The 111992-nt window shown below is 40.6% G+C and overlaps 3 protein-coding genes across 13 annotated transcripts; all 3 read left to right on the forward strand.

Annotated features, from left to right (window-relative positions):
* The first annotated feature begins 238 nt into the window (after nt 1-238).
* Nucleotides 239-8730, forward strand: setmar (SET domain and mariner transposase fusion gene). Its single transcript, XM_056405789.1, has 2 exons — nt 239-432; nt 2304-8730. Exons 1-2 carry the CDS (start codon nt 322-324, stop codon nt 3114-3116), a joined length of 924 nt encoding a protein of 307 aa, XP_056261764.1. The 5' UTR covers nt 239-321; the 3' UTR covers nt 3117-8730.
* Nucleotides 8731-13004: 4274 nt separating this feature from the next.
* itpr1b (inositol 1,4,5-trisphosphate receptor, type 1b) lies at nt 13005-100660 on the forward strand. 11 transcript variants are annotated; one of them, XM_056397848.1, is made up of 62 exons: nt 13013-13190; nt 14269-14382; nt 18472-18542; nt 28379-28494; nt 28605-28691; nt 29568-29726; nt 31609-31707; nt 31892-31975; nt 32153-32299; nt 32434-32538; nt 32745-32789; nt 32889-32918; nt 33443-33597; nt 36221-36320; nt 36399-36559; nt 36761-36902; nt 36990-37148; nt 37242-37414; nt 37838-37957; nt 38529-38720; nt 39069-39320; nt 39415-39556; nt 39647-39800; nt 40547-40740; nt 40832-40970; nt 41078-41132; nt 41233-41398; nt 41544-41711; nt 41821-41892; nt 41978-42115; nt 42227-42352; nt 42490-42690; nt 42875-43126; nt 44422-44547; nt 44721-44849; nt 45911-46031; nt 46133-46317; nt 48397-48545; nt 49099-49210; nt 50913-50948; nt 57272-57307; nt 58352-58399; nt 59242-59371; nt 61928-62112; nt 69591-69774; nt 70121-70383; nt 71055-71255; nt 72472-72582; nt 73150-73245; nt 73317-73451; nt 73963-74070; nt 74441-74672; nt 78290-78412; nt 85215-85390; nt 85910-86074; nt 86334-86523; nt 86869-86961; nt 88018-88166; nt 89351-89516; nt 90607-90767; nt 97647-97808; nt 99312-100660. In XM_056397848.1, exons 2-62 carry the CDS (start codon nt 14291-14293, stop codon nt 99396-99398), a joined length of 8355 nt encoding a protein of 2784 aa, XP_056253823.1. In that variant the 5' UTR covers nt 13013-13190; nt 14269-14290; the 3' UTR covers nt 99399-100660. The 11 variants fall into 11 exon arrangements, with proteins under 11 accessions (XP_056253892.1, XP_056253823.1, XP_056253840.1 ...); XM_056397865.1 differs by having other exon boundaries at nt 74441-74633; XM_056397873.1 differs by lacking the exon at nt 58352-58399.
* Nucleotides 100661-103055: 2395 nt separating this feature from the next.
* Nucleotides 103056-106632, forward strand: bhlhe40 (basic helix-loop-helix family, member e40). Its single transcript, XM_056404867.1, has 5 exons — nt 103056-103477; nt 103593-103653; nt 103750-103857; nt 104213-104336; nt 104495-106632. The coding sequence occupies exons 1-5, from the start codon at nt 103401-103403 to the stop codon at nt 105355-105357; spliced, it is 1233 nt and encodes a 410-aa protein (XP_056260842.1). The 5' UTR covers nt 103056-103400; the 3' UTR covers nt 105358-106632.
* The last annotated feature ends 5360 nt before the right edge of the window (nt 106633-111992 follow it).

Consider the following 111992-nt stretch of genomic DNA (forward strand, 5'->3'; position numbering starts at 1 on the left):
AACAGAATAAAAGCAGTGACACTGTGAGTCTACTTTCATGGTTTCTAACAAGTAATGCTCTTCAGTTTCACACTCACAGTAGTTTAGATGAAACAATTATCCCATGCTGTGCTGTATTTTCTTAATGAGCTGCTGCTCACTTTGTCCTGAGTATGGCCAGATGGCCAAACCACCACCAAGGTTTAATCACAGCAATGTAATGACCCGTACATACCAATGGAGGGCGCGCGCCTCCGGTTACACTACCGGAAGTTGCAGATTCCAGTTTGACTTGTGTTTACATCCCAGCTGATCTGCCTTTGGTCCCCCAAAACTTCAGATATGAACGTGGTCGACGGTAGTAAGCATGCTGTGGATTTGAGCCATGGTCTGGAAAACGTTCCCGTTTTAATTGAAAGGAGTTCGTCAGTGCCGATATTTCCTGAATTTCAGGTAACGTTAATGTAGCATCTCTTTCTACAGCTGAACCCGTTTACAGTCTTATGGTAGCTTAAATGTTAGTTAACATTTCGGTCTCGTTGTAGCGAAACAGAGCAGTGGTGCTTGAAGTTATTTAAGTGCTATAAAGTAACGTTATATTAGCTACATTGTTTTAAAAAGTTGAGGTAGCTGATAGAGTTGGTCCATATCGTTTTGTGTTCGAGGTGAAATGACAAACTGCAACAAAAACAGAAAAAAACATAGTTGTTTCTCCAATAGGCCTTTTTCACGGCAGACACAGAAAAGCACAGGTGTTACTAATTATTTATTAAAAAATGGCTCTGTTCTATTCAAGTGTCTCAGTAAGACATAACAAGTGAGACAGGGAGCCAACATGAACAATGGCAGCGAAGAACAGCGAATTGCCATTCGACCATCAATAATTATACACCTGACATGTAAGACTGTCTCTATAGAAAGGCCTATTTATTTCATTGTGTTATTGTATTAGACTGCATTAGTTTCATATCATTAATGGACAATTTAAAAATTGTGATACTGATACTTTGATTGATTCCTGCGAAACTTTAAAAAACATTAAGCATAAGCAGACCACTTGTTTTTTAAAGCACTGTGACAACAATACGTAGAGTGTGTGAAATTTTGTCAAAATGAATTATTAAAATAACAACTTGTGATTGCACTTTGGTGAACAGCAAGCAATGGGAACTCAGTATTGTTTCTGCCTCAAACATATCTTTGGCAATTATGTGCTACAATTCCCTTATCTATCAACATAATATAATAACAACATATAACAAATAATATTAGCTGATATATTGACCGGGCAGATTTATTAGTTTAACTCTAATAAATACACCCTCAAGGTTGTTAAAAACAATAATAGTAAAGATATGCTCACAGCTATAGGGATGCCACTGCAATAGAAGAGTTCATTGATCATGTGATAGAAAAGTTTGGAAATAAAAAGTCAAAATAATGAACATAATTATTAATTACATAATTTTTGAAAGTGTACTCTCAAAGTCCTACTTAGGTTTTGTCCAGAAAACATTTTGTCTGTGCCTTAAACTCATCAAAACCCAGTGGGGATTATTGCTTATATCAAATGGAATATGTTATTTTACCAGCAGATGGCAGCAAATCATTACAGGCTACAGCCACATTACCTGACTGCACTATAGGGAATCAAAAAATAACTGCCTCTGTAGAACCAAATGAGTTGTCCTACTTTACACTCCCTGCCCATGATACTCTAGAGGAACTTCTTGACTGCATTATACAAATTTTTACAAATTCCTCACAAAGGACATTTAAGTCATAAAACATTAACTGCTGAATGTGGTGAAACTGTTAAAGAAGGTTGATTTAAAATAGGCAGCTGTAAGTACTGTGCTCTACAACACATTTCTTCTTTAAAATACATTTGTCTGCATATTTATTAGTGTTGATTAATCTGCTTACTATTTTTTCGATTAATAGTTTGGTCTGTAAAATATCTGAAAAGTGAAAAAATGTCACAAAATTTCCTGAAGCTCTTCGTGATATCTTCTGATGTCTTGTTTCGTTTGCCCAGAAGTCCAAAACCCAAAGATTATCACTTTATTATCACAGAAAGACAAGCAGCAAAATCTCACAACTGAGAAGCTGGATACACTGAATCTTTGGCATTTTTGCTGGAAAGGATTTATCAGTTTACATAATAGTTGCAGGATCATTTTCTGGCAGTCAACTAATCAGTTGTTTAAGCCCAGATTTGAGCATTTGTAATGGATTATGGACATATTGTCCTAATTTTCTTTTGAAAACATTTTCAACAGTTTTTTTTTTTTTTTAAACTTCGACTACCCTGCATTTTTCAGTATTCCCCAGATAACATTGGGGGACCAGGATGCACTGTTGACCCCAGTGAAGTCACCCTTCCTGGATGCTCCTGTCTTTACCACTCCTGCTGCACTGAGAGCTGCTCCTGCCTGCAGACTCATGGGCAGGCGTATGACAGCACCGGCACACTCCTGGACCGTACCCGAACAGACTCTGGTTACTGCTCACCTGTGTTTGAATGTAATGTCCTTTGCAGCTGCAGTGACACCTGCTCTAACCGTGTTGTCCAGAGAGGGCTGACACTCAGGCTGGAGATTTATAGCACCAGGAACAGGGGTTGGGGATTACGGACACTAGAGGCAATCCCAAATGGGACATTTGTATGCGAGTATGCAGGAGAGGTTATCAGTTTTGAGGAGGCCAGACGCAGACAGCTTACCCAGAGATCTGAAGAAAATAATTACATTATCGCTGTAAGGGAGCATGCAGGTACAGGCTCCATTATTGAGACGTTCGTGGACCCGGCTGTGGTGGGAAACGTAGGCCGCTTTCTCAACCATTCCTGCCTGCCTAACCTGTTCATGCTTCCTGTCCGCGTGCACTCTGTGGTTCCTAGACTGGCACTGTTTGCTGGCCGGAACATTGATGCACACGAGGAGCTGACGTTTGACTACTCAGGAGGATACAGTAACCAACCACCCGTAGAGCTGCTGTCCACACAAAGTGACGCTGCCGTAAAGGCCAGTAGGACAGATGGACTTCAGAGGAAAGCATGTCATTGTGGTGCCAACAAGTGCACACAGTTCCTTCCACTGGATTTATCTATTCTGAGCGGAAATAATCCTAAATAAATTTCAGATCACATTGTTTTTTTTGTTTTTTTTTATCTGACCGCCAAGAGATGGATTAATTTCTGAATGTTAGAGAAAAGATTTTGCCTTTTTCCTCCTGATTTTCTTTTGAAATTATGTCTATTTACTTATGTGTTGCTCTATTTTCAGTTTCCCCGAACTCTTAGCTCATTAGAACAAGACAATGCAACACGTTGGTGGCTCCATAAAAACAATCGGCTGGATGAGTCATGTCTGTGCTCATCATTGTTTCCTGTTTAGTCCCCCCGGTGTCTCCTGATCTGCCACTGTCTTAATGATGTCTCCCACTCAGTGTAAAATGATGCAATGAAAACTAAATCTCAAGGCAAAGAAAAAAAAAGTTTTATTTTTATGTGAGAGTAAACTTGTTGATACTACTGTCTGTTCTTTCACGTATAATCCATTTCAAGTATCAGGGGAGGCTTGTTCTGTGTTGGACGTGTCCCACTGGATTCACAGTCTTGCAGCTGTCATCTTGTCCTGGCACATATAACTCCCATTTCTCATGCAACACATGAATCTTGAAGGAGCAGGAGAATCTTTTGAACCAACAGACATGGAAATGATGTTTAATAGTTTTCTTTTAATAGCAACATAGGTTACAGAATTGATCTGTACACCCTTAGAGGTTGCCAAAGCTTTGTGCAAGAGAATATTTTGTCATTCTAAAAAGCAAAATTCAAAGTAATAACTGTCAACCATCTCCATCAACTTGACATTTCTTTTCTGTGTTCATGCGAAGCAGCCTCCCCATGTAGATATTCTCAGCATCTCATCGCACTCAAACCTCAAGAGGGTTGGAACCAATTAAAAAGGGCCAAGGGGTATTTTTATATAGAAACAGGCTTTATTCCCCTGTCAAAGGAGGGGCGAAGGTGTCCCACTTTAGTGTGACCATTCTGAAATCAGGACCTTCTCCTCTCAATCTGCCCCGTTTCTAGTCTAGACCTGCTTTCATCTTATTAATATCCACATCTGGGTTAATTAGGATGGAGACCGTGTTTCATCCAGAATTGGGATCAATGCTCCAGCCACACTGGGGCTGAGAGAGAGACTAAATGGTGGTGGTGGGGAGATGGAAGCCCTCTGCCGATCGGGGACTGCTGTCAAGTTGATTGGTTTTTGTGTCACCCAATGGAGAGGCCAATGGCACAGGATGTTGTTGTACTGACCTATATTTTCTCCTCTGTGAGCGTTACCTGGGATTCTTTCTGTTCAAAATGGGCTGTTCTTTGCACCTGATGTGATCTACACTAAAAAATGTAATAAAAAACAAACTTAAAGGAACAGTTTGGCATTTTTGGAAATATGCTCATTCATTTTCTTGCCATGAGTTTGATGAGAAGATTGATACCTCCCTCACGTCTGTATACTAAACATGAAGCTACACCCTGGAGCCCGTTAGCACAGAGACTTAAGCTCTGCCTGCCATTGCTGATGAAGCTCACTAATTAACACTTTTTATCTAATTTTTTAAATCCGCACAAAAGCATAAATGTAACCCTAACAACATGCAGTTTTTTGAGAGGTTATGGTCTACTTCCTTGCCAGGCACAGTCACTTCCTCCACTGCTTGCCTGGCAATGTCGCAGTGACAACAAGACATCAGCAACAAATGACATATAACATGTTAATTATGGAGCTGTAGAGGGGCTGTTTTTTACCCTTTGAACAGAGCCTGGCTAGCTGTTTCCCTCTCTTTACATTTTTTATGCTAAGCTAAGCTAGTAACTTCTTATCAAAGGTTTAGACATTAGAGTGATTTTGATCTTCTCATCTAGCTTTCAACAAGAAAGTGAATCGGGATATTTCCGAAACCTACTCATCAGATTCCAACTGAACATGATAGGACACATATGGCAGTAGAATAAGACACCAAAAACTAAAACTAAATTTATTGACATTGCAAGGTGTATAATATACCTTCAGTTTGAGAGAAAGAATGGCCATAATAGCAGTAAAAAAAATATGGAGTTCTTATAATAGTTGCTAAGATACAGTATATTATCTGAACAATACTGTACAGTTATGTGGAGGAATGTGGCTGGATATTAGCTGTGTCCATGGCCTTGGAGGAAAGTAGGACACAATTATGTAGAGAAAAAATACCCAGGCGTTTCTCAAGCCAAAGGATAGAAATGTATTGAAAATTTTGGATCAGGGTTTCTCACTGCCATCAGCTAAATCATGTATGCAACAGTCTCTGCTAACAGTAGATTCTATATTTAATTTGAAGATCAAAAGCCCTTAATCATTTCGATCTGTGGCCCTCTTTGTTGTCTTTGTGATAAATCAGATTCCACTCTCGTCTTAACAAACCTACTACAAGTATAAGAAAAAAACAGTCCCTCTTCAAATACATTACTCATGTCATTTTTGAGTCAGATGTCCCTGGAATCCCTATGGCAACCATCTATGTGTACAGGGGGTGATTTGGACAGCAGTGGTTGGTTTGGAGGTGCATGAAGGCTGTTCTCACATCCTGACTGTTGAAGAGCCGGGCTGCGAATGAATGGCTCCTTTCCAGGATGGTCACTTAGCAACCACCAGTTAATCACATGAGGTGAACTTCCCCACTGAAACCCCCCGCCCTCCACAGAAAAACAAACATGTCTGACGATGCAGGGTACTGTTATGTCATGTTGTGACTGTATTTGAAGAGTGGCAACTGACTGTCTAGCATCCCAAAAACTATTTCACAGAAGATAAATAAATAAATAAATACAATGGTTTTATAAGACTTCTGTCCTCAATATTTGATGGTATTGGGGTTATACTGTGTGCAAAGTGGCCTTAACTAGTACACAGAGCAAATCGATTGAAAAGTTGCAATACCTTAAAAAATATAGTAACGTGATGTTTCATACCAAAGTGACCAGAGCTTAGTGAGTTTTGATCATTTTAAGAGAGACCTGACCTAAATGGGTATTTCACATGTATGTTAGCATTAACAGCTGTTTACTTACCAGTCTAGAGTATTTGTTGTGAGTTGAGTATCAAAGTTCATTCCTTTGTTCACAAAGCTTTCTCCGGTCGTGGACAGCAACCATTTTGTTTTACATTTATGTCATCACTGCTTTTCTTCTACTGAAGTTAGCATGCTAACCAGTTATCCCCAACCAGCCCGGTTGACAGGTCTCATCACTTTCTGATACCGGGTCACTGTAGCATCGAGTCGTCCATGAAAAAGTAGCACTGCTCAAAGATTGTATTATAACCTCTTGTTGTAAACACAATGATGGTGGAAGTTCTCAGCAAGAGTGCTAAGTAAACTTAATGTCAACGCTGGCTTTGTAGCAATAGCAAGACTTAGAGATAGATCCTTTGAGTCACTTCTAGTTGATACCAACATCACTTAGAGCAAGACTGAAAGAAGAAACAATACAAGGTAGTTCAACTCTTACAAAGTTGAACTAGCTAGCTAGTTGAAGTAGCTCATGGTAGCTAACCTTAGCTAATGTTAGCAAGTTCTTGATTGTTATTGCTGTTTAACTGAAATTATTTAATCAGCTCTTAGACTTTATGACTGGCTAGCTGTTTCCCAATTTTTCATTCTTCATTCTTTATGCTAAGCTAAGCTAACTGGATGCTTTCTCCAGCTACATATTTACAGTACAGATGTGAGAGTGGTACCATCTTCACATCTAACCGTAGTGAGAAGTTTCCCAAAATATCGAACCAAAAACAATGAAGGGAAAAACAGCAAATGTTACAGTCTCACTTTAATAACAGATTTTTATTCTCATAAATAGGCTGTGTTCTCATCATTGTTTACTGCGGCCCCACTTTGATTTAGGCAGATGAGGCTTTTATTCAAATGTCTTGCCGCAGCTTGAAAGGACAAAAGATACAAAGATACAACTTATACTTATGAGAGCCATGCATCACATCGATGAAGGAGTGAGACACTATTTCAGAATGAGTGACCAGTGGAGAAATTACAACTGGCAGTCTATTTGTTCAAAATTGGAGCACCTCTCTGATGAGGGAGCAGATGTCCTTGCCTTGAATCCTGCAGACAAATCAAAAAAAAGAAAAAAAAAGAAAAGAAAGAAACAGCACCTATCTGCCAGGTCTCAGCTGGCAAAGGCATTTCAAAGTCCAATTTCAAACATTTCATGTTACTCTTCGCTGTGGTGTTGGCTAATATTGGTACAAATCACGGTGCATTTAGACAACTTGGAGTAACAACAGTCAGTGTTTGTACACTATGAAAAAACTAGAACTTTATTGTCTTGTAGCAGAATCTCTTCAACTTAATCAATGTATAAATCTTGTTTCTTTGAACATGATGGTACATTTTCAGTTGTTTGTTCCTGCTTGTGATGTATTGACTACATATCAAGACATTAAACAGCTTTGGAGCCAGGTCATTAAAATGCTCAGTCACCAGAAAATAGTCAAACTGCTACACCACCAAAGTAAAGTCTGTCAAAATAAGTGAACTACAGAAGAGAATAGAACTCAAAGCTTTTTTAGAAATGTATGTGACTCATCATTCACCAACATGTTAGATGTGATTTCTTTCTGTTTCTTTTTTTTTTTTTTTTTTTACTATATTCAGCTCTGTTCCCACAGTGTGTACAATGGAGTAGGTTGTATTGTGTAGCTTCACTTCAAAATTAAAGGGAATGTCAATGGGGTTTTTCACATTGACTCCTCCCATCACAGATGTTAAGTTAAATTTGGCCCAGGACACCTGCAGTGGGCTCAGCAGGAAGTTCTAAGCCCAGGAATTACCCGCCTCCATCGACGCTCTCACCACAGATCAGACCTGCACATACATACACCTACGCTATGTTTACAGCGCACAGATTCTTAACTAAGCAGTTTTGGAGTTTACACCTGCAGTCTTCAGTGTGCTTGAGGGAGGCTGAGTGGAATTTAGAAGCAATATTTTTAAGATGTAAATAAAAGGGAAACCCTGAACCCAGCCCCTAAAAATGAATACAAGGTATTATTTTCTTAAGAGCCTGGTAATTATGGGTGTAATCATAACCCAAGATATTTCCACAATTGATTTAATCACTGTCATTATTTCCCACTGCTATCACAATCTTGCATAATGACCCATTCTGGTCCCTTTGAGTCTAAGTGCTTGGTGCAGCTTGTTATGTACTTGACATCAGGGTTACAATTGTGGAAGACACTTACTGCTCATGCCAGACTAAGACTAATCATATGTCTCAGTCTGACATGTGAGCTATTACACGTCAGGATTTTTAAACCTTGTGCACCAGCTCACTGACAAATAGTCGATCCCAAGTGTTTCTGTGCAAGATAAGCTGTGACAATCCCATTACCAATCCTGTCTCACCTTTGCAACATCCAGCAGGCTTTGTGTACATTGTGGAGATATTCACTGTAAGTTAATGAAAACAAAGCAGCTACAATTTATTCTGCGCAAAAGTTAAATTTTGATATTGCCATGTATTTTATCATTGCCATTAATTGTTCATCTTCATGTTATTTTATTTGTGCCTTTACTAGGCTACTGATGTTATTTTACTCACTGTTGTTGTGCCTTTAACTACACTTTGTACATCTCTTGGGTCACCTAAACATGCTCTATAAATAAACTGGATTTATTTGATTTAATGAACACTTCATTACATATGTACACAGGTTGATTTAGGTAACCAGGTAGGTCATAACATGTAGTGAAAGTGAGGCTAGGAGTCCTCCCATCCTACTGATCCTAATGGATTACCTGCAGTTAAAGCAGCTTACAGGGCATGTTCTGCAGGTTAAATAGGTGATGAAAGACCACTGCCTTCTTTGATATTGTTCTCCTTCAGCAGAGCAACTGTGTGTGCAAAAATCTACTCAACTTGTATCTGTCTCTGCAAATCAAACACCTGCCAGATAATTTCCCCTGGCATATGTGTATGGTCTGGCATATTGATTATGCCGTAACCAAGGGGATGTGGTGAAGCGATCCTCGGCCCTGTGAACAGCGTTTATGAAGAGGGGGCTAGCTGAATGTAGCTGGGTATTTGTTCACTTTTGTTTTCTATACAGAGCCTGTTATAAGAGCTTTACAGAAAATTAAATTTGAAGAACAGGAACTCAAATGTTATCGTTATCACTCTCATCACCCACAGAGAGACTGCCATACAATGTCGGACAGAATCAAAGATGCAGCTCTGAATATGAAGCTTATTTTTCATGCACCCGTAACAAGTTATAGCACAAAATCACAAGGCCTAATTAGAATATCTCTGCAGCTGGTCTAATCAGACTATTTCCACTGGGGATATGCAGGTCATTATACCAGCATAATTGTCTTTTATTTTTAGTTAGCTAGATCTCCTTATACTAGGGTGCCATACCAATACCTGTTGTGTTGCAACAAGATAAAAGGGGGGACCTCTTTTTTTTTTAAAGGAACAACAACTTGAATATAAACTCAAAGGCTACAGCTTTATAAAAAAAATTGAATAAAATAAACGGAGTAACATAAAACTTTTCTCTCATGCATGCTTGTCCGGCTCTGTGTTCTCCATCCTTGTGAGAAACCAGTTTTTCTTGGGACGGGCAGATGTGGCAATCTACTTGTCTGTGTGTGTGTGTGTGTGTGTGTGTGTGTGCGTGCGTGCGTGCGTGCGTGCGTGCGTGCGTGCGTGCGTGTATGTGTATGTGTATGTATGTGATCTGCATAAATTGAAGAATGGTAAACCTCTTAAGCCTTGACTGTGCAACTGACTCAACTCTGCAGGGGCCTTGATGTCATTCACAGCCTGCATACGTCACAGAGTGAAGGGGCTGGCAGACAGTGAGATAATAGATTCTTCTTTTCACACTATGCCAGAAGGTCCTATGCGCAGTAAATAATGTCAAAGTGTGTTTTTACACCATATTTGTTGCACCACATACAGTGGTTCTAATCTCCGGTTGTGTGCGTCATACTGAGAAATCCTGACTCATTGTTCAAGTTGTCAAAGCTCCAATCGTAGAGTTTAAATTGTCAAGTGCTATAAGTTTAGAATAAGAGACTGTGGATGTGAGATGGCTGAAGTTCTATCAGTATTCTACATTTAGCTTGAAATCGCTAATAAGCCATTATCTATGGTTCTTGCTCCCAGAGGTATCATGTCTTCAGCGGTTCACTGTCCCAGATCCAGAACACCAGTTAGAGGCCACCACATTGTTTATAGTTAAAGAGCCCTCCATCTCTCTCTTCAACAAGACTGGACTTGATCTGAACTTAATTTCTGATATGAAATCAAAATTGAATATTCATTGCAAGAGGAACAATGAGAAACACAGGAGACTCTTTATTGCTAGTATATTTAGCTCTACTCTGATATTTCTGATGAATGTGGGGATTGGTTTGCAGGCATGGCCCACACAGAGGACTATCAGGGCCTCAGACAAGAAAACTACCAACCATTGTGCCCACTCAACGCTGCTAAGGGAAGGCCTTAATCTGCACATGAGAATACTCACTCGAACACATGCACAATGATGAATCTCTCACAATCTGTGCACCCACACAGATAGTCTCTGCATTTTGTCATCCCTCTGTCTCTGGTGCATTCCAAGCATGCAGATGCTGTATTCATTAATTTGTTAGTCATTTGTTCATTCTGTTAGAAAAAGTGGCTTCATGTCTCTAAGTCAGCAACAAGTCAGACTATCAATCGAGATGAATCACCTCTCCCTCCCACCAGACTGGCTCTGTTGTTCATGACCCTTACAGTACATGAGAAAGCAATCTGTCTCCACACCCATCCCATCTCATATCTATGTATATCAATGGTTCTGTTGCGGTCATGCCCTGTGTGGGGGAAAAAGCCATCTGGCAGCTGACAAGCTCCTCAGGTTCATGCAGGGTACTATAATAAAACACTGGCCAAAAAAACTACTCAGAGAATAAAGAAAGTGTTATGTGTACCAAACCATTTCTGACATCAGAATCGCTGCAGTTCACAAACACAGCGGCAGCAGTTGTGTCCAGTTATATACACATATATATATATATATATATATATATAAAAAAACATTTTTTGCTCTGTGGTAGAATGGTAGTCATCTGTACACTGTATCCATGACAACTGAGTACTCAGTGATCTGTATTCAACTTCACTTAATGTCAAATTTAACCAAAGCCTGGATATACTTTTTAGTAGAGAAAGGGTAAGTGTCAGATATTGTGATGTCATGAATTTGACATCATTGCATTTAAATGCACATACTTATATCAAAGTGATTTTGAATGTACTTTTGATATCATTTGCAATATAATTTAATAATGATGACTAATTCCAATTCAAAACAGAGGAGAGTGTGAGGCAGTACAGAAAGTGTCGTTACATGCATATAAAGTGTTTTTTTCCCCCTCCTGCATCATACCAGAGCTAGATTTTATGTCAACACCGGAAATATTGATCATTAAAACATGAATCAAAGCGTAGATGTTTTTGGCCTCAGACTTCTGTATGACGTTACAATCTGCAGCCATTTACATCTTAAAGAGCTCCCTGTGCCCTGTGACAAGCAGATTGGGAAAGCAAAAAATAAAGAGAAGCACTCTTAACATTTGTGTACCCCCACTTACTCCACTCTTATTACCCCTGTGCATCCTGTAGCTAAGAAACCAAATTAACAGCTCATCAGTGGTTGATGCCACTGGGCCCATTTTAGGGATGAAAGTGCTCATTCTCTTCCTGTCTCTCCGTCTCTCATTCACATTGCAATTAAGTATGAATAATCAAGCTTTTACACATATCAAATAACCATCTACTGCATGTGGGCTTTAATGGAGAAATTGAAAGTGTGCTTCTTCACTTTTTTGGAGGAATTACCAGGATCATTGTTAGGATGGTCTGCCTATTCTCTATTTTATGCCAAGTTATTGGTGAGTTTTGTACCGTACGATGCTTCTGAATAGTTCAGTGTATGGAAGAGTTTGTTCCAATTCCCGTAACTGAAAATGTCACACTGTGATTTTAATGGGTCAACTGCCTATAAACCAGATCACTCAAAGTTGTGAGACTAAGATTTCCAAAGTTTTTGTTACAAACTTGGAAACTCGATGGTCCATGGGCCAAAACCACAGGATGTTATCTGTCTATGCGAATATGGTTTAAAGACCTGGTAATATTTAAAAGTAAAGTAAAAGAAAAAGAAAAAACATATATACAAACATGGCATCACATAAACAGACTCCAAATGTGTGTCATCATTACAAACCCAGGTACCTGACTGCCAGTAGCGGAGTCAGTGTTTCTGACAGGAGACTGCACACACAACTGATGTCTTTATCTCATGTCCTTTCACACTTTGACACGCACAGCAAGACCCCCTCTTTGTGAGGCAGTGTGCGTGCTTCTGTTTTTGACATTATATACATCAAATAATGTAGACATTGACAAAAACCTCCAGTCAGATGGATTTAATCATTCATGTTCAAAACAGTCCACAACATTTGACATATCTGAAGCAGCTATTTGTACATAGGAGTAGACAGACAAGCAGCAGATGATTGATGAGTCAAATAAAAATGAAGAATATTATTTAATTATTTCAGCCACTTGCAAATACATTGATCATTGATGATAAAGGTATTAAATGCAATTAAATGTAACAGTTGAAGAAAGTACATAATCATAATCATAACCATAATCACAATCATAATCATAATCATAACCATAGTAATAATAATAATTAATGAACCAAAAATGTTGTATTTTACTGTCATGAAAATACTGTTTCTTTGAACTGGAGTTTCAGTTTCACATTATGACAACCCCACGGCAGTTTAAACGCCTAAAGAACTACATTACCCAGAGAGCTCTGCTGCAGTATAAATAGCACAAAAGGGGCGTTCCCTCAGTGACATGTGGAGGAGGTAAGAAGCGGATTGTTGCCGAGGACGCATTCAGCTGTCAGAGATAACGCCGCTCAGCCTGCTCTTACCTGGAGTTTGACTACCATGGACTTAACCGAGGATAGCGCTGTGGAAATTATCCTGTGCTGACCCACTTCTCCACACATATCTTTCTCTCACTCTCTCTGTCTGTCTGTGACGCCTTCTTTCATTTCTGCCAGGTAAAGTCCTTATCTGTCTGTATTGTTCATTTTGTCACAGAGCTGCAAGCATCCCTGTCAAGGAAGTAGCCCACGCGCTCATTTGTTGCTGTTTTGCTGTAGCTCGTGCGATAAGAAAAAAAGGAGAGGAAAAAATGAGACGACATGTCATTTAATTTTGCAAGACGAAATGTTTGTGTCCCGTTTAGATTTCAGAAAATAGTTAAAATACGTCACAAAACGTTCAAATTACTTTAAATATTCTGCCATTAGTCTCTGCAGAATAACGCAAACTAAAAACTTTATAGTGTATGTTTCTCAGTTGTATGGAGTTGTGTAGGTCATCTGAGTCTGGGAAAATTTACCCATCATAGGCACCAATCAGTATTTGGCTATAGAAGTAAAGGTATGTCTAATTGAACATGCCATACTTTATAATTTTCTCATTGTCTTTTGATGCTGCAAAGTTAAATACTGTGAGTTTATCCAATGATGGTAACATTGAGTTTGGGTGAGAACAACATCTATGTCAACAGAAAAGGGACGGACCACATAGATCACCTGACCTCTATAAGTGGTATTGGCTCCTGTCACCCAGGCTTACATATGCTCTCTACCTGGTAACAGACTAAAGAATGGTGACCTTAATTCAAAACTGGCTTCACACAGCTAACAGCTTTTCTTTGTTATCACTTGCATAAGCTGTAAAGTTAAGCAGTTTAACATCCTTACCCATTGGTGGTATTTGTGTCTTTCAAATTCATCCTATAAATTTTATTCATGATCTCTCAGTAGGAGGTGCTTTGAGGATGGGCAAAAAAAAATGGTCTGGAACCAAATGACGACAAAGTCCAGCAATAGCGAAGTCATTATCATAAAAGTAATAGTTCTCATGTATGATCACAGCTAACAGTTATTGACAAGCCATTAAAAGATATATTCCGCAAAAAGCCAATGTTCAGCACAGTGACTTTTATGGTATAAAGAATATGTCAAAGTGTCTGGTGAATCATCTGTGATTGTTTCAGATAATCTATAATGATTCGATTGGGCCCTGCTTTATGATGCTTTAATGACCTGTGTTATCCATCTTTTACAGGTGTAGTCAACCCTGAGCAACCATGTCGGACAAGATGTCTAGTTTCCTCCATATTGGGGACATTTGTTCCCTCTATGCAGAGGGCTCCACCAGTGGATTTATCAGCACTTTAGGGTAAGTCTGCTTTTTGTATGAGGGTTTTCATGACCTTTTCACTACATCCACTTTCCCATCTGCCTCCTGTTGAACAATCCCAGGTGAGGTTGGTAGATAGATGGAGCCTCAGACAATATTTTCCTATGGTACAATAGAATACACAACTATAACTCAGAACAGGCTACCAAAAAACACAGTAACACATGTAATGATTTATATGGTTGCTGTTTTAAGCCAATGAGATGGTTGAACAAATGGGGTAGTATAATGGATGGATTCATATAGTGGATGGATGTAATGCATCTGTTTGGTTGGTGGCAGTTACCATCAACGTTAGCATCACTCCTTTGTTTCTCCACATTTATGGTAAATAATAAGTCACCTGATTTCAGTGAAACAGGAAACTAGGTCTTTAAAAAAATAACTTAATTTGAACAATGTAGGTAAACTAAGTCGGGTTATACAGAGGCAGAGATGCACCCGAAGTAAAGGTTGATCTAGAGAGGTAAATGGAAGATTAGCTCTGCAAACACAGTCACCAAAATCCACCCCCCATGAAATGAATCTGGACTATCGTCTCCATTTTCTCTTCATTACTAGCATTGTTAAGCCTTTGTCAGTGGTTACCGTGAACTCAAGATTTAGTTTTTCCCACAATAATAAGCACAACTAATTGGCATTGTTGTAATTTTGTTGCATTATTTCACACATTGCTTTTGAGGGTATAAGGACAGAGGGTGTCCTCTGTTGTATAGGTTGTACAATTTGTGAATCTGGGCTACATAAATAAAACTGACTGAACTTGACCGCTTAACACTATCTTGTATTTTTTAAGGAGCTATTTGTAAATTTTGCTGTTGCTATATAGCTAGCATTAGCATTAACAGCTGTTATGAGTCTAGAAGAAATGTTGCGGGTTCAACATCAAACTTAAGTCCTTTACTCACCAAGAGTCTCCAGCATTGAAAAGCAGCCCCAATGTTAATTCTTGTTTCTAAGCTGTCTTTTTTTCTACTGAAGTTAGCACGCTAACCAGCTAGCCCCGGTCTGTCTCCACACTTTCTGATGGCGAGTCATGGTAGCCTCCAATCTGACTTGAAGAAGTAGCAGATGGCGTATTATAATATCTTTTCTTGTAAACGCAGCGAGGCTGGAGACTGGAACGCTTCTGTTGTTTTGCTTCTCTTTCTATCACTTCTTCTACTGAAGTTAGTATGCTAACCAGCTAGCCCTGGCCTGATCGGCCCATCTCGTCACTTTCTGATGCCGAGTCACTGTTACGTCCAGGCTCCCCTGAAGAAGGGGCGCTGCTCAGAGGGCGTATTCTAACGCCTTGTCTTGTAAATGCAACAATGGCTGCAGCACTTGGCAAGACTGGTAAGTAAACAGCTGTTAATGCTACTGTTGGCTATGCAGCGATAGCAAAACTTACAAATAGCTCCTTTAAGTTTCGTTGCTTGTCTTGTAAACGCAACAATGGCCACTCCTGGCAAGAAACCACGTTTGGTGGCAAAGAAAACTTACAGAGCCCCTTTTAATGTATTTTACAGTAAGAAAAGCATAGTGGGTACAATACAGCTCCATATATGGGGTATGCTTTCCCCTGCCTTAACTCTTTTAAATAGAAGCCTGTACAAGAGAATCAGATGAGGCTTGTTTGTCCAGTCTCAAAGACAGTGACTCAGGGATATACAGGTATGTACCTCTTAAATGGTCTATGGTCAGTCAGTCAACGGGATGACTGATTGCAGTCAAATGTAAATTTCCTCTTAATCAGATGGGTTTTCTCTTATGCATGTAGAGTAGTGTTGTGAGTCAATTTTAATAACAGTGTCTGCCACATGTTATGAATTTTAAGACAAAGGTAGTCTTATTTGAGAAGTGGTAGGTCCAGTAGAATTTCTCTCCTTATATTTCCTTGATATTCTGTAATTCTGACTTCAAATTACCCTGTCTCTTCATGCTACATGCTGAACACCATTTATTTAAGCACTTGACGTCTTTCCTCCTCCCTAATCGTAGGCAACGAGTTAAAAATGCATCTCATTATGTGCTCAAATCTTGACGTACAGTTGACAGTCAAATAAATAACAAAAGGCCAAAAGAAGACAAAGAGGAAGAGAGGGTGAGGGTGAAGAGAGCGTTGATGTGAATGTCCTTATCCAGCATATCTGACATTCTTTTGCATCACGCCTGTTTCTCTCCTCTGCTTCCCTTCTATTTTCTACCCCGGGGTGTTTTTTTTTGTTTTTTTTATCCCACTGTGGAAATGAGCACAGCAATCTGTGTTGTCCTCTCCTTTTTAATTGCTGCAATCTTCCTCCTCTTGCCGTGTCACTATTCTATTTGCCAGTCACCAGAGGCCGTGCCGAGCCCTCCTTCTTGCCACCTCTCAGAAACCATGCTTTCACAGTTTAGTGTTCTACGTCACCCACCATGGCAACAAATGTGTGCACAGCTTTGAAGACTGGCGGCCTGGCAGAGCTCATTTGTCAAATTTACCATCTCACACACACACACGCACACACAGGAGAAGAGCTTAGAGGACGTAACTATAAATAGCATTATTGTATTGTATTAGGTGTTTGCTGTCGGTATACTGAATGTGACCCCTGACAGATGCCTGAAACCACCTGGACCACTGCTAGCTCAGAGAGGGTGGCAGCTTGACAGCAACATCTTGCTAGGAGGCTGGGTTACAGGCATGAAGCCGTCTCCCATAATGCAAGAGGAGGTCTTTCCTTGACCTTGGATAACAATGACCCTTGAAACTCCTGGTCTTATTGGAACTTGGCCCATCAGTGCATCAGTGTGATCAAGGCTATGGCTCTTAATTCCTGTGGAAGAGAATCTCACACCATGTGCTTTCTTCCCTCATCATGACAGTGCTCATGCGGTGCAGTGTATACTGCATGAGCTATAAAAAGATGCAACTGACTGGACCAGCCAGAGCATCCTACTGACGCTTTGTGTTTGTGCTGATCTACTATCTCATAGTATTCCCTGGGGTTTCCCTAGATTTCCTGTGTATTATATATGCTACCAAGTTCAAAAAAGTTTCACCAACATCCTGTGAACGTTGTTTGGAAACATTGCATGACAAGTTGGAGTAAAAGTGCTACACCAGAGTATAATGAGGCAGCACAGGTGATGCATTCTTCAGAATAGGCCGTGGTTCCCCTCTTGGTAAAATGATAGTACAATCTATCACTAGTGCCCCAGTTCAGAAATCTATGTTGTTATTCTCTCATTTCCTTGGTTGATAGCTGCTGTACACCAAATATTTCCCTTCATAATTCTCCGTGATTAATAATTTGTTGTGTTTGTTCTGCTCATTTTAAGCCTCAGCTAGCTATGTTATCATTGCCTTTTTTTAAGCGTGGTGGATTGTACTCTCTGGTTGAAGAGATTTACACAGTTTTGGCTGCATGATATTAGACCAACACTTTGAACTCAGGCCTGAGCACAAGATTCTCCCTGTGTCTCCAGCGTGATGTTTGCTGTCAGTACAATGAGATATGTCTTTATCATGCAATTCATGTGTTTCAAATGACCTGACATCTCTGATTAAATCAAACAGCTTCTATGTGTCAGTCGGCCTTTTTCACGCAGCAGGAAAAGCACAGATGTTACTAATACTGTTAACGGTGGCTCTGTTCCATTTAATCGTTACAGTTAGCCAGGCAGTGAGTGAGAGGAGAGATTCACAATGACTGGACCCTGGAACTGGCACATTTAAATAATGTAATTAATTACACCTGTGATTTTGCTACCACGGCATGTCAAAGTGCCTGAGTTATGTCTGTTTAAATGTCTGGAATTGGACACTGATAGAAAATCAATACAGAACTTACAATTTCTTAATAAAAAGCAGATGATTGTATTAGACTTTAGACAGTTTGAGGCAGTTTGGGATTTTGGGTACACAAGCTGCATTAGTTGGCAAAATAATGCAGATTGGGTGTCGGTTTCTATTAGCTAAATTATTACCTTCATCATGATGGGGTTATGGTGGTAATATCATTGTCATTGTTTTGGGTTTAAGGTCTATTTAAGTTGCATGTGTCATCAATATTTGACTCATCATGATAATGGCTGTCTCCCCAGGCTTGTGGATGACCGTTGTGTGGTACAACCAGACACAGGGGACCTCAACAACCCACCCAAGAAATTCAGAGGTAAGGCCTCAAGATCACTTGTTTGAAAGTACAATGTTTGATCCCCTTGATGTGCAGCAAGTGTCTGCTGCTGCTAGTTGTGGCCATTGCTGCCTATTGCTGCCTATTGCTGCTAAGATACTTTTGAAAAGGATATGTTTAATCTCAGTGATGTTTTTTCTGGTTAAATAAAGCTTTGGCCACATATAAAGAAATGCTGCATAAATGTGCAAGACCAGATAAGGCAGACATACTGTAGATCAGTGACATTATTTTCTGCTATAGGAACATAATACAAGTATTGCATTAGTATTTGATAAAAAATGATCCAAACCATGGCTACCCAGGTAGAGAGGATAGGTACTGGCTTGTGTGACTCTTTGCAGTATGCAGCTGTATGTCTTGCACTTTGTTTTGTTTACTTAGTTTTTTGGCCGAGCTTATTGTGTTTCTTAATTTTTTGCTTAATAAATGTTGGTTAAATGATTCTCTTTTAGGTTGTTTGGAACATAGTTTGTGTTGAATGAGTACATGTGAATTTGTAATTCTCTCCTTTTGCTGTTAGATCTTTACTAAAAAGCCATTTATTTAAAAGATGTGGAGTAAGTGGCTGTATTGGGTAAGAGTCTCCTTTTGCCTTCAGAACAGCCTGAATTCTTTGAGGCACTTTTTGTTAAGAAGTTGTTTGAAATGCTCTGTTGAGGATTTCCTTCATGCTGGTTCAAAGTTGTTGGTTCAGCAGTGCTAAGTGCTTGCATATTTTAAACCTCCTCCACCCTCCATCAAAAGGTGCTTTTACTCAGTTTAAATTCAGAGGCTGGATTAAAATAAAGTCACTCTTGCGTTCCTGAAAGCATGTTGAGATGGTGATGGTTCTATTGTGTGGTTTGTAGCATCTGTTTGAAAAAAGTTTGACTGTAGTTATGATCACCTGGTTAGCAACCGTGTCTACGGGTGTTGTTGCATTCAGATATGCTCAATGGTAACAAAAGGCCTAAGACACACCATCATACGACCAGCAGGATTTTTTATGACAAATTCTAACATGAGCGTGTCACTACAGAAATGGACTATCATCTAACCAGAGGCCAACAAGTGTAGCTAAGTGTATTTTCACATTGGCTGCCAGGTCTGCTGGCAGGTTCCTTAGCGAGGTCTTTAGTAAATGAATTAAGAGTGAAATGACGCAATTGCCAATGTCAGATCCATCTACTTGGAACAGTGTTCCTTCCAAATTGATTAAATTCAATTGAGCGTTTTTATATATGGGAAGCCTCGTACGACCTTATCTAACATTTCCCTGTCACTGACATAATTGATGCTCTGTTGTGTCATCCTTGAGTGATGATAAGCAGGAAGAGGATGAAGCACACACACACACACACACACACGAACACAAACACAGTTAGAGGGGGACTCACTGTAGCTGTAGATGACTGTATTCTCTATGATTCGTTTACCATCCATAAACGTGAACATTACTTAATTTTAGTCACAACCTGACTTGAATCTCTGAATCAGAACTCTGCAGTATGAAGCCATTTATGACTGAAAATTCAGATAACTGTAGCAAAGTCAATTGGCTATTTGGTTTAAGAAGGCCAATAAAGAGAAGAGAAGCCATTTTTTGACAGCATGGTCTCTAACATAGTTTGTTTATATCAGTGGGATATATATCAACACCAATGCAATGCATTGATCAGGATAAATCTTTAATAACAAGTGATCAGAACTGAGAATCTGAAAATGTTATCATTAGAACCCTGTAATGAAATACAGATGTAAAACAGCTTTTGTACCCCGCAGCAAGAAACAGCAGAGCCCCCCTACTGTGTGTTTACATTTTAACTGCTTTCAATAAAGGAGGAAGTTTTATTTTATGGCCCACAGAGGGCAGACCTTTTTAGATTGATATATCTCTTCTAGTCTAGAAAAACTCACAGTCATGTTGTCCAGAAACAAGTAATACCCTTCTACCTTCTAGACATGTGTTGCTGGATCTCAGGATGAAAGGTTTCTGTCAGGTGGAGTTAAGCACCAGCCCCATGACTGCAACCTGCCACTAAATCTTAACATCTAATAACAGGCTTTAACCTGCAGCATGAACATGATGTTAACATGATGACAACACAGAATAGCTAGCAGCCATGTGGCTTAAAATACAATATCTTTTTTTGTGAAGACCAGGAGCATTTGTGTAGTTGATTTGTTTCAGCTTCTCTAACTATTTAAACTACGGCTGAACGATATGCAGCAAAGATCATACTGCAATTATTTTGGAAGATTATGCGATAGCGACGAGTCAAGATTTTAGTGGGAATGCTAATTTTTGCATTTAGTTTTCACTGACAAAAAAATATAAAAATGATAATGGAGTAATTTTTGTTGGGTCTTGTACCAAACAAGTACCTTTATCAAAAAAATTGCAGCTCCTGCAATTTGGATATTGCACCATATTGCGATTTCTATAATATTTCAATTAATTGTTCAGCCCTAAACTAAACTATTATACAAGTTGTACAGAGGGTCACCGTTGTATGCCTCTGAAATGAGACCAGCTATTGAAAGAATGTTTCATTTAAACATTTTCAACAGTCCGAAAGAGGTGCTCTCAAGACTGTTTAGTGTATCTCAAGAAAAAAGCAAGAATTTTTTAGGCACTTCTTCTTCTGTCCATCTTCTGTTCCATATTGTGACTCCTGAAATTTACTGTACATGTGACTCTTTTTGAGGTGTGTAGATGCAGGTAAACATCATCAGCCAGTAGATTTTATACAGGTATAAAGACATGATGGATGGAGACTATCCCATGTAGACACTGCCTTAGCATACAGTAGGTGAAGGGGAGGATAGCAAAAACAACCTTTTTGAAATGTAAGTTTTGAGCTGTTGCTGAGACTATAGCAGAAACATGCTGAACTGAATGGTAATTTCTTTTTAATTTTAGGGTATAAAATGTCGTTTTCTAGTGTTTTTATTGGATCACAGTGTATTCTAACACACTTTCAATGTATTGTGGTCCAATACAATAGCACCACAAAATATGGCCTCAAAAAGTACCACAGAGTTGAGTCAATAGAGAAATAATAAGTCCAAGTCTGAGTAATAGCTATAATTTATGCAAGCTTTTGTTGGTTGCAGAGCCATTGTACTGCATCACATTAAATAGCACAGGTGCTTCTGATTTTATAAGAATAGAAATAGTGATTTGCAGTGTGGCAGTTGTTCTATTGATTGTTCTCTATCCAACATTGTTTATTGGACAGTGCGTCTGGGTGCGCCTTGTTGATATGATTTTGCAGTTCCAGTAATTATGCATTAGTTGTTTCACAGCAGGTGCAGTGTGTGGCTGTTTATCAGAAGCAGGATTATTTTACATGGATTTTTCTGAACTGAAACAACTCTTACATGTCTGCCAGACCAAGAGACAACCTTGATGTTTGAACAGCACAGTGTGCCCTGCTGGAGTTTGATAAAGGCATGACCAATAAAGGCTTATTCAACAATGTCAGAGTGAGTTCATCATGTAAAGTAAGAAGAATCCCTTTCTCCAGTCAAAGTGATGGTCTGCCTCACAGAAGCCACAGTTTAAAACAAATTAAAACAGGAGCAACTTGAAGGTATAGCACTGTGGAACAGTGTCTTTACCTCTTAAGTAACTGAGTCACCATTGCACACTCCACGGCAAAGGCGGGTCCTATTAGGGTTCATACAAGGGTGTATTTCACATATCAACCCAGAAGTGCTCAAGCCGCTTCAATTATAGTGGTAACTCGAGAGTTACCACCAAGAGTGGATTGTGTGTTTATGACACACACAAAGTAAACATTACATCCTGAGCTGAAACCTGCATTAAGAGAGGGGCGTGTTAGATGTAATTCACCAATTATAAGTGATGGACAAAAACAAGTGTGCAGATTCTATTTATTTATATCTATATGGATATAATAATAAGACAAATGAATGACTTAAGGCCTAAAATTGTAAATTTGAATTTGATATAATTCAGTTTACAATGATAGTAGACATTGTGCCCACTGTATGAATGGCTAATTTAAGAAAGAGTTAATGGCCTCCCTATAAGATGACCTCTGTGTGTGCTGCGTGGTATTTGCCAACCCTCTACATGCTGTGTAGGTTTGTCACATGCTCTTTCACATCTGTCACTCTTCTTCTGTGTTTGCATTTGCTGACTGTTCTACTATAGACAAACTAAATAATTCAGATTTTTTTTTGACCGATGCTCAAACACAGGGGATTTGGCTTCGTGAACCTTTGTAAGTTGCCTCATGTTTCTTTGTAAACAGCAGACATATGACGGTAACATTTGCATTTTGTTTTAATAATGTAATTGTCATTACAATACTACGGCTATCAACCCTTTTTCCATTAGATGTTCACAGTAGTTTGTGTATATTTTATATAACTGGCTCACTGTAGTAAAGGTATGTAATTGTGACTCTGCCTTTTTTCCAGTGAAACCAATTAGCACCAATTAGCAGATAAGGCGAGAGAGTAAATTTTCATCTAAGTCATTATTTTTTGATTTTATATATATATATATATATATATATATATATATATATATATATACATATTCTCTACCACAACTGATGCTCTAACAGTCCAATTACAGGTTTATTCATTGTGTTATATGCTGTTATGCTACATGCTGTACTAGCTTTGCATTCAGCAGTGTTTGTGCCACTCTCCTGTGCCAGCAAGTGGTGTATAAACTGAGTGGTTAACAGATAGGTAACTGTATTTTATGGATTTAAACAAGCCACCGCCTTTCCAGTTGAGGATGCAAAGAAACAACTTCACTTGTCAGTTTCTAACCGAGCTATTCAAATTATATTCAAAGCTGCGGTTTAACACCACAGAACTGCAGTAACAGCAGAGTGACACTGGCCAAACTGACCTAGCATATAATTCACAATTGCAATAGCAAAAGTAGACCATCTAAAGTAGGCAGCAATAAATAATTAAAACTGCATCGTGCCACATGTTTCACTTTTCTTTAATTTTGAAGATTCTTTTATTTAAAAACATAGTTTTCACATTACATATAATGGCATGTTTAGATGTGTACAAGAGTCAGGTCGGTATAATAAAGATTTAAAGGTATTGTAAGGTTGTAGACTCTCCCCTCTTATTAATACCAGTGTTAGACAGAGGCAAAGTGTACCGGGACTAAATCCTAACGTCCCTGTTGAGTATTAATAGCACACTTAAGCTATTTAAAAAGTCTGTATTGTACTGTACTGTAGCACAGCATCTAAATCTGATAAATGAAATGATGTAATGTGTATTGAATCTTGGCAGTGATACAGCTCTGGGTTCACAGATACCTTGTTAGCCAAGCTTACAGATTGTCACTTGTGTTGGTGCTATGTGCTGCGCATCTTGTTGTGTGCGTGACTCTGTACGCACTGTATTGTGTGAGAATTGCAGGGATTGTTTTGTGCAAAGGGATGGAAAATTAAAGCTTTTTATTTAAGCAATATTCAATTAATCATTAAAGGCTCATAAAATATAAAATAGGGATAATTTCTTTGGTATAAAGTAGTTCCAATGAAAACTGTTGCCACTGTGTTCTGTGGATTATCCAGGGTTACCTGGACGTTGTCTCTAGTAGATTTTTGCTAAATATTTTAATGTGGTGTGTTGCACTGTGGTGGTGGCAGAAATCCTAAAACCAAGTTTTTAATTTTGGTGAAGTGGCCTTTAAATGAGGTCACCCAGTAAGTAAATGTACATAAATCTGTCATAAATTTGATAATACAAAATAATAGTATCACTCAGAATTACTGCTCCAGCTGGCAAACAAAATTCAAAAGATTAAATATATATACATTTTTCACAATTAGCAGGTTTTTCAAGATGACACAAATTACTGAGGTGCAACCTATTCTTATATCAACCAAAACAAATCACTGTCTGTCTATCAGGTGGAAAACCAAAATGAGCTTCCCTGTCTTCCAGACAATGGACTACATGCTTTTTATATAAAAATATGTTTGTTCTTAGTAATTCCTTGCTGATAAAGTTTGTCAGAGATGCTTAGGAGTAAACTTCACATCACAGCTTCATACATTGTTTCAGACTGGACCCAGTTAACAAAGCCAGCTATGAATACATCAGCATCGTGAAGATGAAAACTCTTTGAAGTTTTCAGCTTTATTTGTATTTGGGACTGATTAACGGTACAGTTCATCCAAACTACAAAATTGAATAAATAAACAAATCTCTGCTCTAAGTCATGTAGATAGCTCTGTTGTTTACAGAGATTTCAAAATCTTTTTCACAGTTAAAAGAAAAAGAAAAACAAAGAAGTTGCAGTCAGTAACAAATCATCTTAGGACATGTATAAACAGGAGTCTTACAAGAACCATGTCTGTCAACTGTTGTCTACACCTCATTGCTAATGAGTAGTTAGGTCTTATAAAGAAATCAGAGCGTGGCTGAGTAGAAGTTTTTCATCACAAACTTAGTGAAGAAGGAAATGGAAAGTAAATCAGGTGTGAAAAAACCATCTACCATGAGGCTGGTGTTTTGTTTCATAGGGGAAGTAACTGAGAAGCATGGGAGCCAGTCAGTACATTTACATTCACATTTGGCAGACGCTTTTTATCCAAAGTGACTTACAAGTGAGGAAGCAGATTACAACAACAAGCCACTGACTGACACAGGATAGAGTGGTTGTGACCAATGGCAGAACAGGAGGTGGGTATGTACAAAACAACGCACCTGCCGTCTGCAAGCTTGAAAGGGTCAGGCTCGGGTGGAAGCTTGAAAATATTTTTCAGAACATTGAGAATTTTTTTTTCTTTTTTGCATAATTGCAAAGTCTGCCTTGCTGCCGAGTCCAACCCTCATGTCACTGTTTCGCTTACTGTACATTGTACTTTGGCATGTGAGAAATAAAACTTAGAACTGCTGTTTAGTGGCAGCATCACTTATACCTGAAACATAAAACACAATAATATAGTCATGTATTATTTACAACAAAAACATCTGAAACAGAAAATACAACAATATATTATTATATTGTTTTATATTCATTTATATCTTTATTTATCTACCTTTATTTAATTCATTTATCACTACCTGTACAATAAACACTCATAACTGACAGGTGAGTCTCACTCAGCTGTAATATCCACCTCTTTAAAATGTGACACAATATACTGTGGGATTCTAAGTAGAAAGTAGTCCACATGTTGTTGAAGCTACTTTCTCCACTCCATGGTGGACATTTTTCAAGTCAGTATATATATGGCATCATTTTCACACATAAATAAAATGAAGGACAGTGAGTATAGTGCACTGCACTCAGTCACAGCCCTTTGCTACCTTCTAGCTGCTCAGTTAATTAATTAAATATGCACCATTAGTGAAATGGTGTCAGAGGTTTTTTGAGCAACAATACACAGTCAAAATATTGTAGACTACACATAGGAAAAAAAATGAATGAGAGCAAAAGACAAAATTGTATTTGTCACTGTTGCGCAGTAACAGTGAGAGATAACTCAGCACAGCAGCATAGTTGTTATTGGTGACATTTATGTGTTTCCCCTGCTGGATCGTGTGTGTTTTTATTTGTATTTTTATTAAATTGGATGAGCCATAAAATAAATTTATAGCCATAGTTGTAAAAATATTATGAACATTTATTCTCTGTGCTATTCAACAAATAATTCATTAAGCTACATTTCCCCCTCATCCTTTTTCCCCTGGTCAGTGGTGTACACTCATACCCCAAATACCTCATTCCCCTATTTATTTTTGGCTTATTTATTGTCTTCTTTTCTCCTTAACCCCATTTGCTCATTGCTGCCAGGCAGATGTTCTCCCAGTGCCCCATTTTCTCCATAAGACCTTGGGCTCCTCTTTTCTTGTCCTCCTTCTTTCACCCTGTGCCCCTTGAGGTCTAATCCCTGGACACTCTTGTGTTGGCTACATTTTTGACAGACGATGCCAAAGTGACTATTTTTACCCTGGTTATGGCCCATAAGGTCCCATGTTCCAGTTAACATATACCTACACTGTGTGTGTATATGAAGCTGCTGAATACGAATTAATGAAACATATTCATATCCTGTCTAGTGATTTTTAGTAGCCCTGATTCCATCTGCATCGTTCTCTTCCCGTTGAAACAGATAATGTAGAGCCCCAAAAAGGGCTTCTGGCAGATATGTGTTATATGTGTGAAATGAGGTGTGTGGTTTTGGCAGGAAGTCTGGACTGACTGTGTGTAGTATGTCTGTGCATCAACAGTGAATATCAGCTGGCCCAGTAGCTGCCGTTGTTAACCCACAAAGTTTTTGTTTGTGTTGTTGAGATGCCAAGTTTCATCAGTGATGTTGCCATTGTTAATCTTCTCTTATCTCTATAATTATTTTGTATTAATATGTTTTGTCATTTATAAATAGTATAATAACATTAAATCATGATTAAGAATCAACATTAATACATTTACATGTTTGCAAACTGACTAGTTAGTAGGAACAGAAATAAGTTTAGCATGAAAAAGGGAAAAAAAATACTCTTGTCCAATTTAGCTCCTTGGACCAAGATTCTTTTGGGGCCCCTGGAGGAAAGCTGACTCCTCTGCTTGTTTGGTATTCCACGCTTCTGATCTCTGACGCTGCTGCAACCAGATCTGCACCATTTCATATCATATATTCTCATTGTAGGGCAGAGAAGAATAATGTTTCCCACAAAATTTTGGAGGAAGTAAGCACTAGAGGAACGCCCACAGAATACCCTGTACGGAGAATGATTGAGCTTTTTGTAGTAAATTTAAAAGCAGCATTTCCATTGGATTTTAGTTTCTTGTGTGCAGATGGAAATTTTTACCTAATAGTGAGCAGGTAGATGGATATACAATATAGTAAATTTCAAGGCAATCTGGCCAGTAGTTGTCAGAACCGACCAACTATCTGACCAACACTGTAAGCCATACAGCCTGCTGATGATTTATAAAAATAATAAATATTGTACAACAAAAGTATAATCAGTGCCATCACTAATATTGATATAATATTGGACAAAGTGGATTATGTAGAGCCTGACGAGTGGCAGGTTGAGTACTATTATTGCCTGAAGCTTCAGGTTAACTAGCTAATCAAGGCTTGCCCAGTTTTGTTTTCATCAGAATTTGTTTTACTGTTTTACTCTTATAAAAGTTCTCATTTTGTTACAGTTGAGGTAAAACTAGTGGCCTTCTAGCGGTAGTTAAAAGTGACAAAGTCTAAGTGTTAACATGATTTTTATATCTGTTTTCCAATTTTCTGTTTTCCCAAATTTTGGATTTGGTCTTTTGAGCTGCACCTCTATATGAGCCATATATAAGTCTTGCTATTACTACATAGCCAGCATTAGCATTAGCAGCTGTTTACTTTCCAGTCTTGCTGAGAGCTTCAGCCATTACTGACAACAAGACAAAAATAGTAATATGCCATCTGAGCAGAGCTACTTTTTCAGAGCAGCCTGGACGTTACAGTGACTCGGTATCAGAAAGCTATGAGATGTGCTGACTGTGCCAGGGCTAGCTGGTTAGCATGCTAACTTCAGTAGACGAAAAGATGTGATAGAAATGGAAGCAAAACAATAGAAGCTTTCCACCTCTGGAGACAGCTCTTGGTGTGGAGGAATAAAGGAGTAATTTGATGCTGAACTCATAATATTTCTTCTGTACTGAAAAGTAAACAGCTGCTAATGCTAACAATGGTTATGTAGCAATAGCAAAACTTACAAATAGCTCCTTTAAGATGGGCTCTGTAGAAATAAGCATTAATATTATATGATGAGGTTTGGATTTTGACTTCTCTCTTCTTGTCTCCTTTCCACAGACTGCCTTTTCAAACTGTGTCCTATGAACAGATACTCAGCACAGAAACAGTTCTGGAAGGCGGCAAAACCTGGAGGCAACAGCACCACTGACACAGTCCTCCTTACCAAACTCCATGTAAAACTAATACCATTCTTTCCAGAGATATTAAATAATTAGTATGTGGAAACACATACTATGCTGTATGATTGCTTTCTGGAGCATCTCTGTGCCTTTTTCTGTGTTAGCATGCCGCTGACCTGGAGAAGAAGCAGAATGAGTCTGAAAACCGCAAGCTGCTGGGAACAGTCATCCAGTATGGAAATGTCATTCAGGTGCGTTAAGGAACCCGTGAGATAAGGTGCTGTGGTTAACAGAACTGTTGCAGTATTTAACACCATGTATGACACTGTGTGCTTGATAATACTGACTGCAATTCCGTTTTAATGAGTCAGTTTTAAATAATTGCTACAGCACAAAGGTGTGCTATGAGCTTATCTTGTTTTGGTCATTGATCACAGGAATGGTTTGCACACAGGTATTAGATCATCTGAAACCGAGAATGGTCATGCATTCCTGCAATGTGACCTGCACCAGGATAATGGCACATATTCTGTAGAAAGTTCAAGTTGCAATGGACTGTCATTCCAGTAATAAAGTGAACTTTAATTGGTTCCTGTCTAACTGTAGGAAATAACTTTACACATATATTTAAGAGAATGTCTTTGCAAAGGTGGTCTTAATCCATAAGATACTGTATAAGCTTCATGAAGTCTACTCTGCTGTCTAAACTCACTGGTTTTAACAAGATATATCATGTTGTAGGATGAAGTTGAGCATTAAGTTAGGTAAACTGTGGGCCTCAAAAATCTTTAGAGCTTATATGATTACAGGAAAGTTGGTAATAGATTATTTTGGACATGTCTGGGGACTGTTGATTAAATGGGTGAACAGCAGAGGTCATGAGAAGCATTTAGATAGAAAGTTTCGAGTACTTGAATAATTTAGAGAAGACATAAAGATACCAAACAGTTCCAGGGATGCATATTTTCACTGAAGTGTTCCCTTGGGTCCTGCTGTGCCAGCCTGTGACATATTTCTGTCTTTGTTTATTTGAGTCACTGTAACTCTTTCCACTGTCAGCATTATGTCACTGATAGTGGCTGTGTGCCTTTGTAACCATGTAAGTCAAACTCTTGTTTTGCCAACAGTTGCTGCACTTGAAAAGCAACAAATACCTGACAGTGAACAAGCGCCTACCTGCGCTGTTGGAGAAAAATGCCATGAGAGTTACTCTGGACTCGGCGGGAAACGAGGGATCTTGGTTCTACATCCAGCCCTTCTACAAGCTGCGATCCCTGGGAGACAGTGTGGGTAGAGCGGGGTGTTGTGGGATTCAAATTAATTGTGCTCTTCAGGAGAAATTAAGCATGTATTTTTAGACTTTCAACAGGGTTTGAAAACAGAAGTCACATGGACTGGCATATAGCTTGGTTTTATAAGACGAGGTGAATTTAAGATGAAATATAAATGAGACAAATAATAATAATGGGCACCAACTCAGGCTACAGTTTGCCCTTCCTTATGTTGTGTAAACCTCAAGTAAGCCCTCTTGAACTGTCCTTTTAAGTACAGATAGATAAGATACAGTGCATTCACAGTGTCAACTGTGTATTTTGAGATGCTTGAATTCATTTGGCACATGTTGTATTACCTGCCCAACAAGGCAAGAGAATATAAAACACATGCACAAAACATGACTGGGTATCTAGAATTTCCGTGTATTGAATTATTAAAAAGCCTGAACGATGTGTTTGCATCATGAGTTTCCTTGCAGATTGCAGGGTCAGTTTCATAGATAATATTTGGTAACTAAGGCATGAGGATGAAGACCCTCATATCAGTTGTAGCAAAGTATAGGCTCATAAGAGGTTTGTGCTGATTGATAATTAATAAGAATAAATTAAGGATCTTTATTGAGTAAGATATGCATAACCTCTGCTCATCATGCTGCAGTTTGTGCTTGTGGCTAATGTAAATTGACAGAGTTTAAGTTGGCTAAGTGGCAAATGAGGTTATATTTTATCAATTGCCATCGGAAAACTTGCCATCTGCGTTGGATCCGTCTTAACTATTAAGGAATAAGTGGCAGCCCCAGTGCAGAGCTTGGTGACCGAATGATTCTGTGACCAGTGTCTGGGTCAAAGGCAGAGGTAGTAGAGAGGCAATAGGCTGTGTAATGACTTTGTGAAAACATGAAGATTTTCCCCCAAGGTCCAAGTGTGCACTGTTTCTTAGCTGGAATAATTACGAAGAGTAGAATTTGGCTTGTGTTGCTTGTATTTGAAGCCAATACGAGATTAAGATTATGGCTGACTCCAAACTGCTCCTCACATCCAAAAGTAATATACTTGAGATTCTTGCCTGTACACTGTGGATCTCTTGAAGAGTTCATCTTAAAATGTTGTGCATACAGCGGTGTGAGCAAGCGCTAATAAATATTTATTCATTGTTGCTGCTTAGACCGCCACATATTTGTTTGTGGTTGGTGCATGATGCTCAGGGTCAGGGCAACACTGTCAATGATTCTGTCTGAGCCAGTTATTCGCACACAATATGGTCCACTACTCCCCCTAGTGTCCATCTAGAGACTAGCATGATCCAGTGTTCCCAGATCTCCCACACCTTCATGTTATGTTCATCTTGTGAGGAAAGGTAATAGCAGTTTTGAAGAATGATGGCTGATATCTTGGGAAGTGACATACTTACCTGTTGGAATTTAAATGTAGTGCTCAATCCACCACAGTTTCCCTTTAGAGCAGCAGTATTTCACTGGATGAGTCTGTATTTAAATGTTAATTGGAAGGACACTTATGATGTTGTTATGTTGTTCACACTAACATGCTTAAATAGCACTTGTACCCCTTTAGTTGATCTCCTTGCACTTATTTTTAGTAATAATAATAATAATGATGGCACAGCAATAGAAATGAAATAGCAAGTACAATACATACAATACAAAATAAATTACAATAAATATAATTGCATAAAATAAATGATTGTATTGAATGCTAGTGTTGGAGTTAAACAGAATAGGCAAGTTTGAAGAGATGTGTGTACTAAATGGATGAAGTGCTTAGTAGTTCCACCGAGGTCTCCTACTGCACTGAAGCTTTAGTGATGTCCCTCACTGATAAGTGGCTTTGGATAAAAGTGTGTAAATGTAAAAGTTTATATTTATTCCACCTGCAGGTGGTGATTGGAGATAAAGTGGTTCTTAACCCTGTGAATGCGGGACAGCCTCTACATGCCAGCAGCCACCAGCTGGTTGACAATCCAGGATGCAATGAGGTACATGAACACTTACAGGGCTGTACAGTAAATAAGACAACGGATGGGTTGCACACTTGCTTCATTAAAGTGGAAGATAAAATGTTGGTTTAACAGCGTACATTGTTGACAGGGCATTCAAAAATCAAAGGTGAAATGACATTTCTTAATCTTTCGTTTTTTTTCTGTCTCCTCTGTCTATCAGGTTAATTCTGTAAATTGCAACACGAGTTGGAAAGTTGTTCTGTTCATGAAATGGAGTGACAACAAAGAAACAATACTCAAAGGGGTAGGTACCCTCATATTTTTATAGAACATCAATTTATAACATACAATTTTCACATATATTTGCATATACCTTAATTAACTGGCTACAAAGACATTAAAAAAATGAAAACACGTTAAAGATGGTAAAAACATACGTTGTGAAACATAGGTTTCTTTGTGTGTGTGTGTGTAATTGCAGGGTGACGTAGTGCGGTTGTTCCATGCAGAGCAGGAGAAGTTCCTCACGTGTGACGATCACAGGAAGAAGCAGTATGTTTTCCTTAGAACCACCGGCCGGCAGTCTGCCACCTCTGCCACCAGCAGCAAAGCACTGTGGGAAGTAGAGGTTAGCACAACATGTTCTTCAGATAAACCCTAATTATGTTTTTGAAGTTTATGCCATCGTGCTTTTTCTAAGTATAGTTAATGCAAGCCAGGATTAATTCATGGCTTCTTTTCCATGTCTTATATCACTACCAGGTGGTCCACCATGACCCATGTAGGGGAGGTGCAGGCTACTGGAACAGCCTGTTCAGGTTTAAACACTTGGCCACAGGGTGTTACTTGGCTGCCGAGATGGGTGAGGTGTGTGTCAACTTCTCTCACCTTCTTATCTGATATCGATATAATTCCTGACTCGTGCATACAGTTCATGGGCTCTCATATGTGTCTGACATAGCAGCATGACTTTTAGTTTAAATCAGCTGAATACTCTGACAGGGTTGGTCTAGAGCCATGAGGTGTAGTCGTACAGGGATGTTAGATATGTAACATGTGGGTGTGTTTCCCAGGTGAACCCAGACTTTGAGGAGGAGAATGCTGAGCAGCGGTCCTCGGTAAGTCAGTCTGATCTTCTTCCATCTGAGTGTGTAGCATTGTCACGCTATCGATCTAATCTGTTCTCTTCTGTGGTGGATCTTTGCTTTCTGCTCTAGGTGGTGGACTTCACACCCTTTAATTTCCAGGTACCATCATGTAATCTTTATTTGGCTGCAGTAAACTAGCCCAAGCGCCTGTCATTGTCTTCTTGTGTCTGCTGCTTTATTGTCCACTTTATCTATTGTCACCCTCAATTTCCAATAACTTAACTAACTTTCATTTTGGTTGCGTGTGACCTCTTTTAGTAACGGTAGATTACCACAGGGTGCCACCATGCAATCACCTCAGCTGATCCATGCCTCACAATAAATCACCACTAGGTGGCAGTGTTGTACAAACCAATACCAACCTAATCTGAGCTTTTGTGTGCAGTTGTAGTTTTCAACTATGTGCTAACAAGGCCCAATGGTCTGTAGTGATGACTGAAGTTGAGCTCTGATTTGTATAATATGAGTCAGGAGGAAGAACTGATAAGTGGGGGCTGGTAGTGCATACCCCCCTGCCTCATCATGGTTTGGGATCAATAATGTATCTATCACTGGTCTCGATTCATTCACTGTATGTAGCCAGTGCTCTGCACCCTCTCACTGCGCGTTTTTTCCTGCTGCAGCTGGATGCAGATAATGAAGCACTGCGTGGTCGTCTGCGAGCTCCGCAGGAGAAAATCATGTACACCCTGGTGCCAGTTCCCGACGGCATGGATATATCCTCCATCTTTGAGCTGGATCCCACCACACTGAGAGGCGGGGACTCTATGGTGCCCAGGTATAATACACGTAAACACAACCATGCATATGGAACTCCTAACTCCCACATAATATTCAGATATCACAGAGGAAGTACGTGACCTATGTGACAAACATGATCACAATCATTCTACTACAACTGCACGTAGTGGTTTGTGTGTGTGTACAATGCTCAAGGCTGATAAATACCTGAACCATCAGTGTGCAAAGAGACAGCAGGAAAGTGTCAGTGACCCCTCAAAGGGAAACTTGTTTCTGCTCTTTAATGGAAAAATAACATCAAGTAATATTTTCCAATTGGGGGCAAATGGGTGGAATGACAAATAACTCACCACCACATTGTCTAATCTGACAGACCACAGTGATGTCAAGACTATCACAAATCAAACAGTGGCAATGGTAAAGTTTTGACTCATGTGTAGAGCTGAAGGGGAATTTGGAACATCAGTAGGTAGGGATTTTCTGAGAGTCTGTTTTGCAACTATGGACAAAACCTTTGGTCTCTGATGTCGAGAACCACAAATAGCAGGAGAGAGAAGACGGCGAGATTGTCTTGTGTGTTAATGTGAATTTCCTCGTGCTGGTCACAGTGAGATGGTACAAACATGAGCCAAGGAAAGTCCCTGCATGGCATGAGACAGGAAACCATTGTAGTAAAGAGACATGGATAGAAAATCCTTGAACCAGATGTGTAAACAATGCGTATGTCTTCACACATCATCTAGTAGACAAATGCTTTATCAGGAAATCCGCTCAGTGCTCCCACTACGTACTTAATTATATGATATTTCATAGACTTGCGGGTAAAAGCAGGGTCTTTGTAACGCTGCGTTGGCTTACCCGTGTCCCTGCTGTATACTTTCAGGTTCACTCTATAATAAGCCTCTGATTTGTTCCTTTATTCTTGTTGACAGTATTGTGTGAGAGGGAAAGTAAGTTCTAAAATTACAATAGCGTATTTGTCCCTGTCACTGCACATCAGATAAGAACAGAACCTCTACCCCTCGTGTCAAAGCCCCTATTGTGTCATATCGTCAGGTGCGTGCCTGTAAGCTGCAGGCTACTGCTGCTAGCCCCTCCCACTCCTACCTGAAATAACCCCATCCATCAGACTTTAGCCAGGGCACTAATTAATGCCTGGAAGAACTGGTACACAAAGGTAAGCCTGTTAGCTTTAGTGGGCAGTTATGTAATACCTGCCATGAATATGGCTACTGTCTGATGTCTGTGCTGAGGGCCTGACAAGCAATACACACCTGCTCACACACACACACACACACACACACACACACACACACACACACACACACACACACGGAGCAGGCCGGATGCTTTGAGAATGAAGGACGGACGTAATTGGCTCAGACTTTACTACGTGTAAATTTTTAGTGTTAAATGGAGAGATGATACTGTACAGGTCACTGCTGGCTAATCTGTAGTCATGCCACTCACTCTGCTGATGATGGCCATTTTAAGCAGTGTCTTCCCTACCCAGGCAGTTTGTTTACATAACTACATACTTCACTTGTTACTTCTGAGAGAAACGGATACACTAATATACACTGATGTACCACTTTATTCACCTGTATCATATCTACAATGTGCCATAAGTCCTGTCTTTATGACGCACATAATCTTCTGTTTGTGCTGACGTTGTTTCACAGAGGTGTTGATTTATGAGAATTTTATCATCATTTATGAGGCCTTAAGAATTGGTGGTGGATGACAGGTTGTGTTATTATAATCTGCCACTTTCATGTATGTAAATGCAAATCAAGTGAACGTTATGAAGTTGGTTAAATTATATCATCCTCAACCTCATCAAAACACATACTGACACTACTACTGCTGCTGGTAATAAAGTAATAAAAAAATATATATATATATATAAATGAAAGTTTCCTTCTTTCCTTTAGTTCAACTTTTTATGCACATCAGTATATTTTTTTTAAAGTATATTTTTTGGGGCTTTTATGCCTTTAATGGACAGCACAGTGGAGAGGGACAGGAAACGGGGAGGCAGAGAGAGGGGGAATGACATGCAGTGAAAGGCCGTCCGATGCGGGATTCGAACCGGGGCCAACTGCAGCGAGGACTGTAGCCTCTACACATGGGGCGCCTGCTTAAACCACTACGCTACACGACGCCCCACATCAGTATATTTTAACTATGACAATAGAGACAAAATGTCATAGAATCATTAAAATTGAAATGTTTTATTCCCTTGGGAACATAAATATCTTCAAATGTCTTAGCAACTGGACCAACAGACTGTGAGACGTGTTCTGTGCTAAAGTTAATATTTTTAGAGGAAATGAAAAGAGTTCATCTGAGCCTTCTTTCACTTGTCTCCTGATTACTTCCCCACAAACACAGGTGTAAATTGTGCTAAGACAAAGCTCTGGTTATCTGACCAAATTATTTGAAAAAGGAAGAAATCCGTTTCTCAGTAAATGATAACGTAGACTCTGAGCCATGTCCAGTAGCCAAAAGTTTAAACAAGTCCAAAGTAGTTTCCCATCAGAAAAGACACTTTGATGAGACCAGTGGCTGTTGATGGCCATTCGTGCTTTGACAATTGTCCTGCTCCAGCTTGATTTTATTGTTCTGCGATCTCAGACACTTTCCACTGTTACTTCTAGGAGCTCCTACGTCAGGCTAAGACACTTGTGCACTAACACGTGGGTCCACAGCACCAACAACCCCATCGACAAGGAGGAGGAGAAACCTGTTATGTTACGGGTGAGTAGCCGATGACCGGGTCAAGATGTGTAGCACAGCCAAGGTTCTCTGAACACTAAAAACTATTGATTTTTCCAGATTGGAACATCGGCAGTAAAAGAAGACAAGGAAGCCTTCGCCATCGTACCAGTGCCGCCAGCAGAAGTGCGTGATTTAGACTTTGCTAATGATGCAAGTAAAGTGTTGGCATCTATTGCTGGCAAGCTGGAAAAGGGTACCATAACACAAAATGAAAGGAGGTATGTAGGGGGAAATATCCACAGCAGACTTTTTTAATTCTTAATGATTATTTGTTTTGTATATAGTGTTTCATGTTAATTGTATATATTTCTTTGTAAATATCTAATGGAAGGAAAATCACTGAAAGAGCTGCTGAATTTCTGTTATTGAAGTACTCTGTAATGTTTTACCGAGATGTTTTGACTTGTGCACTTCTCCAGGTTTGTGACAAAGCTTCTTGAAGATCTAGTTTTCTTTGTGGTGGACATCCCCAACAGTGGGCAGGATGTTTTGGAGATCATGGTTAACAAACCCAACAGAGAAAGACAGAAACTCATGAGAGAGCAGAATATCCTTAAACAGGTTGGTTTTAAACTCCCGGAGACTGTAACTGTTCAAGTTTGTGTTTAACCACATTTTGGGGGTTAAAATTTTCCATTTCCATTGCAGATTTTCAAACTTCTGCAAGCCCCCTTCACAGATAGTGGCGATGGCCCCATGCTTCGATTGGAAGAACTTGGAGACCAGCGCCATGCTCCTTTTAGACATATTTGCAGGCTGTGCTACAGAGTGCTGCGCCATTCCCAGCAGGATTACAGGAAGAACCAGGTGGGTGGACACAACAGCACCACTCTGACCCTGACTTTTAATGAGTTTTTCTTTGTAGTAACTATTTTCCGTCTTCTTTCTGTTTTATTACAGGAATACATAGCCAAACAATTCCGCTTCATGCAGAAGCAGATAGGATATGACGTGTTAGCAGAGGACACAATAACAGCTCTGCTACACAACAACCGGAAGCTGCTGGAGAAACACATCACTGCTGCAGAGATAGACACATTTGTCACTCTAGTGAGGAAGAACCGGGAGCCGAGGTGAGGCTCACATGACGGGACAGGCCCCTTCTGGTATCATAAAACGGGCGGTTGTCAGTTTGGGTCAGATGTGTTTGTATAACATCTCCTAAGGAATTTAAATCTATGTAAATATATTCAAATTTGTGCAGAGGGGTACAAGTGTAGCTGCTTGTGACTGACCTTGGCGTGGCAGGCTATTTGCAGTTGGTGTGTGATTCTGCTGTCTTGTCAAGTGTTTTCAATGATATGTGAATCAGGCTGATCCAGAAGGTTGAATAAAGGAGGCCTTCACATAGTGTTAGAGAAGTGGAGTGCACATTAGTATTTCCAAGTACTTTTTTTAACCTTTACTTTACTTACCTGACTTCAGACTGTCGTATAATCTGAAACTGGCCATGCATAGTCTATATAAATATTTCATGTTTTGTGATCTGTACCCAGGTTTCTTGATTACCTGTCAGATCTCTGCGTGTCCATGAACAAGTCCATCCCTGTGACACAGGAGCTAATTTGCAATGCAGTACTGGACCCTACCAATGGTGACATCCTCATTGAAACCAAGTGAGCTCCTCGTTTTTGTCAAAGGTCCCATATTGTATAAAGTGAGATTTCCATGGCTTTTTGATTATAAAGCAGGTCTAGGTTCTCTGTTGATACTGTGAAAGTATCAAAGCGCTCAGTCCACACAGAAATGCACGCAGCCTGAAACTGAGCCTTAAAACAAACTGTCAGGACTTCTGTAACTTTGTGATGTCACACTCAACCATTCCTCAAGCCCTGCCCACCTGGACCCACCATCCAACCTTGTAGGATTTGTTTACCTGAAATCTGCTATGTTTTTATTCAAACACTCAGAAAACAGGCAGCCAGTTTGAAGAGAAGCTCAGAGCTTCCTTTCTTCTGATTGGCTCACCAATCTGTTGTTACGAGAGATCCAGAGAGAAGCCTGAGAGAGGAGATGTAAAACTACACTGTGATAGTTTTTGGTTCTTAAAACCATAAATATATCTTCTTATGGATCAACACAAATAAAACAACAGCAAAGTGTAAAATATGGGACCTTTAAGTATCACGGTTTTAGCTGCTAAGCTGAAATGAGCTGTTTTGCCGTAACTTTTGAGCTGTTACCCAGGTTGGTCCTGTCGAGGTTTGAGGTTGAGACGACAACAAATGGAGAGAACCCAGTGGAGGCAGAGGATGAGGAGGAGGTGTGGCTGTTCTGGAAAGACAACTGTAAGGAAATCCGGAGTAAGAGCGTCAGGGAGTTGGCCCAGGATGCAAAAGAGGGCCAGAAGGAGGATCAGGAGGTGGTCAGCTACTACAGGTGAGATGTCTTTAGCTATACACATATGAATTTATTGTATATATGCTGTTATAAAATCATATTAGACTGATTTTAACATTAATCTGAAGGGGAATGTTTTTCAAAGTAAGCTTGTATAGTGCATTACAATCCAAAACAACTACATGTGTACATTGTAATTTTGAAATATTGCACATTTAAAGTTTGACTTGTATCTGATGGAACTATGACCTTTTTTTGAGAAAATAAAATAATAACACCACACAGGCACAAAGTAATATTCAAGAATAATAAGTATGACCATAACTAATTTCTGATTAAAAAGACAAAGCTCTAAAAATTCCAAACTCGCATGATATTTCCTCTTAGGTGCCAACTGAACCTCTTTGCCCGGATGTGTCTGGATCGTCAGTACCTGGCCATCAACAAGATTTCCGGTCAGCTGGATGTGGATCTGATCTTGCGCTCTATGTCTGATGAGGACCTGCCATTTGACCTGCGGGCCTCATTTTGCCGCCTGATGCTGCACATGCATGTGGACCGTGACCCTCAAGAGCAGGTTACGCCCGTCAAATATGCTCGTCTTTGGTCTGAGATTCCCTCCAAAATCGCTATTGATGAGTGAGTTCATCTCAGGAATTTAATTGACTTGTATTTCCCTTGTGAAGATGTCATCTCTTAGACGTGTTTCTCCTTTAATTGTCTAATTACGCAGCTATGACAACGATGGAACCACCAGAGATGAGATCAAAGAGCGGTTCTGCCTCACAATGGATTTTGTAGAGAACTACCTGAGAGAGGTGGTGTCGCAGAATATTCCCTTCTCTGACAAGGAGAAAAACAAGCTCACCTTTGAGGTATTGCCTCTTTGTGGATGGTATGAACTGAATTGGTCATATTGGTTTAATTAAATAATAAATCATGGTTTTGACTTCTCTTGTCTGTAGGTAGTGAACCTGGCAAGGAACCTCATATACTTTGGTTTCTACAACTTCAGCGACCTGCTTCGACTGACAAAGATCTTACTGAACATTTTAGACTGTGTGCATGTCAGCACCATATACCCCATCAATAAGATTGAGAAGGGAGAGGAAAGCAAAGGTAAACATCCATTTCCATGTGTTGTCACTTTCTTTCCCTTAGTCTCTGACTTTTCTTGCAGAGACATATCATTGAGTGACTGAAAAAACTGGTTAACTGGTAGCAATGAATCACAACTAAATCTTCATAGATGTGTTTTAAAAAGCAAAATGTCAAGAAACTGAATCTGACACCGAGATTCCAGTGTGGTAAAGTTCTGTAAAAGATCATTCCACACGAATATCCACCATTCCTATGAATTTAAATGTTATGCCGGTAACACACTGCCTGCACTCCGTGTGCGTGGCAGCTGTGTCACTGCTACTGCCAGCTTTTTCTTTCTACATAGAGTTTGCCTTGGATAATGACATCAGCAGGTTACTCGAATGTACTCGAATGAAATTCATTTCTAATTTATTTTTGACAGAATATGTCACTATAATGCTACTGTCTCCACATGCAGTTGCTATTTATATTTTTTTTATGTCAGTGTCATTTTCAGATTCAGCCTAGACATAGACAACTATAGTGAAAGGTGTCAATCTTATGTAATGTTGCTCGTATGATGTCAATAGGTGTTTTCCGTCTCTATTTTTGCTGGGATCCGCGTGTGTCACATATTACAAATTGGCGAGATGCAGGAACTCTGTCCGTTCAAACCCGTTAACAATGGGTGCTGCAATGATAACCGACGTTCTGTAGCCGTCAAGCACACACCACGCAGCCAATGTGTTCCCAGCCTTTACTCCTTGGTTTATTTGCTGTAGGTGGCAGCAATGTGATGAAGTCCATCCATGGAGTCGGGGAGCTCATGACCCAGGTAGTGCTGCGAGGGGGCGGCTTGTTGCCCACCACACCAACTCATCAGCCAGAGGGAGACGTGGTTAAAACCCAGACTGAACCAGAGAGAGAAGACATCATGGTCATGGACACAAAGCTTAAGATCATTGAGATTCTACAGGTAGCGATGCACAGGAACACTGCTTCTTCCTCAAACCCAAACACTGAGCCCTTTTGTCTGAGTTGTACCATTTTTTTCTGTTTTCCTGCAGTTTATTTTGAATGTGCGGCTCGACTACAGGATCTCATGCCTGCTCTGTATTTTCAAACGTGAGTTTGATGAGAACAACCCACAGGGAGACAACACTGCCAGTCAGAATGGAACCAATAATGTCACAGGTCAGATGCCAGGTATGGATCCACATGATTTTATTACTTACACATTTTGACCCATATGAATACTAACATTGATTTATTTGAAGTTTATTTGTTCTGAAAACTGCTTTGACTGACTCTAGGAAATCTTGACTTTGAGAACATTGAGGAACAGGCAGAGGGGATCTTTGGAGGAAGGTAATCCTGATAATCTTTGCTAATCTTTACAAAAGCCTTTTTTGAAGCAAGATGAAGGAAGATGAAAGTTTATGTAATTTTTGTTCCACTGTCTTCACAGTGAGGAGAACACTCCACTAGATCTGGATGACCATGGTGGTCGTACCTTCCTAAGGGTCCTGCTGCACCTGACCATGCATGACTACCCTCCTCTGGTGTCTGGAGCACTTCACCTGCTCTTTAGACACTTCAGCCAGAGACAGGAGGTCCTCATGGCCTTCAAACAAGTACGCCCCACCACTCTTCAACACTCCCTTTTAATATCTGACTATGCACACATTTATATTTAAGTGCAGGACTAGAAACCTTAAAAGGTATGGATTTCTTACCTGAAGTTTGTACATATATACATCTCCCTTCACTTCATGTTAGGTCCAGCTGCTGGTGACAAGTCAGGATGTGGACAACTACAAGCAGATCAAGTCAGATCTCGACCAGCTGAGGTCCATTGTGGAGAAGTCTGAACTGTGGGTGTACAAGAGGCAAGGAGAGGATGGGATGGACGGAGATGGACCTTCAGAGTCTGACAACAAAAAGAAGGTACAGTGTATGATAACCTGAAAACATGACAACTCATGAAAAGGCCTCAGTATAGATTGTAGTGGAGTAATGCTATAAAACCTCTTCTCTTCTGCTTCTTGTTTTGCAGGGGGATTCACTCTGTTCTGACAAAAAGAAGACAGAGAGCACCAGCAGTTACAACTACAGGGTTGTAAAAGAGGTATGATCATACGTTTATTAATCTTGTACGTTCATGTTTGTGACCTGTTATCTGTCATTAAAATCCTCCTGCTGTTTGTCTTCAGATCCTGCTGCGCCTCAGTAAGCTGTGTGTCCAGGAGGGGAGCTCAGGGAAGAAGAGTAAGAAACAGCAGCAGAGGCTGCTGAGGAACATGGGAGCTCACAGCGTGGTGCTGGAGCTCCTGCAGATCCCCTACGAGAAGGTGCCACATCACATGCAAAATAATTAGGATTTACACTTTTACACATTTACATTTTCCCCATTCATTTAATCTAAATGAAAAATAAGTCTTGCTCCATGTTGTCTGCATTAGGGTGAGGATGTGCGAATGCAGGAGATCATGAAACTGGCTCACGAGTTTCTGCAGAATTTCTGCGCAGGGAATCAGCAGAACCAGGCTCTTCTCCACAAGCACATCAACTTGTTTCTTAATCCAGGGGTGAGTAGCACAGGGTTACTCTGAGTGATTGTTTTCTACAGTTGTTACAGTTCTGTTTTCACAATGCTATGTGAAATGTGAAACTCACACATCAGTACTAATTTTGGCAGATTTTCCTTTTGCTCTCTCTCTTCCAGATCTTAGAGGCAGTCACCATGCAGCACATCTTCATGAATAACTTCCAGCTGTGCAGTGAGATCAACGAGCGTGTGGTCCAACACTTTGTCCACTGCACTGAGACTCATGGTCGTCACGTCCAGTATCTGAAGTTCCTGCAGACCATAGTGAAGGCTGAGAACAAGTTCATTAAGAAATGTCAGGACATTGTCATGGCTGAGGTCTGTTCTATGATCTTTATTAGAAAAAACAAGTTAGTATTGATAGTAACACCACAGTCATTGAATTAAAGCAGAAAGAGAGAGAGAAAAACGTTAGTGACACTAATAGATATAGAAGTTACTGGTGGAAGTGATTTACTGTAACACTGACTACACGTCTTGTTACTGTGATGTCCCCACTCAGCTGGTGAACTCAGGCGAGGATGTCCTGGTCTTCTACAACGATCGCGCCTCCTTTCAAACACTAGTCCAAATGATGCGCTCGGAGCGGGACCGCATGGATGAAAACAGCCCTCTGATGTACCACATCCACCTGGTGGAGCTGCTGGCTGTCTGCACTGAGGGCAAGAATGTGTACACTGAGATCAAGTGTAACTCCCTGCTGCCCCTCGATGATATTGTGCGGGTCGTCACCCATGAAGACTGCATCCCTGAGGTGTGAATTAAGAGTTTTATTTATCTATTTTAAAGTCAAATACATTATTTACATATATTCTGCATTTTTTTGCACTGAAACAATGTTCAGTATCTTGTTCAGTATCTTGAAAGTTGAAATGAGGTTAAAGTGCAGGTTTTCAACTTTGAAATGATCAGCCGTTGTCATCAGTGTTATCATTACTAACAAAATAGGTCACGCTGTGTGTGGTATTTGCGTTTGGATTACGTAGCTTTCATATCTGAACAACAAATAACATGGTAGACCTGTACTGGAAAACAGGAGAGCTTCACTTGTTAAGATGAAACCCTTTTGACATTTGAACAGATCAATAGGGCATAAATGCATTAAAGCCATGAACAGAAGAAGACACTCTCCATGCAGTGTTCGGTGCAAGATACAAAATACTGTATATAGTAGAGTATTTTTTATGGCACATATTAGGCCTGGAATCAGTATGTGTTTCAAATGACGGTTTCATATCACTTAAGTTAACCAGACACATATACTTAACAAATACATATCTACAGAATTCATTGACTAACTCCTGTTGGCAGTAGATGTCTGTCTAATATCTAAAGTAGGGCTGAACAATTCATCAAAAGTGCAATATCAAATCACAGCAGCTGCAAATTTTTGATAAAAGTATAATGTTTCACAACATACCATAAATGAACCATTGTGGTGTTCCAGAGACGCCCCGGGCCTACTTATCATATTCTCCAGACGTAAAGGAACATGCTTGTTTGGTACAAGCCCCAACAAAAATCACGTCATCATTTTTATATTTTTTTTAGTGAAAGTGAAATGCAAAAACAATCATTCAAACTGAAATTGTGACTCATATCACAATCGCAATATCTGCCAAAAAATTCCCAATTGATTTTTTTGCATATCGTTCAGCCCTATTCTACGGTCATATTCTTTGTTTCTGACATGTTGTATCAAAAGAAAGAAATTGTTGCACCAACAAAGTCCTTCCCCACAAGACAATGATCTCTGTACCAGGTTTCAGTAAACTCCAGCAGCCTGCACACACTCCAGGTGCAGCAGAGGCAAGCAGTATGAGTTGCATCATGGTGTTCAGTAAGCATAGACTAAAACTACATCACCTGCACCTTATGAAAACAAAAAGGGGTTCTCAACTTGAAGTAAGGAGATGTGCCTGTCAAAACACTTTGGAGTTGACACATGTTGCTTGTGTGCATGCTGTGTGCCAGAGATGTTTACAGTTGGTGTTTTGACAGCACATTTCTGTCCATGGATCTCCAGTTTGTTTGTTTGCGTTCTGGCAGGTTAAGATCGCCTATATCAACTTCCTCAACCACTGCTATGTCGACACAGAGGTGGAGATGAAGGAGATTTATACTTCCAACCATATGTGGAAGCTGTTTGAGAACTTCCTGGTGGACATTTGTAGGGTAAGCCACAGTGTATCTGACAAGTGTGATCAATAAAGGGAAAATGCTGATGTTATGTCACACTGATTATGTCAACGCAGCATGGAGCGAACATATGTTACCTATCGCCCACATGCAGGAAGTGTGATCCAGTGGCTGTGCGTCATGCTGATATCTTCTCTGTCCCTGCCTAGGTGTGCAACAACACCAGCGACAGGAAGCATGCGGATACCATGCTTGAGCGTTATGTAACAGAGACAGTCATGAGCATTGTCACATGTTTCTTCAGCTCTCCTTTCTCTGACCAGAGCACAAGCCTGCAGGTAATCTGGACTGTGGAGTATTAACATTCACAATGCATATTACAAACAGTCTTGCAGTTGTCTATAAATCATGTTATATACTTGAGTTTAGCTGTTTGAAATAGAGAGACCCTGCTCACATACATGCATATACTACAAAATATGACATTCTTCCCTTTGCGTAGATGGCTCGCCATATGTATGTAAGTAAAGGTGACTCTCCCCCACATTTGTTTCCCAACCTTTGGGTGTGTTAGTTCTCAGCAGGCTCTGAATGTTACGACGTATCTTCACTGTGTGGGTTTCCACATTTTTATAGCTTAGTCAGCACACAGACTCTGTTGTTCCTAGATCTGTGGGTGTGTTGCACAAGGTTTTGCTGGGACATGGTGCAGATGATGCACTGTTGCAACTTGGTCACTCCGTTTCTTAGACCTCGGTGTAGCGGTGTCCTGCTGCCCACGACTTTCCTAGTAAATCCTGACCACTACCCTAAGTAGATTGCCAAATCCCTTGTGCAGCAACTTTGTGGTGTAGTTTTACAGAACTCTCTGGAGTTGTTTTGTTTGCAGCTGGCTCCAGTAGAAGTTGTTGATTTTTTTCTTAATGTAATCATTTTACACATTCTGAGAATTCTGCTTGCTGACATTTTACCAAATATATGATGACATCACGACCCTCTTTCTCTCGCAACAGGCCGCCATTCTTGGAAAGATAACTGAGGTATTTATTGTACTTTAGGGCTGTGGCCAGCTGTTAGATTGCTCTTTCATCGTGGTGGTAGAAATCAGTTGTGCTCTCTGTTAAACCCTGGTTTGGATTGTTATGTTGGGAGTGCACATGATTATACACAGCTGGCCTACTGGACCTGAAGCTGTAGACCCTTCCACCATAGGTGCCATAGTATCCTTGCACTGACATGTTTAGCACAAATGGGGTTTTGAGTCCAACCTAGTGAAGGAACACAATAGTCCTTCAGTGGTTGTTCAATTCTCATTCACTGTTTTCCTTCTGCTCCTTTCTTTACCTTCTTTATCTTGTTTTGTTTTTTTTTAACTTATTTGTTTTTTCCTGTATTACAGACTCGTCAGCCAGTGTTCGTACAACTGCTTCAGGGAGTGTTCAGGGTATACCACTGTAACTGGCTGAACCCTGTTCAGAAAGCCTCGGTGGAGGCTTGCATTAAAGTGCTCTCAGACGTGGGTAAGATACTGTTCCCACCACCAGCGTCTAGCATTACATTAGAAAGAGCATTGTGGCACACGTTAAAAACATGAAATATCTATCTTCTTCCCTCTACCCAGCTAAAAGCAGAGCCATTGCTATCCCAGTTGACCTGGACAGTCAGGTGAACAACTTGTTTGTCAAGTCCAATAATGTTGTGCAGAAGAGCATCCTCAACTGGAGACTGTCGGCTAAGAACACCTTCAGACGAGACTCCGGCCTGACGACCTCCAAAGACTACAGAAACATCATTGAGAGGCTGCAGGTTGGTAGCAAGACATGCTCTGTTTTGTTCCTTATTCTTGACAATTTCAGTGTAATCATTTTAATTATTTAAAAATATACTAATTTTAATTGATTTAAACCATATCATCTAACAGTGATCCCTCAAACAGGAAGGTGGTGCCATGGCAAATATCAAAAGGAAACACATATTATAAAGCAGTTTGATGGTAAAAGCAACAAAAAAACGCAAAGCAGCAAAAAAGTGAAAACACGGGTTAAATAAAACATTGGTAAAATGATCTAGTTGGTTGAAAATCAGCTTGATTATTGAAATGTTCTTGATTCCTTGAATTGTACCTAAAGACAGTCAGGTTATAGAGGAGAACAGGAAGCAGTGAGCTATTATAAAGAGGACCAGTGACACATGTAATAGCAGAGTGGTACAAGACAACAAATTCTTTCAGTAGTGACAAGGTGTTGATTTGTGCCATAGTCAGTCTAACAAAAAGGAATAAAGAAGGTGTAAAAACTCGAAACCACCAAACGAACAGTGAGCATGTGCAACAATTGTTGTTGTATTGATTGGCTAGATGACGAGCTACTGCAGTAGCCCTGTGCCTATGCTAACTGATCATCTTTAAATACAAAAAATACAATATGAACAGCAATCTTTCATTAAATAACTGTGTTTGACAGTTTACATTCTGTCTCTTCTCATGGATTGAGAAGCATATGAAAAAAAATCTCAATCTCAATTTATTGCTAAAAATCAAATGTGTGAAGCAAAGAAATCAGAGGGAATTACAGTGAAACATCTTAATCATCGTATGTTTTATTGTATAGATCAGATCTGGTTTGTGAGACGTGTTTTTCAATGATGTAGCCGTCTGGTGTATCAGACCCACATATATCTCTGAGACAGCGGGAGAACTGTACATTTCCTCTTCCTCCTTGGGACTTTTTTGGCAGGAAAAGGGGAACAATGAGCTATGACACCCACAAAAGCTATGTGTACAGTACATTTATTATCAAGTCATGCTACATGATGAGGAGTAATGCAAATATCCAAACTTTAGGGACCTGTGAATACAAGTGTTATCCAAATACCATGGCAGAAAAAAAAGTGACAATTAGAATAAGCTCATTCTGCCTTTACTTGCATACTGCAGGTATAAAAAATGTGGTGTGTGTGATCAGCGTGGGCCAGTCAAGACTCCCCACTGTTATCATTAACTGTTGTCAGTGCCAAGAGTGATGTAATGTTTTTGGTAAATGTGTCGCAAACAAATACTGTAGAACTGTGGTTCCTAATTGCATCCTGGAATTAAGTGTTTTTTAGTGATAGGCCAAGCTGTTACACCCTGTTTTCTTGTAACAAATGACTCAGTTTGAAGCGGAAGTTCTGAATTTCTGACCTATTTCACGAGGCCAACCTCGTCACCGACCCAAGAGGGATTTATGTGACTCCCAAACATGGTTTCCTTTCCATGTTTTTCTTTCCTTTATTTAGAGAAAAGAATTTCTCAATATCTCTGCTTCAGTGCTATTCATGGTCTACTATGTTTCTTTTTTTTTTTTTTTACATGCTCATGTTTTTTTTCCACTAAACAGCCCACACATCTCATACTATCATCACTACTAGACTATCAGTCTTCATGATGCAACTTCACTATTCGCATCTTTTCACACTAATTATCACCAGACGTGACAGGAAGTGCGCAGAGAAGTGGGACGTGGTTGTGCACCATACATTTGGTTTGAATTGTTTATGCACACAAAAAATTGTGTACCGGATTTGTAATCTTCTGCTTTCTCTTCCATTATTTCATAAACCAATCACACAGATGTTTTGATATCAGCCACAGCTGGATTTCTTGGATGAAATAATTCAAGCGGATGCATGTACAATAGATACTGACAGATAAAAGTCTGAGGGAGGAAGTCTGTAAATGAAAAGTTCAGGAGTAATAAATATTCAAGACCACGATTTTCATGTAAACGTGGAGATTAATCATCTGAGAGGATCTTGTTTTAACCGTTGACAGGAAGTCAGTGAACTCTTCAAAGCACAGTTTCAGATCATTTCTAACCTCTGGCTGTGTGTCACTATGCTCTGTAGGACATAGTGTCAGCGCTGGAGGACCGCCTGAGGCCGCTGGTCCAAGCTGAGCTCTCTGTGTTAGTGGACGTCCTGCACCGTCCAGAGTTGCTCTTCCCTGAGAACACGGATGCTCGCAAGAAATGTGAAAGTGGAGGTTTCATATCAAAGTGAGTCTGAACCTCACCAAGATCAGAGCTGGGTTAACAGACACCTCAGATAATACGTAGTTATGGTTAGTGGTGGAGATGAGACAGCCTGTTGAACTGCAAGTGTGCATACTAGTGTTATTGTAGTGCATATTGTAGCACAGCATCAGCTTGAGATAGCTCTGCCATAGATGTGAATCTGGAAGCTTTTTTGTAGAAGATACACAAGGAACATGAACACAACCTCACAAACAGACCACAAATAAATTTGGTGATCTCACTTTGGTGAGCTCACTGCGCTCTTTACAGTCCTCTGTGCACTGCCAGGATGTGTAGGAGTAGTTTTCCAAATTCACAGCTGAATAACCCCTACTTCACGTCTGCTGCCAGGCCCTTCTCCTCCAAATCTGTTGTTTTAGGCTTAGAGAAGATCATTCTGTGAAGGAAATAAGCCAGAATTATTTGGTGCGATTATCATGGGTATGCTCTGTAGTGGTGTGAGGTGATTTGGAGAGCTGCAGCTGCCCTCAATCCATGTTTATGTGCTCACTTTTCCTTTTCTTCCCCTGACCAGACTGATCAAACACACCAAGCAGCTGCTGGAGGAGAATGAGGAGCGTCTGTGCATCAAAGTGCTGCAGACATTGAGGGAAATGATGACAAAAGACCGGGGCTATGGGGAGAAGGTGTGTACCTTTCTGTGTTTCCTGTTTCTCATCATCTGCGTGTAGACATGCCCAAGATTCACCCACACATGAGATAAAACACTTTGCTCACATCTCGGGATGCAGCGTTCCTGTCCCACTTCAGCAAACTTACAGGAAGACATTAGATGAAAAAGCAATAGAATCAAATAATAGGCTGAGGTCTCTTTGATGGCGTCTGGAGCCTGAACAGCACAATGAACAGAAATGATCCATATTTACTGTGTGTCCTCACGTCTTTTATTTGTAACCCAGGGCAGTTTGTGATTTCTCACTGTCATGTCTAATTTTCAGGTTTCACACAAACTAATTAAGAACAAATTCACTCATTGCTTTCTCCCAAAAACACTTACTATCGAACAGCAAGTCCAAATGATCAAAGTAATGAATGTTCACATTATCAACACTATTAACAACATGCATGCTCCAACTCTCACTCAGCTACTTTACACAACATTCATTGGCTCTTGTACTAATCTCCAATTAATCACTTCAACTCTTGTCAGCTTGTTTTTCCAGTATGAGGCTAAATCAACAACAGCACTGAGGCTTCACTGGTTGAAACAAAGTCAAACCACAAACTAAACAAACTCAACAAGTGCCAAAAATTTGTGTCGGTAATGTTGCAAGAAAAACTGCAGAGCTATGGCAAAAGGCACAGGAAAAGAAGAATGTTAATACTAAACATGGAGGTCAACAGTGTAGACTTCAAAATATTTAAACAAAAAAAAGTGTTTTGGTAGGAAACACTTAATGAAATATGCATGTGCTTGTTTACAAAAATTCATGTACGATTGGACCAGGAGCTGCATCTATGACTGTTGTGACTGTGTGGTTTAGGCAGCTCTGTTGTTTTCTGAGCGCCTGTTGTCTGTCTGTCGGCGTGGACTCAGCCCACTCTTGTCTTTGTTATGACAGCAAACTGAATACAAACAAAGGTTTGCTGTAGGGTGTTGGGGAGGTTGAACAGACTTTAAGTATTTTCCCCTCGGACTCTTTCATGTTTTATTGTGTAACAACATTTAACCACAATTGATGAAATTGGGATTTTGTTTTATGCCGATCAGCAGGAAGAAGACTCTTAAATGTCAAAGTGGAAACAAAAACAGTGTGCAATCAAGATGTGACAGGTTATTTTAGGTTAAATACATCTGCATTTGTGAGCTCCAATCAGGGAAAGGGCACAAGGAAAAGGCTGTCTGCAAGTAAAGTAATGTAAATTACAAGTTGTTGCTGTAATAAATTCACTACCGAAAAAGGTCACAGTGATGAGGAGGGAGACCAATACAACAACTGTTATTGTTGCAGCTTTAGCTGAAGGGAAAGATTTCAGCAGGTGTTTGCCAACAGGTATGAAGGAATATGTGTAAATGTAAAAACCTGAAATAAGTTATTTTAACATTAAAATCTTTTTTCTGTTGATCAGTGTCAGACGAGCTCAATATTGTCTGTGATCTCAATGTTGTAAAACGATGAAACATGAAGGTGGGAGGGTGTTTTTACTATTACTAATTTGTTCTGGTTTTGAGTTTTATCATGCTGTCCTTTCACTGTTTCAGTGTGTGTGTGTGTGTGTGTGTGTGTGTGTTTGCAACGAGCTTTACATTTGCACACTTGTAACCGAGCTTTACCTTACTAATCGAGCTCTACTAACTCTCTGCCCCCTATACTTCTTCTCTTGCAGCTCATTGCCTTTGATGATGAAATGGATGTGGCTGAGGTTGATCATTTTACTTACTACTGTGATGTACATTTGATTTGTCTCCAACTAACAGCATAGATGTGCTTGTGCTGCGAGTAGATCACATTCTCACCTGTGACACCTGTCGGCAGCTCAGTCCATCCCTCCCTGTCGCGTGCCTGTTGAGAGTCGCTCCTGAGCTCCATGTTAAAATGTAGCATAGAGCTAGCATGTCATGCAATATGCTTATCTGTGGTGCTTGTACGTGGTCGTGTACTTACTTCAAGGAAGAAATGGGATTGTAGAAGAAGACTCATTTACTGAATACATTCTGTGTATGCAGGCGAACATTAACATTAACATTACGGCATTTTACCACTGCAAACCGATTTTAATTGTACAGCCGTTACTCCTTTGTTGCAGCTTTATTTGAAAGTCTGTTTGCAACAGACCAGTCATCTGTAACAGCAGCTTTACGCAGCTACGATTGCTCATCACAAATGATATGGGACTTTTGGGCCCTGGAATTTCCATTGAGGGAGAGTTTTTTTTTTTTTTTTTTTTCTTTTTTTCTCTCTCTCTCTTTTTCATTTAAATCACATCAAATATTTTGACACGTTGGAATCTTTTTAAACGTCATACTCCTGTTACATTCAGGAGATTTGTACCTTTTTAGTCACACCTTCTAATTTTTCATAATTCATAACTTCTTCATCTCGACCTACAGATCAGAAAATAGATCAATAAAATTAGAGAACCTTAATAGGAAATGTAGTTTACACTGAGATAGAAATACCTGTAGACTTTAATACAAAATCCTAATTTTTGGTAATTAATCATTTCAAATTAAAAACTTAAATTTTTCTAGAGATGTAGGAATGTTTGAGGCTGTAGTTTGTGGTATTGTTACTTTGCAGCACTTTAAATTATAAAGTGTTTCTAATAGATAGATACTATATTCATCCGCTTGGGGAAATTCAGTTGTCCAATGGCTCGTACACATGCAGTTTAGATTTTTTTTAAAAAGCAATGGATAAAGCATGGGTTAAAGATGGGTTAACAAAGATTGGGTGCACGTGAGAATATTTTCTGTTCCAAAGGAGGACAAAATATCCGAAATATTTCGTACAACACAGATTGGATTTTTAATACTTTATTTACCAGTTACTTTCCATCACGATGGTTTTCAAAGTTTTCGACACACTGTCCTCCATTTTTCGTATTTATTATTTATTTATTTATTCATGGTCCTAAAGTTTGATTTAAATCATGTTAAATAATAACACTCATCATATGTAACTTAGCCCCAGTAAAACACACAAATTTGCAGTGTTCCCATCTATGACTCTGCCAGTTGTAACATCACACTAAATCAACACATCAGCAACTTGGTAGTCTCAGTAAAAACCTAGCGTGGTATTGTGGTATTTATTAGGGTCAATGTGTTACACTACATTACATCATAGAGCTGTTTCTTTTTTTCTGGTCACTTAGCCCCCTAATGATGGATGGTCGTGAGAAAGTGTATTCTTCCTCCAGGCCATTTGCCACCATTACAAGAGCAGGTGTGAGTGTATATATATATATATATATATATATATATATAAATATAGCCCGGGATATTCCATCTAACAGATAGTTAATAACACAGGGGGCCAGGCAGACTGCATTGCAAAAATATGTGTGTGGTCATGACCTGTGGCCTTAAGGAAATGAATAAAATTGGTGTCTCATTTCTGTTTGTGATAGTGAGTGGACCTCACAGGGATTACAGTATGGGTGTAAATACAGAGGAACCGTATCACTGTCACTGCTGACTGAACTCTTAAGACAGGATGTAACCTACACAGATCTGTTTATATCTACCAACTCCCAGTAGACACTGTCTGAGTTTTAGAGTACTGTAATAACCACAGGACCACATGTTGATCTCCTCTCATCTGGACTACTGCAGTTCTCTTTATTCAGACCTGTAGTCCGTCCACCTTTATCTTACTCAACGTAGCCACTGGTCTTTTGGCCATTTCTAAGAGACAGGAACACACTGGCCTTGTACTTGTCTCTCTCCACTGGCTGCCTGTGAACTTTAGAATCTAATTTAAGACTTTATTGATCCCAGGTACATTTTCAATATATTAGTTCCTTATGTACTAAAGCACAGCCTGAGGTCCTGTCAGGGTCTCTGGGTTGTTTCAACACCTCTTTTGATTACCAGGGGCAGCTGAGCCATTTTGGTCTGAGCTCCTGACCTGAGCTGCTCAGTATAGAATCTTTTTCATGATGCCATTTTACTCTTCTTTTTTTTAACTTAGCTTTTTTTGCTTTCATTTTATGTTTTTCTTTTTTATTGCTTAGTTTTTTAAACTGCTGTTTTTATTCAAAATTTTATTACAACATTTACTTAGTTGTTTTATATAGCAATGCAATAGAAAGGCTCAACTCAAGGTTCACTTCCTAGTTTTTTTGTGGAACTTTCAACAAGTTTAGCGTTAAACAAGCACCTTTTAGAGAGTAGTTTGACAAAACAGTCTCAATTCAAGGTCCACTTTCTAAGGTTTATGTCCTGAAGGTGCTATGGATAAAATCATGTCTACAGATTCATCTCCAGAGCAAGTTAGCAAACTCCGTCCATTGATGAGGGCTTTGTGATATGGTTTCAAAGCTTTGGAAAAAAGCTAGTAAGTGGGTCTTGAATTGGGATTGTTTTACGAACGTTACTCGGCTCAGCACGTGTTGATATTTTCAGTCTGTGCAGTGGTTTCTCTTGAAATCAGTAAATTTGTCAGAACTGAAAGTACACATTGTCAGAGCAGGAGAATCTGTGGCAGCAGGAAAATAACTGAAGAGTGAAAAACAGGCGCGAGTTACTCAATCAAGGTGGTGGTGAGTGCAAGGGAAGTGAACAATGACCTGGGGAAATGGAGAAATTGTTGGAAAGGGTCTTTCCAGAGTTGCCAGGAAGCAACATGCTCTCATTTTCTCTGTTGTGTCTCTCTTATGTTCCCTCCTTCCCTCCCTCCTCATACATGCCGCCTGGTACTGTAGCAATGGAAATCCCCGGCTTCCACAAAAGCCGAGCTGTTCTTCTCAGAGACCAGCGCTTTGTTTCATCGACTCCTCCCATATGCAGCATCTCAAGAATGCACACATACTCCCTTAACGCCCAGCACTTGCTGTATGTCACTCATTCACGCACACACGCTCATGTTAACAGCAGTATGCAGTTCCCTGACCGATGGCTGGCAACATGTGTGTGTAGATATCATTTAGATGGAAGACAGGCAGGCCAAAACCTCAACTTCCCCTTAGCAGCAGCAAAGATAAACTGCCATGATAGCTGTTATGTAACCCCCGCTGCTGCTTTCTGACCTACCACAACACCCACCCAAAGGTCTCTAGGAATCAGCGCAGCTGTCAGTTTCACTACTGTTTGACAGACCCCATCATACTTCTAGTTGCCGCATGCCAAGTCTGTGGGCTGGATTTTGCATAGCCAGACAGAGTGATGAGAGAGCGGGATAAAGCGGAGTGACGGTTCACCCATTAGCAGAGGTTATCTCAGTCTTCCAGAAATAGAAACGCGATAAATTGTGAGCCGGGGGAAAAAAAACAAGACATGACCAGCCTGCCACCCTCCTTGTCGAGCCTGATCATATCATCCGCTGCATGTGTTTGTGTTTCCACAAAACACACATGTGCTTGTGAACTTCTTTTGTTTGTGAGACTACGAGAGGTTAAAGGGCTCAGATGGAGATGAAGTCTCTTGTCTTTTTCTGGTGATGTAATACAGTTTGCTGAGGACGGTGGCTGCGTATGTAACCCATACATGAAGTGTTATATAAGGGGCTGTTTCTATGCAGGGAGAGTGTGGTGGTCTGTCTATCGATTTGAGGGGGCGTGAACGCGTCACTCAAGCTCCGTATGTTCTGCCAGCCCATCATAATCTCTTCATTATCCTGACTAATGACTATTTGTTTAGCTAAACATTCGCTGTGTCGATTGCTGTGTTTTTTTCTTCTCATGCATTTTTCCAGCCACACCTTTTCCAGCAATTACTTTTTTGTCCATTTCACTTTCACTTTCTGGTTCACTAGTGTGCAGCTTATCCAAGCTGCCGCTCCTATCACTACCTCTGCCAATTTACGTCAGATAGACTCCTCTTGTCCTCATGAATCCTCCTGCCTCTGCTCCTCTGGGTTAAGTCAGGAGACTCCTGGCTGCTGTTTTTCTTCTCCGTCAACAGGGGGAGCTGCTGATGTTTCTCAGCAATGCACAGCACTGTCCCTGTTTCCTTAACTTAATGCTGCACGATTCTTGGGCTCCCGCCAACTCTCAGGCAGCAGTTACATAAGAGCCAACAATTTTCTTTTTTCTTTTTTTTTTTCCTCCTCTGTTTTCCTGGAATGTTAAACTCTCCACTGATGTGTGACCTTCAGTGGTAATTGGCAATAAAAGTGCAGCAGAGATACCTTTCAGGAGACATTAGCAGTGGTGCACCTCGATCTGGGCAACGCAGGGTGGACAGAGGAAGGGGGGAGGGGGTGGGGAGCATGGGAAAGTTGAGGTTTTGGGGTTGGGGGGCAGTGAGTATGCACTTCAGCCAAAGTTAACACCTGCTAATTGTTTGTGGTCTGCCTCTGTTACAGGGCAGAGGGCCAGTTTTATATTGTCAGCAGAGTGTTTTACAAAAACCGCCCTTCTGGCTTTTTCCCTGAAGACTCGTTTTCTTTCATTATGAACAGTCAATTTCCTTTATGACTTCTTAGCGCGATGAGGTATAGCAGTGCTCACTGTGTATGACTGTTTTGGGATAAGGGTTAAGTCTCTTAGCTATGTTATTCTAAACTGTATGATTGCTGGCAGCGCCCCAAGAAAGGAGCGGCATCTACGGAGGAGTGTATAGATTTTGCTCGTCAGTGAGATCAAATAACCTCAACTGTCTCTGTGTCCACAAATGCCCTGAATCTCACTGTGCTTGTTTTTTCTGGCATAGCTTCTGTGGAAATTTTATCACACGTTCTGGGAAGTAAAACAAGAGGAGCCAATTCTGACAACTATGAGGTCAACGCACCCAGCTGATGCATTTTTTTTTTTTGTACACAAGAAAATTACAGGCGAGCTGTTGACAGTAGTTGATGCTGCAAATTAGGTCAGATCACACATATGGAGTTTATTATGTTCCATCAACAGAAACAGTGTTCGTTTTTGAGCTGAATTAGAGGTAGATGTTGAATCTAGCTTCAGTGACGTTTGATGCATCACCATTTTTCAGTGGAAATCGTTATGTTGACTTAAAAGGAGGCCCGATACTGGGAAATTCCAATTAATCAGCAAAGACCAACATGTCTAGGTCATAGAGGGAGACGGGTGCCCATGTTACAGCAGGTAGCACGTAGTTAGTTTCTCCTAGCTGCTGCCCGCTGCGCAGTTTCAGTTGTTTTTGTCAGTTTAGTTTCGTATATAGCTGCAATTTGAACGCCTCTCAGCCTCTCTCAAATTCTACTTTATTTTGTTTTAAATTAAATTTTATAAAATTTGAATTTTGTTTTCTTTTTATTTATTTATTTAATAATTTGAATCTGTTTTATTTTTATTATTTTACTTTGCTCAGATTTTATAAATGAACTGCTATTAGCTACAGCAGCAAACGACAAAGTTTAATGTTGATGTATTTATTTATTTTTTCTATTTAACTTTCTGCTGAATTGTTAAACCGGTTTTGTCAGTTCCATCAGATTAGGAAATGACAAAGAGTTGTTCTTATGACCATCCCTGCTCAGTTGTATAGTTGTACAATTTATGTGCTTCTTAATCAGATCCTGGGGAATTTTTTTTTTTTACAACTGTTGCATCATTTAAGATGTTTGTTACTTTCCAGCAGCAAAAGTATTTCTCTGTGTGATACCACCAGGTGAAAAATCTGCTGGATTACAAAGAATAATTCTCACATGGCCTTTATATTAACCAACATGTATGTGCATATCGGTACTTGGATTAGTATGCATATCTTACCATTCTTGGCATGAATGCAATGTCATGTAGGGGATAGGCAACAACACTTTGCAGCAGGAGGTTAAAAAGGAACCACAGAATGCTAAACACAGTGTAGCATCATAGACAGTGGTCTATAGTGTGGTGAAAGCACAGCTACTTTTTTTCTTTCTTTTTTTTTTGTACACAGAGCTTCTGCTTTCTTGCTTCAGTAGGTTACTGCTGCACACCATCCATGCTGCACCATAAGGCTAGCTCTGTGAAAACACATAAACATGAGACACACGTTGTAATGAAATACTCTCCTACATACTGCTACTAATTCTGCATCTTCTAACTCTGACTAACATCAGCCTTTTATTTCCAATCAGCTGGCACCTCCGCCGGAGCCTGAAGTCCCTGCTGAGGTGTGTTTCAGACCCATATTAGCCTGCTCCCCACTAATATGGGTCACTGCTGATCAGAGATCATCTGTCATGTTTATATACTAACTGTCCCATTACACTTGTGCTTGGTGACTGACATCTATTCATCTAAATAGATAAGAGTCACAACCCATTCCCATGTGTTTCCTTTTTCAAGGACCCCCCCTTGTGCGTATTGCTCCCTCTGTGGAAATGATGCTACATGTCAGCCCCTGTATGTGCTCCGCCTCCCACCTGTTTGCTCATCCTTCCCTCCCTCCCTTCATCTTTCTTTCCACCTCTTCGATTTTTGAGCAAAGTGTCCAATTTCCTGATAGCGTGTTGGGGCACGGTGGGGTGTGTGTGGCGGGTGGGGGGGGGGGGGGGGGGGGGGGGGTTGATGTCATGGTTGAGGTGTTTTTTTCCATGCCAGATTGCTGCTTATAGTGTGTGTCAGTAGCTCACGGCTCCATTATGTAACCTGGACAGAGCTTTTTTTTGTTTTTCTCTCCTCATTCTCATGGCTTGTGTTTCTCCCCCATCGGCAGTTTGTCATTCTCTTATGTAAATAATTCAGGCACTTTTGCCACTGTGACTGTAAAGTAATGAGGGATTCACCACATGCCAAAGAGTACAGTGTTTGAAATGTCCCACACTGAGCATCTGAGTTTTTATAAGCAGAAAGAAAAACTAGATGTTGACATAAAATTTAGGTGTTTGAGATCTGAACTATCAACGGAACTTTTTCTTAATAATTAACTCTATGTAGATATATAGGATCTTTTAGAGGGAATGTCAGTCCTCCCCTGCAACAGCCTTGCATGATTTTGACTTGACCTCGCATCTCCTCACTCACTTCCTTCTTAACTGCATGAGCTAATTTACACCCAATTTCTTGCATGCTGGTGAAGTAACTAATTTGCACTGTATTAACACCCTGTTTTGTTTTCTAATTTCTTTTCCAAATTTCCCTTTGGACCTTTTTTCTTTATTTTTTTTTTTGTTTTCTTATTTTATTGCTTTTTGCTAACTCACCTCACCTTTAAGGAGCTCGATCCCAACCAGCCACAGAAGCAACTGGAGGATCACAGGAGGGTAGGTACTGAGTTTGGTATTGGTGATCGACAACTGACTGAGCGACTGTCATGAGGCCCTCGCAGTCACACTGCTTCCCCAGCATGGCACTTACTCATTCCCTCCCCTGTCAGTTATGTGATATGTAACATGTGAGGCAGATCAACAGATGGACATTAACTTTGGGTGTTCATCTCGTCTTTGATGGCCTGTGACGTATTTGGCCCAGAGGGAGCATGTAGGTCACTGTGCTGTACTGATTTACACCAAACCAACATGGGGCAACACTGAATGTCAGCGTATGTCGTGGTGGGAGAGGGCACAGTGTGGCCTTTGAACATCACTGATGGAGATCAGAGGGCAAAGATCAAATAAGAAGTCATTCCACAGGGGACATCTTATTATGGTTAGACTTCAAGGCTATGGCTTTTTTTTTGCGAATTTATTGTTAATTATTATTTAGACAAAAATTCTGTACAACTGCGGTAATTTATAGATTTATTTAATTCCCTTGATCAGCTCAAAATAATGTGAAAAACACAGGGAAGAGCTCTCAAATGGAGCAAATGTAATTTGAAGAGATGATCAAGTATTCAAGAATTAATTTGAACAGGTTTTTTTTTTGTTTGTTTGTCTTTTTTTTTAACATGCAATCTTGTAACTTTCACAGCCTTCCATTGTGTATTTCCTGTTGTGAGACTTCAAACTATTAGTGTGATTAAGAGTACTCTTGCTTTAATGTTGTAATCTTGTACTGTACTACATTAGCACAGTCACACTGACTTTGGGTTCCAGCTCCGTGACTGTGACATGGTGAAGCTGTAACTGGACTCAGTCTCCTAACATCTGATTTTCACTGATAGGGAGAAGCTCTGCGGCAGATCTTGGTTAATCGATACTATGGGAATGTCAAACCTGGCCAGAGGAGAGATAGCCTCACAACCTTCAGCAACGGCCCACTGACTCCTGGAGCGCAGGGAAAATCACCTACAGGTGTGTGTGTGTGTGTGTGAGATTGTGTGTGATTGTGTGTGTGTGAACAGTACAGTATCTCATGTTTATAGGGTTTGCTTATAAAGATAAAAGGTTAGATATCGAAATGTTTTCCTCTGGGGAACTGGGTTATTACGGTGCTAAGCCAAGCATGCAGCTCAAAAAATTAAACATTAAAATAGTTTAGTTTATAGGTTTCAGCTACTTTAGGGAGTCGGGAACAGATTACTTATTTTGACCATTGGTGAAAGAAATTGCTTAACGGTCCCATATTGTAAACTTTTCCAGTGTTTGATTTGAAGTTTTGATATCATAAGAAGATATATTTGTGGTTTTAGGAACCAAAAACCAATTCAATGTAGATTTACATCTCTGTCAGGCTTCTCTCTAGTAACAACAGGTTGTTGAGCCAATCAGGAGAGAGGAGGCTCTGAACTTTCCTGAGTGATCAAAAAATAAAATAAAAATAGCAGATTTCAGGTAAACATTCAGACAAACCAAATCCTGCAAGGTTGGACAGTGGGTCAGGCCGGGCCGTGCTTGGGGCATGGCTGACCGCAGTGACTGTATAGTTGTGACATGTTATAAGTTATAGAAGTCCTGACGGCTGGTTTTAAGGCTCAGTTTGTAAATACAGGCTGTGTGCATTTCTCTGTGGACTGAGCGCTTTGATACTTTCACAGTATTAATATAGAACCTCGACCTGTAAGTCTCACTTTATACAATATGGGACCTTTAAGTAAAGTTTAATAAGGGGAATGATGTTCTAATTTTGTCAGAATTAAGATTTTATCAGCATGAATATAGTCTGTGTCTGGGTAAAAATTTGGTTAAAATTTTAAAATCATCACAGATCACAGATTATATGGAAGTTCCACTGAGGCCAGAAACATTTGTTTCTGTTTGTGTTTCATTACACAGATTACAAAGAAATAGTCATAGTGACACAAGTCAGTGACAGTTTCCACTATTTATTAGTAAACATGAGTTGTTTTCCTGCGGGTCGACATCACCCACCAGGACCACACTGTTAGTCCACAGCAGTATGCTTCTTGTGCATTAGGTTAATTTACAGTAGACCACACATTTGCTCAGAAAAGAGTTGTGATTACAAACAAATGATCTCTCCATCATTCCAACTCAATCTCTGCAAATTGGACAGATTGTTCAAAAATGACATTTATTCATTCCAGCGAGTTGCTCTGTGTCTCTCATCACAGAAATGACTCATCGTTCATCTCTCATGCTTCAGAGCAGAGAGAAAAAAATGAGATCTTATTCACAGCCTTGTGCTCCCTTTAAGCCCTTGGACCTCGGCTCTGCCACTGAGCATACCGGCTCTCTCCTCGGCATAACGTAGGCCGTGTTGTTGCCAGGCGACCAGAGAGCCAAGCGCTGTCTAGAATAGGATGTGTTGTTGATTCAGTGGCTCGCCCAGCCAGAGATGGCTCTGATGGGTGCTGTTATCTCACCACCACTGCTTCACTGGCTGGCTGTGGTAGCCAGCAGCAGCAGCGGTAGCAGTTAAAGAGTGTCCATGGATTAAAGTCACGCCTCATGTTGTATTGTACATTTCTGTGCAGTGGCTGGATGGATAGAAAATATACCTGTGTCTTATTCTAGGCTTCAGAAATATCATGTGGTCTCTTCTTTAAGGTTTCATGTGACAGCAGCATCTCTCTGATTATTATTTGTGTAAAAATAAATAATCCTTGTGAATATAGGTGCAGTGTATGGGTTGTCCTTCTGTCTCAGTTTTAGTGGGTTTGATTCATATAGGGGAGATGGCAGATGGCATTACCGTTGACTACATCTACATACTACTTGTATATTGTTTGGTTGCTTTTTGATATTGGTCACATATGGGCATCAAAATGAGAAAATTTTACACAGTGCCTTTAAAGGTACTTTACATTCTTTACATTGCTCATTTGATTAATTTTCCTCACTAATCAGTCGGAATTATTTCACTTCATTCAGTGTGACGTGTTCATGTTGTTCACTTTCTTGTCTGAATTTTTTTTTTGTTTGTGATGTTATCAGCCCTTTTCAGTTGACTTGGTAGCTGCGGTAGTAGTTGCTAGGGGCAGCTAACTTGATGATTCTCACATGGATCACATGTGGACCTAAATCAAGTTGTAAATTTCTATCTCATCCACACTCGTCTACATTTTTTGTCACTTTTTCCTACATGTAGCTATTGTAGCTAGCTATGTAAATAAATGACTTCCCCATTCTTAATTCTGTCTGCTATGATCGGTTGATTAGGACGATTCATGTGTGTGGATCCTGGCTAGCAAGGTGTGTGTTTAGAGTAACCCTGAGTATTAATGCTCAGTATCCTTTTCTCTTTGTTGACTAATCTAGCTTAGCATCTTCCTGCAACTGAAATACTGTACTTAATTATTATATGTATTTATTACATTATTACTGAAGTATATATGTATTTAATAATGGAAAATGATGATATGTTTTTACCCATGTTCTATTATGTAACCTGCCTGAAATCTGAATAAAGCTGTGTTAATGATAATGATTTCATGTCTTTGACCACAGTTGTCAGCTCCGGGGTTGGAGGTCGAGGGGAGCTGAGTTTGGCTGAGGTCCAGTGCCACCTGGACAAAGAGGGGGCTTCTGATCTGGTCATTGACCTCATCATGAATGCTACCAGCGACAGGATCTTCCAGGAGAGCATATTGTTAGCCATCGCACTGCTGGAAGGTGGAAACACGGTCATCCAGGTGAGTGGGGGTCACTGGGTTCAAGAGTACACAGTGCAAACAGGGCAGTGGAGGGTGGGTGTGAAGTGTTAATGAGGTCCCAGCACTCACACGTTTTTCCTGCAAATAAATGGAACTACTAAAGGCATTCCCCTCAGAGAGGCATGAGCAGAATCTCAACAAGGAGATGTTATCTTAGGAGTTCAACGCTGTGGTGTCAAGAATTTTAGTTATTGCCCTGGAGCTGCGCTGCTGTCAACAGAACAAAATGAAGTGACCGAGAATGACTTCAAATGGGAAAAGGAAAGATACTCAGCTCTAAGTGTAGCATCCGGGCCGCGTTGTGAAAGCGAGACTTCACAGTTGGGTACAGAAAGCATCCTGGCATGTTTGTTGTGCTTATTGACATTTTGAGTCCGGGGGGGGGGGGGGAGTGAGTTTGGGCCATAGATAGTGAGAGGACAAAAGGAAGTCAGAAAGGAAGAGGAACAGTAGTCCGCTGGGAGAGGTCCAAGCTGTGCAGCCAAACACGTCATCGTCTCCCCACAGCCAGCCAGGGGTTGCTATGACAACGCTAACTCTTTGCGAACCTCGCAGCAGGCAGGTTGAGAGTGGAGAGAGCTGCTGTGTTTGCAACTGCATTATTTCGGCTTTGCAAGGTGCCGTGTGTGTGTGTGTGTGTGTGTGTGTGTGTGTGTGTGTGTGTGTGTGTGTGTGTGTGTGTGTGTGTGTGTGTGTGTGTGTGTGTGTGTGTGTGTGTGTGTGTGTGTGTGTGTGTGTGTGTGTGTGTGTGTGTGTGTGTGAATGTATGTATGTATGTACTAGACCAAGTCTTTTGTGACCAAGTGTGTGACTTTGTGCTGCTTGTAGGCTGTCTAGCTGTGTATTCTGGTTTTGAGGTTTGTGTGTGCGTGCTCTTGTGTGTTGTCTTGCATAAACAGGCCCGTTGCATAATAGGCTCCTATTTGCATAGTGTTGTTACCTGACAAGGCCTGACTTCCCAGAGTGTACACAAAGGCACTCACATGACTCCTGTTACATAAGCTGCTGCCTGCCTCCCTGCCTGGGTGGATGACGCCCTGAGCCCCGGGCCTCCTGACATTCCAACTGGACTCTTAACTGGGTCATGCCATGATGGTGAGGGCACTAGAGGGCAATAAAAGGGACAACCCCTCAGATGCCTCAGGGGAGATCAATAGATTTCAGCAGCTCTCTGGTGCTACCTGAGGAAACGCTACTCCCCACTGCTTCTCTCAGGAAAGAGAGGACTTATTGACTTCGCTGCCATTTCATGTGCTGATTGACCTTTTTGAGGTCAGGGCGCAGTGACGAAGCCCCATTCACTGCTGAGTAGCCTGGGGCGTGTGTTTTGCACTGGGTGTGGAGGGTTTTTTTTTTTTTGTGTTGTGCACCCCAGGCAGTTGTAAATGTTTGCAAAGTTTTTTCTTTTGTTAGAGTCACATTGATGAATTTTAATGTTATATATTTATATATTGTAATATAAGAGAGTGCTTAGGTTGCAAATTGGAGCCATTAGTTGCGTTATTGTAAATTCTAGGGAAGTTGCACCAAAGTTATTTGTGAATCTACAGCAAATGTCTGAATGTCTGCATCTGACTCTGCAGATTTCCTTTGCTGCTAGAAAAGAACCTCAGAGTGAACTTGATAAGAAGAGCAGTAAATGGCATAAAGAAGAACGAGGCACAATTATACAGAAGCTTCTTGTTTCAGAATTTAAAGTTAGGTGTTTTTCTCCTCCTTGGCATGACACGGGGGACAAGTGAGCTTTGTTGAAGGCTCATGTATGGTCCAGAGAGAATTTTCAACATATCAGCAGATGCATCACATTTCCCTGTCTTACATAACGATGGGTTGCCTGCCCCCTTTTCAGGACAGAAGGGTTCTTGTTGTCTAAATGAAAAGCAGGACAAAAACATGCCCACAGATTTCTCCAAGCAGTGTGTTTGTTTGTTTTTGAGGTAATCCAGGGTCGTAGCCTAGCCAACTAAATTTCTAGGGGAAAAAAGCAAGTATAAGAGAGGGAGATGGAGAGCTGTTGGTTTGCTTCAGAATGAATTCATCCAGGGCTCACAGCTAGACTTGATATGGCAGTGCTGGGGGACAGGGTAAGTGTGTTAGTGAATACAAAAAGATATAAATAAACTATTTATGAGTAAACTATTTAAAAACGCTCTTGGATTAGCTGTGAAATGCATCATCACAAAGCTAAAAACCGTTTTTTTTTTTTTTTTTTCTGAGCTCATGAAAAGCAGACTATTAAGAGATATGTGGTTCTCACAGGACGGTGACGCTGCAAACATGATGATTTTATAGATTATGATGCATTGCTGCAGATTAAACCACCCTGCAGTGTATATAGACCTTAAACATGTACAGCAGGAAAATGCAACATACACATTAATGCAACAGTAATATTAATAACAAAAACATCATATATGCTATAAAACACTGACAGGAAAATTTTCCTGCACAATACATTTCAGTACATTTAGCTGATAATACTTACAACGGTTTGGAATGCAGGGCTTTTATTTTCACAGTGCGGTATTAGTACTTTTAGTAAGTGATTATTCTTCTTCCACCACTGCTCAGGACACAGCCTTTCCCTGGCTTTAGTCTTGCATCATGTGTAAGAGTAATACAATGAAGAAGAGACTTCATCATGACGCCACATGCTGGAACATCAGGTGAAGAATATTAAAGGCTCATGAACTGAGTTGAAGGATTCAGGCCTTTCTTGTTTATCCCCTTCAAATCTTAATAATTGCATTTGTAAGGGTTGGCTGGTCACATCCTCTACAGCCACAAACACGTTGTTCAAAGACTAACAGAGACTTGGGTTTCTCTCACACATCCACTTGTCACAAGTTTGTTCGTTTACCTGTAAAAACCCTCTTCATTAAGCAAAGCAACTACAGTCACAGTGATATCTGGATCTGTTAGTACAGGCCAAAAAAATGGAAATCTCACCAAGCATCAGTCATTGAGTCATTAGGGCCTGTCTCGCCTTGCAGAGATACGATACCTTTGAACAGTAAAGATCAGACTGCATCTCATGCATTTGTACCCACTGTTGGGTGAACAAGAAATGTTTTTGATACAATCTCTGCGCTTGCTTTAAATGTAAAGGCTTTGTTTGTAATTGCTTATCTAGGCATCTTCCCATGCTCTAAAAATGATTCACTAGTGGTTTTTTTCATATCTCGTATGCAAGCATCTTTGAAAGGGTGCAACTATCGTGTCTGTTTAGCGGCCGTGTAGTAGAAATTTTCACCTCTAAGTGAGAATGACGTGTGCTCCCTTAAAATACGAAAATAAAGCCTGTAGTATGGTGACAGTGTTTTAATTCTGGCTTTAAGTAAGAGAAATCTGGCATCAGTGACGCTCTACTTATAGAACACAGTGCACGCATGTCAAACATTAATTATTGACCTACATAACTTTCCATAAATAACGTCAGCCTGTGAAGAACATCATGGACTACATAAAATGTTGTGCGACACGTTTGCTCACATCCTCCATGTTGTTGTTCGGCGATACTGTGGCACTGCGAGTGTAACTCAAGCCAGACACGTAGCTCACATAATGTATCATAGCATAAAACGACACTCTTGCACACTCCGTCTGTACGCCCCATTAGCGCACACACACACACACACACACACACACACACACACACACACACACTCCGGGATATACTTAGAGGCTAGAAAGCTTATTCCAAAAACAGCCCTAAGAGAGAAAGTGTGTGTTATGTAAGAGAAGAAGTGTAGAAGCTCCACTCCTCCCAGCACCACCGTCCATCCATCTACTCAATGCCGCCTCCATGACCTCAGATCCTTAACTGTCACAGGAGCAAACAGGTGCCACAGCTCTTACTCAATAGGCTTGTTGTGACATGCCGCCACTCTCAGCCCCTTCCGAGCATGGTTTACCCCCACCCTCTCACCCCACCACTTCTGCTCGTTTCAAGTTCACTTTACAGCTACCTCTTGGAAAGCTTTAAAAAGATTCTGCAAAGTGAGTTTCCAGGCATCAGCGTCATCAACATACCAGTTCTCCTCTAACTACAGAGTGGGCAGGGGATTCTCCTTTTAAATCCCAGTTTATAGTTTATGGAAGTTTAATTAGCTCAGTCCTGCTCTCGGCAGCTTATGTTGTTGTTGAAGTCGCTGGATTCACTTTAGACTTTGTTTGGCTAGCTGCCTGTGCAGCATCTTGAGGACACGAATGTCACTTTCATTTCAGCCTCCTATCTTGTCGTAACTTCAAAGAGCAAATCTCCTTAGTTACCAGCTGGGCGGTGGTAGAGCACGCCACCGAAACTCTCCAATAAGCACAGAGATGGCTTTGTCACTCACCAAGGTGTCAGGCTGGAAAGGTGGGAGATGGATAAAAAGAAAGAGAGAGCTGGTGGTATAAACAGGCCTTACATAACTGGCCCGTGTTCATGCCAGGAGCCGGGGTGGCAGCTGAAGGGGAAGGGAAAGAGAAGTAGGAGCGCAAAATAATCAGAAAGGAGGTCTCGCTGTGCCGCCATGTTGAATCTGTAGAATAAGAGAGTGAATTATGAGTCGACCTAAAACCTACTGTGCTCAACCTGACTGACAGCGGCAGGATCAACACAGCTCCCAGGAGGCTTAATGGCTCTGTCGCGGGACACGTAGCAGGCTAAACCGCCTCGCAGGAAAAGCTGAGGCTGATTGGCTGACTAACCATTTTCTTTAAAGAATGACTCAGCGGTCAGTGGGGGGAAGTGGGGGCTAGATTTGGTTCAAGGTGGTCTTTAAAATTGTGTTTTCCTTATGTGACATAGGGCATCTGTGAATTCAGACCTTTCACATAACATTTTCTCTCGCCAGCTCCGACAGGAAGTGGAGTAATATTTTAAACAAATACAAATACACAATGGTAATGTGGCTGGGCCTCTACTCTTACTCACTGACTATTGACCAAGTATTTTATTCATTTATTTGATTCAGGCCTGTCGAGTAAATTACCTATAAGACGTGTTTCCTGGGCATTTCCAATCTTTTTTTTGGAGTTTTGATAAAATTTGTGGTTTTAAGAACCAAAAATCATCTCAATGTAGTTTTGCATCTCCTCTCTCAGGCTTCTCTCTGGAGCTCTAGTAACGACAGGTTGGTTAGCCAATCAGAAGAGAGGAGGCTCAGAGCCTCTGATTGGCTGACTGTTTTCTGAGTGATTGAATTTAAAAAAAAAAGCAGATTTCAGGTAAACACTCAGAGAAACTGAATCCTCTAAGGTTGGATGGTGGGTCCAGGTGGGGCTTAGGGCGGGGTTGAGAGCGGTGACTGCTTTGTTGTGACATCACAACGTTACAGAAGTCCTGACGACTCGTTTTAAGGCTCAGTTTCTGAATACAGGCTGTGTGCATTTCTCTGTGGACTGAGCGCTTTGATACTTTCACAGTATTAATATAGAACCTAGACCTGCTATATAATCAAACAACACATGGACATCTACCTTTATACTATATGGAACCTTTAAGTTCATTTTCTTGATAGAACTGGCTATATTATTTTATACTCGTGCTGATGCAATACCTGTGCTCCTTACTTTGAGAAATAAGTATACATTTTTTAAAGGTTTTATAGAAAATTAAAACCCTTAAGAAATCAAACTTCTTAAAGATTATGTGTTTTCTAAACAACTTTGCCTACATTAAATACAGTCAAATTGCCAAAATTGTAATTTAAACCATCAGCATAAAGTTATTCCCATTGCATCAGTTTTTATGGCCAAAGTCATGAGGCCTATTTGATATTGTAATCTTGTAAAACTGCTGTCCTGGAGCTGGTGTCTGGAGAAGTCGGCCTGCTTGCATAAGTCTGATTCGTAATCAGATCACTATCAATGAATGACCCTCTCTCTTGTCAACAACATGATGTTAACAGCTTGAAAAACAAGCAGGAACAAACTGTTGCATAAAACAGAGGAGGAAAAACAACTTAGGTTTGTTAATGCATTAAGTGTTCTGCGTCTCTCAGGACTCGAGTCATGTGACTGCAGAGATTTTCACTAAGTAGGTTTCACAGTTTTCATATTTTATCAAAAGTTTTCTGTGCAGGTAAAGTCACATCTGTGCCGTGCGATGCACTTGCATGTTGTACCACTATCAACATATCTTTCCCCGCTCTCACAAACTTGAGCTAACAAAGTTTAGCTAAACCTGGAAAGAGTCTTATGTAACAGGCTTTCAAAACTGTCCCAGAATCTATGTATGTGATAACTCCTGCTTGCATTGAACCCCCCCCCCCACCTCCTGCCTCACACACCACACACTCACTCCGTGCCGTTCTGGCACTGAAAAGTAGGGCAGGGTTTTCCTCTCTCCCTCTCCCTTTCCCTCTTTCCACTGCTCGCCCTCCGTGGGCTGATGTAACAGTGTTAGAGCCAAGGCGCTGTGTGCCCTCACTGTAACCACTCAGCTGATTACAGGTCTTATGTAAGGAGGGATTATCGAGAGGAAAATGGGACAGAACATATGAGCCCGTTGAAGAAAAACAACAGCTACATGCACACAGGGCCCTTTGTGTAGTTCCTATAGGCAGAACATTTCCTTTCTTAGCTTCACTTCACAAACCTCTTACTCATGCTGGAGCAAACTTTCAATGTTGCACAGTTGAAAAGCTCAGAAAAGAAGAAATCTGTGTGGTCTGTTGCAGTCACAAAAATGTGAATTTCTTTTCATTGCAGCACGAGTTAGCCCAATTCTGTGAACGTGTTTCTGCAGCTGTGTGTGTGTGTGCAGGTGTGAATGTGTTGTGTTGGCATGCCTTTGTGTTTATGCACATGCACACTCGTACAGTAGATGCATGTACAGCAGGATGTGGGACTGTTTGCAAGTTAATCCCAAAGCTTTTCTCTTTGTTTTTGCTGTTGCTTGTCCATTTGTAAGTGTTAACACCCAGTCCTCAGGGTGCCAGAACTGTGTTGTGCCTGGGGGGGGTGGGGGCAGAGAGCAGATGGTGTGAAATCAGGTGAGCACGATGAGGCCTTACAGCATGTTTTCCTGCCACAGTGAGAGAAGGCTTATGTAACTCTCTGGCTCTCAGTGCTGTGCAGAAACTTTAAGAGAAGCAATAAGATAATGATAAGAAGTAGCCAGTAAGAGGTTACTAAATGACAAATGGCCTCTGACATTGAAGATCTTGTTCTCTGATCACTGTGAATTTTGAAAAGCAACATTGCTGGTACATTTGCTGGTGTTAAGTTGAAAGTCAACCACCTTGAGTCAGCATTTTGGCAGAAAATTTGTTCGTAAAAATTAGAAAGTGGTGAGTAAACTCAACAAGTAACCACTCTCTAAAACCTCCAGGAAACCCCTCAAGGACCCCTGGGGGTGTCCAGACCACACTTTGAGACCCACTGAACTAAAACACAGTGTAAGACTTGAATATAGCTGAAAGTGAACACGTGCATTGTCCTCTTTCCTCTCCTTGTTTCCCCTTCAGCGGTCCTTCTTCCAACGTTTAACAGGCGACAACAAGTCTGAGAAATTCTTCAAGGTGTTTTACGAGCGCATGAAGCTGGCCCAGCAGGAGATCAAAGCCACCGTAACCGTCAATACGAGCGACCTGGGCAGCAAGAAAAAGGATGAGGAGCCACCAGACAAAGACACACCAGCACGCAAGAAAGGTCAGGAGTCAGGAGTTTAGGTCACCCACATCATATTCTTAAGGGAATCACACCTGACACCATTAAACTAGAAAAATGAACCTCTGTTGACCTCTGTGTACTAAAGGCCTGTTGTATTGAAACAGCAAAGCCACCTCATTTATTCAGATTATTTATTCTTGTGCATTCTCTCTCATTTAATACAGTATTAAGTCATAAAATCTTCTTCTTTATTAAAAAAAATCTCAATGCACGTGACTTAATGATGCTACAAGAATTTACGACTTTTCAAATGAACATTGTTTATAAGACTGTGTCTTATCTGCAATGGTCTGTGTTTGACTCACTCTCCTGTACCTGTGGTTAGTCAAAGACGTGCCAGTGGTAGCAGTGGTGACCGAGGAGGTGAAGGAGCAGCTAGTGGAGGCCTCCGCTGTCACCAAGAAGGCCTTCACCACCTATCGCCGCGAGGCTGAAGCCGAAGAGCACCAGGCGGCCGCCGATGGCACTCCCGTCCCGACCACTGATAAGAGCCAGGAGGAAGGCGAGATGAGCGTCATCATCACCATCATGCAGCCCATCTTGCGCCTCATGCAGCTGCTCTGCGAGAACCACAACAGAGACCTGCAGGTCAGCCAGTGCACCAGTTTGTTGCCCCCCCCCCCTCCTCCTTCTCCTCCTCATGACATGCTAACATTTCCTGAGCTGTGTTCTAAATTTCAATCACCACACTCACTTATACAGAAACGAAACCATGTTGAAAATAGGCACCAGTTGCAGAACTTCCTGATGCAGCTGTTTCCATATCTGGGGTGACTTGGTCTGGTTTCACTATGAGGAGTGTGTTAGTGTTAAGTAATGGCTAGCCCCCACCAGCCCAGACAGAAGACTTCCTTCTTGCACTGATTCTGTTTACACCCAGAACTGAGGCAGGCCTTCATTAACTGATAGCTGGCTCAGTGCTGAATCATTCTGTCTCTCCCATCCTGACCCAGCGTGGGTGCCAGATATTGATTTACTGCTAGCCATGCAGCACAGATGATCAATTCACTGAGATGTTTCTGCCTGTTTCTTCCAAACACGTCACAGCAGTAATTGTCTGTAAAAGCTTGCATGCTTAAAAAGAACACAAAAGTAGAACGAGCCACCAGATTCCCTGAGTAGAAGCTGAAAGGAGCCTCAATCGTAACAGAAACGTAGCCATGCTGACAAAGATATATCACAATGCCCAATAGTCATATGAGCCTTTACAAAGACAGATATGCCTAACAAGACTTTATTTTATCTCCATCCATCTCCAGAACTTTCTGCGCAACCAGAACAATAAGAACAACTATAATCTGGTGTGCGAGACTCTCCAGTTCCTGGACTGTATTTGTGGCAGTACAACAGGAGGACTGGGGCTGCTGGGGCTTTACATCAACGAGAAGAACGTAGGACTCATCAACCAGACTGTGGAGAGCCTGACTGAGTACTGCCAAGGTCCCTGTCATGAGAACCAGGTGATACATGTGCACACAGATCATGATTGTGTTCATATAGATGGTCAAATATGGAATTCTTCTAATACTTTATCAGATTAGCTTCTGTTTATTTCACAGTGACCTTTTCATTTTAGTCATCAGACATGTGGTTTTGTTTGGGTGGTGCTGAATTAGTCCTGAGCGTTTCACTTATCATGCCCAGCACTCACTCACACCGCGCTGAAGCTACGCTGCTGACTGGAATGACTAAATAAGCAACTAGCTAAATGCAGTAGCTGTTTGAAATGATTTCAGTTCCTTCAAACAGCACTTGAAGGGCGTCTGCCAGACTAAACAAAGCTCTTTGTTCATATCTACTGAGAGGGACGAGATTAGGAATTATTTCTGTTCACGTTTTGCTTGTGTGGTATTAAGTATCTTTAAATGGTAGCAGCATACTACTTGGATGCCACAGGCTATTGTGTAGTTTTGGGGTGTGGCACATGATTTCAAAATAAACAGTAGTTACAAAGCCAATTCTCATAAAATCTGACAAATAATTACAAAATGTGACACACCCCTTCAGCACATGACTGTGCCGGCTAAAGGGAATTTGACCAGTATGGGGCACCACACAAGAAGAAATATTTAATTGTCTGCCAGATTCAAATCTTTCTATTCAAATCTGTTATGAAGTTTTAAGTCATGTTGATCATGGCTGCTGTTAACTACAACTGAAAAACACCACTTTATCACCTGGTCTTCTTAAAACTCAGCCGGTATTTTGCTGTTGTTCAGACACCACTTTGAGGATTGTTTGATGACTGGCCAACATGAGGCGCTGGACAAGAGGCCATGACTTTCCAGTCAGCACTCAATAAATAAACGCAGAATATTGTATTTCTCTCCTCTCATCATTTGAAGTGTATTTATAATTTTGTAACTATTTTTGCAATATGTTTTATGCAGCATTTTGGACTTCAATGACAAACATGTGGCAGAGCAGCTCTGGGTCTGCCTAAACACCTCTGACTGTTGAAAGCATCTGTATTGTGATCTAAGTTTGTTAAAGACAATGTTGGTATTTTTGCATCAGTATGAATGGTGATTAAAAACAATGGGATTTTGACTTCTAGATTAATTGATTACTGATTGTATTTATCTGCTTTAACTGCTGTTAACTACTGGTTAAAACTGGTAATGCTCCTGTTCAGTTCTGTACCATCATTTATTTTAAATTTCCTTTGTACCTCAGAACTGCATCGCCACTCATGAGTGCAACGGTATTGACATCATCATTGCTCTCATCCTCAATGACATCAACCCCCTTGGCAAGAAAAGGATGGATCTGGTGCTGGAACTCAAAGTGAGTGGTTATTGGTTTCATCGCTGAAGAGGGAAAAAAAAAATACTTCAACATAGATGTAGTGTTACATAACAGGATTGGCTTTGGTCTCTCCTTTTCTGATTGTTGGTGTCTAGGTGTATTTTTCTTATTCCTCCGGAAAACTTTTCTCACATTTCTGTCAAAATTAAAAAAAATTAAAATTAGTGAGAGTTTTAAAACATAAAGATCAGACTTTCCATTCAAATCCACACAGAGAAATAAAGTTAAGAAAAACTTTTTTTTTTTTAAAGTTGTTGTACCAGTTACATAACAATTTTGATCAGAGTCACACTTAAGTGATTATGAGCTATTTGAGTTCCTGGACTTGAGACATCTTTGTCTAGAGATTATCATTGCAGGAAATCACTGACTGAAGGAAATCTTGAAACAATGGTGCAAATTAAGAATATTCATGTTTGGATTTCCCCCTTTAATGGTCATTGATTTTCCGCCTGCGTTGAGACTGCAATGCTGAACATCAGGTGGAGAAAATGGACCTGAGTTGATTGTTTGCACTTTTATCTGTGCTCTCTCATCCTTCTGTAGAATAATGCCTCCAAGCTTCTTCTCGCAATCATGGAGAGTCGCCATGACAGCGAGAACGCAGAGAGGATACTGTACAACATGAGGCCTAAAGAGCTGGTGCGTATGGCATCATTCAAATCATCACATTAGCGTAAGTGGATGTTATCTCACAGTCTGTATTCTTGCAGGTGGAGGTGATAAAAAAGGCCTACATGCAGGGGGAGATAGAGGTGGAGGAGCCACCAGAGGGTGAGGACGGAGAGGAGGAGCACTCTGCGTCTCCACGCAACGTCGGTCATAATATCTACATCTTGGCACATCAAGTAAGCCATCAGCAGAGACAGTCACAGCCTTGCGTAAATGCTGTAACACACATACATTATATAGTACATGACAATAGGATATTCAATGGCTTTACTGTTACTGCACCTCTGTGTCATTTCCCTTGGTTGCTGAAGACATGTGATACCCGCCATTACACACTCATCTCCTCTTTCTCAGCCCTCAGGCTGTGCGCAGCTCAATAGCAGAGTGTCTGCTCAAACCTTGATTTAGGTTAACAACAACAATTAAAGTTACGTATCAGTCACTGCCGGTCCACACCCTGCAGCCTTGTGGTTGAACGGGTGGAACATTGTGCATCCAGATAAAGAATAAATGGCATGTAATGTTCCCAGCTGCTAAATACCGGTAATGTTACCTCAGTGCTACATCATGTTGAGCTCATACAAGGATACATTTAAGGCAAACCTGTACGAAAATCAAAGAAATAATCTTTGAGATGACCGTGTTTGTGTGTGTGTGTGTGTGTGTGTGTGTGTGTTGTCGTTCCAGTTAGCCCGTCACAACAAGGAGCTACAGGCTATGTTGAAGCCAGGGGGGACGTATGGAGAAGGGGACGAGGCCCTTGAGTTCTATGCCAAACACACAGCTCAGATTGAGGTCAGTTGTTACGTACATGTCTGACGTACACTGTGGTTGACATCTATTTTAGCGGAATGTTTTGGTAATGAAATTGTCTGGAGGCGTGTGGTACTTTTTTAATTGGCACACTTTTCAATGTCATTGTGTACACTTACAGAATGACGAGCACCTTTGGCATGTTTGCACATTTATGTCTGTGCGCTCCAAGTTGTTGGTTCGGTTTTTCAGCCACCTTCACAATAAAAAAAACAACCCTTTTATTTAATATCGAAAGGTACAGTTTTCTAAAAGTTTCCAGTCAGATCATTTGATGACTAATGAATGAATGTTTATGAGCCCGCAGCAGTGACGGGGAGTGTGTGTGATTCAGTGCTGTGGTTGTGTCCAGATTGTCCGACTAGATCGCACCATGGAGCAAATTGTCTTTCCTGTGCCCAACATCTGCGAGTTCCTCACCCAAGAGTCCAAGCTGCGTGTTTATTACACCACAGAGCGGGACGAGCAGGGCAGCAAGATCAATGACTTCTTCTTGCGCTCTGAGGACCTCTTCAATGAGATGAACTGGCAGAAGAAGCTGCGAGGTACTCAAGAGGCTACTGGTAACACAAACACCGTTCCCTGTGCGTCTTTCTCCTCAACTCTTTATCTTGTAGTGCTTGGTTTACACGCTTTCCTCCTGCATCTCTCCAGGTCCCTGTGAGCCCCCCTGAGTAGAATAGAGATACTAAAGCCCCTTTCCCACGTACTTACCTGTGATGTTGGCATCTTTGTGAGCAAGAACCAGAGACAAAATTTCCTTACAACTATTTTGATTCCTAAATTCTTCCTCCACATGTGTATTTTGATCAAAAGTCATGACATGCAGCACAATAAAGAACACAGTTGAGATTTCAGTATTAAAACCAGCAGGAAATATAAAGTATTGAGCTTCTCCTTTGATGGTATTTCTGTGGTGTCTGACATGTTTACAACACCAAAAGCACCATGGATGACCAGCTGCAAATTAAAAACACAGCCACACAGAGCCTGGCACAAAGATATTACACAACAAACATCACAGATGTTACAGGTCTAGACTGTAATTCTCAGTTCTGCCAACCACAAAACTCTCAGGTATTAGATGATTGATTTATTCACAGGGAAACAAAGTGTTCTCTTAAAATGTCTTCCTCCTTCAGAGTGCTGCTATTCTTGGCAAGGAAAAAAAACTTATTACTCTGTCATGGTCATGTCTTTTGCAAAGAAGCTCAACACATTTTTTGTATACCATAATAAATGGTAAACAAAGCCCACTGCCTCACACTGATGATTGAACTGGTTCCGTGTGTGAAAGGGGGCTGCGCTCTGCTCCTGGAGGGATGGAAGTGGGGAGAGCATGTAAACTTTGATAAGTAGCTTATTTGAATTACAATATAGTGTAAGTAAGTTAATAATAGGCTGAGATGGACTAACAATATACAGTATGTTCTACAAAGTTGTAAATGCATGTTTTCAAGCCAGGAGAGAGTGATGCCTGATGTCTTTACTGTGAAAATGAAACATGTTTCCTGTATCCTATTTGTCCATATATTTTGTGTTGAGATTAGTGTGTCAGGTTCTTGTATTTTGGAAACAGCCGAGAACAGAGAAAAGTGAAGGCAAAAGATGACCCTCACACAAGTGTAAAAAGCTATGGATGGAGTTTGAAGACCCTCCTCTGTCTGTCTGAATCAGTATTTTTATATATTTCTGCTTCATTAAAAGCAAAAAATTGGACGGGAAACTCCAAACGGGCAGGACAGATATGACATGAGATAAAGACTCTTGGCTTGACACACACTCTGGAGGTTGTGTTTACTTCTTGCATCGTGGCCAACTGAGTTAGCAGGATGCTCCAAGTCTGCCCCATCTTAATGGGATTAATGAGTCGAGCTGATTTACCTGGCTGTCGGTTTGAGGTCATGCTCAGTCACACATCCTTTACTTCTGACATGGCACAACCTCACTGGCGACTTATCAAGGTTGGCTGGTGGACACTGGTTAGCTTCAGAGTCAGCAGGTATTGGATCAGGAAGAGAAAATCAAGTCAGTAGAAACTGTTCACAGGTGACCCAGAAATATTGATATGTGAAATATTCAAATGAAAACTCCTCTTCATTTTAAACTTTTATTTTTACTAATGTGAAATACTTTTAGTCTTACAGGCATGAACACTGTTTTGAGTTTCAGTTCCCCGTAGACCCCTTCACTGATTCTCTGCAATGAAGTGACCGCTGTCTTTGTTTGGTTTAGCCGCGTGTTGTGGCCTGTCCCATGGTCAGCCCTGAGGGAAGAGGGTTTGTCTATAATGTGAAAACACGTGACGACAACCACCTCTCTCCTATCTAAATGAATCAGCACAGCTGGAGACCATATTGTTCCGCTGGTGCTAACCACTTGTCATGAATATCGTGACTGTTGCTAAAAGCCCCCACCCACAGTTCTTCTTTCTCTGATGAACTGCTGAGCTCAAAATAGTGTTGGTCATGCATGTATGCATGCAAATTTGTGTGTTTTTACTCTCCTAAAAGTAGAAAATCATTTAATGTGTGTGAAATGTGCCTGACAGTTGGTTTTGTGTACTTAAATCGGTTTAAGTTTGGTCTGATTTTACCCTTCAAAGATGGTCCTTTGATTGCAGTTTTGGTGCTTAAAATGGCACTTAAAACATCACAGGCCCCTTTTGATGTTTCACCCCAAATTTAGTACATTTTTGAGATTACCAAAATAACCCAATTTTGGCGTGTTCAGTATTAAAGGCTGGTCATAAAAGAGACATAACAGAAAAGTTTTATTGCTGTGAAGACATGACAGATTTTTACCAATGAGTTACTTATTTAAAACCAAGCACAAAACAAAATTTGTCGCCACAGGGTATCTCAGTATCTCAACCCATTATCCAAGGCATGACATCCAAATTGGACGATTCCTCACCTCCCAATTTATATCCAGTGCCATTGCAGGGACTAGCATGCCCTTCTGAAGTGGAATGTAAAGATGTGGAGGTTGGGACGATAACTAATTGATTTAGTTGATGAACCTTAAACCCTCCTGTGTTTTATTTGAAGTGTTGATCCATTAGAAGATACAGTATATTTGTGGTTTTAGGAACCAAAAACCATTTCAATGTAGATTTACATCTCCTCTGTCAGGCTTCTCCCTAGTAACAACAGGTTGTTGAGCCAATCAGGAGAGAGGAGGCTCTGATCCTTCCTGAGTGATCAAAAAAAAAAAAAAAAAAAAAGCAAATTTCAGGTAAACACTCAGACAAACCAAATCCTGCAAGGTTGGACAGTGGGTCAGGCCGGGCCGTGCTTAGGGCATGGCTGACGGCAGTGACTGTATAGTTGACATCACAAAGTTACAGAAGTCCTGACGGCCCTTTTTAAGGCTCAGTTTCTGAATACAGAAACAGAAATGTGTGCATTTCTCTATGGACTGAGCGCTTTGATAATTTCACAGTATTAATATAGAACCTCGACCTGCTTTATAATCAAAAGACATGGACATCTCACTTTATACGATATAGGACCTTTAAACAAACCTTAATCCTAGTTTATTTGCAATAACCATCATCTTTCCCTAAAATTAACCATTCCATAGTTACAATGTTCAGATATAGCAAAAAGTTAGAATTTTAAAAACATTGGCCCTGGACATCAACATTTGCTGTCACTGAATACCAGTGTTATCTCAGTACGTTCCAAAGTGATTCATCCTTATCTTTGTTGACTACAGTTAATTGGAGATGACATTTATATCACCAAAACTACCCAGATAGTGAAATAAATCCGCCCATATGCTTGTTTTCTTGTTTTCTGGCCAACTATACACCCAGTTCCACAGCCCGAATCTGGCACTTATACAGCATGATTGTAAGAAGCTACTTCCACATCTGGACCAATTCTGATGCACACACAGAACATTTTCTGGCTGTCTGTCAATATTGGCGGATAACAGCCAGAATCTTCCCAGATGTGGAAGTATATGGGCCAGACTCCGGCCGAGGAACCAGGCATATGTTGGTGTGAAATACAGGTCGGACACTGTGTGTTTTACTTTAACTTTAAACTGAAATACTCTGTGAAATTGTTTAATAAATTATGTTTGGTATATAGCACAGGTACTGTAGAACTGTCTGCATGATGTTAGGCTGCTGCAGTGCTCTGTCTGTGGCACAGTGACCTGTATTAATTTGCTTCTGCACCCTGTCCTCCAGCCCAGCCCATCCTGTACTGGTGCTCCAGGAACATGTCATTCTGGAGCAGCATCTCTTTCAACCTGGCTGTGCTCATGAACCTGCTCGTGGCCTTCTTCTATCCTCTGGAGGGAGTCCGAGGAGGTCAGTCACCTTCAGTCTCTTCTTTCCTTTCTCTCTCCTTTGGTGTTTTAACACCAGCTGAACTGGCTGGTGAAATGTGCCCTGATTTAGATTTTGTGTGTGTGTGTGTGTGTGTGTGTGTGTGTGTGTGTGTGTGTGTGTGTGTGTGTGTGTGTGTGTGTGTGTGTGTGTGTGTGTGTGAGTGTGTGTGTGTGTGTGTGTGCGCGTGTGTGTGTGTGTGTGCGCGTGCGTGCGTGTGTCTGCGAAAGCTCTGTGGTTTTCACTATGAATTTTTTTTATTTATTTATTACAGCATAGGAATTGGGAGTGAATGGCACAAACATCATCTGTTCAGGCAAGGCCCTGGGGCAGGATGGATATTGTACATACCGTTCATTACCAGAAGTCTGTGTGCCAACAATGATTAATAAAAGAAACTGGGTCATGACTCGTTGGCCTCTTATTTTGAAGTATGGAAGGCTAGCGTTACACCCTGCAGGTGCAGCTCCTTGCTTCCAGGTAAAAAGAAACGGTTCAGTGCGGATAACTACCTCAGGCAAACAGTAGAGTTAAGGCCAATATGAACTCTCAGAAGTTCTGCCCAGATCAGACTGATAGCAGCGAAAAGCTTCCTTCTCATATTTGTAGAGGAAGAGATATTTTGTCTGCTAGTTTGTCTAAGAAACCAATAAATTGACAGCCACACCCACTGTCCTCAATAATTGCCAGAAGTGAAAATGGGCAGAGCTCTATCACAGTGAGTTGCTGGGTTTCTTTCGCAGTTTGTTTTTTCTTTTTTTTCTTTTCTTTTTTTTTTTTTAGAAAAGTCAACAAAACACATTGTGAATGGTCAGTCTTTCTTTTGAGTGATGTTCTGTGAATAAAACTGAGTTTTCTCCTTTCGCGATATTATTCCAATTAAACGATAACAGATTTCCAGCATCTGCCTCTCTGTTGGAAGAAAGTTAAGGGGGGGAAAGTTGCATTGTGGGTATCATAGGCTCCTGGTTTTGACAAGGGAGAAGAACGTGTGCAATAGAAAAAACAATGTCTCTGGTTCTGCTGCGTCAGTTTTTAATCCTTTTTTTTTTTTTTAAACTGTCCATTGTGAGTTTAACAGCCTTATAGTGCAAACTGCCAAACTGATGGATTCGTCTTCTCCTTACTCTGACAACAACTTCAGACCCACTTTAAGCCTGTGTGGAAAAAGATGAAAGTCCAAAGCAATCAGGGACAACACAAGTTTTTCGGTTTGAGAACTGACCACAGAGCATGATCTGCATCTGACCCCCCCCCCCGAAATGGCTTGAGCATTTACATCTCAGCATTTGCAATCATACATGTATTTATAGCATTTGGCACTGGATCAGATCACACATGGAAGGTGCAGTATTAATGTAAAGTATGCACAGGACTTTAAAGAACACTGTGTGCTCCTGTGCCTGTGGTTTGGGTGTAGCCTCACACCTCCCTAACCAAAGTGAGTTTCACCACAGTGGAGGTGTGAAGAGAATGTAATCCTAGCTGAAGATCTGGATCTGCGTGTCACAAAAGGCCAGGACGGATTTGTTCTTAATTAGGTCCTGACCTGATTATTGATACCGTACCTTTTTCTGAGCTTGACACTAACCCACGACTTAACATGTTGTCAGATTTCAAGTCTCATTCTCACGCTAGTTTTGGTTTGAGTAGTCTTCCTCTCCATGTATCACTTCTGGTAATTAAGTCAGTGTCCGTGTGTGTTTGTGTGTGTTTGTGTGTGTTTGTGTGTGTGTGTGTGTGTGTGTGTGTGTAGTCTTACGTAAACACTGCTGCTCCCCTTAAGGCCGGATTCTCGAACAGGAAACATAATACCATATCACTGACTGTGGAGCATGACATACCGTATTGACATGTACTTGATAAGAGACAAATATGCATACAGCAAAAGGTCAGATGTCAGACCTCTTACTTTACTCTCATCTAATCCACAACATTGCATCCTTTATTTCAGTCAGTGTCAACAAGTGAAACAAACATTTAAATTTGGCCACCGTTTATACAGAGCAGATTTACTAATAGACACTAGAGCTGATTTTATTGGCTGATATTGGCCAACAAATATATAAAATATATATACATATTTGTTCTCATGTTTTTTATTCATAGTTATTTATTTTCACAGTTATTTAATTCCCAGTGAATATTTCCATTTCAGTGCACTGATGTCATTTTGGACAATACAGTTTATGGTTAAACTGTAAAATATCCAGCTTTCATTGCATATCTTTTTCACAATTGTCTGCTGTCATTCATTGCTTAATATTCAACTTAATATTCCCAGTTGCCTGCCAGTGTTTCAGTATCCAGTATGTGTCGCTAACAGGGAGTAAGCCTGGACCCAGCTGTTTCCTACCAATAGAAGTTATTTTGATGACCTGTTTCTGACTTGTAAATGGCGTCGGCATTCAAGTCGTATTTAGCAGTATATCTGACTTGTCGTTTAATGATACGGAAATGCCTGAAAACCAAACATATAGATGTCTCGTGTCAGTCAAAGTTCTTCGATTGGGGTGATGAAACCCTGAAGTTTATAGATTTAGTGTGATTATTCAGTGCACAGTATTTTCAATGACTGATTCTGCATTCATACAAGCAGCAACTGAGTTGTTTGATGATGTAAATTCATAAAAGTCATAAACATTGGAACCTTTCCTCTCTCTACCATCCATCCCATATGACAGCAACATCTATCAGACTGCATAATTAAACTGAGCAACTACGGAAATCAAGTCTGTAATCATTAGTTTGAATATGATTATCATTATACTTAAAAAAAAAAAAATTGCCATCCCTGAACAGGGACATTTCGAGGAGCTAAGTCCAGACCATCTGGAGCTAAGGTCAGGGTGTGTGCGTGAGTGGAGCGCACACAACCTTGAGTGCTCCTGCGTGAAAAATGTGAATATGTGGCCTTGAAAACTTTGCATCTCTTAAGCCAAGCTTGATTGAAGAATCACTGCTTGTATGTTGCTGTTTGGGGCCACTACAGTATTACCCTTTCAAAACCATCAATAGAGAACTGTGATGAATTTCATAACTGTTATTTGATGTATGCATTAATTGGCCCACCATTTACATGGACCAAAGGCAAAACTTTGTCTTTTTACTTCATTTTAAGTCTAGTTAAATTTCTCTTAACTATCTTTACAGTGACATTTAAATCAAGTTTGCCAATTTGTCTCAACTTAAACTTAAAAGCAAGAGTTGATTATGTTTAAAAAATGCTAAAACTGAGAGATGAAGACCTTTGATATTTAGTTATATAACAATCATACCTTTTACATTACATGTGGAATATGACAGCCGTGTGGCACACTCTCAAGCTGAGGAGGAAAATGCCGTCTTCTGCTTTGTTCCTATTGTCTGGATATGGGAGGAAGTGGCCCCTAACCTGACTCCTGAGCTCCAGGCAGCTTCTGCAACCCGGAGCCAGAGCCTGTTTTTCTACTATACAGCTCTACATAACAGTGTGTGGATGGTAAAGACACACATCGCAACTTTTGGACTTCATGTCTGCTTTCACATCTACAGTAGAGAAGCATGGCTAAACTTAGGGTCAAACTTTAAACTGCTGCTGAACTATTACATCTGTGAGCTGGTTTGATCCGTTTTTGAAAACATTGGAGGTTTCATATACAGAAATGAACTAGCTGTGAAACAGACAGATCTTTCTTTTCATATGGAAAACCTATAAGCATATAAATATGAGCTGTGTCTGAATTCACTCACCTGTTCACCACTCATTCCCTCCTTCGTCTACAACAGACAGTCTGTAGTTTAGGTGAGTAGTAAATTGTGATTTTGGAAACTTGTCTTCAATTTGCGTCGTCACTTGTTGCACATCTGTAAATCTGCAGAACATCTGTGTTCATCTTTAAAATGGTTTGCATCAGGTGACTGTCGCTTTTTTTTTTCATTCCATAGGCCTTTTTAACAGCAACTTGTCATAGTAGGAAGGAAAAAGGTGTTACTGTGAACAGAAGGATGGCTCTTAATATTGCTGGAGATGAGCAGCAGCAGATATCACAGTAGTTAGGGCCTGGGGCGTGTCGCTAGTGGGACTTCTGTTGATACTTCACCTTTTGTTGTTACTACTGCTGTCTGAGCCCGACAGCTGAGCAGAAGCAGCACTGAGTGCACGCCGCACCAGTAGAGTGCGTGCCGTCCATTCCAAAACCAGACTGCAGAGGACTGACTGCGCTTGTATACAAGAGCATGTTACGCATCCCCGCCCACTCCCTTATCTCTCTACATCCACACACAGGCAGCAGCAGCAGCGAGGGGTGGTGGTGATCAGGAATTAAATTATTTACATTATTTTCATTTCGTAATGACTAACTATAGATTATTTTCCTCTTTCAGGAAGATTAAGTGGTAATCAAAACGATTCCCAGCTAAGACCTGATGCTGACGACGTTGATGTCACTGAAGCATTTTAGATGTTTTTGTAATCTCAAATATAGTTCACATGCATAAGGAACAGAAAGGTAAACACTCTGCGAGAGTGTTGTCTATAGAAAATGAACAGATTTTTTCTTTACCCTCAATGACGAAGAAAACAACTCTTCAACTTCTTTGTTGGAGCTACATATTTGACCTTGTTCCACACACCATATTAACCCCTGGTCGGTCAGGGTCTGTCATGTGCCCTAAACTTACAGATTTAGGTTGGGAAAAGTTGTCTGGTGCTGGGTCACATGGTGTGACAGATTACTTCAGATATATGATATTCATTCAAAGGGAAATGTCTCGGTGATAAGCATTTCCTGCACGACCGGAGGTTTTTCACAGACAAAGAATAAAGTGACAGACCTGAACATGTTTTTATGGGCAGTTTCAGTTTTCTGTTTGTTTTACTGTCTCTTATTCCTTTTCCCTTTTTCTCTCAGTTCTCCTTGAGGGCAGTATTTGTGGGGATGTGAAAAGCCGCAGCCATTAAGGCCTTCATTGTTCCCGTGTAGAGTAGCAGATAGAAGACGCACATTGTGATTCGCATAAACTTTCAATTGTTCTGTCTGGGGTCAAACGGCGAGGTCCCTTTTGTTTGAACTTCCTCGCAGCGGTGTAGAAGAGACAAAAAAAGAGGCTGTTAGCTTAGCTCGAGAAAGTCCATGCGGTTTTCTATGTCAAAGGTCTTGTGAGAGCTTAGCAGTTCACTCCAGGACGCGCCAATCAGTGCAAGAAGGGTTAAATGATGTTAGCTTCAAACTGAAGGCCGTTATCAAGTGAAAACATCTTAACCACTGCTAAGTTGCTCAACACTGAATATTTGATGTCGCAGTGTTTCCTGGATTCTCACAAGATGCTTAGGCATCTGGTATTATTCAAGCCTCCCGTTGAAACCTTGAATAAACCAAACTTTATTTTTGTTTTATGATTGAGCATTTATTACCGGTTTGTCACTGAGAGACAGTTTTATAGCTTTAAAGCTATGCTTAATGTGCAGAATGTATAAACAACTTCAACACTGTACGAAACATTAAACATTATTGTATTGACTGCACATATCACTCATGTTTCCTCTGAGTGGTTTATTTGAAGAGAAACTGTGGTCGGGGAAACCTTGAATAACTCCAGGCTGCACACTTTCTGTAGGTTAATGTCAGGTGGATGTCTGTGTGAGACCAGGTACTGAGAGCTTTTACCAGTAGTAGTCAAAGAGCTAGAGCCTCCCTCTGTCAGACGCTCCACTGTCAGTCAGCTTCCTGCCAACAATAACAGATATGCGCATATGTGAAGTAAAACCAGCAGCAAACATCGGGCTGTATGTGAATATACTTTGGCTGAGTGTAAGTTGTTTACTGTAAGTCTCTCTATCTTCTACCTGCAGAGTAAGCAGAGACGTGAGAGAGAGATGAATGCTCTGAGACTGTAGGTGTGTGACGTCCAAGCTGCTGTGTCTAGGTTGGCTGCCAAGTCTGAGCACCCGGGCAGCCTGTTACAACTCAATACCCAGGACCATCCCTGATGAATTTAGATAGAGCCAAGTGTATTTTTAGCCAAGCGGGAGTTATGTAATGAGTACCTGTCATGTGATCTGCACACGGAGGGACGAGAAGACACAGGCCTCAGAACGGAGGGCACAGGGGGAGACGTTAAACGTGGTCTTCTTGGAAATAAATAAATGCGTGTGTATGTGTTAACACAGAGGAATTAGATTAACGTTAACAAAGTGAATCAGCCTTTCTGCCACTGGCTGGTGAGGACTTGGCTCTGAGCTGGTCCCTGCTGAGCTCATGTTAATGCTTTGCTGACCCACAGTGATTGATGTGGAATATAAAACTGTTGTGTAAAACACATCTGACCTCATGCAACGAGTCGAAGAGCTCTGCTGATAATACACACTTCCAAAACTACTGGGTTCATAAGTGAAAAGATATCTTTGTCCAGGTGACACATGGTGCCAATCAATAAATCAATCACAAACGATAGATAAGCCCACTTCAGTGTCTTCACGTGGTCATTTTACTTCTACTTCAATGTGATGTGTAATTACACACGTCTTTGTACAATAGCTGTGACCTACAAGGTAGAGAAGCAGGAGAAATGAAAACTTTTGAAAAAATGTTTCCCTCCTCTGACAAACATTCTTTTCTCTACAAATTTCCAAAGCACATTTATAAATGAATAGATATCAGAGGAAGCGTCACTGACAAGAACGTGCAGGTTGAGGCGGTATGGCCCTGAGTAACCGAATTGTTGACGTACTAAAAACACAGTTGGCTCACGTCATTGATGATTAAATGGAGCCTTTCCCTAATGTGACCCCCTTCATCCTCAGGTACCCTGGAGCCTCATCTGTCTGCCCTGCTGTGGATGGCCATGCTGGTGTCTCTGGCTATAGTCATCATCTTGCCTCAGCCTCACGGCATCCGGGCGCTCATCGCCTCCACCATCCTGCGCTTGATCTTCTCTGTAGGCCTGGAGCCCACGTTGCTCCTGCTGGGGGGTTTCAACGTAAGTGTGTGTCAGTGTCAGTTGTGCTAAATTACCCAGTAGATGGTTAACTTGAATTTCCCTTGGCACAGGGCGTAAGTTATATGCCAAACATTAGACTTACTAATACAGGAGTCACATGTACACAGTGCAGTCTCTCTCTCTTTCCCCTCTGATAGGTTTTTAATGACAGATGTATCCAGCTGTGGTTCAGCTAGCTCCATAAATAGTCCTGTTGCTTATGCTTTGTCCTCCCTGACCACCACCCCTGTAACCCTGGAAACACTGGTCTAACACTTGAGGTAGCATTATAGCTGCTAATACAAATGTCACTCATAGCTGTGAGGTGTTGATGCATATGCCTGGGAGATTCCACACTGCGCTGGTGGTGAACCACATCCACTTTATTTTTAGTATTGTAGTACAATGGCTATCTTCGAATCTTACCCAAAGAGAAAAATACTACCGTTACTATTGATGCTACTGAGTTAAACTTACTCTCTGACTGTGTGTCATCTCTATGTGTCCATTGTTCTTCAGTTATGTAATAAGGTCATCTTCCTGATGAGCTTCGTTGGGAACCGAGGAACCTTCACGCGAGGCTACAAAGCCATGATCATGGACGTGGAGTTCCTGTACCACCTGCTCTACCTGATCATCTGCTCCCTGGGGGTCTTTGTCCACGTCTTCTTTTACAGCTTGCTAGTACGTGAGCACGCACGCAAACCATATAATCTTAACCCCGTACACACGTGGGCATTGACACCCAAGGTAGCGGTATGCTAAACGCAATGTCCGATGTTTTTTCATTATTTTGCACATGAGATATAAATGGTATTTAGATGCTTAGAAAGGTACTCTCTCTCTCTCTCTTTCTCTCTCTCTCTCTCTCTCTCTCTCTCTCTCTCTCTCTCTCTCTCTCTCTCTCTCATGAGTCTCTCCTCTGAATCCTTCCTATTTCCAGCTCTTTGATCTGGTTTACCGAGAAGAGACCTTGCTGAACGTAATAAAGAGTGTGACCCGCAATGGCCGCTCCATTGTTCTGACAGCCGTGCTGGCTCTTATCCTTGTCTACCTCTTCTCCATTGTGGGTTATATCTTCTTCAAAGACGATTTCATTTTGGCTGTCGACAGAATACCCAACAAAACACTAGGTATGTGGAAATGCCTTATCCAGGTAAACATAAATTACTTACCCTGTACCCGAACAGTCATGAGACTAAAACGTGCAGTATTTTTCTGGAGCACAAACACACACACACACACACTGGATGCCTGTGAAAATACATGAAGTCAAAGTAAAGCCAAGATTACAAAAAGTGTGTTTCCTGTCTTTGCTTTGATTGTGTTCACCTTGCTTTTAGCATCATCTACAATTTGTGTATATAAAAGATGTCGCTATTAACATGCACTGTGAAAAAAATATATGCTTCTCTCACAAAGGTGAAACATGTGCAGATTGTTCAGCTGCATAATGTTTTGTGTTCCCATTTGAACAGAGCATGGAGCCAGTATGGTGGGAGAGCTGTTCTCTGGTGGAGTGTGTCAGAAAGAAAACAGAGAAAACTGCACAGCAGAGGCTGTAATGGATGGTAGGTTGACAGAAGTGAAAGTGAGGTGTGTGTGTGTGTGTGTGTGTGTGTGTGTGTGTGTGTGTGTGTGTGTGTGTGTGTGTGTGTGTGTGTGTGTGTGTGTGTGTGTGTGTGTGTGTGTGTGTGAGTGAGTGTGTGAGTGAGACTGGGGTGGAGTTTGGGCGACAGGGTCGAAGGGTTCTTTTAAGTTTGAATCCACATGTTGATGCATGTCTCTTAACGGATTCCCAAGTGTTTGTGAGCTTATGTGTGCGCCTGCCTGTATGTGTGTGAGTATGTAAAGGTCTTTAGGTCCTCGCAGACATATGACTCAGCCAGAAGAGATTCGTCCCACTGAGCTGTAAATCTGGACGGCATGGTCATAGGATTTAACCGGGCTGGGCCAATTTGGGGCTTTCAGGGAAGCCGGGTGAAACACTGGAGGTTTAGACTCCTTGTTTGTGTCTCAGGGGACCAAGCTTAAGACCTGATGTAGGGGCCCAGTGTTAAAAGGTCAAGCTTTAATTACCATCAGGCACAAGTAGGTCGATGGGTCCACTCAGTGATGGCGCATGGGTTGGGGGGGTGGGGGCTTCTCACTGCAACCAACGAGTTCGCGCAAACCGACTGACCTAGTTGGGAAAAGCCTCCAATCAAAGATGAACACAAGCGCCACCTTAAAATTGATCAGCCAACCATGTCGAATCCTGCCTGACCTCGTCTAGGCTTCCCTATCCATCACCACCAGGCTGGCTAATTATGGTAGTCTTGTGACTTGTGTGAGTGCGTGGATGTTTTTGAGAAATTTCCCAGTCTTGTTATATTCTCTAATGGGGTTGATTCAGTTGATTCAGGTTGAGGGTTGAGGGTTCAATAGGGTGCATATAGTGTTGGTAGTATATTAGGTCTTCTGTTTTGAGTGAAACTGTTTTCTCAGTAGCTTCTTTTCCAAGAAGTTAAATTTAAGAGCATGATGAGCAGGTGATAGTGTAGCGACGCAGCTGACAGATCAGACAAAGCTTTGCATTCAGCCTACACAGGAAATGACTATCTGACAGTATTGCTATGTCTCTATAGCTTCCCTTGCCATCCAGCCGTCAGCGGTGGTGATCGAGGACAAGGAGCGAGCATGTGACTCCTTGCTCATGTGCATTGTGACAGTATTGAGTCACGGCCTCAGGAGTGGAGGAGGTGTCGGGGACGTCCTGCGGAAACCATCCAAAGAGGTGCAAAGAACAGGAGTGCAGAAGTCGAGTATATATTTAGAGTAAATTAGAACCCAGTATCACTAACATGTCCAAAAAAAATGGATTATAGTAATCTTTTGGACATCTTTCCGAAACTCTTATACTGAAAACAACAAAATGCAATACACACCAAAATGTTTACTCCATCCCCCTCCCACACAGATAAAGATTCAATTAAGTTGAATTAAATTAAAGTGAATGGAGAAAAGTGATGTGAGATCTAATAAAGGCATTTTTTGTTTAATGTGGCCATAAGGGGATCACCATAATGTGTATTTAATTTTCTCTAACTTCAAAAGGTAATTACATATTTGCCCCAATCAGGAAAAAATAGAATTGTCGGCCCATCACTTATCAGATGAATGAGGTGCTTTGTGAGGACAGAGAGCAGTGAGGGCTTCAGTGTATCTAAGGTGACTGTCTGCTACAGAAAACTACGATGTGCTGGCGGGTCAGAGGGGTTGCACAGAGGACTTTCATAACCCCAAACATGCCAGAAAAAGCATTAATTGTACTTATCCAGGATGAAAACAAGCTACCGCAACATGTGTTAGATTTGCAGCATTGACCCATAGAATCAGGGCATGACTTGTAAACCTTATGTAAACCTCAGTTAGCTTAGCATTCATGTGGATTCTCTGTATTGTTTTCAGTCGTGTGAGGTTGTGTTTAACACCTGATGACTTGGATAGTACCCTGCATGCAAAGAAGGGGCACTATGAGTCACTCAAATGTGTTCCTAGTGAGCCTAGTGACACCTGCAAATTACATATAAGTGGGGTCCATATTTACATAAACATAAGGTCAATTACATACTTGTACTTTTTAAAAACTTGAAATCCGATCTATTTCTTGACATCTTACAGCTGAAATGATAATTTTAGATCTTGGAAATCTTGACTAAACATTATTAATAAATAGATAGATATTACTATTATCACTGACTCGTTGCTTACTGACTATAATCATTATCCAATGAGTTAAATCCAATTTGCACATGAGAAAATAAATTCAGTGAGTGGCATTTGTTAGCATTAGGAAAAGCAAACTTGTAAACCTTCCTCTGTGAATAATTGAGTCAAATTTAATTCGGGTGAAGATTCAACCTCTGTGTTACATCAGCTTATGAGCTCATGTTGATAGTTTTCCCCTTCATTCAACAGGAGCCTCTTTTTGCAGCCCGAGTGATCTACGATCTGCTCTTCTTCTTCATGGTTATCATCATTGTTCTCAACCTCATCTTTGGTGTCATCATCGACACGTTTGCTGACCTGAGGAGTGAGAAGCAGAAGAAAGAGGAAATCCTGAAGACGACGTGTTTTATTTGCGGTGAGAGATTAACCAAAGATACATTTTCAGTTCTGTGAGTTAAAATCCAACTTTTTGAAGACCGTTTAATTGCTGAGTTGTTTTTTTTTTTTTTCCACTGTTCTGTTGTACTGACTGAGAGAGACTGACTCTATTGTTTGTGAACATTATGGGTATGTGACTCATGACCTTTGACACATCTTTTCCTGTCCTTTTCCCATCATCTCTGTATAGTAGTCGAACTCCCTTCTTAGAATTTAATACAGCGGAAATGTCTTGCAGTTCCATCTGCGTCGAAGCTGCAATCGATACTTGCCACACCGCTGTACAGCATTGGAGTTGCAGTAAAATCAGCAGGTGTGAATGCTGAGGCTTGCAGATGATGATGAAATCAAGACAAATCAAGAGAGTGGTCTGCTGCTGTGCCTGCTCTTGTATGAGCGTGTGACTGCTGCAGCTTCACATCAGGGCTCTGTGCAAAATGGGGGCTGTTTTTCTGGGTAGTATAAACAATGAAACGCCTCCTCTTCCCAGAATGAATGGTTAGTCACGGCAGGTGCTGCTGTGGAGGAGGAGTGTTTCTTCCTGTTGCCATACGGGTCTTGACCATGTTAGACTGTACGCTCACTCAAACACTGGCCTCATCCGTCACCAAGCAATCACTTACTGGTGTTACATGAGGCTACTTGTGGTTATTTTTACTGCTTCATGTTGAGCAACCACATTAAGGGTTATTTCTCTTTTGCAAATGCAATGCAACAATGTGTATAGATTACAGTGATTTGAGGTGATAAACAATAGCTGAACATTTTTAGCAAATCGCACCTTTGACATTTTTGTCTGCCCATTCTCTTGTGACCCATTTCCTCTTGCTTTTTCAGTCAGTCATTCTCATTTAGGTCACAAGAACTATTATGTCATGTAGCAACCAAACGTGCAATTCTTCATTCTTCCAAAGAAATGAAAGCACTGTGTTAATTGTGTGTGTGTGTGTGTGTGTGTGTGTGTGTGTGTGTGTGTGTGTGTGTGTGTGTGTGTGTATGTGTGTGTGTGTGTGTTTGTGTGTGTGTGTGTGTGTGCTGTGTGTGGGGTTGTATTGTTTCATCCTTAGGTTTGGAGAGAGACAAGTTTGACAACAAGACAGTTACCTTTGAAGAACACATCAAAGTTGAGCACAACATGTGGCACTACCTGTTCTTCATCGTTCTGGTGAAGGTCAAGGATTCGACAGAGTACACTGGCCCGGAGAGCTATGTAGCCGAAATGATCAGGGTAAGGATGTTGTCATGAATGTCCATTTTGCTTTTGAAACTGTTCAAAAGTCCTGCAAACAAGCAAAACATTCAAATCCACACTGCAGGACTTATTATAGGTAAACTGAGAGATGGGATGCATAAAAACACTTGAGTTATACAAATCATCAATCCAGTCTCAGAGACTGCACAAGTAGAGCTGTAGTCTTCACAGAAGTCAACCTTCACTCCTGAATAACACTGTTTAAGCTCTTTGTGTCTCTAGCAGTCAGGTTTATATGAGCTTGGACAGAGTTGATTATTGCAGCCTTTTTGTTTCTCTGCACAGCAAAAAGCAGCGACTTTTTCTTCTTCTTCTTTTTTCACCTCATCTGCCCCAGAGTACCAGGACTGCATTATGTAATCCCTGCCTCTGTGACCTTGAATCCCTCCAAAGTATTATCACATCAGTCAGCTTTGAGAATGAGGAATTAACATTCAAACAGAGTCTGCCACTGGCATAAAATGTGTTAATCCTCCGAAGCAGCCATTCCTTGCTTTAATCATTAAACACACACACACACTCAAACGCACACAGATCTCACTGCATATCACCTCATGGTAGGCACTTCGGCAGACCTGGACTCAGCCTCATAAGTTTTGTTAAGCAGCAAAAAATATATTTTTTTTACATGTTGAATTGAAAACTTAGCAGCAATGGAAACTGGTAAAAATCAAAGCAATGAAGGTTTATATGATCATTAAAAATGATAAAATCTCAACAGGGTTTGGCATTAGAAGTACAAAACGAGGGCATCAGATACACACACACACACACACACACACACACGTCCAATTCTGATTCGCCTTTTCTCTGTACGTCACAACTGATTCAACCAGACCATCTCTGAGAAGATTAGCCATTAAAAAAATATAAACCATAAAGAAACCTTATTGTTTTGATTGTTGAATCACAATCGTAGCCTGTGAGCAATTAGAAAGCTTTTTAACTGCCAAAGGAAAGCCCCTTCTTCTGAAGTGGTTGCTTCCCTGACGCACTTGTGCTGCTGCTGTCAGTTTCTGACACAGTTTCTCATTAGGTGCCATTCAAGCCCACTTCACTGCCTTTTGCCTTGATCTGCTGCTGCACTCAGTCTTGTGAGGAACCACCTGATTCGGGATTAACCCCCATTGTCTCTCCCATTAACCTTGCACCCTGCTGGGCCAAAATGAGTTTGTCATGGGTGCGTTCTGAGCAGCAGGCTTTAGGGGCAGACTGAGCAGAGAAGGCACACATGGTGCGAAAGACCCCAATGACCCATCAGCTGACCCAGTCATCTTTAACATTAACTCTCAGCCTCACATGCAAGTGTTTGATACGGGGGCCTCCATGTCGTGTTGTCCTGAGTTGTGCACAAAGACATTAGTGATCACAGAGCTTCTCTCCTCTCACATATTTTTTACATCATTCATGGAGATTATGTTTTGTCCTAAACAATCATGTTAAATGCAAGAATATATTTTTCCACACTATTTTTCCTCATTTATTTTATTTTATCTTTTTTTGGGGGGAGGGTCAGTTTGCCTTTATTTGATAGTAACAGTGGAGATACAGACACCAAAAACAGAGAGAGACAATGAGAGAGGTGGCGATAGTTTTTTTTTTTTTTTTTTTTACAAGCTACATGTCAAAATTCAGTGTACAATTTGTATTAAACTGAATGTGAAGGTGGCATTTTATCTGCAAACTTGGCAGACATTTTCCCAGTCTGTCTTTGTACCATGAAAATGTACCAACAGTAATACTAGTACAGAGAAAAAAAAAAAACATTTATACTATACTACTATACTTATTACTGTGTGTTTATGTATTTTGCCCATCTTAATGAAAATACTTAAAATACCTATCTTTCTGTCTATCAAGGCAATATTTGCTAACACATCTCTAATCTAATGTAGCAGTGATCCATACTGTTATGTATGGATCATGTTATTATTTTTTAGTTTAAGTTTACTTACTGTGTTATATTCTGTAGTTATTTGGCCCAGTTGGTTTTGTTGTATTTGACTTGCTGAACTTATATTTATTTACATATTTTTTTGACCCAGACTATTGTAGAATAGTGTTGAGTGGTTTTAGTTATAAAACCATGACTTAAAAGCATGATTTGTACGTCCAGTTTCCTCCATCTGCGCTGCCTCTTTCCCACTGTGTTTCAATTTTTTTGATGCTGCAATAACATGAAAGAAGCAACAGGACAGAAGGGGGTGTAGAAGTCAGACTACTCTGACAATGACTGGGACTGACGTCAATGGTGGAGGGCTCTGGGTGAAGTGTCACACCTTAGGTGCAAAAAGATGATGCTTGGCTCTCAGTCGTTGCCCTGATTCTTACTGCGTCCAACACTGAAAAATGCCTCAGCTCTGTGAGCTGATTAGAAACACCTGTAGCCACAATCATTCAAAACAGCTATTATTTGATTATATCAAAAACTGCATGAACAATATCCGTCTGTGGCATTTATTTGCATATTTGTAGACTGAGGGGGCTGTCAGCTTGTCAGGTGGCTTGTGGCATGACTGTGACGTTTTCTGTTGCTGTTTTAACCACACAGCATCCTGTTTCTCTGTCATGGCCCGTGCGGTTTTAATAATGAAAAATGTACTTCCGTCATTTCCATTGAACCAGTGTGATGTAGAGAGTCTTAAGCCGTGGCTACACTTCTCAGTTTACTGGAAGTGCTTTCATTTGTAAACACTGGGGATGGAAAGAGGGCAGGGCTGCTGGTGACAAAGTCGTCAAACAAACACACGTGTGCCCTGGCCAGCAGACAGGATCCAAAATGGGGAAATGACCTCTGTCACATTTAGTTTTTTTTTTTTTTTTTTTTTGACAGCATATGAGCAGAAATGAGTGTAGGTGAAAATATTCTTAGAAACATTTACCTGTTAAGAAAATTAAAGCACTGTTACGATAGAAACTGCACATTCTTACTCACTTTCACACATAATATTGCAAAGAATATAAAGATTATTAAGATAAGTAAGTATATTGAGTAAAGCTGGAGCTGTGTTCACATACAGTGTGTGTGTGTGTGTGTGTGTGTGTGTTGGGGGAGGAGGCAGGTGAAGTAGGTAAACACAGCCTCTTGTCTCTTTGCATTCAGGAAGTGGAACTTGCTCACAACAGTCTTCTATTCCTTTCAGAATGAGTGAATGCTGCTCATTAGCATAGTGTTGTGTGATTCCCCTCAGGCTACTGTCTGACCCAGGACTGGTTTGTGGTTTGGACAGCCACCTCACTCGCCCATATGTCTCCAAATCAACCACTGAAACCTCGGGACTTTTCCAGCCCAGTTCTTCGGCACTGCTCTGTTTCGAGACAGTGACCTCAGCAGCTACGCAACATCCTCCCTTTTTCATTCATGCCGCATCAGTACTGATGGTTGTGCTCATTGAGGTCACATGGCCGTGGCATGAGTGTGTGAGATGTGTGTTTAGGTTGTTGAGAATAAACATACACTACAAAGAACACCTCAGTTTGTGATAAACAGCCCCAGGTAAAAAAAAAAAAGAAGAAGTATTGATCAACAACAATGAAAAGCCTGTAAACTGTTCAGGGGGGCTTTTTCTTGCTGCAGTGGCAGTAAATGAAGCCTTGAACATTAATGCAACAATTCCTGAAAACCTGTGTCTGTAGAAAAGGAAATGCATTATTAGGACAGTACTGTACTGCAAGAAGTAGTGCTGTATATTTCTGTATATATATCAGAATGGTGGGGAAAAAGGAAGACAGACTTGTTGGTCAGGGGTTCATCCTACAGCAAGATAATGAGCCAAAACATTAGAGGAAAAGTACAAGACATGATGGAGGAGCAGCACAGTCTCCAGACTGCATGGAGCTGGTTTGGTATGAACTGGACAGAAGGTGAAAGCAAAGCAAAAAAAAAAAGTGCAACACATTAGTGGGAACTTCTGCAACAGTGTTCATACTAACACGTGTTTCTAAAACTTTTGACTGGTTGCGTAGATGTGTTCACATGACTTTGGCTTATTTGAAGTAGTTCAGTCAGCACACAATAACAATGGCATGTGTTGGTTAAGTGCTGGACAAGATAGAGGCATGAAAAAATGTAGCCGAGTGACCCTCAGCCATGTTTGAACACAACAAGCCCTGAGGTGGGTTCAAGTCTCTGTCACTGTTGCATGTATACACTTACATTGTAACACAGTCACTAAAATACATTTTTTCATATTATACATACCCTTAACACTTATTTATGATAATTATATTAACCAGTACCACTTTTATTTTCTAATACCTTTTAAAAAAACGCTATTACTTTTCCTTAAAGTTATAATCCTTAAGATTTCAGTCCGGGTTAATTTGGTGACACATGGTTGCTGCTGCCCTCAGACAGCGAACACTTGATGAGCAGCTACATTGTCAGACACACATCAGGAGATCAACTGATGTGTCTTTTTATAGTTCAGCCAAACAACATGTTGTTTAAATGAGGAAATCAGTCAACTGATCCACTGACAAATGACGATTGTTTTTTTCAAAGCATTTTTTTGATACACAAAAAACCTCTGTGCCAAATACATTGCGTTTCCTGTGACTGCACACAATAAAAGCTGCCCAGTGTTTCAAAGTTGAATGCTTTTCATTTTGCATTGGCATTGGTTATAACTTTAAACAGCCTCGCTACAGTGTTGAGATAGCGAACAGTAAAAAGTAATGATACATGCTGCATCTTTCTTATGAATCCCTGGTTTGTATAAAGGCAATTTGAATCCAACACAGGGAAGGGCAGTCAATGAAAACTACTATATAAAGGTGTAATTACGTCATGTAAAAGTATTGAAGTTTCTCTCCAGACATGTTTTAAACTATGTGAAAATACTCTGCTATGATTTAATATTTTGTTAACATGGTTTTCCCCACATAAAAAGTGAAAAAAAATTGAAAACCTGGACTGGAAGCACATCTCATTTCCACACTTCCTCATTGAGAAATTCTGGATCAGGCTTTGTGCCCCACCCACCACTGCCGCTTGTGCTAGGTTGACAGGTGAAAGAGCAGAAAGTATCAATATGATTAGCAGAGGAAATATCACAGAGACTTTCAGCCACATGTTTGAGCCTCAGTCAGACTCAGACAGTTTGATGAGTTTGTTGTGCTCCAAAATAAGCAACTGGAAGAAGTATCGGAGCAATAAGCGTAGTGGTTTGTTAGCTTGTAACTGGCCGTGGCAGATATAATGTTAGTGTCTGTGCTAATGTAAACTCGTATGATCACGCGGTAACTGTTGAAAGAGCAGTGTATCAAGATGGTTAGCGGAGGAAACATCAGAGAGACTCAACCACATGTTTGAGCCTCAGTCAGACGCAGACTCGGATGAGGAGTTTGTTGTGACCAAAATCAGATACTAGCAGATGTATCAGAACGGTTAGCGTAGTTAGCATCTTTTATTTGTTTATGTCGTTTGTTAGCTTGTAACTGACAGTGCCTGACACAGTGTTAGTGGTTGTGCAAACTCTCTCTGTACTGACAAGATTTTGAGTTTATTGTGCCCTGCCCCCGCAGGATGACAGGATTGGTTCCTTAGGTATGTGACATATGAAACCCTGGTGGTCTGAATCCGAGATTTTAATCGGTTGACTGCAGTTCCAAGGAGAAAATACTGAGTCATGGCAATGACTGCTGATTTCAAAAACAACATATGGACATATTAACACGGTAAATTTTTCATTGGAAAAGGTCTTTAAATGGCTATTGCTGAAAAAAGTGTCAAACATATATAGTATCAAAAACATGCATATGATTTTGTCAAAATCTTAAGGACTATACTTATTTTATGAAACATAGAAACTCCAACTAGAAATCATACCTTTTTGAATAATCGCCTCACACACATCTCACAGTTAATAGAGGCTCATCAGTGTATTCTGATTTCCATCACCTGCATTTAACAAATTTGTGCACACAGTATGTCAAACTTCAACACTTCAGCCCTCAGCTGCAAATGTGTCAAATAACGGGTTCAGATTGGCAAGCAACGTATCAAAGAATCTGCTCTTGAAATACCTTTTTCGGATAATAGCGTCTTTCATTTTGACTTTGCAACAGTTTGTTACTTCAGAAACATGAAAGAACTGATAAAATCTACACTTTGAATCGTAGTGTTTCTTGAGTGCTGCTGACACCTGTGTGCCACGAGTACGTGTCAAAGGTCTCTTTCATACCAGGAGATATTGTATAGTAACTTCTTCTCGGGAGAAATCACTGCCACAGCCAATATTTCAACGGTGTACTCTACAGTGTAACCCTCCACCCCGCTGCTCCTGTGAGTCACTGTCTGTGGCTCTCAGGAGCATTCAAGAGTTGTGCGTTTATCTCACTGTTACATGTGAGGCCATGTGTGTATAATCAAATGAGAAAGTTCCTCCAACTTCGTTTAGAGATTTTTCTTCAGTTCGCCACTTTTTTCATGTGCATGGTAAGACTCGACGTGATGGAAACATATCACCGATAAGTGAACTGCCTGTTGCAAGTGATTTCAAGAATGCCCTCATACCCCATGTGATTCTAATATGGAAAGTCCCTCATGATTAGTTTGAATCCGCTTTTATAGTAGGCTTCAAATCACTGCACACAGCCAGAGAGACAAAACAGGGCTTATGATGATGATGATGAAAAACACAAATCAAATTGGGCTTGGCAGTCGTACACACTTGGTGCTATAAGTGTTTTAATGTGTGAAGCAAGATAAAAATGATACTAGTTTATTTAAGTAATTATATTAGGAACAAAAAAATTAAAGCAGATTTAAGAAAGTGCCAAAATGGATGTAATAAATCAGTTTCATTGTGTTTTGATGTAATAGCCCTAACCATCCAGATTTGTCTTTACCAGGAACACAACTTGGACTGGTTCCCACGGATGCGGGCCATGTCCCTGGTCAGCAGCGATGCAGACGGGGAGCAGAACGAGATCAGAAACCTGCAGGAGAAACTGGAGTCCACCATGAAATTGGTGTCCAACCTCTCGGGCCAGCTGACTGAGCTCAAAGAACAGGTTGGTTGAACTGAAGTGAAACGCTGACAGAGACAAAGACTTTGAAGGCTCTGACTTCATCATGGCGAAACCATGAAAAGCAAGAGAGGTTTCTCTATAGCTGTGGACAGCAGGCGTTGCTCGGGGTTTGTTTGTTTGCTGCTAGTTGCCCTTTAGATGCAGAGCTTACTAAATGCAAAAGGTGATGAGTCATAGTTCACAACACGGCTCATGAGCCTGTCAGCCAGATTTTATTTTCATCATTGAGCAACAACCTATCTTTAGTTTATATGGACCTAATTATTGACCTTTTGACTAAGATTGGAGTTTTTTTTTTTGTTATCTAGTTATTGAGTGTTTGTTTACCAGATAAAGTCTTTCTCAATATTTAGCGGAGCATAGAATCATACATTTTCCTTTAAAATAATTATTTTTGAGTAGACTGAAATAAAGACCATTTCTGCAGTGATTAAGATTTAAATGCTACTAACTTGTGGAAGAATACATTCTACTGATATTGCATTTAACAGCTGCAAAAATTGCACAATGGCTGCAATCCACTGTTTCTAGTAAACACAATTGTAAGAAATGTCTTTACCCTTGAAATGAGAACTATCTGTGAGGAAGTGAATGTTACCGAGACATTTTGACCCAGACAGGGGGGGAAATGATTATTGTGTTCCTGAAATCCGCGAAGGACATCGTAACATTTCACTCTTCACATTTCACATTTCACTCCAGATTCAATGTTTGCATCGCCTGCTTTGACTTATTTTATTCAGAAACGGTTCAAAGAGGTTTGGTTCAGATGCGTAAAAGGTTCATTCATCTGAATTCTCTTTTTCAGGAGGAAATTTCATTCAGAGTAAAACACAAGCTGAAAAGTTGTGCTACAAGTCGTCTCTGTTTTGTGTCAATCCAAAGCAATTCCAAAATTGCAGTGTATAAAATGCCAGCATTCTGCTCATGAGTTTGAACTGTCAGCCTAATGTGTTTTAATGATATTTTTCTCTACTACGTCCCTCTACACAGAATTATATCTCCTGCAACACTCATTATAAGACCACTTGGTCGTCTCACTTTTAATGTTGTTGTGTTTCAGTGTTGAGGTGCAAATCACTACATTATGTTAATTAAAGTTAATTCTTCGCAGAAAACCCATTCTTGTTCCTGTTGGTATAAAGGTTAACACCTGTGTTATGACTCATGTGCTTTGCTTGATCTCTGAAATTTCTTTTGACTGAGTTTCAGTATTAGTAGCATGTATTCTGTTGCTTTCGTCAGAAGACGCACTAATGTGAGCGACAAGGCCGGCAGGATTTCAGAAGAACATGTTTCAGTTCAGCAGTGTGCAGCGTCTGTGCAGCATTTGTTAGTTTCTGTAAAGTGATATGAAAGAATGAATCAATGAAGATCATATAGACCAGAGAGGCTGTCAGCATATACAGTTGAAGATGTGTGAACCATCAGAGGTGCAAGGTGGAATGATTTTTTAAAAAGAAATCTCTTGTCTGTGGTCTTCAGATGACAGAACAGAGGAAGCAGAAGCAGCGGATTGGCCTGTTGGGACACCCTCAACACATGAACGTCAACCCCCAGCAGCCGGCATAAGGTCAACTTACGTGGCTCTGAAGCAGTTCAGCATCGACCGTGTGTCTGGACGGGGCGTGCAGTCTCTCAGAGGCTGCACATCACGTATTCTGCACTGAGTGTGCACTTAACTTATAACGGTAGGGAAACACTGTAACATAGGTAGTCATAAGACGATGTGTAGCTCTATCCCACGCACGTGTTACTCCAAACAGTAACATTCACCCACCTCATTCTGTTCAGCTCAGTTGGAATTTGTGCCAAATGTTTTCTATGTAGAAATAAATTGGATTTCTCAACACATGGCCTTTACTGGTTGAACTTGAAACACGATGGAGCTGACTGGACAGGAGGAATTAGACTCATTTGTTTTTCATTGTTTATTTTATTTTAATGTTTTCTATTTATATTTCTGGCATAATGAGCAGTATTAAATGTCTTATTTTTGTATGTTGTGCAATATATTAACTTAAATATGCAACCTCATTGGTGTGTGGATTTAAGTTCCATCAGTCATGTCTTACTTAAAAGCGTGGGCCAACATTTTTGTTTGTACTTAACCGTCACTGGATAAAATAGGGAGTCGCTGGTTGTCTTTACTTACGCAAATATAGAAAATATTCAATAAGCGGGTCTTCTCAATTTTACCTTTCTTTTATTTCTTGAAAATGTGCATACTTCTTGAGTGTCAACTGCACTTGATAGAGATAGTATATTGTGTGAGGGCAATATATGCAGATAGTTTTCTTTCACCTGTGTAAATCCAGTGGTGTCATATCTCACTGCTAACTTATTTTATGATAAATTTGCTTTCTTATTTAATTTTGTTCTAAAGGACATTTAGAATGTTTGACCTGTGTGTCAAATATACTGTATAATTCCACTCATGCTTTTACAATTCGCTCAGGAGTTGCGTAACTTTTACTTTAATAAACATCATTCGGATAATTTCTCATGTTTTGCAGCAAACATGTTCCATTTGTGCCTGTTGTCCCCATTTAAAGTCTGCTTGTGCAGAGTCACTAACTTTTCTGCTCATGCTCATAAAATGTATTGGTTCGTTTTCATGCTACTTTTAGAATTCTCTCTCTCTTTTTTTTTTTTTTTTTGACTACTGTGTGTACATAAAGTTTGTTGCTTACCTTTGCTTTTGTATAGAAAAAGAGATGGAGAAAAAAAAACTGTTACTCAAAATGAATGTTAAGATTAATTAAAAATCTAACCACTGTCAATTTGTATATTAAAGTAGAATTATTTATTAAAATTGATGTAATTATCCTTTACTTCCTGTGCTGTTTGTTTATTGTTGCAGCGATATTTTAAGATTATTATCAGAAAATATCCATACAAAGTAAACCATTAGTATGTTTGCATTTCTACACCCTCGTACACTGAGTACACTCATACACACACTCAGTGATCAGTGCATCTAAAATGACTGTGTGTGATTTCTGTTAATACTGGTGTAGTACTATTTTCAGTTAAGTAGCTATATAAGCCATAAACCATACTAATATATATGCCATAATATATGCAGACATTATAAACACACATTATACTTGGCAGGAAGGAAAATCAGGTTCAGTGTGTATACCGTAAGTGACTTTCAGTTACAATTATAAATACCAATACTGAAAATATACAGAATCTTCCACACGAGCCAAATACACTTATTTAAGCCAGTGTTTTCCAGTTCATAAATTCAACTAAGCCATGTCCTGTGTTAATCTTTCAGCTTTCAGAAAAATGATCTGTCAACAGGAAACCTGTATGTCTGAAACCAACAAACATATGCTATTCAGGTTACATAGGCCCCATTTATACATTATTTTTTTACATTTTGTTGATAAAACCTAAGTGAATGTTTTAATTGAAGAGTTTCACTTTTAATAGAACATAATTTAGCAATTTAAACATAGTTTTACTTAAATCTTCCACCACTGAACTCTTGGGACAAATATTTCAGATGCAGGTCTCTGGCTTGTCTTGCAGCAACACCATTGTAATGTTAATTTAGGTCAACATGTTACATTTGCATTTATTATTACCTATTAAGAAAGAAAGAAAGACACTTTATGGTAGTCATCTCTTTGGTCTGATAAAAAAAAATAAACGCGTGGGAAAAGCAAGGCCCCTCACTGTAATTTTTTTCTGTGACTTCTTTCCCCAGAACAAAATAAAGCAGAAAGATGTGTCAGAGCCAACAGTTTCATTTTATCCACCGTCTTATCAGTATCTAGAACAAGTGTGGACAGAAACCCCTTTCCCGCTCCTTCGTTTCCGGCCTGGAGCTCCGTTGTTTTGAAGCTGTTTCTATCTATAGTCTCTGGCTGCTTCGGGACGTCGGCGGGTGGAACCGACCGACCAGTCGGGCACTCTCGTTTGTCTGCGCGCGTGACGTCACCGGCAAGGATCTGCTCCCCGGCTCCCTCCAGACCATGAGGAGCGCAACGTGACATCCCGTTAGGTACAAGCAGGCTTAACGGTATCAGTACAGCAGCCGGTATAAAAAAAAAAAAAAAAAAAACGTTCCGCTTCAGTGACAGTGTCATCCCACCGCCGGTGCACGTGCCGCGCAGCAAGTTGGTACAGTATGAAATTACACGGTGTACACACTGAGCGCGTGACACATGCCAGGCCACGGAATGGGAATATTAGAAGTAACTCCCTCATCGACGGCAATGAAAGACTTCAGTTAATTAACGTAACTGTAATGTTTGCTTTTATTATTATTATGTCATGATGTGTTTCGCCTGCAGACTATTATATAATATAAACTTATATATATTATTATATTATATACATATGTGTGTGTGTGTGTGTGTGTGTGTGTGTGTGTGTGTGTGTGTGTGTGTGTAAACTGTGTAAATAAACACAGATAGATGTAAATATACCAATATACCACACACACACACACATATATATATATATATATATATATATATATATATATATATATAAAATTACAAACGTGTAAACGCAAATAATTAAATAATTAAATTGTAAATATATAAATAAACATTGTTTATAAATGTTTATAGCAGAGCAATTGTTATTATTTTATTGTTATTGTTATTGTTATGATTGTTTTATTGGCTAGTTGTTCTGTCATTCACTTAATAAAAACGATTTCTGGACTAGTGTGCCTATTACTCTATAGCAATAGGCAGTAATAGGTTAATTTTTTTTCCTGTGACACAGGATTGACTTTCTGACTTTTTACCACTCGACTTAAAATCACATCATTGCTCTGTATGAACATACAGCTCTTTAGCTAATGGCTGTAGAAACATAATCTATCTTCTTATTATTGTGGTTTGTCTCTCCAGAGGCTACAGTGTTTTCAGTTATTATTGTACAGTGTAATATAGAGTTTGCCATATTTGCAAATTTACTGCCAAACTGATAACGGGCTAACTGTTGCTCTACTTTCTGTCTCGTAAACACGGTCCGCTCTGCAAACAAGAGCATGGTGGTACACGGGACTCGGCCCCAGTGGAGGAGTACTACAGAAATGGGTTGTACTCGAGCAGCAGGGAGGGGGGAGGAGGTGTGTGTGTGTGCGCGAGCGTGTGTGTGTGTCGGTGTGTGAGTGTGTGCGCGTGCGCGCGTGCGCGATGCGTGGGGAGGGTGAGGAGTTGAAAGCGCCGTCCAACACGTGAGGCTCATGTGACGGAGTCGAGTCTGTGTCTCTTGCCGAGAGACGTGCCTGTAGTCACAGGGTTTATTTAACACGTAGTCAAAACCCACCTCAGCGCTCACACATTCAGCCGGGCGTGGAGCCTCCCTAGACATACATAGACTACTACCGAGTCCGGACCTCAGGGTGACAACGCTGCACCGTGCTCAACTCCAGCTCACAGCGGGAACACAAATACACTGGATAATAGGAGATACTTTTTGATTCGTTTATTTTTATTTTTATGAGACTTTTTCTCGTTTTGAGGCGCGATTGCAGAAACACGTTTGGAACGATTTGAAGGCTTTTTGAAGTTATTTATTCGGGTTTTGCAGTTAAACGACATGGAGAGGATTACTAGTGCGCAACCACCTCCCTGTGTACCAAAACACCCATCACTGGATATAGCAGACATGCCGGGGTAAAGGAAAATTTTGTTTTGTTGTCTACTATTCTATTCTATAATACGATATAAAGCACTTTATACTGAACCCTAACCAAATTTAAGACTAACTAATTTTGTCTTTTCTCCAAAGAAATTTTCCCATCTATGTGTACAAACCCAGGAGGGGCATGAAGCGCGGGGATGAAAGCAAGGTAAATAAATGAAAGTTAAAATGCACAATATTCTTGCATGTACCAGTTCAAACTGAGCAGCGTGGATTTCACTGACAACATTTCAACCCTCTCCAGGAGACATACAAGTTGCCACACCGACTGATCGAAAAGAAAAGACGTGACAGAATCAACGAATGCATTGCCCAGCTGAAGGATTTGTTGCCAGAACATCTTAAGCTTACAGTGAGTATTATCTTCTACATATGGCATGTCTGTGAACAGCCAGAGAATCTGAGACGCCACATGGTTTTGCTGTTTGCTCCAGACTTTGGATTAAGTTCAGGGATTCTCAAAAAATAAAGTTTGGGATTTTAGGAGGAGAGAAGAAATGAACAAATGTTGATATATTTTTATTCAATTTTGTAATTTTATTGTTTAAATTCTAACAATATTTTAGATTTTAATTTATCATTGAGAAATATGTGTGTGTACGTGGATTGCATGACTTCCCGGGTGTGCGAGGCATGTCCTCTGTTCAGCTGCAGAATGTGTTACATAAGAGAGATCAACATGCTTATCGAAGGTCTTCCTGTTTTAGACGCTGGGTCATTTGGAGAAAGCCGTGGTGCTGGAACTCACTCTCAAGCATGTGAAAGCCCTGAGTGCTCTCCTGGAGCAACAGCAACAGAAAATTATCGCTCTGCAGAAGGACCTGCAAATAAGTAAGTTTGATGTTGTGTTGTAGACGTGAAACATAAACAGATGTTTTACACGAGGCATCAACAGACTGGGCCGTCTGTAATCTGCTGCACTCATCAGAACTTATTGCAGTAAAACTGCAGAGAAAATGGTTTTTAACTCTGTGTTTTTAAACTACCAGGTGATCATGGAGGTGATGGTGCGGAGAACAGCGAGGAGATGTTCCGCTCCGGCTTTCACTTGTGTGCAAAAGAGGTCCTCCACTATCTGGCCAGCCAAGAAAGCAGGAGGGACCTGAGCCCTTCCAATGTTATCAGCCACATCCATAAAGTAGCAGCTGAGGTCCTGCAGCATCAAAGCAGCCTACACCCAGAAGAGTCCATCCCTCAAGCTTCAGAGAAACTGGAAAAACCCGCTGGACAGCCACTGAGGGCCTCTGAGGGCCCCGCTAAGAACTGTGTTCCTGTTATTCAAAGGACTTACCCCCATGGGACAGGGGAGCAAAGCGGCAGTGACACAGACACTGACAGCGGGTATGGGGGAGAACACGACAAGCGTGATCCCAAAACCCAGTGGTCAGAAAGACATGCAAGGGAGGGGGAGCTCAAGCATTCCCTGTCTGAGCACACTGCCGGCGCCATCAAGCAGGAGGGTGATGAGCCTCGAGCCAAGAAGTCAAGGTCTGACTCCTCAGAGGATGAGATTCTCTCCACTCACGGGGCAGGAGGCTCTGGCAGCTACATCAGCTTCTCATCCAACCAGCCCCCGTTTTGCCTCCCCTTCTACCTCATACCCCCCGCCGCTGCAGCGGCCGCAGCGTATCTGCCCATGCTGGAGAAATGCTGGTACCCCGGGGGCATGCCAGTTATGTACCCAGGCATGAGTGGCTCTGCAGTGAGCTTGCCCTCAGAGACTCTTCCCTCATCCCTGGTGATGTCTCCAAGAGCAGGGTCCCCGGTTCCCCATCACACCGCCATGGACTCCCCTGCTCTTCACAAAGCTTTAAAGCAGGTCCCCCCTTTGAACTTGGAAACCAAAGACTAAACAGACGTGTTTCTGTTGGAAGCTTGCCCTCCGAATGTTGAACAGGGTTAGATGGTTGACCCGCTGAAAAGACTTAAAACAAACAAACGCACTGGTCTCCCTACAAACCACAGCCATTGTTTGTCCCATCAGAACACTGACCCCAGCAAAGAACCCCAAACAGTCACCACCATATATCATCAGCTTCTATCACTTTGAAATGGGACTTTTGGGGGAAAACCTGCAGTGTCCATGCAAAGGCTCATATATTACCTTTTACATGGTTGGGAAGATGGTCAGTTTAAAGGCGATGAGTCGTTTTTTTTTTTTTTTTAGCATGGTCCGTGTTCTCCGTGCTCATTGTTGAATGTCAGAGGTAAACCCAGAATGTAAGGCGCAGATCCCCCCCAACCTCACCTCCCTCAAAAAAATTATTTGGACCTACTTTTTTGCACACACACCAGTCTGTAATGAATGTAAAGATTGAACAAAAGCCCCTTGTAGATGCTGCTCTAATTGTTATTACCTGCTGTAGATCTGTGAACAGAGGATCTACCTTCAGTGTTTGTCGCTCCTGTAACTGCAACGAAAACATTGTTTAGACTAGAATGTTACCAAAAAACAAAAAAAAATGTTTGGCTCACAACAAGAGACATTTACTTCTTTCACCCTTCAGTTACTTTGGAGCTAAATGAACACAAGTGTTTGTGATGTTCAAAGAATTCAGGGCGTTGTCGTGCGAGGTGTGTCACTCATGTCTGTTGAGGAGTGAAGTGGCCATACGTGCTTTTAAGATTTAATTTGTGAGTCATGACTATTTGTGCATCTAGATGGAGATCCTGTGAAGTAATGTCTTGTAATAATTTTTGTTTATACTACTCATACATCTCTATTTTTGATACGTGACCCGCTGAGTGTATTTGCATCGCTACCAGAGGAAGGTTGACATAGTGTTTCGCTGTACGCCTGTAAAGGTGTACAGTATATCGCATCGTGCTCAGCCCGATTTGCATCTTGCCCAAAAATTCCCGGTCAAGTTAAGGCCTGATCTTAGCTCATGCTGTTGCCTTTACTCGTTTAACGCAGACACAACGACGGCAGGTGTTTAAATGTATTTGCTTTAAATGTTGTGTCTGTGGCAAAGAGAGTGAATGTAAACTTCAAACAAAAATAATAGTTTTGTATAGACAGAGGTACTTGGGATTTTTATTTTGAAATGTAACACAAGGTTGTTTGTTGTACATATTTTGTATATAAAGTATTATTGATATATATTAAAATATTAATAAAGCTTTCCTCCCGTGGAATTTGTTTTTCTCTGCCTGATGGCTTAAACGTGTTGCAGCCAGCCAACCTGACAGCTCCTCATAACAACACATACTTACATAACACTTACATAACCCATAAAGCAGCAGTGCCTCTGTAAATCAATAGCATGTCTTAGATTACAGGCTGTAAACATTTCAACTTCTAAAGCATTTCTAAGGATTTATGTGGAGTGAACTTTGGCTAAAACTCACATTTATAAATTTATTTCACTATTTTTATTTATTTTCTATTAGTGCTACTTTTAGCCTGTCACAACTGGGGTAATCGAAGAAGTGATTTTATTTATTAAATACTGTCATGAGTGTAAGATACACTGATGAAAACTGAACTTCAGTTCATTCACCTGAGATAAATTATTCTTTCTTTAAAAATGTAGACATAACCTACAGATTCACTGAATTTTACTTCATCGTGGTTTAGTGTGGTTTAGAAATTTCTCTCCCATACACATACAGTTGGTGTACTGATATGGTTTGTCTACTGTATGACAGCAAAGTGTGCTGGGTAGGAGCAGAAAGTGTCTGGCAACTTGAGAACACCACAGTGGATGGAAACGGTATTTGAGGTTGTGGGGGCAAGAACTGGAAGTCTTTGATTTACTTTCATATTTAATGATATGGATGATCAGTCTGCCTTAACCTTCTGTTGCTTGTTTGTGAGATGTTTCCTGGGTGGTAACACTGCTGTAGTTGTAGTAATAGTGAAAACAAAAAGGCATATGTCATGCACCACTTACCACCCACCATGCTTCCCTGAGAAATGTAGAAATGACAGTTTTCTTTTCTTGTAATCACAACAGTATTTTGTAATTTGGTCTGCAGATCAGTGAAACAATTCCAACATGGTATTTATCTTGAGGTTTTATTTTCATCAGGCCTCCTGACAGTCCTGATGAGCTCCAATATGTAGCACTGGCACCATCTTGTGGACTTTCACTGCTCCTAGCTGTCATTTAAAAACCAGTGGGCCTGGTCTATGAGATTACAACTGATAAGATGTTGCCTTCAGGGATCCCAACTGGAAAAATGCCAGTAACAACTTAAAGCTGCTCATAATATTGTCAGTATTTTATTCCCAAATATGTTTATGGAGTTTTGATCTTTTTTTGTGAACACGGCAATAACAAAGAGCAGTGTTTGAGAACCACGGGTAAACACAATTAATATATATATTAATATATAATAGTGTGATTTAGAAATTTTAAATGGAAAAGCATGCACAATGCATAGGTTCTTTAAAAACAATGAAAAATAAAAGCAAGGTACAAATGGCACAAACGTGAAGGTGTTGAAGCCAGCTTTATTATTTTTGCTTCACTCTCACCACACCCATCAATCTTGTTTCCACCTGCAGCAACCGGTTGTTTTTAGCGAAAAACGACATGTGTGGTGATGGGCTACACACCAAACAGACAAAGTTAACACAGTGGAGCCAGATATTTCTCTCATGAACTGGTGGAACCAGACCAGAACTAAAAGGAGTTACAATATTGGAGTTACATTTGTGAGGTGGACAGAAACACCACTCCAAATGGATGCTAATGTTGCTTGTATCAGCTAGATGTATCTATATAAATAAGCCGCTCAGAAGTTACAAGTTTACAAATTCATAAACTTCATATGGTAAAAACATGGCAATGGTATTTTTACAGCTTGCTTCTGCTGCCCCCAAGTGATGCGTAATGTAGGTTTAAATCCCACATGAGCGCAAAGATTACCGACATGACGCATGATATTGTTTGTTTTCTGTCATCTTCACTTGGTTCTCAATGTTATCTGAATGTATCTTCTACTAACTGGCAGGATGTGGTCTTGCTGGAGCCTCCCTGCTTGAAGTGGCTACCATGATGGCTCTTGCAGAAAACAGTGACCCCAGTGTAAAAGAGGCAGCGAAAAACATTGTCATGAGATAAAGACTGGCTTCCAAGAAGGAACACACCATACGAATGTGATAGCATCAAAAGAATGACCTTGTTATTGAGAAGCAGGCAAATAAATCTCTGACTAAAACTGGGTGTCACCAAGGTCATAATGGTTGGGATAACTGTGGAACTAATGAGTGTGGACATGGCCTCCATGGTGACTGCTGGTGAGAACAGTGTGTGCACTGTGAATGAGGCAGCGGGGAGAATTGTCATTGCTGTGAGGCTGATTTCTCATAAGGCTCAAAATACTTAGTGAGTGCTCATCAAAGAAATGGATGACCCTAAGGGGGAACGTCCAAAAACATCCATTAATCCAGACGCAGGACTAGCTGAGGACAAGAAGCTCTCAGAGGAACCTGATGCGGAAGCTCCTGTCAACACCCCAATACAATGAGTTACATCATGTCGTACAGTACAGTGTTAGGATTAAAGCTTTTCTCACGCTCATTCCCTGTGTTCTCCTCCATTTCCCCTTTCCTTGTGTGTTTGTTCGTTCCTGGTTTTGTCTTTCTCCCTGCCTGTGTGTGTGTATATGTGTGTCTCTGCTGGGTGTGGCTTCCTAGTCCTGGTTCCCACCAATTTACTTGAGCACCTGCAACTCATCAGCCAATCAACTCTACAACTTGCTGCAGTATTTAAACACCGGCTCTAACCTTTCAGTGTCTGCCAGGTTGTTCGGTCTCCCTCGTGGTACAGATGCTGTGTCCTCTTCGCTGACCCATCAAGTTTAGTTTCCCAGTATCACTTTTTGTTTGACTAACTTTGGTTTCCCTGTGCTTCATATTCTTTGCTCCGTGCTCAGCCCAGTCCAGCCTCACCCAGCCAAAATACCTTTGCAAGTTTCCAGTTGGGACCTGCTTCCCTGTTCCACTCCGTCTGCCTGTGATCCATCTGTGTCACCCAAGCGTCAGCCTGGATCCCAGCCCCTAATCATCTCCAGTCACAATAAAACTACCTTGCAACTGTTACCTGTTGCCTGGTCTGTGTTCTGTATTTTGGGTCTGAAACAATCTGGCAGCTATGGACCCAGCAGACACAGCTTTAAGCTATTCCGCCCTTCAAAAAGCAATCACTAATCAAGGAGTATTACTGGGACAGCATGGCCAGTTCCTCCAGACTCTCTCGGAAAATAACCAAGCCATGGTAAACCAGATAACCAATCTCTCCAAGTCACCATGCTCAATGCTTTGTTCTCTCCGCCAGCCTCATCTGCCCAGCCAGCTCCATAGACACCTGCTCCAGTATCTCCACCGCCAAGTGAGTCCTATGCCACAAATCCTGAAGCATTCTCAAAGCAGTGCACCATGTTTTTTTTTAGCAACGGCCCCTTACTTTTCCGTCGGACCTGTCAAAGGTACAGTATGTGATTTTTAAGAGGGAGAGCTTTGGCTTGGGCAAAGGCTGTGTATGCAAATCAGTCTGGATTCATCATGTCATTTGACAAGTTTGCGTCGAGGATGAAAGCAGTTTTTGATAACCTGGACTTTCGGGGGAAGGCATCTAACCAGCTGTAAAGTCTTCAGCAGGGAAATGAGAGCTTTAAGTTAATGCGTAGATCTTGAGCCTTACTTGACTGATATTAATACATTTGATGCATATAAAATATATTTTGATTGCTTTTACACTAATTACCCTTAAACTAATATTTAATTTGTAATTGCCCACATTCTGGCCAGGACTTGTTGTAGCATTAATATGAAGCACCATGAAATGAACTTTTTCTACTTTGCTGGAATGGTTCAGTGTTCCTTGAAGCTTCATCTCACCATCACTACATAGTATCAAATGTAATTATAACAACAAAATGTTACTTATAACAACTAATACTTTCAAACATTGTATTACACATGCAAAATGAACTTTTCATGAAGGCATTACATAACACATTCGTGTGTTGGTATTGTAGACTTGCAAGCCACGTTGCAGCCTACAAAAAAAAAATCCACATTTTGGGGATTTTTGTTTTTTAATCCAAAGAATTACAATTTTCTAGTCATCAAACACAAAATGATCAGTCGCAGCATCACATGGGGGTGTGTGTGTGTGTGTGTGTGTGTGTGTGTGTGTGTGTGTGTGTGTGTGTGTGTGTGTGTGTGTGTGTGTGTGTGTGTGTGTGTGTGTGTGTGTGTGTGTGTGTGTGTGTGTGTGTGTGTGTGTGTGTGTGTGTGTGTGTATGTCATGGGGAGCTGCAGCTGGATACTAAGTGCTATCATGGATCACAGAACTGTCCATGGGCAGTGTATTAACATACAACAAATTATTAAGTATTGTACATAAGTTTTTTTGACCTTCAGTAACAACTCTAAACAGCCTGCAGACATTTTTCACTTATTGGCCATATAACTGGCCGAACTGCATTTTATTCAAACTGCTGACGGTTTCCTCAGTGTGTGGGGTGGCACAGGTTCCCTGCAGGCAATCTTCCAGGAAGCACTCAGAGAATGAAGGTCATTTGTCCTTTGTTAACTCATACATTTGTGTATTATGCCTATTGGAAGTTGAGCACATAACTACTGGATAATCAACCTCTTATACTATACAGGAGTCATTGACCTGGAAATGCACACCATCCGATCATAATTCTTCTGATGCAGAAATATTTGCAATATATATGTATTTTGTGCATTATACAGAAGTAAAGATAAATAGGAATATTTCTTCCAAAAATGCATGTTTTTGTAAAATGTAAAATAGCACTATTTTGACTCTAGAATGAGTGCTCATATAAGATTTAGATAGAGAACGGAAATAAAGTGAAATACAATCCAGTGTTATTTGTATTTGCTTTGTATGCATGCTTTCACTGTGTCATAATCAAATGACAAAGTCGTGTTAAATGATAATTGTTTTGAGAATGAATTGCTTTCCATTGTAATATTAATCTCCATTCCACACTGAAGAGGTGTATTACATTTCAGTGTTGTCCATCAGAGGGCATCATAGACCTGACAAACCTACATACAAAGCAGCTGTTCTTAGTTTTCTTGAGGAGATGAGAGGAAGCTTTTTCTTTCTACAAATTTCATTGCCCATATCAAAAGCCCACTTATGGTGAGACTCCATGTTTGCAGGAAAATCATGGCAGGGTCTCAACAACACATCATATCAAGTCCACAACAAACAAAATAGTTCCTCTTTCAACTTCAGTTCCTCTGATTTCAGTAAATGACTTCCTGTGTCATTCTCTATGTATTTTGTATGTATATGCATATATATATAGCTGGTTAATAATTGTAAGCCAAAAGTACAATATTTGACTCTAAACTAGTTTGAAGGACATAAAACGGAAATATTCAGGAAATATTCCTAGAAATTGTACTTTGCAGTACTTGAGAAAATGAGTCACTTCCCACAACTGCTACCACTACTTATAGTACTTTTACTACTTCCACTTATCATAAAT

Source organism: Seriola aureovittata, chromosome 2 (genome assembly GCF_021018895.1).
Source record: "Seriola aureovittata isolate HTS-2021-v1 ecotype China chromosome 2, ASM2101889v1, whole genome shotgun sequence".
NCBI classification, from domain to species: Eukaryota; Metazoa; Chordata; class Actinopteri; order Carangiformes; family Carangidae; genus Seriola; species Seriola aureovittata.

What these genes read in the sequence shown, in the direction of transcription:
- bhlhe40 (XM_056404867.1), top strand. Translation starts at nt 103,401, where the DNA reads ATGGAGAGGATTACTAGTGCGCAACCACCTCCCTGTGTACCAAAACAC. An exon ending in AGCGCGGGGATGAAAGCAAG is followed by an intron (nt 103,654 to 103,749) that starts GTAAATAAATGA and finishes AACCCTCTCCAG; the next exon opens with GAGACATACAAGTTGCCACA. An exon ending in GCAGAAGGACCTGCAAATAA is followed by an intron (nt 104,337 to 104,494) that starts GTAAGTTTGATG and finishes TTAAACTACCAG; the next exon opens with GTGATCATGGAGGTGATGGT.
- itpr1b (XM_056397848.1), top strand. Translation starts at nt 14,291, where the DNA reads ATGTCGGACAAGATGTCTAGTTTCCTCCATATTGGGGACATTTGTTCC. An exon ending in ACTTGTTTCTTAATCCAGGG is followed by an intron (nt 42,353 to 42,489) that starts GTGAGTAGCACA and finishes TCTCTCTTCCAG; the next exon opens with ATCTTAGAGGCAGTCACCAT. An exon ending in AATACCCAACAAAACACTAG is followed by an intron (nt 86,524 to 86,868) that starts GTATGTGGAAAT and finishes CCATTTGAACAG; the next exon opens with AGCATGGAGCCAGTATGGTG.
- setmar (XM_056405789.1), top strand. Translation starts at nt 322, where the DNA reads ATGAACGTGGTCGACGGTAGTAAGCATGCTGTGGATTTGAGCCATGGT. An exon ending in CGATATTTCCTGAATTTCAG is followed by an intron (nt 433 to 2,303) that starts GTAACGTTAATG and finishes TGCATTTTTCAG; the next exon opens with TATTCCCCAGATAACATTGG.